Source organism: Diadema antillarum, unplaced genomic scaffold (genome assembly GCF_040938485.1).
Source record: "Diadema antillarum isolate AM-2024a unplaced genomic scaffold, OU_Dant_1.0 seq00000409_RagTag, whole genome shotgun sequence".
NCBI lineage: Eukaryota > Metazoa > Echinodermata > Echinoidea > Diadematoida > Diadematidae > Diadema > Diadema antillarum.
This window is the reverse complement of record NW_027271396.1, coordinates 312,139-456,317: the sequence shown is the minus strand read 5'-3', so window position 1 is coordinate 456,317 and position 144,179 is coordinate 312,139. Positions and strand designations below refer to the sequence as shown.

The 144,179-nt window shown below is 38.4% G+C and overlaps 1 protein-coding gene across 1 annotated transcript; it reads left to right on the top strand.

Annotated features, from left to right (window-relative positions):
• Positions 1 to 44,549: 44,549 nt before the first annotated feature.
• Positions 44,550 to 141,717, top strand: LOC139732279 (glutamate receptor ionotropic, kainate 2-like). The gene is made up of 14 exons (XM_071643152.1): positions 44,550 to 44,706; positions 105,111 to 105,281; positions 127,947 to 128,201; positions 128,857 to 129,032; positions 131,688 to 131,741; positions 132,186 to 132,347; positions 132,817 to 132,972; positions 136,664 to 136,765; positions 137,480 to 137,590; positions 138,403 to 138,612; positions 139,000 to 139,560; positions 140,233 to 140,461; positions 140,817 to 141,073; positions 141,559 to 141,717. Exons 1-14 carry the CDS (start codon positions 44,595 to 44,597, stop codon positions 141,715 to 141,717), a joined length of 2,715 nt encoding a protein of 904 aa, XP_071499253.1. The 5' UTR covers positions 44,550 to 44,594.
• Positions 141,718 to 144,179: the final 2,462 nt, after the last annotated feature.

The following is a 144,179-nucleotide window of genomic DNA, read 5'->3' as shown; positions in this document are numbered from 1 at the left end:
AATTGTAACTATTGTTCAAATTCTGTATATTCAACCATATTGAACATTGATGATACTGATTAACGTTTTTTGCATTGGTTGTTTCAATCTCTTACCCAGATTTCAGAACAATTTTGAAGCATTAAACCCAGGTTTTTGTTTCATTTGCAAATGGTAAATAATGCCTAGGAAAATGCATGTATATCAAAATATTTCATTGTACAAATCTTACAGAGAGAATAGAAAGAGAAAAAGAAATAGGATGAGAGAGGAAGGGGGGGGGGGATGAAGAGCCCTCCGATTTGCCTCAATACCCATGATTGATTGCCTGTGAGCTTCAATCCAACGTCAACTCCCCAAACGCCACTGATGTCATGTATAAAACATCAAACTAGTGAAATGGGCATCAGTTCCTGAATAAAGGCGAGAAAGTTATGACCCTGACACAGAAATAGACGAAACTGATCTCGTGATCATACACTTTCATTTCCTCTGTCAGGTTGACGATGTGATGTAACTAATTTGAAATATTATCTTCAGTTGTCCATTCTAGGGATAAACAAGGAAATACATTTCAGTTTTATTTATATTTCTTCATAGTCTTGCATTCTCGACACTAGAATACCTTTTGATGATATCTTAAAAACAAACCAGATTAAGCAGTTATTTGCACTTAATTGTTTCGAAAATACACTGTCATCAGCAACGATAAGCTTACTGACCTTAAGTGAAATGCTCTCCATGTTTAATTTTTATACCCCCGCCAAACGAAGTTTGAAGGGGGTATATAGGAATCAGCGGACGGTCGGGCGGTCGGGCGGTCGGTCGGGCGGTCGGGCGGTCGGTCGGGCGGTCGGGCGGTCGGGCGGTCGGTCCGTTGCAAATCTTACGTCGCGAACTACTTCCTCAGTTTTCAACCGATTCCCATAAAACTTGGCACAGATGTGTGCCTTGGGTTGTAGATGTGCAAGACGTATTTTTTGACAGTACCCAAAAGTACGTTGCCATGGTAACGGCATATTATGGGCAAAAATGGGTACAAATCTTGCGTCGCGAACTCCTCCCACAGTTTTTGATCAATTTTTATGAAATTAGGTACAGATGTTCATCTGAATATGTTAATGTGCAAGACACATATTTCCGCAGTGGCAAAAAGTGCGTTGCCATGGTAACGGCATGTTATTGGTAAAATATAGGGCAAAATGCTTCATGGCAAAACTGCTTCATCAGTGTTCTTCCAATTGTCATGGAATTCATATTGAATGTTTGTCTTAGGATATAGGTCAGCATGACACATTTCTTGACAGTGACAAAAAGTATGTTGCCATGGTAACAGCTCACATATTATGAGCCAAAATGATGGAAAATTTTGTGTTGCAAACTACTTCCTCAGTTTTTGCCCAATTTCCATGAAACTTGGTACAGATGTGCGCCTTTGGTTGTAGATGTGCAAGACGCATTTTTTGACAGTACCCGAAAGTACGTTGCCATGGTAACGGCATATTAATGGCAGAAGATCAAGGAAAGATCTTGCGGATTTAACTACTTCCTCAGTTTTTTGACCAAAGCTTATGAAATGTGGCACACACCTTGATCTTGGTGGGAAGATGTGGAAGACGTATTTTTCGGACGTGTCGGAAGCTGCGTTGCCATGGTAACGGCATATAAATGGCAGAAGATCAAGGAAAGATCTTGCGGATTGAACTACTTCCTCTGTATTCGACTGAAGCTCATGAAATGTGGCACACACATTGGTCTTGGTGGGAAGATGTGCAAGACATATTTTTTGGACGTGTCGGAAGCTGCGTTGCCATGGTAACGGCATATTAATGGCGGAAGATCAAGGAAAGATCTTGTGGATTGAACTACTTCCTCAGTTTTTGACAAAAGCTTATGAAATGTGGCACACACAATAGTCTTGGTGGGAAGATGTGCAAGACATATTTTTCGGACGTGTCGGAAGCTGCGTTGCCATGGTAACGGCATTTAAATGGCAGAAGATCAAGGAAAGATCATTCCTTGGGTAAGACTGTCGTCACGGGGCGGGGGTATGAATCACCTTAAGTGATATTTCTAGTTTGTTTTGTTTCATAGGATACGGCTCCAGTGGCTATGATACAGACATTACTAATCGCCGCACAGAATAAAATTGCATCAAAATGTTTCACACAAAGTCCACCAAATCTCGTCACAAAACGCTGATACGCAGGAGAGCTCCTTTTATACTGACTTTATTTTGACGAACAAGTGGGGCGAGGGGACTCTAACAGCGTAAATGTTCAAACCTTATGTACAACTACAAACCAAACAAACAAACAAAAACCTACAAAACAAATCCAGTCCATCTATGATGTATTATGAAGTGAATGAGCCCATTATTATTATATTTTAAAGCACATGAACATGATCAGATGTTCAATCTATGAATCTTGAACCTTGAGAAAGAGACACGGGCTCCCTGCTTGTGAGTTTCACCCCGTCACCACTTGTCTATCCCTCCTGGATTTACTCTACCAGGTATGGAGCCCAAAGGCCAGTCGACCGGGGATTAAGACTTGACTGTCGCTGGACCGATGGGAGCTTTGATGGGCTCTCATGTATGGGGCAGCACGTTTGTAGCTACCAGTTGTCTGACAGGAATATTTTGCCTTCGGAATACACACGAACGTGTCAGCTGCTTTACATGTCACCTACGAACGACCATAGACTAGGAAGGAGAAACACAAAGGAGAAAAAAGAAAAAATGAGAAACTATCGAAACCATTACCTTAGTTTCGATAGTCCTACGCCTTAGATAATGAAACATAAGTATAAAACTCTCTATTTAAGACAGCTTCAAATATGTTGCACGTTATAATCACTTTCAGTTGAATTCAGTTCTGTTTTCATTTTTTTTTTACACACATACATACGTATACACATATACCTGAAAAGTTAAAAGGATCGACCATAGTGAGATTTTCAGAGTAATTCACATTTATTTCAAAATTATAACAAAAGCCTGGCCTTCATTCTTTCATTAGTATCAAAGTGTAATATTAACGGAATTTTGAAGGTCGCTAAATTATTTGTAAATGAAATACAACTATCAGACATGCGTGAGAAAGGCTACACCGGGTTTCCAATGCATTCCATAAACCGATATTCTAATATACAAACAATTCCATCTGTTCATTCTGAGTGAATTGATCTAACGCTCAATGATCGACAGCTCTATCTATGGGGTCATCCCACGAGACCGACACCCACGAGTCACACAACCCACGAGTTCGACATTGAAAACAGGATCATGTTTCATACTGCTCACAAGTCATACAGCCCATGAGTTCGACACTAGGCAAATAAAGCGCATGAGTTCGACACTAGGTAAAAAGAGCCCACGAGTTCGACAGATACCTTGTGGGCCTTGTTAATTAATAAATAGCTTAGTATCGAACTTATGGGCTCTATGACTCATGGGCTGCAGGGGCGGATCCAGGAATTCCGTAAAGGGGAGGCGCCTTTACAAAATTAAAAGGGGGCTCACGCACCCTCCCCCCCCCATTTTTTTTCTTTTCACTTCTTTTGTATAAACAAGAAATAAAGAGGGGGCGCAAGCCTAATGCGCCCCCCCCCCCCGATCCGCCACTGGGCTGTATATGACTTGTGGGTGTCGGTCTCGTTACGTGCACCACTATCAATCACGGTTCAGTCTCTTCAGGCTATAGTTGTTTAGAAGTTTGTCTGTATGGTTTATATACGATCTTTATATATTTGTTAGTTAACTTTATTCTCAGGAAATCTAAAGAGGTTGTCCCTGCATTTCAAGCTTATTACAATAAATTTAAATACAATTATTTCTTTCAATTTCATGAGGACTTTAATCACCGCGCGTTTTCAATAATGATATTATCGAACTTTTCTTTTAACTCATGACTTCACACAAAATCAATGGAGATTTTCTTCAATGCGCCTGCAATATTTTTAGATAAAAATTGCGATTTCTCGGACACGAAAATACTGTCTGTCCTATCGAGAAAAAATTGATGAAGGGGATTCTTCTTCAATCATCCATACTACAGTAAGTAGAGAGCCACAATGCCATACATTATACATACTCATTGGATTACATTTGCTGAACCAGCACCAGCTCAATCATCCAAATGTCATAATAGAAGTCACGTGACAGGCGTAGGACGATGTCATTGGATAAAGCACCCGATGCAAATGAGACTAGGGTCGAAGTGGGGTGACCTAGTTTTCCCCAAATTCTGCGATTTATGAAAGACAATTCTCGACCTTGAACTAGACATGTAATATTCGACGCACGCAGGTGTGAATCTGTTTAAAGTGTCACCGTCTCCCTCGATCAAGTTCACCTGTATCTCGCTGGTAATCATTTATGAATTTGGAAAACAAGGAACACGCTTCCGCAATACTTACCTTGTTTTCTCATCAGTTATGACTTTTACATATTTACCAACATGGTTGACAGAGCGCGCTTCGTTTATCATACCTGTCAACTTTGAACACTGTTAGATGCGTCAAGTATGTGTGATGAAAAATGAGTGAGTTTCATGCAGTATGACGAGTTTAATTTGCATTTGATGGTCGCTAGGCTACTGCACACATTGGGATTCCGATTTGATTCATTTTGAAAGGATGTCCTTGGTGGACCTGCGGAGTACAAATACTACCACACACTCCTGAAATCAAAATCGAGTGAGACAGCCAGTGGTAATGAGGAATGAGAGAAGAATATCAAACAATATGCCATCATTGCACTGCGCATTGTGTTGATGTCGTCAGTAAAGTTTGTTACTTTTAAATATCTGCTTCAATTTCCAGTTAGCGCTGGAACGTTCTTATGACTTGATGTGCATTGAGACAATATGATGTTGCTCCGTTGAATGAAACACTGTAGAATGAATATAATGCTTTTATTGTCAGTAACAGCCAAAAGGGATAATAATATACACAATAATTTTTATTGAAGAAGTGAGCCTCGATCATTACCAGTGGCGGATCCAGGGGAAAGGGGGGGGGGGGGGCGTACCGGGCCTGCGCCCCTCTTTATTTGTTGTTAAAACAAAATAAATGTTAAAAATGAGATGAAACCCGGAAGTAGCACCAGAACTATTGTGTCCCCCCCCCCCCCCTTTACGGGATTCCTGGATCCGCCCCTGATTACAACTACGTAGTTTTTGTTTGAAGTCTACTCATACACACTGAATCAATCTTTCAGTCATATTGAAAGCTATCTTGTGAATTTAGAGATACCTAACAGTGCCGTTGTAAGTTACTGTATGAATGGCCAACAAGGTCTTGCATTGACTTTGTCGAACAGAGTCAAGTATGTAGTAGCTTGTAGCAATGAAACCGAGCCGTGTAGTTGCATAATCCTCAAGCCGTCTTTATTCCCATCCAAAACATGAGAGGGACCCAATATAGCGCTGCTTTCGTATCGTGGGCTAAAATGTCACTTAGAAAGCTCCTCAGTTAAGTCTATTTTTACCGTAGTCAAACCCTGCTGGGATTTCTATGGTTTAACCTGTCCATCGCTGTATTTCTTAACAGGAAAAGCAAACCCAAATCCTGACACATTCACCAACTTATGACTTCGACGGCAATCTATTAGGATTGTAGTTATGACAGTTTTCATATGAGTCCTGGCCCTTGTGCGGTTTTGTTCATTATTGCCTTGTGCATTAATATCAGTAGGTCTACTTCCCTAACTCATGACCCATGCAGTCTTATTCATCATCCACTGGATTATTTTATCGCATAAGGTATTCATGGTCTTAGCATGTCTTCCAGCTCACACCTGTTCAGCGTCTAGAGGCGGTTTCGTTTCTACAAAGTGAAATGAGAGTTTGAAGCGAAGTGTCGCCACGGTCACGTGGGTACATCACTTTTCACCTTAATCTCGTTGCTATCCTCCGATATTTTAGACTTCTGTATCTGTCTGTTTATTTGTCTTTGCATGTATATCTTTGTATACATGCATACGAGTGTGCGAGTGTGTGTGTGTGTGTCTGTCTGTCTGTCTCTCTCTCTCTCTCTCCCTGTCTCTCTCTCTGTGTGCTTCATGGGTGTGTGTGTGTTTTAGTTTGTGTATGTGTGGGTGCATGTGTGTATATTTGTGAAGTCTTTCCCTTCATAACTTTACAGTGTGTATACTCGCTGTGTCAGTCAGGTCTTCGCATAATTACAATCATATCTGAATTGAATTGAATTGAATTGAAAAGGTATTTCATTCATCAATATCTATTGCAGCCCGGAGGCTGAATTACAGACATTGTTAACAAATGGCCATGAATACATTAAAAATACTCACAAAATACAGTGTAGCAATGAGAAAAAAAAATACATAGAACAACAAAGGGTCAATCTTATTCATCTTAACCATTGCACAATGAGATCAACCTATAATACAAACCAGAAACAGATATTACAAATACAAGTATATCACTATTCTCGATGATTATCAAAAAATAGATTGAGTTTATGTTGATTATGTATGCCGATCATTTATCCTTATAAATACAGATGTGTTGTTATGCAGCTCAAATCAACACAACACGTTTTACACAACAAAGATAATCAGTTTGATTCAAAAAATATTTTCTCACAATCTTCTCTTCCTAAACATATACTCCAATATCAGAATACATTCAATCTATACACAGCGCATTACATCAAATCAATCAATCAATAAATAAATAAATACCATATTCGCATTATTATAATACATGTATACGAAAATAGCGTCTGATATTTGCACATCTCTCCCTCTCTTCCTCCTCCTCCTCCTCTCTCTCTCTCTCTCTCTCTTCTAACTCTCATTCCACTAATACACTCTCTCGTATATCTCGTATATCTAACAAGCAAATATACACCATTGTTTCTATAACCAACACTCTGTGATATATTATTGCACATTTTGCACCAAAATTTGATCTCACAAATAATCAACACCAAAACGCTGAAACGTAACATTATATCAGACAGACAGCCCAATACGTCATGTCATTTTCGAGGTCGACATCGAGCGAATGAATCTTTAGATACCATCGCTTGAATGAAGGCAGTTAACACTTCACCGCGCTCACCCTAGCCCTCTACAGATTAAAAATAGACAGCATCCATTAGTTCAGACCTAAGTCTGTTGGGTGCATGCAGTATGCAATCCGAGTTTCTCCTTCCTTCTCGTTATCTGTGATGGCGCGGAGGAAACACCTCGGGTCCTTCTTTTCTCTGGCTCGGAATTTTTCACACTTTCTCGTTGTAACAATCAATAGGGCCGACCATCATGTGGGTACAGAAGAGGCTTTCTGATTACACAAATCCTGCTTCAGGAATCGCACCAAACCAAACCGACAATGATGTCTTTAGTCTGACACACAGGAAGTGAAACAATAAAGCAGACTACAAAAACTGAGAGCATTCTGCTTTGGCAACCACAGATAGAGAGATAAAGATCGAAGACACACAAAGGTAAAGAGATAAGAGAGGGAAATAAGGAGAAAAGGAATTCCAAAGACCAAGTATCAAAATTTCACGCTATCTTACCAAACTACTTACATAATTGCAAGCGTGACCTTATTTAGTAACCTTTCTTCTGAAGTGATAGCTCGTATCCAAAATACAGCTATATTTCATTTTCTTTCAGGATATTTTCATCTTGATATATATATATATATATATATATATATATATATATATATATATATATTACTACAATACTTCGTTTTTATACCAATCTTATCCCACCATTGCTGAATATAACAAAATGTGACTTCCACCAGTGGCTACAGCATTTCACGGGGAAAACATCAAGTTATTTTGGCAAGGACCGTATGCCCTCTGTTTGTACGGTAACTTAAATCACAATCCTATCCTTATTTGAAGGGGATGGCTAGTAGCTGATCCGTGGGAATCAGTGGGAATGCTGGGGGATGATGGTTCCAATTCTTGTGGGATTCATTTAAGAGTACACTATATATCTATTGTTGTGTGAAAATTATTTGCTTCAAAACGGTCTCATATTCAAGTAATGTGCACTTTAATGCCCCGTCACTGTACAGACATGCTAACCTGGGAAACATTAAACTGCACATTACTTGTATATGAGACCATTCTGAAGCAAATAATTTTCACACAACGATAGATATATAATGTACTCTTAAATGAATCCCACAAGAATTGGAACAATCATCCCCCAGCATTCCCACTGATTCCACTGATCAGTTACTAGCTATTCCCTTTAAACCCAATGATTATTTTGATGCGACTTAAAAATGGTCAAGATAATTGTTGTATAATAATAGAATAGTCCAGCGTGGTCTTCTTCTTTCCCTTCCTGCCTTTCACCTGTGAGCCCAAGCCAAATGTGTAAGCCTCATCCCTACGTTCCCGTGATCATTACATTTCGCTGTGTTATTTCTTTTCATGAGAATCCTTCGCTGCCACAACGTCATCAATCAGGGTGCTTTCTTTTCATTAATATTAATGGTGCTCAAATTGTGCGTTTGACTGCCTCGTATCATTTGTAAATGATGCCTTAGGAGAAAAGCTCCATGTAGTATGTGCAACGGCCGCTGACCTGTTTTCCGGTGGTTGCCACATTTGTCACATTTGAACCAAACCACATCCTTCGGGGCCCCATTTTCAACAGGAAACAAAGACAAGAAATCTCTGAAACATAAACATTGTACCTGAGACTTACACTATCAATTACCAAATGAAAATGAAATGTCATGATATAGTTTAAGTGTATTTCAGTGCTGCAGACATATATCTACGCTCAACATTGGTGTTCCGGTGGCCACTAAAAATAGATGCTGGGCCACCATTTTTTTTTTTTAAATCAATGCCTTTACTCTTGCCGATAATAGACTACTTCCTCCACGAAACGTCAAAAGTTAATCGTTACTAATAAAATGTAACAAATTTCATTTACTTTTAAAGTCTGGACTTACGATTAACCCCAGACTGATGTTAAGCAGGTAAGGATCAGTAGGCAGCAGCTTGTATCGATACACAATACAACAGAACGTTGAAATACGTTTTAGTTTATTTGTTTATTTATTTATTCATTCATTTATTTATGCATTGATTGATTGATTGATTCATTCATTCATTCATTCATTCATTTATTCATTCATTCATAGAGCGTATTAGTACACGTTTGAATGCTTGATTAGAACACCCTTTGAATATCGGATTTTTATTTCAAATCTGAAATCAAGTAAGCATACGAGAAGAAAGTCACACGTAACTCGAAACGGAGAAAACGCATTCTGTACAATATGATATCACATGATAACCCCTCGTCCTGGTTTTGTTCTGATTCAGCTGGCTTTCTCTGTAGAACTCGCTAAAGCAGAATTGAATTGCGAAGCTTGCTATAGTCTGTAAATGCAATGTGTATTCATTGATAGGCTACCCACATCCATTATCTCCTCATCATTCACTTATCTCTCTCACATGTAGATATGGTGGTATATCTAGAGAGAGATAAAAACAATGTTATATTCACCAAAAACACGCATTCCCAATTTGGCATATGGCATCAAGAGGCAGCATTGTGATTTTTTTTTTCTAAACTCTATTGCTCCCCCGCTGTTCTTCCTTCAACCAGTCGAGTACTACATTATTTTCTAACAAACAAGGTTTCTGCACATGCATGTGATGCAATCACGAGGATAAAACGGATTTCTTTCCCTCTTATTTTGTCTTTCTATCATAAGATATATACAGCATTTGGTTTCATTGCCTAACGAATGATACATGCATATGGGTACTGTATGGAATATCGAGTGAACATTTTCAGCACTAATTGGAAGACAATCTTTGGATCTTCTTCATCTTGACGAGATTTTGTGAAATCACTTTAATACCTACAGGTTTGAGTCCCAGCTGAACGGCATGATGCTTTGGAATGGACACCGAAAAGAGGAACCCCGAGAGAAAATAATTCCTAGGAATTCATGAATAATATGCTTCCATTTTAGTGGAGTCATACTTTATCATACATCCACCTGATACAACAAAATTCGAATGACGGATTGGAACGCCCGAATACCCTATCACACGCGAATGCCCCGAATGGTTAAACGCCAAATGGTTGGAGAACTCAGTAAAACGAGATGTATGATTGATGATGATGATGATGATGATTATGATGATGATGATGATTGTGATGATAATGATAATGATGATGATTACTATATTGTTCTTATTATCATTATTATTATTATCATTATGATTATTATTATTATTACTACTACTACTACTATTTTTATGATTATTATTATTGTTGTTGTTAAAGCTTTCATTCACACGAATTTTCTTTTTATATCAGCTTTATCTGAAGATATCGTTACTTTTCCTTTTAAACCTCTCTTTTATAGGAACATTCTTTTGTTCATTTATGTACAAATTATGTAAGTTCAGCAATGTCACTTTGTTTGAATTTGCATTCGTTGTGTTTTCTGTTGATTATTGTCAAATGTCAAATGATGTCAAATGTCAAATGATGCCGATGTCAAAATCTTCCTTTTCAGAGTCTTCGTCTCCGTCGATGAGCATCATCGCGATACACGAGGGATAATCGTCACAACGACTGACAATCTTAAGACAATTAAACTGATATGATTATGATAGCTGTAATGCTGACAGTAATCATTACAACGCAGATTAAAATCACTTCTTTTCAATCAAATTGAAATTCCTTGTCATCAAAGGAAAGAGCAACACAAATACGAAGGGTATTATGCAGAAATCACAGATTGAACCTCCTTTATTGAAAATAACCTCCGGATTGAAAATAACGAACGTTCGGTATATTGCACCTTATTTCATTTTGGGATTAACGAACCTATGGAATACTAAATCTTCGGAATAAAGCTCCAAATGTTCGGATTAACGAACCCTTTTCAATTTCGGATAAACGAACAACTAGGTATACAAAATTTGTGTGTTCTGGAATAACGAACGTTCGGATTAACGAACCCTCGGAATAACAAACATCATTACTAACACTTTCGATGGATCAAAAAAGAAAAAATATTAGCAGCTTGTAGATTTTGAATCCATTTATAGTCTCATCTCTTTCACAAAGAAGCAAAGGCAGCTACGAACAAGGTCAAGGAGAAACCATTTAATTTTATCAACGTGGTCATGGTTGCTACTGTTAGTGAGCACAACATTCTTCAATGATTGATGGTTATGAAACGTAATCGAATACGTGCTATCTATTCTATCGATTCATATTTTATTTCGATCTTCACAAAGAAATAAATTTTCCATCTACCAAGGGGATACTGTTACAGTCAATATGTAGTAGGCTTTCAACGCGATCCCAAAGGGTAACAAACCTAATCAGACTTTTGAAGGTTGGAGATATGTATTATTGCCATTTGGTCCACAATAAGACTTCAATAAAACAGAATTAAATTCATAATTGAAGCAGAAGAGTGACATTTGAAACGCCTTCGACATAAATTTCACTGTTATTTCCCATGACCGCCAACCGCTCGTGTCTCGCCTTACGCAGGTCCTCATTTCCAGGTTGCGGTGTAAGTGATAGGAGACGTGCTGCATCTATGCATTCATTTAGGCTCTTGGCGGGGCAAAAGGAATCATTTGTGGTTGTTGTCTGTGTAAGTCGTCTTTCGATTAGAAGGACTGCAGTCGACACACAGTCCTTTCATTATTCATTGCTGTATTTGATAAAGGCCCGACAGCAGCTAGACTGATATCTCAATCTTAGTCAGCAGAAATCTTGCTGTGCCTTTTCGCTGAATATGTATATTGACCGTGATATGCCCTGCATGCTTTGGGGCAGTGCATGCTATGATGTATGGTTCCTAACAATACATCCAACACGTTGGAGAAGGTCACGTATGTTCATTGGCTTCATCTCATCTCATGAGCACGTATGATATAATCACGCTGTATATAATATAAGGAACACTGAAAGGCACTTTTGTGTTTTACTGTCACTGTTATCCTGCATTTCTCATTCAGTAACACCATCTCAAAAGAATTTGAGACTCTAAAATTGTTCGTTCCATTTTTTTTTTTTTGGGGGGGGGATGGAAGTGAAAGGGGTGTAGTACCTCTTATTTTCTAGATTCATTTATTACCATTCCTTCATGCTAAAGGTACACAATTAAGATTTCTCTTTGAACTTCGCCCCTTTTTCACTTCCAGGTAGGATGCAAGCAATATTAGCGCAGCTCTGCCTTGAGAAGACCATCATCCTGTGATTTTTGTCTTGTCTATCATAGCTTAGCTCAAGCAGTCTCTGTGTGTAATTAATGTCTTTGAGTATTCTTCGGTCAAATACGTAAATATTATGTAAAAAAATGCCTCTTTTTCATTACATGTATCACTTTTCATTGCAACGGGGACACACACACGCGCGCAAACATACACACACACACACACACACACACACACACACACACACACACGCACACACAAGAAAACATTGGTTCTACGAGTGCCTCCTTCCAATAATGAAATGTGAATAAATTTACATAAGCTTTAAATTAGACTTATTGCTGAACATAGCTGCAAGACTTAAAGTGTTTGATATCATTCGATAGTGACATTCCTTTGCATTTTGAATACTCGAACAGATTGGTAAAAACGATCCTTTAATTCCCCCTTTGAAAGAAAAAAAAAACACGAGGGACGAAATAGGCAGTGTCTTACAAAACAGGATAGAAGGAAGAAAGAAAAGACGCCATTCTTGGAAGAAGCAATGCAGAAATGGGGATACATTAATTCTCGTCCTCTAAATCGATGAGGTGACATTAAAACCGTGTTGCAAGGCAGACACAGAGAGAATGTTTTGAATTGACTATGTCCTTCAGAACGTGTCTATGAAGGAAGGAAAGGAAGTGAAGAACTGATGTGGGAATTCGTCCATCTCTTGTTGCATGTCAAGCTAGTCAAGGGAAAGTCCTGAATATTACAAATGCGCCTGTGCATTTTACTGCGTCTCCAGGCAGCCCTTAACAACTCCCTCGTCTGGCCTGGAAACTGTGAAACACAAAATAATTTCTCTTTTTGTAGCAGACAGCTTGAATAGTGACCAGCGCTGCTTCAGAATGAATGTCTTGTGGAAGAGAATCGGAAATGGAACTGGAATCATTAAAACTCTGATCACTGGAAGTCCACTCGAGAACGGAATTTAGAGTTGTACATGCGCACTAAATGAAGTAACTGAAATATTTGAGAGAATAAAAAACCTCCAGATTCACTGCCATATCCTTAATTGCTAAAACACAACTTCCTGCTAGAAAAGCGCTGATCACTGACACCCCGCCACCTTCTTGTTAACAATTACCACCCAAGTACCGTAGGACGGGCTGATCTACAGCCATTGCACAGTGTTGTAAGGAGTGAAGATTGTAGATTATCTATATAGGATAGGCCGAAGTTCAAATTATACTGAATTTATGATGGATATGACATAATCATTTTCAAAACGATACTGCGTCTATTTTGCTTTACTCAGGAAGATTGCGAGATATATGGCAAGATATTCAAGATCCTGTACGTGAGATAAGATTATAGAGGCTTTCGTAGACAGTAAGCGTCATGCATGGATTGTGTAACATTCGAGGCTCTTTGAGGTATCTTTAGGATGCCAAGATATCATCCGTCATACTTTCTAACCGCTCTAAAGCACAAGGATTTAAGTGGAGAGAGATGAATGCCGGCCAGAGATCAGTATCTTCGGCTCTTTGTCATAATGTCTCGCAGAAAAAAACAAAAACAAAAACAGGGGGGCATTTCATGAAGTGTTTCTGTCGGATATTTTTCTTGACAAACTGTTACAAGCTTATGATATGAAATCCTTGCATCTGATTGGCTGAGAGCAAATTTGGAATCTTTATTCAAGACAGTAGAGATTAGATTGTATACCAGCATTTAAGCGTGCAGACAGCGGATGATTTTGATTTCTTTCCCTTCCTTTAAACCAAAAAGAAAGAAAAAAATCAATATACCTTTTAAAATGAAATAGCAGACGTCTTCGCTACATGACTGAAAACTTCCACTTTGTTGCAACTTTGATGTATCATGTTCATTGGAACGATTCCTTTTACAAATAAAGGTTTTGCTGCATTTCATCCGGACAGGGGACATTTTTGGAGATGGGGGAGGGAAGGGGGGGGGGGACACTTCATTATGGCATGCTCTTTGTGCCCAAAAAATCATTTATAGGGTATTTCGCTGATGCTTTTGATCATAAAGCTCTATTAGTTTTACAAGATGAGCTAGAATTTGAGCTTGTATCACGTTTGACCTATGAATATACTTTAATGAGCTTCACCATCGATGATTAAAAAAAAGCAATTTCAATTCTCAGGACGTATCAAGACATGGCAGTACTGAAATATTTATGTTAAATGGTGGAGTGACGTCATCTTAAAGTTCGTGTGCAGAGATGCACACAAACAAAATAATATATTTCCCTCTATGTCTGTCTGTCCTTCTCTGTATATTGTGTGTGTGTGTTGGGGGGGGGGGGGAATTGGACAGAAGTATTGAAAGTATAGCCACGGGAGAAAAAGATAAATCTTACAAAGCGGACTTCTCTACACCCCCACCCAGTGGGGGGGGGGGGGGGGGGACTTCTCGTCGTAGGTTGAAGGATTCTTTTGCATCCAATAACTTTCTTTCTTTTCCGTTCTTTTTTTTAATTTTGGTCTGTATGGCTTTGCCTGACTTTAAGAAGGTACTGAAGGATTGATTTACGTTGAATATCTTCTCTCATTTGACATTCTGAGCATTTTAAATCATTTTTCAGATTGGAGCAATTACGGATTTTATGCTGAATACGATTCACGTGCTCTTGAATTACACCAAAATTATGTGCGGCAAAAGAAATAGCTTGAAAATATATTTATTTCAGGTATTATACTTCACAAAAGGGAAAACGGGTAAGAATTGTACGTGGTAGTCTACAACAATCATGTACAATATCGGAATATACATTTGTCTGATGTTTAGCTTCTTTTCGTTCTTCATTCTGATATACACATAATTCAACCGATGCAATATCATTAGACAATTGTTAGTAACAAACTGAATCGTGCAAACGGTTAAAGCTCAGATAAGAAAGTATAAGTGTGCATGGTGGAAAAATACGTAAAGGTCTCGAATTTCAAGTTCACCGTGTTTGTAGACTTGATAGAGTCTGTTCGGGTAGAAATGATGCGCAAGAAAATAATGGTGAGAGAAGACGAAAATTAAAAGAGAAGCAGAGAGGAATAGAGATAGAGATAAAAAGTAGAATGGAGGGAAGGAAACGAAGAAGAAATGAAGGAGGTAAAGCTTGTTGGAGAGAGAAAAGGCTGAGAAGAAGAAAAGTTGAGAAGAAAAGATCGATAAGAAGAGGTAGAAGTAGAGGTAGTCATCCAGCGAAGTCTAGAAGGTATTCATTCCTGAGGAGTCTCGAAAAAGACTTTGGTGGAAGAGAGGAAATAGAGAAGAGATCTCGACATTTCGGATATCCGTCTTGTAGGGTACTACTGTTTATCTTAAAGGGAGAGTTTTGGTTGAGCTTGAGGATTCCGATTTTAGAATTTTGCGATAGAATTAGAAAGTACTTATGAAATATCAAAGGGCATACATTTCCAAAAGGAATTGAAAGGTCATCCGATGAAAAAAAAAATCGGTTATTAAGTATAGCTGAGATGTTGAAAAACAAAGTAAAGCAAAGTGGTCCTAATAAAGGGTGGGTCCACCTCCTTTTATTAGGACCTCTGTGTTTTTGGATATCTCAGCCACTTCAAGACTTATTTTTATCAGATAATTTGAAATCTTCTTAGAATTGTAATCGTATTATGCTCTTTTATATGTCATAAGCGGTTTCTCATTACCTCACAAAAATTGCAAGCCTGAATCCAACTCTCAACCAAAACTATCCGTTACCATCCCTTTAGCGCTTTGGCATACAAAATGTTTACTATCAGATAGACAAACACTCAAGTAAGCAGGTTTCATGTAATTAAACAAAAGAAATGTAGCGTGCTTAATTTTTCAGTAGTGTAATGATAGCAGGAATTCATCTGAACAAAAAGGAACAATGTACAAACTAAGAAGAAATCTGAAAAATACACAGCTCGATAATCAGTCGATTTCTTATTGTAATAGACATAAGATTATCGAATTCGTGAAATATCACCCAACCAATACAGACAATGGGATTGCAACATATAGGCCTATTAGATCACGTTACACTATGATCTGTTGAGGCGGAAATCTAATGGAAAAAAAAATGTCGGTTTTGCAAAATTTGGCTGCAGAATTGCAGAACAAGCTAGAGAGCTTGAATAGGATAATACACAGGACATCGGAGCAATAAGGGCAAAGCAGGGCAGTACGACCAGTGTCAAATGAACATGAATAGAACATGGCCTTCTTAGAACACGAGACTAAGCAAACAGGACGGTCATGCTTATGATGTCATCCTAAAAGCGAATTCACGTATCGATTGCTAAATGGACAACCCTGCCCTCAGGACGGACGATTAACGCATCTTATACCAACAAGAAGGGACAAAATAAGATTCTTACCAGACTTACTAGTACCTCATAACACGGTGACGTATTCGTGATCTGTGCCAATTTGAAGAAGAATAAGAAAAAAAAAATCTCTCGTTTCACCAAATTTCAAAGCTGACGTACTTATCTCAAGCAAAATCTCAGAATATTGACGTTTGTATTACCCATGTATATATTGTTTGGAAATGAAAATAAAACTTGAAGAAATAATGAATGAATGAATGAATGAATGAATGAATGAATGAATGAACATTGCCATTGTGTATAATGGCTACTGATGGACCATGCCTTCATAATATCACACATCTTTCAGGTTTACCAATCAAACAATTCACTTTTATTACATGACATATTGGTATTTGAAGGATAGTATGATTTTTAACGCTCAATGAGCTTTCAAAAGTCTTCAAACGAAATAGAGGCGTTATGATACTGTACTACGTGATTCAAGGAGGATGAGAGAAATGAACTTGAATGAAGGAGCCTGAAATGAAACAGCAGTATTGGATAAAGATTGGCATTACTCAACGTGTTCACAGAGTCTTGTCAGTGTCAGTCAAACTCAGAGGGAGACCAACCATTACATTAGTGGGAGCTTGATTGGCGTCCTGGTGGTAGATAAACATTCTAAAGTGGCTCGTCTTCCTGTCTGCCAACGATGGAGATGACGACTACCAGCTGTTGGGATGAATCCCTCGATGAGCGATTACTTTAGATGGAATTTTAGCAGACATAGGAAGAGATGAACTACAGAAGTCATCTATGGTATCTCAGCATGTATGCCAAGGAGAAGTTTCGGACTACTTACTCATACATACATTGTGACGCTCCTTCAACATTTAGTGAATGGCATTCTTCTGGAGATGTACTAGGTAGCTGTCGCAAAGATGTTATACGAGAATGAAGTATTCAATAGTTATGTGCAATTTCTTATGAAGGAATTCTGATATTCATACAAACTGAAAACCTGATAAATGCGTCCATGGGAACATTGTTGGGCAGACCTCATAATTAGCAATCACACAATGAGCTTATATTCTTAAATGATTCTCAATACAATAGAGCTTTACAAGGTTTAGTACAAGTAACTACGATATCTTTCAACTTCAGTCACTCTAAGGGGCTACGTTGAGTTACAATATTTCTCTGAGATCGTATAGGGTCAGAGGAATTACAAACCTAATCTTGATAGTCTCTTCTTACATGCACAAACTTTCTATGCAGTGAGGCACATGAGTTAAGTGACTTTATACATGAAGACATTTGTAAGAGTATCGAAACCCATTCTATGAATTGGAATCACTAAGAATCCGCCATAATCCCGCTGCGGCCGTGATCACCTCATGTTATTAGGCTTCTGCAGTAACCTGTAAACATTGTGACCTTGTAATGCATGAATGCCAGCAGAGTGCATTGAAATTCAAGGAAATCGAACTCTGGTCATAAAAGTTGATAAACACTGTGCTCTAATTTTGCACCGAGATGACATAATTAATGATAAATGTGAATAAGTATAAAGGCTTTTCCACAAAATCTTCGATTTCTCACAAGCATGATGGTCATGTTAATCATATTTGCCTTGTCATTTCATGAAGTAAATATCAATTCATCTATAAAGTATACTTTAATCAAAATTGCTTTGGTTCTCAGTTGCTTGTGTTAGTTTCTGTACAATTCAAGAGTCAGCAATATTAAAAAAATAAACATACACATTGCTATGTCTTTGTCACTCTGACCTCTTTCACAGGAAAAAAAAAAGTTGTCCATCAAGCCCTGAGCCTTCTTGTTGAAAGAGGCCATTCTTCTTTCGACGACTTCCCAGCTATCAAATACATTATCAAAGAGGCTAAATCTATTGAATCATTCAATCTTGATAACAAAGCCTAATTATTCATTCGCTTTTAGGGAAAATGTTTGCTACACCCACTGTCCCACAACAGAAAGTGATGATGCTTGAAACACGCGCCTAATCACAAGCTTGATCACCAGAAATAAAATAGGAGAGCAAGCACATGAACAAATTCGTCATACAGAGATTAAAAGAAAGCATAATGCAAAATGATAATTCAGTCAACATGTCCAAGAGCTTCAGACTTCCTGAGTGCTATAAATCTCTTTCTGGGTTCTAAACTTTCATGGGACATAAAACAAGTTGCTCATTAACTTTTCACCTCCATCCTAAACCGAGCATGTATATATCTTATTGACTGGACAACTAGTATCCCGCCTGGGGCCTCTGGCTTCATCAACTGAAGGAAACAAATAATGTCAAAAGGAATACCAATACATCATTTTAACCCGCCATCTCTAGCCCTTTGATATCACAACAAGGAGGAAAAACGAAGAGAAACATGAAGACACAGAAATAGAATCGAATAAAAGCGAGATGAAAGATTGAGTACATTTCTTATGTTCACTCTTCTTTATCGTTCTCCATCTTTTAACTCGTTTGTTTCTCCTTCCTTCTGCATGCCTCTCTTTTTATTGGTCTTTCTTTTTTCTTCTTTTTCATCATTACCTAGAGTTGACGCACTTCTACTTCAGCTTTTCTCTCGCAAGTATTTCTTTCTCTTTTTCTTCTTGTCTGGTTCAGCACTTGTCATCATCATCTTGCTCCTTCTGAGTTGTTACTTTGTTGTCTTCCAGTTCACTCCTCATTTTCCTGTTTGACGTAATATATTGTATCATAATTCAAAGCATTTCAGTCCACTTGCAAAAGACTGCCTATAGTTCCCCCACCCCTCGTCCCCCACGGTTGTCTCAGTTCGAGGCACTGGCTGATATGAGAGCATCAGGCCAAGAATCGCATCAGTGTTCATCGTGTCTGCTGAGATGACTTCCTTCTCTTTATTCTCCTCTTCTCAGCCTTCCTAGCCAGACAGCTTGGCGACCACCGGACAAGAGAAATATAGGGGATCTACTCCTTACACCTCCTGCTGGTCTCTCTCCGGTCCGGAGGGGGGGGGGGGGGGGGCTTGATTCCTGTATTTGGAAAAATGTTGGCCGATACTTATGTCAGTTATAGTTTGAATCTTAAGATGTCCTACTTAATTGATAGATATTAGCCTATGTGTTCTCACTACTCATCATAAAATCCAAAATACCTTTAAAAAGACTGACATGGCAGCGATGCAACCAGGTGATGTTAATTGTGAAATCATTAAGTTATGTCACTTCAAATAAGTCACGATAATGATGATATGTGAATTGAATCATGACAACAGATGTTAATCAATATAGTCATTACAATCATTATGACAAAAAGAAAGAAAAAGGAGCAGTGGAGACGACATCCCACAAACAGCAAAATGATACTCTTAATGAGTGTCATAGGCTCCTATAGGATGTGAAATTCGGGATGGGGGGGGGGTCGATGTCAGATTGTTTATTTGAACTTTGTTTGTTTGTGCGTTTATATTCTTCCAAATCATCTATTCACTACTCTATCGATGAATCAAGCATTCCGATATTTCAGATTTATGTTTCTAGATGTTACGAGTATCTGGATGATTTGACAACCTCCAAGTCTACTCTGGACACACAAGGAGTCTATAGCACAGAGAAGGAGCTGGCTCCGAGAGAAGTCCCGCTGTCTCTTCTTCATGCAGTGAACGGGATGAAATAAATATCCTCACTCATTATAATACATTCCTCTGTTTTACTATCATCACAGTCACTTGGCGATAAGACTAGTAAGACTATAAAAACAATACTAATGAATTGCAAATGACATTTTTGTTAAACATACAGTCTTACATATTTGATTGAAGAAAACGCTTTCATGTTTATCTATGATTTGCAAAGAAATGTCGTGTAGCACATTGTAACCCCAAACTAGAATCAAGCTCCTAATAACGTAAATATACAGTTACCTCTTCATTGGCATATTGTTTGTACCATAATCACGGTGCATACTCCTTGCCCATCGCATTGTACTTGAATTGTATCATATTTTTTTTCACAGACAAACAATAAATGATGTATAATTTTGTGGCATTACATGGAATGCCGAATGAAAATAAACATTTCTTCTTTGTATTGCGATACAGCTGTGATTTAGAGGAAAAAAAAACACACACACACACACGAAATAAAACCAATATTTATGTGCTTTGAACAAGGATTGACGAACTTTGCTAAAATGGAAGCTAGCCAAATTTTAGAGCCATGACTTAGCTTTACAGTAGAGATACGACATACGGTGATAGATTGCACCTTTAACGCACTCTCGTAATCCAGCGAAAATCCCATCACAGTACTGCCGTTTTTATTCGATTATACCCCTTAATGGTGTCCCGTGGATCAATACCATGCACCGGGGACCCGACCGTGAAAGCGGGCTGTTTGAGTCCGACGGTCAAAAAGCAGTGAACCTTTCACTCTTCCACAGATTAAGTAGTGTTTGATATACTTTGGCGCGTTTAAGGTACCAACCTCTTTGCGAATCTTCCCATAGTGTCCTCAAGACATCGATTGAATGTTGCAAAAGTAGAAGAATAGCGCGTGATAAACAGTGCACTAACCTGTTTTCTGAATTTTTGCCGAAACATATTCTCTTCCAGACTTTTTGAGTCATCCCCAATTTCAATACCGTGATGGCCTGGAATCAACTCAACACCCACATTCCTTACTTGCCAAACAAAACGGGTTTATCTTGGAACTTGACAAAAGGGTAGACGCAGAACAAAATATCAGGAATATTTTAGTGGCATTGTTGCAATATTTGTATGTCTTCATTTCGTTTTCCGAATGAAAGGCATATGAAGATATGTCAAGAATTATATTCTACCCTATTCTTGTCATTTATTCAACAGAATTGATGGCCATTAGAAAAATAATAATCATGATCTAGTCGCTGTAGAGGGATAACAAGATGGATTGTGCTGATAAAAGCTGTTGTAACGATATCACGTTTAAAAAGAAATTTTCTTAAAGTTTGCTCATTGGTATAGTAATGATGAAGGCGTGATAAGACGAAAATTGATATCGCCAATACTGAATGATAATGGTTGTTGGCCTTTCACATTGTTAAAATACCTACATAATCATATACATTGATCATGACTGTTTATTATTCATTTCTGCAAAATAGAAAGATTGCAAGCCATTATAACTACATATAGAGCAGAAAAGATGCATGTGCATGCGTAGACTGATACAACAATGAATGATTCAGAAAGAGATTAGGCTGTTGGAAATCATAAAGTCTCCGAGCATATAAACATGTATGTTGCAAGAAACCCTTTAAGGAAAATGCAAACAAATGCAGACGTAAGGAAAACGTTCCCTGCATATAGTGAGAGAGTTAGGTCTGAATAATTATATACCTGTACTCAGAGCTGATGTTGTCTTCTTCAGATCTCACGCAAAAATCCTTTGTCAACATTAAACAGGCGTGTCAAGAGAAGTGACATAGACTGAATGTTCAGGGGGGTGTTTCATAAAGCTGTTCGTAAAGTTACGAACAACTTACGAGCGACTTGTGATAAGTTCTGATATGCTATACTTATCAGAATTTCCATAATTCAGCACAAGAACTGATCACCAGTCGCTCGTAAGTTGTTCGTAACTTTACGAACAGCTTTATGAAACAACCCCGGGACAATGTTCTCTCTATCAAGTAAGAATATTGATCTTTCCTAATAGGGATGGCAGGATAACATCTCATTCACGTGGAATCAATCAGACTTGTCAGAAGAAAGAATTGCATTCTTCTATGTGTCGCTTTTAAACTGTTTGGTATTTTGAGCAGAAATTTGACCCATCCCTTTCTGAACTAAAATGCGAAAAATGTGAACTCAAGTGACGACATTACCGTCATTTTTTTTTACAAATACTCAACAGAAACGTAATGTATAGCATTCATTTTTGTTTTACACAGCTTTCTTTTTGAGCCGCTATGGATTAGATGATCATACTAAACGTAATACATTGCGTGTCTGGGACAGACAGCATCTTCCACTTTAAATCTTGTTTCTCGCTCACCGAACAGGTCCCTACTTTACAAATGGTTCAATTTTGAGAAAGGTGGTGGTGCTTCTGGCGTTGACGTGTTCAAGCGTTGAACCAGTGCAAAAGGAATTAAATTGACCGTTGTGGAACATTGACCAGCATAAAAAAAAAAATCAAGCTTGGCGTTAAGTGATGAAGAACTTCCTGTGACATGTCTCTTAGTGATATGAAAAGTGGTCAATGGATGCTTTATTACTTTCCGGAAAGCAAAGAAGGCACAGTGACCTTTTTATCTCATAAAAAATGAGTAGGCCTACTCCTGTAGGAACAGGTTAAGGATACTACCGTCATTACTATTAAGTGTAAACCGGTGATGGTATATGCAATAGAGATTTATCTATTTAATGTAAGCCTTCTCAATCTGAAAAAAACCCAACCCAGATTCAATAATAGCAATAAGTGGATTATCCATGTAGGTTTCGCACTTGTATTTTAATTACTAGTCTGGCCCAAACACTGGGGTTTCAGGATATAACGTGGTTTTTTTCCTGTTAGAAGAAAGAATGAAAAAGAGAAAAGAAAAGAAACGGTTGAATACCAATAAAAAAAATTGCACAAATGAAAGAAAAAATGCTCACAAGTGTATCATTACTATTATTTTACTTGATAGAATAAACTCTAAGGAGCTGACTGTTTCATTTTAACTTTTTCTTTTAACTTTCTAAACCGCCAGCAAGTTTGAACAACATCGATCGGACTCACTTGTTAAATCAACGACAATGGGCAGTATAGTTTTCTAGTTAAGTGTTTTAGATTGGTTTAGTGATACGTGTGCTTTGTCGTTTAATAACACTCCTGACTAATTCAATAAGATCTAAATTTTGACGAATTGACTTTTGTAATATCTTGTATCAGTCAAGCTCGGTGTCAGTTGATGGAACTACGCGTGTTGTTGTTGTTGTTTTTTGTCTTTATTTTTACATCTCGCTTTAAAATTTTACCAGCGATTGAAAAGTGATGTATTTCGCACATGTCCGAAGTGCAGGACACACGCATGGTCAATGGACGGAAACCAATTTACACATCGATGATAAGACAGTCTCACCACACCCTGTATGATGTCCAGAATCAAATTTGTATCAATAAGAACAGCTTTACAGTAAATTCAAACGAGCTTTATTTTACCAAAAGTTAGAGAGGTCATCTCAGATAATGGATGAAAAGAGATGTTGTGGAGAAAAAAAAAGGAGACCAGTGGAAAAAGTCGAATAGAATGATCTATCTTAACGTGTATGATACGTAGATGTTGCAGAAGGCTCCTCCTTGATCGTCAGATATCCAGAAAACCACTAAGGAGACATGAGAAAAAGGCATCTAATTAATTAGTCATAGATGAGACAGGTTCGTCTGTCAATGTCATCTCTTCTTTTCTACTGCTCTTTATTACTTTACTCATGGACATCATTGTACATTATCATTTTTTGAAAATACTACCCGGTCAAGGACATCTAACCACTAATAGTAAGATGGCTATATTGCTTAAGTATTCGTTCTCTGATATCTCCAACTGATAATGAAATGTTTGCTGAGTGTATGCATAACACATAGTGGCGATCTAATTCATTATACATTGTCTGCCAATACGCTTATCATCTTCTCTTGCCACACCATAGAGGCGTCTGTATCTGTATCTGTATCTGTATGGTTTAGTCAGCAAAATGTCCAGGAAGACACATCCACGCTAACTTGTAGAGAAGCACTACGTGTGGATAGAGCGCGACTATTGAAATTGCATCAAATTTTGCTTGAACAGGGACAATGATGGGCATTGAACCACTGCGTTGGGGAGTTGGTTCCAGTCTTTAACAGTCGTTATGAAGAAGGAATCCCGGAAAACTGTAGCTCTGTGTCGTTGTTGAATAAATTTTTGATTATTGCCTCTGGTGTCACGTGCGTTGGGTTGGACATAATTACATAGGGGGACGTTGACTAAACCGTTTTTCATTTTGTACAACATGCAAAGCCTCTGATGCTTTCTCCTTGTCTGGAGCGATTCCCAGCCCAACTCGGATAATGCCCTTGTAACAGATCCCTCTTCCCTGGTATAGGTGTTCGTGCAGAATCTGGCAGCCTGCCGTTGGATTCGCTCGAGAGAATTAATGGAGTGTTTAGTGGTAGGGTCCCAGACGGAGGATGCGTATTCGAGTATGGGTCTCACTAGGGCCAGATATGTAGCAGATTTCACTTTCGTATCACAGTTCCATAGGTTTCTGCGGATGACATTCTGCACATTTTGGGCTTTCTTAAGAACTTGCTGAACATGGGGGTTCCAGTTTAAGGTGTTGGATAAGGTGATGCCCAGATAGGGGTGGGACGAAACACTCTTCAATTCGGAATTACAAAATTGATATATGTTGTGGGGTGGATTTCTCTCGCCAAAAGTAATAGTACAACATTTAGATGGGTTGAAGTTCATAAGCCAGGTGTCCTGCCAGTTTTCCAGTGATTTTAGGTCATCCTGAAGAATACCGACATCTTGGGAAGGTGAGATGGATGAGTAAAGCAGACAATCGTCAGCAAATAGTCTGGCTTTAGAAGAAACAGCATTTGGTAAGTCGTTTATATATAACAGGAACCATAGAGGACCAGTGACTGTGCCTTGAGGTACACCTGAGGTGACGCTCGCAGATGAAGAGGAATGGCCGTTCAGGACAACTCGTTGGGTGCGATTGGTGAGAAAATTCCGGACCCACGTGGATATCTCACCGTCAAGTCCATAATATTTCAATTTAGAGATGAGTCGGCGGTGTGGAACCTTATCAAAGGCTTTGGTGAAGTCTAACAGTGCCGCATCAACCAAGTTGTTTTTATTCAATTCATGGCTGATATCATGTATGGTTAAGATGAGTTGGGTTTCAGTTGATCTCTTGGCCCTGAAGCCATGTTGGTCGTCCGAGAGGATATTATGGGATTCAAGGTGTTTCATCACGTGACTATGGATAATGTGTTCCATAACTTTGCACACTACCGATGTAAGTGAGATGGGACGGTAATTAGCAGGACATCTTCTGTTGCCCTTTTTAAAGACAGCAGCGATATTGGCCTCCTTCCATCCCTGTGGGACAATGCCGGAGTTGATCGATGACTGGAAGAGGTCTTGTAGTGGCATAGCTAACTGTTGGGCGCCAATTTTCAGGAACCATGAAGGTATGCCGTCTGGGCCAGGAGATTTGTTAGAGTTCAGACCTTTGAGTAATTTAAGTACTCCATCTTCAGTAATAGTAAGATGATCAATCTGTTTGTGTGGACTGTCGCCAAGCAAGGGGACGTTACCGTCAGGTTCAACCGTGAAAACACTTTGAAATTGATCACTAAGTATATTGGCTTTTAGGTGATCTTCGCTGACTATCTTTCCCTCAAAATCAAGATCAGCGACCCCAAAGCTTTCTTGATTAAGGCGTTTGATAAAAGACCAAAAACGTTTGGGTTCTTCAAGCAGGGCAGACCCTAAGGTGTTCCTGATGTAGGAAGACCGCGATTTCCTAATGAGTTTGTGGGTGGATTTCCTAAAAGATCTGAAAATTTCCCAATCGGCTGGTTTTTCCGATTTTCTAGCTTTGTTGTACAAACGTTGTTTTTTCTTGACCATACGACGCAGGGTTCTGTCGAACCAAGGTAGGTTGAAGCGGGATGAAGACAATTTATGTGGCACATGGCGTTCCATTATTGAGAGAATGTTTGATTTAATCTCTTCCCATTTTCTGTTCACATCATAATCAAGACAGTTGTTACGATAATATTCAGCAAATTCATGGAGTGATTGCTTGATACCCTCTACATCAGCCTTGTTTCGTAGAAATATTTTCCTTTTGGTTGGACGTTTTCTGAAGGGAGTGATTCTGACATCGATTACAACAGCATCGTGGTCGGAAATTCCTTCCCTACATATGACCTTCTGTACAATTTCAGGATTGTTTGTGAAGACCAAATCAAGTATACTCTCAGTTTTTCCATATCTTCTCGTGGCAGAACTAACATGTTGATACAATCCAAATTCCTCAGCTAGGGAGATCAGTTTACCGGCAACTCCAGTGTTACTGCCACTCTCAACACTGTGATCAGACCATGAGATATTTGGCAAGTTGAAGTCCCCAGTGAGTATAACATTATGTGAGTTAATTTTGTGCCCTATTCTGGTGAGTGATTCCACAAGGTGCTCAATTGCTTCACCTTTATCGTTGGGTGGACGGTAAAAAACTCCAACGAGCAGTGGCCTACAGCCTTTAATTTTGGTTTCAGTCCAGAGAATCTCACAATCTGAGTTATATTCACTGCAATGAGAAGTAGCCAGGTCCAGTTTGACAGCCTGGAAAACCCCCCCCCCCCCTCCAATTTTCGGTGGGGTCCTGTCTTTCCTGTGTACATCGAAATGATCAGGAAAAATCTCACTACTGTTGATGCTGGGGTTTAACCATGACTCGGTTCCACACAGGATATCAGGTTTGACAGAGTCTACGAGCACCTCAATGTCTCCGGCTTTAGATCTGACACTTTGACAATTTGTAAGAAGTATCTTGAAGTCGTCCTTCTTATTCATTGGGCGCTTCGTCTTAATAGAATTAGTGAAATTTCGATTTGGCATTTTAGATGAGACATCTTTTGGCGAAGTCGGCTGAGAAGTGTCTATGGAGTTCAAAACATCAAAGGGATTTTCAGACGAGATGTTTAGATCTACGCTGAAGAATGAGCCAGAAAAGGACAGATTTTCACATTGAGGACAAATCCAGTTGCAAGAGCTATTCATAAGTGAAAAATACGTATCGGAGTCAATGTTACAGCATGCTGTGTGTAGCCACTTATCACAGCTGTCGCATTGAACTGCATGATGATCTCTCAAGACGTCACCATCACACACACTGCAAGGTGCACAGCAACTAGAACAATACCATGGTGTAGAATTTGCAGCTAAGGTTTGGACCTGTTTGAGGGTTTTTCCGGCACAGCTGAGGTGAAAAGATCCTTGACAATCTTCACATTTGAGTTTATTTTTGCTGAATACTAATTTGCTACAAAGGGGACATGGTTCAGTGCGCCTGGGTTTGTGGACAGGGCCAGGATTCATTTGAACATCACCTGAACACATGATCAGGCCCATTACAACGGTTCGATTTGGTTGGAGGTGATGTAGGATATGTCCTTTCTCTCTTGCGGGTGAATGATATAGTGTTACAATGTTGTCCAGGAATTTGTTTCTGTTAGACAACCTCGAATTCCAGATTGGGTCATACATGTACCTTGCAAACAAAGAGCTTGTATCGACTCTGGGTACATACAGGGCATAATTTACGAAAACAGAGCCGGTACCGGTAAATTGATCAGTAGGATCGCAGTATGCTCCAATAGCAACAGAGCCATTCAGGCACGATGATTTGTCTCTCAAAAAGGAAGTATGAGGAATGGATGTACTTACAGTTTGCAATCCCTCATTCCCAGGATGGGTGTTCAACAGTCCCCCTAGTACTCTGGCAAGTACAAAAAGTGTGACAGCTGCGTTGAAATTGGTGCGCTGTTGGAACTCAGACTTGTGCATGTTTCCCATGTTAGATATAAGGGAATCAGTGGCCAAAACACATCAGAGGTGGGTTCAAGGTGATAACCCGAAGTGTCGATATGAGCTTGAGGAGTACCGCAATGGAAAACAGGAGGTAGAGTGACCCCACCGTTGACAAAATGGTGGTCAAAGATGGCGGAAATACACGCTAACAAAATGGCGATCCAAAATGGCGGAGCACAAATCAAAACGATCCAAAATGGTGATGATGATGGGCCAGAACATTAAAATACATCAAAAGTAGAACGCAAAAGACACAGGTATCTGGTGAATAAGCTAAAAATACACACAAAGTGGCGTGGAGTGAAGGCAAGAACTATAATTCACGCTGAGAAGATCTTCTGGCTTCGTGGGCGAAGTATGTACAGAGTATGTACAGAGCATCAATCTGGGCTAACTTTGATGGGCAAGTATCGGCGACTCGGCGGTGGCGCACCACGATGCTCCGTATGGGATTTGTGTTACTGACCAGGCGGGCCAGAGCAAAAATTGAGGATAAAAATTCAGCCAGATCACACGTTGAACAACGAAAATAAATACGCAGTAATGCTAAAAAAGCTTTAAAAAGCAGAAATCACTTGATGGAAATCTGCGATGACAATTCTAAAAACTAAATTTTAACAGATTTGAAAGTTAAAATCCTGCGACAAGGCAGTAAAAGTCCATCCACACGAAGCGCCCTCTATATATTTTTGTCTTTCCGGTAATTTAAATTCCATAGATAACAGAAATGATTTACGCATGTGTCACACAAATTTCTCAGTTTTATCAGCTCTATCATAACCACGTCACGAATTTAGAACATTTCTTGTCGAGAAGCTATTAGAAAGTATCTTTACTTTTCTTAATTTCTTTTCATCTTACAAATCTCTATTAGAGAAATGACTTGTACTTGTACAGTGTTAATAAGCCGACCATCTTGAACACTGCGCATATGCAGAATACAGAGAGGAAAATGAAAGCATGGAGCTATTCATATAGTGATGTTCATGCTGGCTTGTCAGTGTTGCAAAGGCTACTGTAGCCTCATTTCAGGCTCACGTATAGATCACACATTTAGGAAGTAAAAGATATAGACCTACCATCGTTCACTTTGTCCTGAATACCTGACTATAATTACGTCACTTAGAATAACGTGTAGGCCTACCTGCCAACTCCAATGCAACACCAATCACATTAAGCAAAGTTGTCATGCTATGTGAAGAGCACTCATTCTTACTGTATACTAATTACTGATAAAAGTGAGCGGATATCGATCAATCAGAAGTACACGTACTTTAAAATGTTTTAAAAGCAGGTTTTCGAATCATGTGACACCAGAGATTATCTAAAACTAGGTTAGATTTAACCGTCCATCCGTTATACACAGTAGACCTACATGATAGTGATGCATAGTGTGTACATCAAGCGCAGTAATGGCTAATGCGTCAAAATCTCTTGCACAGAAAGTCAGTATTCTACGTTTATCCCACAAACGTGGGATGAGATGGAATATCAGACATTTGGCATTAGTGGTCAATTATAGTGGGGGGCCTTGCATGTGTTATTTTTGATTTTCAGTTCAAGTTGATGTAAAAGTTTAATTTTTGGTACCATTGTAAAGGTAATTGTCTATAGATCAATATTGGTTCGAGTGTCAAGCACACAAGTAAGAAATACTCAAAATGGCCGCCAAAATCCAAGATGGCCGCCAACTTCTAGACTTTTGTCAAAAAATTGGATAAAACTCTCCATTTGAAGTGATTTAAGTGCTGAACCTGATATTTTCAAGGGTAATGAGATTATTGGACACATTTAGAAATAAAAACAATTAATGCCTTTTGCTTAATTTGCATAAATTTACATAAATTCCATTTTTAAAGCTTTTTTCCTTAAAAAAATACAATTATTTAGAGACAAAATGTATATAAACAAGGCAAGTGCCAAATTGTGTCTCGCCCATTCGCGTACAAGGAATTAATATTTTTTATAACTCCCAGAAGTTAATTGACCTACTTATGACCTTTGACCTTGTGGTGACCTTCAACACCCCAAGGGACATTTACCATCCACGTTTGGTCACAAACGAACAAAGGGATCAAAAGTAATGAGCCATAATCGAAACATGCCATAAAAACATAACATTGGACCCTCAAAATTTGTTGACCCCTTTCTGTGACCTTTGACCTTGTGATGACCTTTAACTCCCCAAGGGACATTTACCATCCAAGTTTGGTCACAAACGGACATAGGGATCAAAAGTTATGAGCCACAATCAAAATGCGCCCTAAAAACATAACATTGGGCCCTAAAAGTTTGTTGACCCCTGTCTGTGACCTTTGACCTTGTGACGACCTTCACCTCCCCAAGGGACATCTTCCATCCAAGTTTGGTCACAAATGGACCAAGGGATCAAAAGTTGTGAGCCATAAACGAAATGCGCCCTAAAAACTTAACATTGGGCCCTAAAAGTTTGTTGACCCATCTGTGACCTTTGACCTTGTGGTTACCTTCAATTTCCCAAGAGACGTCTACCATCACCCAAGTTTGATTGCCATTGTAGCAACATGTGCTGAGTTATGTGTGATAAGAGAGTCTTGCAAGTAAACTTTAACGTATGACCTCAAATGACCTTTGACCTTATCATGTGACCTCTTACGGCACCATAACATGAAGGTACCCCCAGTGCATCCATCACCCAAATTTGATTGCCATTGTAGCAACATGTGTCGAGTTATGTGTGATAAGAGAGTCTTGCAAGTAAACTTTAACGTTTGACCTCAAATGACCTTTAACCTTATCCTGTGACCTCCAATGGCACCATAACATGAAGGTACCCCCAGTGCATCTATGACCCAAGTTAGGTTGTAATCCAAGCAACTTATGTGAAGTTATTTGTCAAAAGAGAGTCTTGCAGGTAAACTTTAACATAGAAAAGAGAGTCTTGCATATCTGTACTCTTTAATATATGACCTCAAATGACCTTTGACGTCATCACATGACCTCCGACAACACCATAACATGAAGATACCCCTAGTGCTTCTATCACCCAAGTTTGGCTGCCATTGCTGTAACAGTTGCCAAGTTATGCATCATAAGAGAGTCTTGCAGGTAAACTTTAACATTTGTGACGGACGACGGACGGACGACATTTGGATCCCTTAGTCTCGCCTTCACCTCCGGTGGGCGAGACAAAAAGGAAATAATCACAAGGAAATGATAATAAGGAAAGAATTACAGCGAAATCTTCATGAAATGTCCTAAAATATATTTTCAACACATCCGATGAATAGGGGGTCAATAGCCCCATGTTTTACAGAGGCATTATACTCCAAAGAAAGGTCTTGGAACTGCTAGCGCACCCACGTGACTATTGTGATAAAGTATACCTGCTTTCACCTATCTGAGACAACAAGTTGTACAAATCCTGATGTGACGGATATGATGACTGAAACATTAGAACAATATGTGATCAAGAAAACTGTCAACCATACACGCCTAGAGGAAAGAATACCAGAACACATCCCTAGTTTGACAGAGGAAAGACCTAGTTTAAATCGTTTGTTAAAAGATGCTAAAAAGGTAATATCAGATGCAACTCGAACACCATGTGGATGAGGCAGTACGGATATTATCAATGGCAGCATTTATTCTCAATAAAGCTGTTTGGGATGAAGAAACCGCATTCAGGTTTGATGATTTTTTTTTTTCCCAAAAGGTTCCAAAGAACATCTGTATTTCTTCCGTCAACTCCTCTCAAAACCCAAATCAATGCCACAAAGAGAATTCCTGAAGATACTCTGTGAGTCAGAAAGCCATGCTAAATATGACTTCTCTTTCTGCGAATCTGAATTGTGAGCTGCCTCTTCCAGTGTTTTTGTTCCTCAGATTGCTTTCCCAAACAAGGAGGAAGAAGCTGGACTGTAGAACCAAGGAAGTTCAAGAGCATGGTGTTCCAACTGGCTTGAATTATATAATGAGCTGTCAGTTTTCAATAGATGGACAATCAAATCATCAAAGACCTGAAATTTCACCTAATGATAAAACATAATCATACAACTAAAGTCAATCCTGTCCAGAAATATGTGAAAAAGTGTAAATCAGAGCTATATCATGCGAAATGTTTGAAGCTGTGTCCTCCGGGAGAGCAGATTTTATCATTTTCTGCTTCATTCCGTGGTACAATGATCAAGTATAGTTCCTTATAGATTATCATTTAAGCTTAGTGGCAAGTCCAGTCGAGTAATTTTGATTCTTATTTCGTCAATTCTTTCACAAACATTGTTTCAAAGAAAATAAGACAATGTGGCTCCATTCTCTCGAACCTCCTTGGTGGAACTACTTAACAAGTATAGTCTCAGCGTGTCACACAATAAAGTCCTTAGCACTGAATCTAGATTTACAGAGGCTGTCGTTGGCTGTTGCAGATTAAACAAGGAACAAAACTTGTATAGACTGTGCTACAAATTGCATCAAGACATTTTCACAGTTTCAGTCCTGGATAACCTGGATCACAGTCCCACACCACGTACTGCAATAAAGCTCATCCTTCCAGGGAACTGGCGTCTTAATATTTCAGTTTAACTCATCACAAAAGCCTGGGTTGGACAGAGAATGCTTACGAATCAACTCATAGAAAGCAGGAACATGCAGCAGTGAACCCATCCTTCCTCGTTCGTACATGTTTGCACCACCAGTGGGCCAAAATTTTGTCACCCAACCTCCCATCAAAGATGCGCAACCGTTTGCAGTAGTAACAAATTTGCTTGATGAGGAGAAACAGCACGAACAGGCATGGATGACTGCATTTATATGACATCCTAAGATAAAGAAATACACACTCCAGCGTCATAGTCTTCCTACCATGCAGCTCAACACTGTTGGACAACCAGGGACCCCCCCCCCCCAAAAAAAAAGCAAAACATTGAAGCCTCCTTGCCACTTTACCATGAAAAGGCCGCCTCTCTATGAATGATTTCACATGGAGTGAAACGGGTGAAAGAGAAAACTGCGCACCCCGACTTACACCAAGTCCCTGTGTTGGTAGTTGACCAAGCACTGTACGACCTTGCATAAAAAGGCAGCTGACCTTTCCTACTATACTATCGCGGAGGGGATGGGGAAGAGTTTTTCATTATGAATCTTCCCCACACACACCTACATTGTCATCCAAAAGGTAGCTCAACTCTTGTACCAAGTCAGATTTGTTGGCATAGAAGATTCAAAAGATAGTGCCATTCATGTCAACAGGGAACCACTCGCACCAGATTGTTACGACATCATTATCATCGACGGTGTAGCACTGATACGCTCACTTCCTGGTATAACTGTCCGAGGCAACAACTTTACATCAGATTTAAACAAGATGTTGTGCCCAGGTATTTGCCGCAACTTGAAGTGATTGTCAAGATTAGAGATTGTCTGGGACCAGTATCAAGCAAAGGAGGGACAAGAGAATAACTTGGAAGGGGCACATGACGAGTATCTGGGTCCGCAATAATTCCGGGAAATTGTCATGTCAAAAGTTTCTAGCAAATGATAGCAACAAGGAGGATCTTTATTCTCATTCTTGTCCAGGAAGATCATAGGAGAGCATTTTGCAGATGACAGAGTGTCTATGTCATGTCAGGCAATCAAGTGCTCCATGCTGGAAACGGTTCACCGATAGATCAGTGCAAATTGACACACGTCGTAGTACATCTGCCCAATGCTCTCTATTCTTCATCACTTGGAATGATGTACACTGGAGACACTAATGCTGTCGCAATCCTTCTAAGTGATTTCCATTACATCAACGCTCTAGTCGAAACCGACTAAAGAAATCTGGATCTCCTTCAAAATGAGAAATACAACTAAATGATCTCCCTGAACAGTATAGCCACAAACCTGGGTGCGACAGTGTGCATGCCATGACCCTTTTCCACGCATAAACTGGATCAGATAGTACTTCTTCCTTCAAGTTCAAGGGTAAGCGATCCCTCTGCATGTTGATGCATGAAATGCCGTTCCCATGGGACAATTTGCAAGTATTGTTGACAATCCTTTACTTTACTGAATCACGTGAAGACAATGATGTTGACCTCGTCCAAGTAAAGTTGTTCTCACAGAAGACTATGGACGTGGAGAGAATTCCTCCATCCAGAGATGCTTTGTATCCACATCTAAGAGAATTGTTTTTCAATCGAATGCCTGGGTAACAGCCAACATATCTATCCTTTCTCCTGTCGTAGGTGAGGGGTTATAGACTTATAGGTTGATATCTAAGCTGCAGATCCAGTTCAGGGTAGCATCGCGTACTTGCTTGAATAAGTTCTTTGAGCCCTGCTGGGAACTTCGGCAGGTGGCAGTCTTCCACAATGTGGCGCAGAGTTTGGAAAGGATGGCCGCAGTCACACGCTGGGCTAGCCAAGAACCCCATTTGTGTAGACGGTGACATATGTCCTTGCATGGAGGTTTCAGATGAGGTTTAGGGTGAGCCACTGTTTCTGAGGGAGGTTGGAAGCCCTCTGGCTTTAAAGTCAGGTCAGTGATGGTGTTGCACGTGACTTGAGTTGTGTTCGAGACAGCATCAGACCAGCATCTGCGCCATTCACTTTTGGAGTCAATGTGTTCCAGCGTGATGGAAGGAACATCTAGACTGGCTGCGGTATATCAGGCGCATTGGTGGCAAGTTGTTCAGGTCGTCGTGGATTTGGAGGTCAGGGTCAGCATTGATGGCATTGGCGACACTTACCATCCTTTCCATCCTGCGTAGGAAGGGGGGAGTGATGTGTGCCAAAACAGGTAGCCAGTGAAGAGGGTAGACTTGAGTGCACTCATTTCGTGTGGCAGCTTTTGGCCAACGAAGACGAGCAGTACTCTGCAGTTGAGTAGGGGAGGGCCAGTGTTGCAGTACGGAGAGTACTGGCTTTTGAACCCCAAGTGTTGCCTGCGAGTTTCCTGATGATGTTGAACCCGTGATTTCAACTTGTCTGCAACTCTCTTTAGGTGTTCTCGATAAGTGAGGTCCTTTGGAAACCCCTTATGCTTCCAGGCTTGCCACAGAAGGCAACCTTCAGCTTAGCTTTGGCAAGATGGTTACTAAAATGGAAAGCAGTAATGGTAGTCTTTGAAGGGTTGGCGCGAAGTCTCTAGAAGGTGAAGTACTCCTCCATTGTCTTCAGATCTTGGGTTAGGACTTGGCTGATGTCATCCAAGGACCTTCCTTGAGATGTAAGGGCGAGGTCACCTGCATAAGCAAATTTCCTGGATGAAGTGGTGGGCATGTCACTCATGTATGTTGAAAAGGAATGGAACCAACACAGAACCAAGGGGGGGGGGGGCATCATTGGGAGTCCTAACAGAGCTGGTCTCTTTACCCAGAGTGACCCTGAATTTTAGACCAAAGACAAGCAGCGCAGAGTAGTCTGGCAATTCAGGATTTGAGAAAATTTCAAAAGGACACCTCGTCTCCACACTGTGCCGTATGCTGATGAAAGGTCTATGAGCGCTAGGCCAGTTTTCTAGCGTCGTTGGAAGCCAGCCTTAATGTTAGTGATGCCTGCCAACAACCTGGCCAATGAACCATGGATGGAAAAAAGAAGACGGCAAGCTGCTTCCCATTTGGACCATGCTACTCCTTGCTAAGGATGTTTTTCACCTGGATGCGAAGTGCACCTGCCCAAATGCCTGCTCTCAGTGCAAATGTGTTAAGACAAAGCTGAAGTGCACGTGTCAGATTGTGTTTACATGCCAGAAGTTGCTAGACTAGAACATTTTTCAATGCGACCACAAAAATATGTATATTTGGATAATTTGTCAACCATTCTGTTACTTTAATGCATTGTGGACGGATTTCTTAGAGCAACTGTTTATGTAATAATGAAAGAAGATATGCTCCCATGATGTCTATTTGTTTAGCAGTCAATTCCTCATACAAGTAAATAAAATTGGTGGAGAGACTGATATTACCAATAGCATAAGTATGAATCTTATGAGGCATGATGCGGAAAAAAAGGAAACTTGAAAGTGGCAGCCATCTTGGATTTGGTTGATATTTTGAATTGAATGCATGCACCAATTGTGTTGGTTTTTTTTTTATTTGATTCCCCACACATGCAATCATAGGTATAGAGACCAAAATCTCCATTCTAGACTCAATAGTACAAAAGTTACGAGTCACATTGCAAATAAGCTTGAAAATGGCAGCCATCTTCGATTTTGGCGACCATTTTGAATTGGAGATGTGCTCTAATTGTGGTCGTTTTATTTTCATTAAATTGATAATGCATGCAATCATAAGTATAGAGTCCAAAATGTAAATTCTAGACTTAATATTACAAGAGTTACGAGTCAGAAAGCAAATAAGCTTGAAATGGCAGCCATCTTGGATTTTGGCGGCCATTTTGAATAGAGGATGTGCTCTAATTGTGATCATGTTATTTCTATTCAATTCCTGACACGTGCAATAATAGGCATAGCGACCAAAATCTGAAGTCTAGACTCAATAGTACAAGAGTTATGAGTCGCTATGCACAATAGCTTGAAAATGGCAGCCATCTTAGATTTTGGCAGCCATTTTGAATAGAAGATGTGCTCTGATTTTGCGTTAATTCTATTCATATTCAACTCCTCACACGTGTAGTCAAAGGTGTAGAGACAAATATCTCCATTCCAGACTCAATAGTACAGGTGTTACGAGTCACAACGCAAAATAGCTTGAAAATGGCAGCCATCTTGGATTTTTGCGGCCATTTTGACTAGAAGATGTGCTATTATTGTGTTCATTTTATTTTTATTCAATTCCTCACATGTGTAATCATAGGTATAAAGACCAAAATCTCCACTCTGCACTCAATACTACAAGAGTTACGAGTCATACTGCAAATAAGCTTGAAAACGGCAGCCATCTTGGATTTTGGCGGCCATTTTGAATTGAAGATGTGCTCTAAATGTGTTCATTTTACTCGTATTCAATTCCTGACATGTGCAATCATAGGTATAGAGAGCAAAATCTTCATTCTAGACTCAATAGAACAAGAGTTACGAGTCATAATGCGAAAAAACCTTGAAATTGGCGGCCATTTTGGATTTTGGCGGCCATTTTGAATTTTTTTATGATACATGCTTGACACTCGAACCAAAATTGTTCTACAGATCATAACCTTCAATTTGGTACCAAAATTGAAACTTTTACATGAATTTGAAATGACTGAGTGCCAGGGCACCCCACTATTACCTATCTGTAGCAAAGACCATTTCCCCTCGATAAAGGAGGAAAGAAAGAAAAGTGGTCGGATGATATTCACCTCGTTCAGCTCCTACGTTATAAAGAAAACGAAGATATTCTCAAGTAACATCTATCTGTCAAAATCATACATGAATTGCCCCAATTACTCTTCATCACGCTGTCTTGAACTTTAGCAGTTTTCAGTGTGAATAGTCCCAATGAATCCTCATCACGCTGTCTTGACATTCAGTCATCTTCAGTGTAAATAACCCCAATGAATCTATATCGCGCTTTCTTTACATTCAGCAATTTCATGTGAATAGCTCCAATGAATCCTCATTGCGCTCTATTGACTTTCAGCCATCTTCAGTGTGAACAGCCCCAATGAATCCTCATTGCGCTCTCTTGACATTCAGCCATCTTCAGTGTGAATAGCCCCAATAAATCCTCATTGCGCTCTCTTGACATTCAGTCATCATCAGTGTGAATAACCCCAATGAATCTGATCAACCCCCCTTGACGTTCAGCCATCTTCAGTGTGAATAACCCCAATGAATCCTTAATGCGCTCTTCAGACATTCAGTGACTGATTACTTCCAGCATATTTCCTTCTTACACGTTATCTTTGTTTACATTAATCGAGCTCTATGAGACGTTTCCTCCTCAAAGGAACATCATTTTCGTTCTCCTTTTGATTAATTACCGAGGACTGACAAACATCGAAATCTGTGGAGTAAACCATCTTCAATCTACTGTTTGGATCACAATGAAAGAAGCGAAGAGGGACACATCAAACATGGATACTTGAATCATTGCTTGCTGACATCAGGATAGAAAGGTGTGACTTCACTCCAGGCATCTATTAATAGTCGATATCTTTGTCTCAATCACATAAACCTACTTTCTTTGATAATCTCAAAGTAAATACTAACTTTATTATATGTTTCAAATCGGGAGACATGTTAAGGTGGCTTTGATATTCCATGACCTCTCGTCGTCCAACCGAATATCTCCCCCATTGCACTTACTGCTTTATAGTTCTTGATGGAGATCGTCACAGATCATCATAATAGGATTCAATGCTTTCAAATAAGTGTAAGGCCTGTGGAAAGGAACATTGTTCAACAATGTGTAGGTAATCGTAAAGAATTTTACTTTTGTGACCCTTGCCCATGTGTCAATCCGTTACATTTAATACACGTATACCCTTGTGTGTATGTTACATGACAGTGTGCTGTATATTGCAATTGTATGGCCAAATAAATGAATAATAATAGTAATGTTAAGGGATGAATAAAAAAGAAAGTATATTTACAACTTACAGGTTGATTAGGCACCCTTTTCATCGACTGTGACTTTCTTTTTCTTGTATTCGAGTTTGACGAAAATTATATCTTAAAATTTCATTTCTTTCTGAACAAGATCTGTGTACCAGCAACATAAACCGACTATTGGCAACCTACATGGGCACGCCTCGACAGTTGGACGTCAAGTGGTTATAAGATATCTCTACTTTAATGGTGCATCTTGGTTTCCTATTCATTCATATATAGCATTGAATTTCGCCTCTCAGGAAAAAAAGCGTACCGTACAACTGCCTTCCTGTTTTGATCAATATGATGCATGTAATTGATCAAAAGATGAAATTGTTGTAAAATGTGTTTTATTCTACATTTGAACATCACTTCACATAGAAATGAGTTTATCGTGTGTCTATAAGTCTTTAACCATCTAACACGTCGTGAGCCTCGGATTCGTTACGGGCAAATCTTCCCGGACGTTTGGTTTTGATTGTGTGTGTGTGCGTGTGTGTGTGTGTGTGTGTGTGTTTGTGTGTGTGTGTGAGTGTGTGTGTGTGTGTGTGTGTGCGTGTGTGTGTGTGCGTGTGTGTGCGTGTGTGTGCGTGTGTGTGTGTGTGTGTGTGTGCGTGTGTGTGAGTGTGTGTGTGTGTGTGTGTGTGTGTGTGTGTGCGTGCATTTGTGTGTAGGGTATGTGTGTATTAATGGTACTATCATGCCATATATCCCAACGATCTTAGAGAATTGCTATAATCACTGATAATCCGTCACATCCGAACGGGTTCCAACCTGACGTCTCCAAAATCTCTGAATCAATTTTACCCCACAAAATCACGGAAATATCCATTACTTGCATTTCTCCTTTAATCTTTACAGTAAAATCTTCCAGTCTTGACCTATGATTTTGTTTACTGGACTGTGTAGCTATCGATAAACTCCTTTGTCGCTTCCCTGGAGAAAATATATTAAGTGTTTTAAATGTGACTGTAGGGAAAACAGCTTTGACTCCACACCACCTTGAATAGTTGCAAGACAATCATTGCGGAGTGCAGAATGCAAAGGAAGACATGACTTTTGTCTTTGTATGCGTTTTGTGTTCTGGGCATAGAACAATGTATTCCGCTTTTCTGAGTTTGATTCACACACGTTCTTCCTCCGTGCTAATTTCCTAGCCAGAGTCACAGATTTCTATAAGTCATTTACAAGGAGTCTTCGTATCAACGTCATGCATGAGCAGAAATTTCATATAGCACCAGGGTTTAGTTTCCAGAGCCAGTAGTCCGTCCAGCGGGCAGTAATTAGACCTACTACATGGTGACAATCTACAAGATGAATGACTCTCGACTGGATGTCGTCTAGTGGCAAAATTACATCCTCAAAGCTTCTTACTGAGATGACCGTAGGCTTTACGACAAGACTTGAGATAATAACAGCTTGGTGTCATACTCCTTGCCCCGAACACACACAGTAATGACATCATGATCCATAAACTTAAAATTCTTACTGAATGATGTGAGTCTACCCTGAAGATATGTTTCATTCATTCATTCATATAAAGTATTGTCATTTCCAAACAAGATGTATGTATGTTACAAACGACGAAATAAAAATAGTTTCCTTTTTTTTTCAAGAAGACTTAGAATGAAAGTGGATGGACTGCTGGAATGTGAACTTGTAGGATACAGTCCTCTCAACTACAGTCCATTACTACCACCACTACTACTACTACTACTACTGCTTCTACTACTACTACTACTACTACTGCTTCTACTACTACTACTACTACTACTGCTTCTACTACTACTACTACTACTACTGCTTCTACTACTACTACTACTACTACTGCTTCTACTACTACTACTACTACTACTGCTACTACTACTACTACTACTACTACTACTACACACACACTGATATATATATATATAAATATATATGTATATATATAGTCAGTGTACATACATACTATATAACTATATATACATATATATATTTTTGTAAATATGTATATATTTACTAAAAAGTAAGTAAACATACAACACATACAAACAAATACAAAAAAATACAAAAACACATCATATTACTGGGAACATGGCGCCATATATATATATATATATATACATACACACACACATTACCGTAAAACAAAGAGTAAAAAGTGTGAGGTCACCCTGTAAAATCGGTATAGAGTCAAGTGAGGGAAAGGAAGCGATGAGAGAGAGAGAGAGAGAGAGAGAGAGAGAGAGAGAGAGAGAGAAGGGGAGGGTGGGGAGGGGGAAAGTGAGAAGCAGATCCAGCCGCGATGAACTAAGTAGGAGAGACTAGTATTAGGTTACATAAGTCACTGAAACATTTCTTTAGGTTGGTAAAAAAAGAAAGAAAGAAATATGTGAGCATAAATGGGACAACATAAGGTTTTATTTTCTGTTATATTTATCTAAGACCATACTAGCAATTATCAATGCAGTAATGTTCCCACATGAAGACAGTTACATCGTATCAAACGCTCTGTGGTCGTCATTCTGTAAAGCAGTGCTTGACTAGTATTCAACATCTCTGGTGAACATCTCTAAATGCTTTGATACAGCTGGAGGCTATGCAGATAGAGATCTCTATAGATATAGATTCTATTTCTTCGATCATGAACATCACGAACTGAGTTATTTCTCCATATAAGTATTAGTGGAATCGATGCAGTAGGATCAAAGTGACCCCCCCCCCCCTCCGAGCTCCCGGGGGGGGGGGGGGATGCTGGATATGAATATTGCGTGTTTTGTAAAGCTCATCAAAGTATTTCTTACACACCACTAACTCTTTGGCTTCTCGTCATTTTCTTTTGTGTAATTAGACAATAGTATAAAATGCTGGCACGATACCCTTGTTTAGAGTTATCCTTTGTCGTGAATATAAAGTAGCTATAATACAAGGATTTGATACAACTACAGTTGATCTGTAATTTACATCGTGACTACACATAATGAATTGTCTTAAACATTAAGTAGTGAACGTTATGGACATGCGATAGCAGCTGCTCTCATCTCTTTCTACACAGACATTTATTCAGTACCTCCTGTTGCCACCATGTTTGCCTGAGGTAGAGATATCGTATAGAATTAGGCATACAACCGTTAATCAAAATCGACATTTCTGCATAGTCCGTGATGGTTACAATAGGAGCACATTTTCAGTCTTGAAGATAAGTGGCAACGTGTCCTAGGTCTGATGTCATACACCCAAGTCACACGTGATAAAAGCAAAAAAGAGATGAATACATGAGTGACAGTAATTCTACCATCTATAATCATCAATCAATAGACTGTATTGATCCCATGCCTCCAGTACGCCATTGATTTGTCTAAACCGATCTACTCAAGTCACCGTGGTACAAAGGAGTGTCCTTAACAAGGACTAGTGGTATGTTGTTTCACAGAGCTTCTCCATGCCTTAGATTACATTAAACATTCAGGTCCAGATATAATTCTTGCTTTGATACAATGTTTTGATGATATACTTAAAAACGTATAAATTCAAAGTAACGCATGACTAAATACAAAGTCTTATCCCTTTTTTCGAGTCACTCCCACCATATTACTGAGTTTGGGGATGAATAGTAGTGAAGTGCTCATCTCAAGACATCTTCTAAGGATTCTTTGATTCAGACCTCCAATCCCTTTTGATGACCAGTGGCGCTAGAATTGTGATATTCATTACTGGAACAATTCATCCTTTACCATCTAAATCCTACTCTTATTGTGTGGGTTTTGGCGTCTAAATAATGTCTTCTGCTACTTTCAATGAGCTTTCTTACTATTGATATTTTTGGTCCATCGGACCAGAATGTAAATTCCCGTAAAACCCATTTAGTTTACACAAACTGAAACTATTTCGATATTTCTATTTCTCTATAATTTTGAAAGAAAATTGTGCACATCAGTATTATGGAATATACATAGATCATATAAAAGTCTATCACCGTGCATAATCTCCAAGGTGACATACGTGCTAAACGCACTAGCACACCAGTACATGGTACTAGCAGCACAGACACGCCAGCAGACACACACACACAGACACACACACACAGACACAGACACACACACACACACACACACACACACACACACACACACACACACACACACACACACACACACACAATTCATACACACCCACTATATACACATACTCACATCCCACACACTGACAGACACATGCCATCACATACAATACGGTTTTTCATTTTTAATACTATCAGCTGGTGTAGAGTTATCATTGTAAGCAAGTGATTGAAATCTGTGGTTGCTAGTACTTCAAGGGCTTCAAAAATCTCTATACAGGACTCACTTTACGGGCTTCCTTAGAGAAGATAGAAGGGAGCTTGGCAAGATGTTATTAGAGAAGTTCTTATGTTACAATTTGGAGCATTATCTCCGAGCTCAAGAGATATCCAACATCGCCCCGTCTGACTTTCATTTTCCTGGGACAAAGATTAAAACTACGACCAGTGCACTCGATTTCATGGGTCTCATTCTTCACGCACTGTAATTGAAAGTAAATGATATAAAAAACGAGCAAACGACTAAAATCAAAGAATGAATCATGTGGCTCTAGTTATAATATAATTAATGGTGTGCACATAAATCAGTAAGATGTTTGATGGACCAGAGATGTATGCTTCTGTCTATTGTGATCGTGATTTGCGACAAAAGAAAGAAAGTGTTTCATGGTAAGAAGGTATTTCTTCAAGATTATCACTTACAGGGTCGAACGGCAATGAAATCAATTTTCCAGTTTGCAAGACTTGAAATTTATCAAGCCGAAGTCATCGCTTCACTATTGTTTGACATCAACTGCTAATATAATATTATATATATATATATTTTTTTTTTCGGGGGGGGGGAGTTGGGGTTGGTTATGTTGTTTCGTGTTATTGGTTTGTTTCCTTTGTTTTGACTATACAAGACAAAAAACTTCTACCTCGATTAAATGCCATCAGGCTGAACCGAAATGCTACCCCTTGCGAAGAGAGCAGCCCATTCTCCAAAACCCCTGGGACCAGCGAACGATCCGTAAAGGAGTGCGAGCGAAACGAAAGATAGTACACTTTTAAAAACAGCTTCACTGTCATTACGTCACATAACTGATGTAGTCTTCTCCGCTCTGCCTCATAGTCTCTCACCCGTGTTTTTGTTTCATCCGCAGACACCATTGTGTGTGAAAAGCACACACAGGCTCACACTCTCATCCAGACTCACACGTATTATCCCATCGGATGCGATGCCCTTGTAAGAAAGCTTTGAGCTCGACTAGAGAACAGCGGAGAGTTTGAACAGCAGGCAGTTTGGCGTTTCCCGGCCGGACGCTCCCACGACAACTTCGCGGCTTTCTTAGACCTTCTTTGGAAAGGTCTTTCTTTTTCTTTTGTTTTGTTCTATCTCTGTTTTTGCTCTACACAGAGGTTTACCCTCTCTACGCAGAGTAGTTTTCCCCATTAACGAGAAACTTTTGTCAACGATTTATGTGAGCATTTCCTGACTCGACATAGCTAAACATTTGCTAGCGGTTTTCTCGTGTTTTATTTGTTTGCATGATGCATTACAAAGAAACAAGTGTGAAAATCTCTTCTTCGTTTGAATTTCAGTTGGTGCTGTTATATCATATGCTGCACCATTACTAAGGCACATCTGAAGAAAGGAATAAACCATCACTGCAGAGACGGAACAGGGAGTTGAGTACATCTGATCACTTAGCGGTAATCACGTGAGGAAGAACGGAGTAGACTGAACCTAACACCGGACGACAGCGGCAGCTGTAGCAACGGAATCTTTTTCTAAAGGAGATAACTGCCGGAGTCGCATCTGTGTCAACCAAAGCAATCGTCTCCTCAACTTTGAGACATCTGCTCAACTAGCATTTTCATTTGTGGTCGTGAAACACAGTGAAGGAGAGAGTGATACGTGCTATTACTTCCTCAGTGATTGCTCGTGTTGGATTACAAAATGGATACGTGGCGTCTGAGGAAACCGTGCGGATGGATCCCCGTCGCTCGTCTTCTCATGACCGTAGGATTTTGCGCCGTGTGTGTGTCCGGGCAGGCATCGGTGCGAATTGGTGAGTGCACTTTGTGGAATCCTATTTTTATCATTTTCCCCTATTTTGGGTGGCTTAGCAAGCTGTGATGGTCGGTAATAATTGATGTACCCTCTGTAATACATCCAGTAATTATGCTTAAATTAAGCCTGTAGTGCCTCAACCTGACCCTAAAGCATTATCATGGCAAAGGTATAATGATATGATCTATTAGTGATAACTTCATTGGTCGGTTTGAATCAATACGGATGATTCAAAAAGACCTTAACAAATAAAAAGAGCGAAAAGTAGAATTTTACATGAAATTCCCGTGTTTTGAATCTTTCTGTATGGAAACCATTTTTTATCTTACTAATAAAATAAGACACCAGACACGAAGTTTTACCAAATGTCAACAAAATGCGGAATTTTTTATACAGTCTAAATATTATAAGGAAGGAGAAGGAGAGAGAAAGAGAGAGAGTGTGTGTGTGTGTGGGGTGGGGGTGGGGGAAAGGGTGAGGGCGTTGGTGTATGAGTAAGGCGGTTGATGGTAAATAGATGGAAATGTATAATACACATAGAGAGAGGGGATCAGAGAGAGCTTGGTTAATATTAATTCTTCAGGTCTTCAGTAAGAAATTGAATATATAGATCTATGTCCATACCTCATTTATCATCGGGTGTACATTAATTGTCGTCATCTGCAAAACATGCAATGTGGCCAATTTTAATTACAGCTAACTTCTTTCCGATCACGTCTGAGATCCAAGTCACATTCATTCACCGGATCGTTTTTTTTTTCCCCAGATTTTTCTATTGGCATGGTACATTGATATGCACTGAGTAGCATGACTGCGGTAAAAGTCAAAGCAAAATCTCAGCACAGTACAATTTTAAGATTTTATTTATGTATACAGATCTTCCCTACAGCAGTTAGAAAGTTCAAAGTAAATGTACTCTTGTCACAACATAGAAAAGTGAAGAGATTGTCACAAACTTCTCACATGTGTTCGCCTCGGAATGCAAAATCATGTGTACGCTTGTGCATCATTTTTGGTTTATTTAGATACAAGGGATAGACTGGGTATTGTGGAATATTCTGAGGAATTTCCGAACGATGGTAGGCCAATCTGCCGTGAAAAGAATTTCAGTGAATGTTCGTGTTTGAATTCTGACGGTTTCAGACTAATCTGTTAATTAAATCACATTCCTGGCGCAAGAGAGAGAGGGAGAAAGAGAAAAAAAGAAAGAAAAGAAAATTGCTGTCGCATACTCCAGACCACTCAAACGAAATTTCCCTCCTCCAACCGACCACAAAGTCACAAGAGAATTAGAGAATTGCCCAGACCAAACGTCAACGACAGCTTTGCTGTGATAAATCTTATTAAATTAATGATGTCAGTGAAATGAGTTTGTGACTTGAGACGTGTACGGCCTGCTGTTCATAGTATTCTGTGCATAACGTATAGACATGTAGAAATGGACGCCACGCTTGCTTCTGGAATATCAAGTCATGTATATCTCAAACAATTCACTTGTTTCGTCAACAATGCCATGGTCTCACGGACAAACCTAGGATGAATTACATCTTTGCATTGGAAGAAAGACTATTGATTTCCGTATTGATCGCCCTGCATAGCAATGCGATAAAATACATGCATGTAGTGGACTTCAATAACATTTGCATAGAATCATTGATGGAAATGCTTAGGTGTTGCAAGGGTCAGTACAAGAAATGTAAAAACATACCCCAGACAAATAGTTTGTTTTGAATGAATTTTTGAATGTCACACCTTAGGATGAAGAGTGACTCTGTCTGTTGTTGTAAAGGTAATTGTATACGATATCGATGTGTTAACACATTCTTTTAGTAATGTAATGCTTTGTGTTCATTCATTTATCCAACAATTCATGCAGTGAAAATCCCAGCACTTAAGTTGCTTAGTCGTTATGATTATCACAGCTAATATTCTTACAATCTTAATACTGTGCCAAGACAACACTAACAACGACTTATACGCTCACCTCTAGACGCCTTCCGCTCAAAGAAGTATGTGCAGACCTTAGTTTGTAATATCAATGTTATATTTACCCTTTTTCTATATCTCTCCGGACCGCCTTTCCTTCCTCGATATTTAAAGTCCCTCCATACGGCATAAGACGTAAATTTGGATTTGCTTTCGTTTTCCCAAAGACCTCTAAGACATCAACCAGTTTTGCCTATTTTGAAATAAGTGATGGAATTCAAGAAGCAAACAAGCTATTTTGTTTTTACAATCATACTTCTCTCAGATATACGAAAACGCAAAGTAAGTTAGGATACATCAATATGTATTCTTATACACTTGACGGTTTGCTACAGTACATTGCTGTATGTGAAGATGAATTAATATTTAGAGCAAACCCTTCATCTAAATGTTGGGCTAAGCTATAAACTTTTTATTCTTAAAGTGAAAAAGATATTATGGTTTTAATGTCGTAATGCACCAATTCCAGACTAGTACTCGCTTTTACAATTCTTGTTATTGACATCATTAGTCATTTGTTTTGACCTATAATGACAGTAAGAGTTGTGACGATGCATAACGTTGCTTTGAACCCGCCATCTTTGGGCGTTCCATTCCCAGCAGCCATGTCTAATCTCTCCCTACTCACACAATACATACAATAATACGCGTCATTGCATCATGAAGACAGGTTGAGCAGGATCTTATCTCTCAAATCGATTATTGTCTTAACCCCTTCAATCTTCACTACCTGCAATATGTGCCCAATAAAAGAAGTCAATCCATTCTTCCTCTTCTACAAGTGAGTCCAAAGGCAGTGTGAGGCTTAACTTCCCCTACATCGACCAGTCGTTGAGCTCTCCAATCTCTCAAGGCGTATTAATTTGGATCCGCACAGGAGTTCACAGTTTAAATATTTATTTGGAGTGAGACTTGGTAGTCTCCAACCCTAAACAACACTCCGTAGACAAGTTCCCCAAGATGGATATGCGTTTGCAGATATCAATACAAAGATGACTAATCTCCAGATGAATAGTTAATAAAACCAGAATGTAGCAAACATCGTTTTCCAACCAGGCAAGAGGTTAAAACAAATTTGAAATCGATAAACAGACAAGTGAGATTAAGAAACAACAAGTGCGAGACGATAGAGAGAGTTGGAGGAGATGGTCTACCTCTCGTTTAGACCTCTGGTAGACAACGGAGGCAGAATCAAGGCAGGAGGCCCCAATTTTGACGTCAGTGTACTGCAAACGTACATTTGTAATTCTAATAAGATCCTATTTCTACTCTCGTATCGAAATACAAAGACATTCTTAAATGTTGAAGCAAGAAAATACACAGATAAAGATAGAAAGTGAATAATCTTATTACAGACACCTCTCTGCCTCTCTCTATCTCTCTCTCTCTCTGTTTCTCTCCTTCCTGGCAGTATTATCGTAAAGTTGGTCGTCACTTAGAGTAGCGAATCGATGTACTATGAGTTGACCGGTCCCGATGTGGGTGAAGACTCTAACTATTGTTGGACGTTAAGACTCCTTCACACAATACAATGCCCCCTTGAACGGATTGAAGCTTCCACGCCTCTCTCCGTCATTCATACTTTATATCCAGGGGAGAACAAATCCGTCGAATTGCTGTCTAAGGCCCTAGGTTACGTCTGTAACATTTCATTCTATAATCTATACCATTCAAATGGGAAAAGGACAAGTTATCTTTTGAGTTAGAGTGGCTAAAAGACAGTGCATTCGAAAGAGAAGAAGAATAAGAAGAAGACGGAGGAAAAGACAAGAAAAAGCAGAAGATAAAATATATATGCCATGGATCCAAAGTGCGCACTGGTTTAGTGCATGCATTGGCGTACTTATCATCCACTTGGCCACTGCTTGGTAGGAATGCGGGCAGCTTGAAGATACGCTAAATGTTGCAGCATACTCTGGTATGATCTGTATCTGGGCCTCAACAAGTAGGCAGCATTAAAGCTGGCAAAAAGAAAATAAATGTACAGTTCTGGCATACACCCTGTACTTAAAATGAAATATAAAAGCGACTTAAGATTGAATAAATCAGATCATGTTTAAGTAATTTAGTTAAAGGGATATTATATACCTTGGACTGGATGGGGCTTCAGGTTTCCAACTTCATTGTGATATAATGAGAAACCTCTTGAAATCCTCCAAGAGGAATTCAAGGTGTATTTGATGAAAATTGGTTTTAGAATGGCTGAGATATCGAAAAACAAAGAGTTCATAATAAAAGGTGGGACCCACTTTTTATTAGGACCACTTTTTTTTTACTTTGTTTTTTGATATCTCAGCCATTGCAAATCCGATTTTCACTAAAAAAACTTTGAATTCCTCTAAGAACTGTAGGCTCTTTAATATTTCATAACACGTTTCTAATTATCTCGCAAAAAGTTAGCACCTGAATCAACCATCTCATACCAAATGATACCATCCCTGTAGTACATTTCAAAAGTAAATGGATCATGAATAAACTCAATATATGACTTACAATTGCAATTGAGTTGTTGAATGAGGGCGGTGTATTATCATAAAGAGACTGATCCTTAAAGGTAGTGCTCACCGTATTTGATTTGATTTGATGTGATTCATTGGTTTCTGCATTATTATTGCACATATGTATCAGTGCATATATAGTCTTTACGAAGAAGAGGAAAGGAGTGCTAGACACACAAAAATAAACTTTGACTTCCTCTTAGAATTGTAGGCTCTTTTAATATTTCATAAGACGTTTCTATCTATCTCTCAAAAAGTTAGCATCTGGATCACTCATCTCACACACACACAAAAAAAAAACTATACCATCCCTGTAATGCATACAAAAGTAAATGAATCATGAATAAAAATCAATAAATGACTTTCAATTCAAATTGAATTGTTGAATGAAGGTGGTGTATTTGTTTATTTGATTTGATATGATTCATTGGTTTCTGCATTATTATTGCACATGTATATCAGTTCATATAAAGTCTTTGAGAAGAGGTGGACAAAAGTGGCAGACACACACAAGAAATTGAACAATAGAAAATGTTCCCACAAATATTTTTCCCATTTTATGCTTTTTGCTATTCTGTTATCTTCTCCTAATAAAAGGGACGGTAGGGCCTACTATATACGGAGAACGGATATCAGTATTAAACATAGACAAATGGATAACTGCATAAATGCGAAAAAAACACATATTTAATTTGATCAGTTAGCAATACATAAATACATACACACATAACACAAATGACCTCTATAACGTCTTTTTTATCTATCACGATCGATGGTAACGGAGCTTTGACTATAGCGAATGTACGCGTGTTTCACCATGAAGAATGGAAACAGGATAGGAAAAGTGAAAACAGTTCCTTTAACTGTTGATATCCTTTGTTCATTCTCCTCCCTCCCGTTGAAGCCGTCTCACGAACAATAACATACTTCTACAAAATAGTACTCTCCCGTCACTTAATTAACTCCACTATCCATTGATCCCAGCGAACCAGAGTGTGAGGAGAACCACGCAGCGTCATGATTAATATGTGATTATGAGTCAAACCTGATTATGTCCTTTCTAAAACCAAGGTTGCTACCTGTGATTTGCTATTTTGTATAATTAAAATGATTAAGATTTACTCACAGCTTGTATTTTGGGGAGAGATGAATGATTGCAAGCTAGAGACAGGATTCTATATTTGAATTGAGAATAAAAAAGTATTTCTATATCTACATGAGACATACACTCACACCTTCCTGCTCATACATTAAATCGGATGATTTTAGGTTTACTATAGCAGCAGCCATGGAACGAGATATATAACCAGTCTCTCATGGAACTGCAAATTAAACCTAACAATAAGGAATTTACAATTCATAGTCGTACATTGTTAACCTGCCAGCATGGATGAAGTGTCTAGTGCCTCTAAATGCAGTATTGGTACTATGATGATACATATATTGATGATACTGTAATTGTAGTGCTGAATATCGTAATAGAAATAGGAAAAGCGTATTTGGAAGGAAATCATTCCCCCCCCCCCTCATTGAAGTTTTTCTAATCATATATAGTTTGATTTGAATTACAATAATTATTAAGCCCTTGAGATAAATTGTTTTTGACCAGGTAACTTGAATTAATTCTTGCTCTGCTTTGGGGAAATATCTAGTTCAATCATTTTGATTATACTGATGACAATTAAAATAGTGTTGTTGTTTTTTTCAGAAATAGGCTGGGTCCCCTATAAAAGAAAGCTGTACATAATTCAATCTTAAGAATTACCTGACAGAGTCAGAATTATGACGTCATTATGTTCTCCGTGGCCAAATGAGAAATATAAGCTTTCACCAATAAAGTGTATGTCGAGTTTAACAAGGAAAAAATTAATCTTGTGTTTTCATTCATTTATGCAGAATACGTTTCACCAAGTGATAGAAAGCTTTTGCAGTTACACGGGGTGAAAATAATGGTGTTTGCAAGTTTATTTGTTTTCTTTATGATGTATCATGACTTTTCGAAGGGGGGGGGGGTAGTAATTCTCCAAATCGCCTCCCCAAGGAAGGGGGAAGCGTATGGTCTACACAGTCCACAAAAATTTTAAGAATGATGTTTTCCTGTCACCCTGCTGTGTAACTTTCCTCATGTTCAGAAAACATGTACATGATGGAAGTGTCTCAGTCTGGCTTACGTCATTGGAAGCAATATTCGTTCACAGAGAAGATGGACTTCTCGGAACAGCTTTCATACTGTGATATTGAGTCTTGGAGATTTGTTTGTGTAGGAGCTGTTTGGAGGCAATGTTTGCACTTTTAGGGACTCGGTGCTCAGCCGGCGGAGGGCAATTTTTGTCGTTTAGCTTAAGTTGGTCGATGACTTTGCCATGGCAACTGGAAGGCCTGTGTTAGGATGCAATGACATTCAGCAAGCTTCTACCATCATTGACCCCATTTCCCATTCATCAACGAGCCACTAAATTACCTGCGATCAAATTGTAAGGGGCAAAATTTGCCCATAGGGCTCGTATATTGCTCACAGAGGTAAAGTGATTCTAAATTACGCAGCGCTGGATCGTAAACTTTCCTCTTCATCGATCTGAGATGGAATCGCGCCATTACCTCATGCACGATGTCATGATGCAATTCTGAGATGTTCAGAATACCTCCCATTTTACTTCCTGCTCGGTAATACTAAGGTATTGCCGAGCTTGACATGTTATCCTAAGCCACGAGTCATTATCTTATGTAGTAATCAACGGTCTATAGAAATTGCTGATAAAAAGGCAAAGCAAACTTACTCAAATCAATGTGTGTAGTGTGCTGATTTTTCAAGTAATTCCCAATAACGTCACTATAAAATTAATGTACCACTTGCATTATAATGAACACAAACTTTTTTTTTCTATCACGTTTTGTGTTTGCATACATTAAGTATTGTTTTGCTATAGTATTGGGTGAAAATGTACATTAGATATAATTTTGAGACCCAGATAAGCTCACTAGAATGGAATCAAAATAAGACTTTATTAATATTGTGTATAGCTCTATTGACTCGAACAACTCCTGTATTAGATACTGAACTTGTTTACTCATTGTCATTTCTTAAAGTGCACAAATCATGTATAAATAGGATTCCAGACTAACGACTGACCTGTGGTACTTTCATCTCTCTTCTTGATTTCTTTAAGAAAATAGATTTACTTTGAAAATGTTTTTTCCTATTATAGTCGCTCAAGGATTCGCTAAAAGCAACATACTGTCAGTTTTTTAAGAGAGATGTATGATAACTAATTGTAAATGTCGCAAAAATAAAAAAGAATTTATGTTGGCAGCATCTTAATCTGATTTCGGAGCGATGCATCGTAGAAGCTCGCTTATAGGTGTGTTTGTTTGTTTGGTTTGGTTTGGTTGGTTTGGTTGTTTGTTTGTGGGTCTTTTTTTTGGGGGGGGGGGGTGCGGGGTGAGTAGTCGGCAAAGTTGTTTTGACAGCCAAGAGTCCTGTCTCCAATACGTAATGTTTGATCTTGAAAAAAATCCAGTTCGTGCTAAATGTGAGGCGTTAACTTAATATATGTTTCATATCACCTGCTGGCAATTATGATTCGATACCCACAGCTAAACAATACCTTTAAGCTCTATAAGTGTTTGGGTAACATTTTGTATTCATGTCTGTACTTAGATCTGTATGTGCAAGCAATTGTTCAAATAGTTTCATCTGCTAAACGAAGTGCTCTTGTAAGATGAATAACTCATACTTGATAACAACACTCATGTCGATTGAAAAAAAAACAAATGTTGAATTCACATGCTTAATACCCTCTTATGAGAAATGAGATTACTCACTCGTTCATATGGTACTGAGCAATACTGAGTACAACACGGCTGCCATAAGGACGCTGCGGGCATTGAGTGAAACAAACTCAGACACTTCACCATGTCGCCTGACATTCCAGTCAAATATCGCTTCTACATCTCTATATGGTATGCTAAATGGACCATTCTAAAAACGAGGTTCTAATAAAACTCGGTATTTTGTAATCAGCCTCGAGCTTAAATCATATCACCTAGACATAATAGGAGAGAGTATGTTCCAATCTGCCCCATAGCCAAATCAAACACTTTGACCTGACTTTACAATGATACATTAACCCTGTGCAGAAAGATGCTCCAAGACATGTTTGGTCGTAGAGTAATGTAGGCACAGATGTCAATTATTCGACCAAAACATGTTATTACATTGCACCTACCGAGTAACAATCCGTAAACAACATAAAGAGTGAAGAGGAATCGTGAAGATTCCCTACATGTCATTCCCTGCTTATTCTATTTCAACTGATTAAATCTAAGGGAAAATTCAAAGATTTCGTTTCATATTTGGATTACACATAAGGTCAACGTGAAATCCGTGTCACTGTAATCCTCATTCTTTGAAGGTATCCTAACAACTCCGAGTATGTTTTTGAATAAAGCGTTAACGGTGTCTTTCTGCAAAATTGGATGCAGTTTTCATTTTGTTAAATCGAGCTCAAAATCACGAGCCCTGTATTATATTTTTTTTCTCTCTCCCTTTCTGTCTGTCTGTCTGTCTCTCTCTGATTGATTCGCAGCCAGTAAATGTTAATATACTCATTTCAAGTTTCTCATTTCACATTCTCTCAGTTGATATACCTCAGGCAGGGTCTCCTATTGTTATTACTGTAGTAGAAGAAATATGTGACTATGATAGCTTTTTCTTGGGAATTGCTTCAGTCGCTTTTATCTTTCGTGTGGAGTGCCCTCTAGCTATTTCTATGAGATTTGCTGCCATGGCAACACAATAAGGAAAACGATCTTCTCATCGCTGGTGAAGAATCAATAATGACAACAACACTATGTTTAGTACGGTTTCTAGTCAATTGTCATGAAGTTTAATTTAGAAGAAATACTAATGAAGGGAACGTGAGACTGGAGAAATATTATTAAATCTGATAAGGCACGATTGGTTATATCGGTTTGTTTGTTCGTCTGTGCCATCGTTTGTCATTTAGGATCAACATTTGTATCTATGTGCGGACTCTAATTACAGATCTTATCATCCAGTATGGCATTTGATGAAATATTTTAGTTTTATTAGTTTGATACGTTGAATTAGCTCGCATCCTGCTTTATCAATGGACTTTAAGCAAAGATATTTGTCTTGCGACAAAATGTAATATCTTTATGGCGCGGTATATTCCATCATCATAATGCATTGAGACTAGAATACTGAAGAAACTGAAAATGACAATAAGGACGTGAAATAGCGAATCAACATACTGTGGTTAATATTGAGAGCTTGTGTGTTCTATAACCTCGTCTGCCCAGCTCGCTGTAATGTCATATTGTCACGTCCACCTGTCTGCCAGAATAACGAGTGCTTTGGAGCATAAATTCACTTCAGTGTGTCATTAGATGAAATGTATGGAGTGCATTTATGTCAGCTATCATTCCAAGAAAATAGTGTCTGGGTTAATCTGTCGAGAAACCCCGCCTCTCTGTGTTTGTTTTCGTCTGCTTTATACACGTAGAACAAAAGGACTCCGTAACGCACGAATGCATCTGAACGGAAAACGTTAGCAGACACTGTCTTGTCAGTGTGTAAGAGCAACAAGGGACCTGCATTTTTTCTTCACGACACCCTATACCATCTCCTTGTCTGACGGGATCCCATACCATGGCGTTGATAAACTCCAACATGGTAAAGAATAAGGAACATCTTAGACCCCCCCCCCAAAAAAAAAAAAAAAAATTAAATGAATTAAGATCCTATACATTCAGTTTCATTAAATTACAAACGTATCACATTATTTACTGTATATGCAAAAACACGTCTCATATGTGTATCCGTGTCAAATAGCGCACGTCGATTATAGTTCGACAAAATGCGATGTCTTTTGAACCGTTATTACATGAAAAATAGTTGTCTCAGTTATTCTGGCTCTGAATACTCGTAACATTCACAATACGAACAATGCTTAGGAGCCTAATTATGAAGACGCTCAGACTGACGGGGAAAGCATCAAGGAAAGGCAATATTATGATACATCGATTTAACTATCTGAACTGTATAAAGTTACAAGATGATCGGAGTTTGTGTATACACAATTATCAGTTGATTATTTCAGTCAAAATTTTCACATACTATAATATATACATATATATATATATATATATATATATATATACATATATATATATATATACATATATATATATATATGTCTATACATATATGTATATATATACATATATATATATATATATATATATATATATATATATATAATATGTATATGATTATGAAGAATAAACAAAGTAGCATGTATTCTTTGTTTCAGCAGTATACTCTTCCCCCATTTTCCCCTATCTGAGAACTCATTTGAATCTCATCTGACAACTGATGTACATTAATGTACCATGATGTAAAGCATTGTGTATACTGTATGTTGGGCAGAGATTGGTATAGGTCCAGCATTATCACAGGTAGATCTCGTGACATAGGCCAAGATGACCATAAGCTCCAGAAAGAATACAACTCACAGTTGGCTTCCATCATGTCTTCTGCCTGAAAATTCACGAGAGAGATAGGAGGGGGAAGGGAGAGAGGTGAGTGAGAGTGAATTAGCTGGTGAGAGAATAGGAATGGTTATGGAATACCGTTAATGATGCTATCTCACTTTGATTGTTTGTCATAACACATCGCTATACACACTTCCTCGCCTCTGGCCTCGGGTATAAGATTGCCTCATCCTGTCTCGCACTGGACAATATTGGCGAGGGGCTGTCATTTTCAAGATGGACACTCGTCATTAATATGAACACTCGTTTTAGCATACCGCAGAGACACAGAATTAAAGGAGACACGCTATCAGTAGAAATGTTCGGTTGTGTATTTGTGAATCGTGTGTGAAAAATACAGTATGTCTTAACGACAGCATAACATTGTAGTTGATGGTCACGTGACATAAGGTAACCATGTCGGTCTCTCCTCTACAGTCTATGTAAAAGACGGTGCCATCGATTACTACACGTACTGCCTGCAAAGATGTCAGTCAATGTGGAACAGTATCCATCAACCGATATCTATCATGTTCGCTTGTATCTTTTCTACCTCCGGGGCCGCCTCCTTGCCCATACCATGACTGATGGTATCTTTGTCCCCGGAAGTACTTCTTCCGTCGCGATCACGTAGGAAGGTTCAGCATCAAAAAGTGCGAATCCGCGTCTTTGTGATTTCAGGTTCTCAAACACACTATCATTGAGCGATTTTGCTGTACACAACTTGCTCCATATAAAAAAACAAACAAACAAATGGGTCTAGGGTCACTGATTGGCCGTAAAAAATTGTTTCGGTAGAAAAAAAAAAGTCTTCTTGTTATGCATCTCAACAGACGCCACTTTCTTGTTTAATAATTCATTTCTGAATATATGTTTGACGCAAACTGTATATAAATTTTGTTGTTGGTTTCTTAACACTGACCAGGAGGTTTTGAGATGTAAATTTTCATTTGCTTGCAAGAGCTATTTCATAACATCCGCCTTCCTCAATACTTGCTCCTAAATGAACGGCGGCAATTTTACGGAAGACATGTATGGATGGGAATATAGGCTAGTGGAAATCGAAAGTGAAACCAAGAGATGAAGAAAGCAAAGGTCTGATTTGTTATTGTCTTTGTGATTCAAATACCGGCCGGAGTGTGGAAAGGCAGTCTTTGCTACCAGAGCTTGGGGCAGCCGAGCCATAGCTCAGATATTGTTTTGGATGACGGGCGGTTGACGGCCTAATGTGCAGAGAAAATAGACACACAACTGGCTTATCAGCCAGCACTGAACACTGTAGGAAGCAAAAGAAACGGATGTGTCATTTTGAGTCTCTGTTTACAGAGCCTTAAAGGTGCAGGGTGTAGTGCGTCATCACTTACCGTAGAAAGAACTGTTTCGTATTGCCGTTTTATGGCATCCAGGACACTGCATTACATACTACTTTCTTTTCAGGCAGGCATACTTTTAAATGAAGAAGTGCAGTCTAGACCTTACACAGTATCCTTTGGTGGTCATAATGAGATGACATACAAAACTATTATGTATATACAATTCCTGGAGCAAACGTTATCTATTGAAGTGAAATGCCTTTGTGTCTCACTTCTGAAGCTGATGGCATTAACAGATCGAAATAATTGTGCTTTTCTGATACTAGATTAATATTTTAGATAGAACTGAGAAGAAGTAGGAAGACCGACTTTCGTCATTGAAAGTTTCTTTTAACGTACACATGTGGACATGTCTGCATAATATACATATTATCATTTCATTCAATCAATGATTATGCATTAAATTACAAAATCCAACATCGGGTAATTCTTAAGGATTCATGTGATCTAAAATTGACTTGATCCTTCAGCCTCATCCTTTTGTGAGTGCCGATCATGAATAGGAAAAGTACGAAAGTAGGTATGTTCAGGAACATTACTCAGCCTTGTACATACTCAACCTCCACTTTGATCATGTTTGCTGGCGCCATCAGAGTTACCTTTAAGACAATGAAACGCACTTTGAAGCAAACGATCTCGGTCAATTTAATTTTCTCTGCCATTTTGATTTATAGTTTATGTGCGCTATCATGTTTAAGGTCAACACAGTTTGATGCACTCTATGTTTCATTTTCCATCACTACAACGGCAAATTCCTCCAGATCGATAACTCTACACACGATTGGAATTTTTTTCTTCATCTATTTTCTGTTATATTCTTCGCATGCCACTTTAGGCAGAAAATAAGAAGCAGGGATGTAGTTTATGATGGTATACTTTATTGATTTCGTGTGTCTTGACTTGAAGGTGAAATCTCATTGTCATACATACTGTACAATTCACGCAGACTGTAAAAACATCGGTTTTAGATTTAACACCACGGGTGTTAAATCTAACACCGATCAAACTTCAATAAAGGACCACACCCACAGGTGTTAAAAATGCACTGTGATGGTGTTGAAAAGTGTTCACCTGACACTTCGTGGTGTTAATTTGACACTGTACCTGGTGTTATTTTGACACTGTACTGGTGTTAATTCAAAAATGACACCTCATGGTGTTGATTTGATGTTTGTTGGTGTTAATATCAATGGTTTAACACCCGTCCAGCTTCAATAAGAGACCACACCAGCTGGTGTTACTTTGGTGTAAATTTATTTTCACATTTTTTCAAAAATCTAGTATTTTAATGTAAAATTCTTGATCGTCTTGTTTGAATTAAAAATCAACAAGAAGTGCAGTTACTAAGAAACTCTTCGAAAAACAGTTTAAAATTTGGAAATGACACCCGGAGGTGTTAATTTAACACCATAAATGAGCACCGAAAATTTAACACCAGCTCGGTGTTCACTATTTAACACCGGACTTTTTGCAGTGTAGTGGTCCTATGTGTAGGAGGTCTGCAGGGGAAGCAGTACGGTAGAAAGAGAATGGAATGTCCAGACACAAATAAACCAATGTTGATGTCTGGATGTAAGCCTCACTAACATCATCACTTTGGGATATCTGTGAGTTTTCACCCTCACAGTCACGTGTTCGTGATAACAGCATGTGATTGGTCGTCATTTCGCGCGGTATCGGTCAAATACAGATCACGTATTTTCATAGTATATCACTCTGGAAATTATCTATCGCCTATCAATTCTTCATAATTGATTTAGTCATCACATTGCGCACTCATGAACAGATAAAAAAGTTTCTGCAAAACGCACAATTTCCTGTATTTATTATCTGTTGTCAAATGTGTTAAGAATGGTTGACAAAACATAAACCACACAAAATATAAAGCATAAAACTCATGGCAAAATATAGCAGGATGGTTTGAAGATTGTATACTGCTGACGTTTCAACGTAGATGATATTTTTCTGTTGAATTTCATATAATGTCAGCCCCTTAATCCTATCGACTATGCCCTCGACATCCATACCTGTTAGATATAAAACTAAGCACATAAGAAAAAAATCACCAAAGAAAAAAAAATGCACAAACAAAAACGAGCAAGTATATTTACAACATACAGACATATAAGTTTTTAGAATAGACCTAATTCATGAGAAAGGAAAGAAATCATTTAGAATTATTAAGCTTCTTTAATCGCATACCAATAGCTCGCCTTTATAGGGCCTACCTGGCTATGAAATAAATGGTTTTTTTTCACGCTGGCCAAAATAACTTCTTTCGGCTTAGATCCATCCAACATCTTAAGAAAGTTCAAAGTCTGCTGGTAGATGATTTTGTTTCCACAAATAAATTAATGTGTAATGAACAGAAAGACAAATATGATTGAAGCTATGCTTAACGACTTAACAACCATATCTTTTAGTCACCCATGTACAGGAGATTTCAATCTCACGAACTATATAGACTATTCAATAATATCTGTCTTCTCACTGGGTGAGGGATACAGGTACAATTGTATTATGCAATCAATTTGCCGTTATTCCTGTCACCGCGACTTGTGTCTTGGCGCCTTTTACATTCCATTAACCGATACGATGATTAGCATAATCAAAGAGAGAATCGCGATACCGACGCTAATATGTAGTCTGAGCGGAAATCAAATCGTCCCCGTCTAATTGCAATGAATGAAATGTCCTTATCAGCGAGTGAATCGAAACAATAATGGTATCCCTGCCGGTAGTCGGGAACCTTTCGTCTGTCCAACGTCACACGTGATAACGTTCCTCTGGGTTGCATATATGTATTATATATATATATATATATATATATATATATATATATATATATATATATATATATATGTGTGTGTGTGTGTGTGTGTGTGTGTGTGTGTATGTGTGTGTGTGTGTGTGTGTGTGTGTGTGTGTGTGTGTGTGTGTGTGTGCGTGTGTGTGTGTGTTGAAAGAGGTAAAGACCAAAACACTGTCTGGTATGCAGTCTGCCATGTACAAACCATTTGTAGGACGAAATCAGTTGTATAGAACGAAATGAGATGTAGAACTATATACAGTCACTTCTAGACGAAAATAGCAGCGCTGCTGCAGAAAGAACTAGGAAGCGAACAACCTGAAAACCTGAACAAAACAATGTACAGACTCAATCAATGTGTTGCCTGTCATCTAATCAAATGCTAACTTTCCTTTTGATAATACACTGTACCATGAACACGTGTTCATGGTTTAGTATTTCTTTATTCTACTTTCAACAAATATTTTTCGGTGGTAAAATTATTCACATTTATCAGTGAGTCCGCCTTGTGGGGGAGGGGGAGGATAGATATTGCGAAACTCAATTTTCTCTTTGGTTTGTCTGTCTACCTAAACAGCACCGTCTCACATTCGGGACTTAATGAACAGTTCCGGCCTTTTATTTTGACATTTCACTTGACATTGAGGCAATATTATAGATTTAACAGACAAATTATTGAAAAGACAAAATAAACAGTGGATTATAACTACGAAGATCTCTGCATACAAAAGATTATTAGTTTTATTAAGATGTAAAATATGAAGGAGCTGCAAAAGCAGTGCTTGTAACTGCGGGTTTCAGGGAATAGATATCAATTTGAATATGTCTTGCTTGAAGATGAGACACAAAATACGTGCTAAGAACATATCAAGAAGATAAAATATCAAAGTACAAAGGGCAAAACAAGTATAAGAAAGAGAATGAAATTTCGTGGTGTATGACATTCCAAGGTCAAGACTGCTAGTTACATGAAGAGGACAGTCAGCCAGTGTTGATGAATGGAAAGTGAAAGTACTTCACCTTGAAATCGTTTCACTTGAGCAACTGATCAAAATCTGATTATGCAATCAAAATATGTTATCGTATCTATTAGATTAGGACATGATAGATATCTGTGCATTTGTTGTATTTCTATAATGTCATCATTGTGACAAATTGTGTAATAGATTCTTCTCTGTGGACAAAAAAAGGCACACGCTGAACACAACGGCTCCGTGTCTGATTAAAATGCCTCACTCCGGTCCCCGAAGGAATATCATTATTGTAATTGGGTGATAATTACAATCACAAATTGTGCTAATCCAATCGGTAAACACAATTTAGTCCCGCAGTCTGTACGTGAAAGAGGAGAACACAGCCTCGTTGGCAAGGAAAGCTAATACCAGCTCAGAAATAACTTCCCTTTTCAATTTGTCTGGATGGACAAAGGAAGGAGCGGCTAATGCATAAAGGAGAAAACAAATCAAAGGGGAAAAAACAACGTAAAGATCTTGCGCATATCACAGTCATTACAATGTGATTATTTCGCCGAATGACGATATTATGTCGAATATCTTGTATAATGATATCATCTATCTTTCTCTTGTCCTTCTGTCCTTTTCCTTCCTCCTCCTCTCTCTCTCTCTCTCTCTCTCTCTCTCTCACTATCTCTTTTCACTATCTCACTTCCCTTCTTTACTTCTCCACATGTCAATGTACTCAAGTAATTTCACTTCTATCGCTCAATTAATTTGCCTATTAATGCATCATACACTAAAAGGTATTTTGAATAAATGCACAGAAGCATGCATGTGTTTACGGTCCACTAGCATAAGGCGATTCTATATATGTGTGTATGTGATTGTGTATTTAAATATGAGTGTACCTGCGTGCATATTGTTTGCATCACCATATGAACATTTCAATTTCTATCAATGCTTTACAGTCATAATGTTATTTTGGATGTGTACATTCGATCCCGGGTAAGCATAGCTGTATCCGCTGGTCTGTTTGTTGGTCTAAAATTATGCGCGACAGTTTGCTTATCGAAAGTTTCGAAACTAGGCATCGAACGATGAACCCAGCTTGCGGTCATGGCGGTTGGGCAAATTTCATCCTCTCCGTGTTTTGGAAGATATAGAAACGTCTTTTTTTCTTGTTGGTAACTTTTTTTGTATTATCGGGAATTTTGATATCATTCTATAGCCTACATGATATCAGTTATATTAGCGTTTGATAAGAAGGAAAAGCGTTTCAGACTGAGAGATATTTGTTAGACCTCGTTGCAAGTCGACACAACGTGGACTGTTTACGTTAAAAGGGGCATTCGAGACGATTTTCAAAATTTCAAATCATGTAGTACATAAATCGACAGCTCCATGTATAGATTTATGGAATTTATTGTGGTCTTTGAGCAGAGAAACCAATACTCTGAAAAATCTTAAACGACTTACACTGAACAATGTTGATGACATAGGAGCCTCACATATTTCAGAAATGTAGCAATGGTAGCAGTATAATTCCATTACAATACCGCTTGCTTAACAAGTTCACCTGTGTAGAATATATGCATGCCTTCTTCTTTTGTTCTGCTTCCTTTAGCCCCAACTCATGCATTCTATATGGTGAGGCTGCCATGTCATCATCCTTGCTCATTGCAATTTGTTATAAATTGTGAAAACATTGTTATTCCTCATCCCGATCGCTATAAAGTCTGAAACTCTGTATACCCAGTTTAAATGGACTGTACAGTACTGGTTGAGGTGAGGATTCAGCTTGTAACGTTTTTCGAGATATCTAGAAACCACTCTATGAAATGATAAAGGCATTAAACATTATCCGGACGTCTCCTTTAATGTTTGATAAATAATAATCACTAAACCTGTTACCATGACGACCGTGGCATCCACATTAGTGGATTGTCAACCAATGAGATACAATCTCTCCTGAGTGGTAAGCTCGCTAAGTGGGCGTTTCTCTCGACAAGCTGATTTGGATCGCTGAAGTGTCTCCAGTTAGATGTCCACCCTCTGTATGCTAAAAGAACTCTTCAGAATATAGCCTATAGTCAAAATGAATTAAAGTCATTGATTAATGAAGATCGTAGATTGATTATAGCCTGTCGCTACCATATCCTAATGATTATGTTATGAAAAAAACACATAATAACAACAACCCCGACGATGAGCGACAAGCCCATTGTAATGATTTTTCAATGGTTGCGACTGATCACTAGATTATAATCTGTAATCCTAAATATCCTATTTCAAAGTACGTTTGTTGATCTGCGTTTCTCTGGAGCAATATTGTGCCCGACGCTAGAAAACTCGTATAAACTATATACATGATATACCTTGCAATTATCGAGCATTTATACGGTAAACTCAATGAAATTAACAAATATCATTTTGAATATTATGTATTGTTTGCTATATTCAATATCTCAGACTATTGCCCAATCCAGTGTTTAACTTATAGTGGTAAAAGAATTCGTCCAAGAAGTCTTCCAATGAGGGTGAAGGTTTGCCATCTCCATGTAGTTAGCCGCCTGGTGCGCCAATTGGCCACACGATCCCACTAATTGACCGACTTGTTTTCGCCAGTCCGTCGACGCGTCCGATCCATTGTTCCGAATCTACACAGTACGACTCATCCGTGCCTGATACCTTGGGTTTTTTTCGAAGTCAAGACAAAATGGAAGATGTGGAATCTTTGTTTCGGTTTTTATTTTCAATTTCCGTTTCTCCTTCTTGATCACTTAACTGACCTTAAGTCGTTGGCTACCTAGTAATGTAGGTAACAGATCTGAATTCCCACCAGTTTTGTATCGAACTCAGTGTTCTCAAAATAGGCGTTTGTATCCCATGGCCAGCTTGTCAATGCAAAGGCAAAATATAGAAAAAAACGTATATGTATATATTCCCATATAGACCCATTCAAAAAGGTAGCAAAATGTTTTACGGCAGGTTATATAATATAATGATATTCACACTGTGTGCACTGGTTTATGACATATTACAAGCACATCGAAAATAGATGATTATGTCTCAAGAATTTCATAATATGTGCTGCCATGGAATTTATAATCTATGCACATTGCTAGGCGTGAATGTTTCTACAGAAATATAGCACATCCCTGTACACGCTAATGTAACATGTACGTTCTACATTCCTGGAAGCTTTCATGCAACATGCACCCACAATCACCTATGTACTTTATGTCGTTGCCATTATTGAAGATCTGACGAAAGGCATGAGGCCCGATAATTTAGGGGCTTGTAACTACACAGCTACTTCCATTGGTATCATTCTTCTCTATTATCTTTATTTGATCTATCTATCTATCTATCTATCTGTCTATCTATCTATCTGTCTATGTATCTATCTATCTGTCTGTCTACCTATCTATTTATCTGTCTGTCTACCTATCTATTTATCTACCTATCTATCTATCTATCTATCTATCTATCTATCTATCTATCTATCTATCTGTCTGTCTGTCTGTCTGTCTATCTATCTATGTATCTATCTATCTGTCTACCTATCTATTTATCTACCTAAATCTATCTCTCTCTATCTATCTATCTATCTATTTTTCTCTCTGTCTATTTATTCATTCATTTATTTATTTATTTATCTATCTATCTATCTATCTATCTATCTATCTATCTATCTATCTTTCTATTTTTCTCTCTGTCTATTTATTCATTTATTTAATTATCTATCTATCTATCTATCTATCTATTTATCTATCTGTCTGTCTGTCTATCTATGTTATATAATTTACGCACATATATGGAGAATATTGAACAGTATGAACCCACCTCCCTTTCATTCTGACAGATCAGACTCATCCATTTCATGATAGATTCGTAGACTCATCTTGTGGCGAATGATACGCACTCAAGCAGCCGAGAGAGAATACATGATCAACCACCGAACATATATAATACAATGATCAGCACGCATACATATTATCTGTGCACAAAGCTTACAATGCGAGCTGCCTTGCCTGTCAGATATAATACCATGTCGCAGAATAATGCGTTCGTCTACTATGTGGTTCTGTGCATACCCGTTTCTCTTACTTGTTCCTTGTATTTTATTATGTTTTGCCCCCCCCCCCCCCCCCCCCCCCCCCACGCTTCTCGTCTGAATCATGAACACACCAGTGAGGATGTTTCGGCAACAATCCCCGTAACATGACTGTTAGCAGCCAGTTCAGGGTTCTACTTTGGGCTTGAGCAGGAAAAAAAAAACTGCATTTTTACCATCAGGTCATGTTGGTTTTTAAATTCACGGAGATGACCATCTGTGATTAATGATAATTCATGTAATCCTTATAAATGGTGCTTACCAGTACATTCGCCTGAGAGACAACTAAAGTAGTATTTGACAAAATGGATAGAAAGATCGTCAATACATTCAATGCAAAATTATGAAAAGGATACTTTCAGACCATTCTGGTCATATACGCAAGTTCATCCTTTGTTTGAACATGACTCATGAAATCCATGAATTGTTAGTTCGGACAAACCTATGCATTATTTTACTTTGAAAACGAATGAATTGCTTAATCAACTGAGATAGAAGATATGTCATTTGTACAAATGTTCATGTGAGATAACTCCGAAATGGCTCATTGCATTTCATGATATGTCTTTGGTCTTCTCAGGTAGAACATGGTGTAATTGAGGGGAGGGGGGGGGGGGGAAGAATATAAGGTTTTCTGTATGTGATATGAACGTTTTGCTCTGTCATCATAGCATGACGATAATATCCGTAAGGTGGAGGAGGCTCTCTTCACTTCAAACTATGAACGAATGTCGGGGAAAAAAGACAGGGGTACAAAAAGACACAGACTTTACCTGCACAATGGAATGTAGACCTACTCAGCTGACTGTAGTATTGACCGAGTGCCGCAACTTGGGGCAATGTGTACCCAGGTAATGGGGCCGGCCATCACTAACAATCTCAGTGAGACAGAGAGAAAGAGAGAGAGAGAGAGAGAGAGAGAGAGAGAGAGAGAGAGAGAGAGAGAGAGAGAGCAAGGGAGAGGGGGGGGGGGGGTTGAGGTAGGAAGAGGGAGGGAGTGGTATTGGTTGGACAACATTCACTCTTTGGCGGTATTCTTGTGTAATCGATATGACGAGTTGGCAAAATTCAGCTGCAAAGTATAACCCCCATCCAAGATGGTTGTCTTTTGCAATGCTTCAAACATGATGTAACATTTAACTATCACGATCAACTTGTTCATACGAAGACGTATCCGAGTTCATGTTGGTAAGTTGATGAATGTTTGTGAAACAAAGCTTAATTACATCAAGTATTAAGATTTATAAAAAATATAGTCTTTTTCTTAAGGGGGGAGCAGTTGTAAAATATGAGATTCAATGATTTTTAAAGCCTTTTGTAGTATTATTATGAATTTTCAGAGAAACGTGAACGAATTTATGTTTACGGCAAAGAGGTGCTCACTGTTTCTCTAGCCTTTAAACATAATTACATCTATGAAAACATGAGTGACAAAGAATGATTTATTTACTCAGTCGAGATAAAATGTAAATATGAAAATTCACGCTGTTTAAAGCTAACAAAGTAAAATTCGTACAAATAATGCGTACAGTTTGGTAAGTCTTTTTTAATTTGTTTTTTTTTTAAGAGAGAGAGAAATTTAACGTCTGACGACCCATAAAACTAATTAAAGTAAGAGGACGTTGGGTCCAAAACAGGGTTGACACGAGTCAACAAATAAAAAGTTGAAAAAGGTAGCCTGCTGGATTTATGGAGAGATGATAATTGAACTGAAGCTGAATTTTTATTTGTGTTGAATGTGATAGTGAAGTTAAAATATTGAGGAGCTACTCTCTTGTTGGAAATTTGGTGATACAGAGTATTCGACACTGTGCTTTATGTTACCTCTGAGAGATTTACTGTTTTTGCTGGTGGATTATGATTACGATGAGGATACCTAAACACGCTTTTGACAAATATTGTGCGTGCAAAATATGGTGGGAATTGTTACAAATACCCGGATGTGACACAGTGAACTGACATCCAGTGACGTATAGACTCTTTTACAGTCAGTTGTTACCTTATTGAAAAGCAGAGACGTCTACCTTGGCAAACATTTCCGGGAAATATTCGTTTGTCTCCTCTTTCCTTTCTCGACTGTCAGAATTACTCCCGCATGAATCCGTAGCATTATTTCACAGTATGGCGTTGCCGCTGTCATCTGTAACACCGCTGGGTCGTACGGCGGAATTTTTGGTTTAGGAACACCAATCTGTGGGCACTCTGTGCGTCCCCTTCAGTTGTTCTTTGAATCAATGCGATGAAACGGTTCTCTTGAAAGCATACTGTTTGTGGAAAATAGGTAGGGTAATCATGTGTAAATTTCTGTCTGTCTGTTCTCTAATATACATCCAGGTTAGTAAGGACAAGGGAGGTATTAGCCTACCTCCTTGGTTAGGTTAATACATTTTTTTTTCAATCGATGAGTTCGAAAATTTCTGTTTGTTTCAAAACGAAAGAGTGCTACGATTTTCAAGAGACGCTTCCACATTTGTATGTGAATATGTGTATGTTTATATGTAAGTGTGTGTGTGTGTGTGTATGGGCGCTTGCTTAGAGTATATACATAGTCTTTCGATCGTCACTCTTTAATTTAGCGGAACCTCGCACTACAACTCCTCATGAGTCAATTTGCTAGTTTTCGTCACTCCGGTAATCGAATTAGGGCGCCCTTTCCAACCTATTCACTGTCAAAAGCAGCTTCTAACATAAACCCCCTCTTTTTCCAATAAGCCCGCACCTTAACTAGGAATTTTTCGCACATAATCTAATTCGCGATGCCTCGTTGGAGAGCCATGTTGGATGGTACAAAGTGCACTGGATCCAGAGTGATGGTGGCTAAGCCCGCGTAATGGCCAGCCGCCTGTATTGTACCTTAGTCTTTTGGTACCCACGGTAACCATCCGCCCAGGTGAGCAAATTATTTGTTCGCCTCTCAGCCACTTAAAGGCAACGTGCGGACTCCTCACAAGTCACATCGGCAACAAAAATAACGCCCATTGACTATTTTTTTTTTCTTCTTACGGGAGACACGATTGGAATTTTCACTGTGTTTCGCAGTGTCCTGCCGTACAATTATTATCCCGTGTTTAAAAAGCATTCTGTTTCGGTGATATATAAATAACAACAGTCATTTATGAGTGATGCAAAAAGTTAGTACTAGAAGTTGATAACAATTACTGAAGCACTGTGTGCGATGCTGTATCTAAATCCATAGCTCTAATATCAAGATCTCAAGGTAAGGGAACCCTCAGACTGATTTACTTGAATCTTGCGCCATGTTTTTTTATATAGATTTACCGTCTTTTTAAATCTTGAAAATTTGAAATATGACATGCCTCAACTTAAAGGACAGCTATAAAATGTACAAATCACAAGGACATTAAAAAGCTACATATCCACGCATGTCCTACTTCTCCTTTATTTCCCTTTCATCCCCTTGAAATTTGATATATTACATGTCCAGAGCAACCTACCTTATGTATTTTCTTCATCCATCTCGCTGCTGGAAGAGATTGCTGTAAAAAATATCATTTCATGATTTGTCAATAGGTCAGGATCAAACAGAACTAAAGGAGTTTCATTCTGACGGGACATAAAGTAAGAAAATTAAACAAATATGACAAATTTGATATGTTTTTACCAAAGAATGATATTGATCACAGTCAAAAATGAAATCAAATAAGATGACGACCTCACTACCTTCGAAATATCTCTCTGATTGTCGAAGTAAATCTACCATTAGAAAATGAATTTAGTTTCCTTCGAATAAAGTCATTTTACATATTGTACTTTTCATGCATACAGATAAGAGAAGCTACTATCGTTATTATCTACTTTCACATTCTTATTCGAAATTTACTCACCTTTAAATTTTTAAACACATGAGAATTGTGGTTAGTAAACATCTCCGACACGGGAAAAATGACCCTGCAGTGATGTTGTGGATTCTTCCTCTTTGCTCTCCTTTACAATTGTACACAATTGATATATGATATGAATTTGACGTGTTTTTTCAATCACTGCAACATACCGATACACATATCAAGATAAAATAGACAATTTTTCTCACTTTCTATTGTGTGAAAAACAAAAGTTCGTTTGTTACCTCTGTCAGTCCTAGAATAGAAATATCGATACACACGGTGGTCTTCCATAGTATGGTTTTCCTCAGTCCCACCCATAGGGAATGTTTGATGGCTTTGTCGTTTTGGCATGCTATGTAATTGGTATTCCGCATGTAAGCACACTTTGGTCGTTTTTCGTTAAGTGCTTTTTCATAATGCCGGAAAGTGGGTTGGGATACGACCTTCAAGATGGCCGTCAGGCGTACCTGTGTGAGCTCTAGGCAGGGGAGTTCTGGCGGAGACATGAGTGAAGGCCTAGTTTGGCGTCAGCTTGAAGTAATTTGACCCGACGCCAACACGAGGTCTGACAAATTTAACCGCCGACGTGTTCAGAGACAATCTCGTATACTTTGTAGTGGATGAAAGATACTGACCTATTTCGTCAGAAATTTTTGACCTAGATTTAGTGTAAGAAGTTGGAAACAAGTTTTAAGAAAGTTTTACAAACTTTTTTATTGTGAGTGGGAGGAGAGAGAGAAAGAGGAACAATATCATCATCGATAAAAAAAATACATCACATAATATCTAGTGTGTAGAAGTGATCATGAAAATCCTTCTTGTCGGTAAAATTGTTGAACCCCGCTGGCTGCTCAGACGATATCTTGAATTGATTGACATCTCATGATGGCAGTATATAGTTAAGGTTTAATGCGATATACGATATATCGTTAAGTTTTACTCTCGTGAGGTTAAGGTATTTTACATTCTGCCAATCTCTTGATTGACAGTATGTGTGGGAGGAAACTCATGAAGAATTCAAAAGAAGTTATTGAATATCTCTTTAATGTGAGATCGTTTTCATCAACTAACATTTCACGTGCAGAGAACAATAGGAACAAAATAAGAAAATGACTAGTAAATTGGACGATAACAATTTAAAAAAGCGATGTAATTTAAGAAAACAAGATACAAAATATAAAATCCTGCAAATAGTGCGGTTACGATACCATAGTTGTACCACTGGAATCGATGGTTACAGCATCATATATCACTGTAGCAAACACTTTTTACAATCGAAGGACTAAGTAAAATGAACTTAATGAAAGATGAAATTCTTTTGACAAACAACAATCTGATCAAAGAAAGCCGCTTCGACGCTTGGTATCAAGGATTCACCTTGTGGTGTCTTCACGCTATACCCTAGTGTGTGTCTTGCTTAGTCAATTGTGAAGTCGTCTCGTAGTGCACTCATGCCTAAGAAACACATGTTCATTTTTTAAAGTTTTGATAGTACCGATATGTATTTAATGTGAAAGCGAATTATCTGTTGGGTAATGTGACCTTTTGATGCTACAGGAAATATTTCCGGAGAAGGTCGTAACAGCCGAATGTCAACTTCTATTCAAAGGGTTACTCCCTACAGGAAATGTTAAATTGGTATTTAGGAGGCATGGTAATTATGATGTATCATCCATCTGTTCGTCTTTCGTTAATCCTGTGCTGAACCCGGTAAAGTCTTTATCTCTTTTCATGATATGATCGAATCGACAGCAAGTGACATTTTGGGACATAATCACAAGGAGCGCACAAGTCTTTTGCCAGGCGCCTTAATCACAACAAGACGTCCGGGGATCGGTTCTCTCACGATGCTCCGAGAAAGAACCTTATCTTCGACACTCCGGAAACATTCTAAGATCATTTTGTTCAGGGCCATGGTTGAACAGTATGAAAAACAGAGTTTCGGTGACTTCACGAAATAGTCTTCTTTAAGCTAAAGATCCTCATAAATCTAAGATAGAGCTCATGCGGACTAACATATCATATCTATCATTAGCAGACCCCACTTATGTCAGTGATGTGTATCTTGTAGGTTTAATGCTTGAAGTATGACAACTATATCAGAAGAATACAAATTAATCGGCTCTAACGCAAATTCTCAAATATTCTTTTAATGATTTACCTTAGACAACTTTCACAAAATATATTTCACAAGACGTTTCGTGCCTTTGAATAAAAGAAAACATTTTATAATTATCCTGAAATACATTAGCTACGTGATTGTGTTAAAATGACCCGTTCTTATTGTCTCGATACAGTTTATTTGACCTCTGATATTGAAAGAAGGCTTGTCGATATAAGTCAAAAGAAATAGCAACAACAAAAAGATAATTCAATTGCAAGTTAAAGGTTCAAATATTTGGTACCACTGTCAGGATTTGGAGAACTGCTAGATAATCATAACATTGTCGAAGGGTCAATAGTAACAATACTGACCAAACTGCTACGCGTAAACGTGGCACTAAATGCCTATGCACACCGCAAAAGAGAAGAAAAATCTCAAAGTTGGAGCTTATAACTAAAACATTTAGCTTTAAGAAATCATATACCAATGTCCAGGTAAAAGCAAAGTTTGTAACATTAAACGATTCTACACTATCTACAAGACAGCTTCTCTCACCAAACCTTTTCCAGATTGATTTCTTTCATTCACTCATTACGTATCCTCTTACGTCACAATGTGGCTTCCTCTCTGATCAGCTAGAGAGTGTGGATGACCATCACAAAAGTGAGAGCTGTCGCGCTTTTCAGTGTGAGTCCATCTATAAATGGTTTATTCATACTACTGATATAAGGAGATTCATTGTTAAAAGTCCCACCTACCACTAGCAACAGCATCAACACATTTTTCTCCTAATACACATTATCGAAGTAATTTATCTGTGACGTAGTGTAGCAAGCTAAAATCTGCATTGAGTAGCCAAGTGCTCAGCCCCCACTTTGATCGATCAGAAGTCACTCAAACACTTGAGTGCAATCATTGGTGGCCTTGGTAGTCTTTTCCCAGACTGCCACTTCGATTATTACATCTTTATTGTCACTCTTTTATGGATATTGGGGAAGGTAGTGCCTACTTACCGATTATTACATCTTTATTGTCACTATTTCATGGATATTGGGGAAGGTAGTGCCTACTTAGTTGGCCACTTGTCATCACCGATCGAAATAACAGAAGATGCGACTTCTCAAAATAGCCATTAAAATCAGTAAAGGTTATCCACTCCTTGCAGAAATAAACTCCTCGATCGCTTTGTACGTCAATCTCCTGTCATCGGAAACAGATATGATGTGATCTGATATAATGATGGACGTTTATGAAAAGCATGTCAAACATGGTCAGTGTCATACTTGTCTGAACGTAAATTCTCCTTATTTCTTTTAGCTTTCTGTTTTTGGTTCGAAGCTAAGTCATTGGAGTTCGAATTGCGTATGGTGGCCGAAAGTGCACAAGGCCATTGCGTCTGTAGTGCGATGTATGTCGCATCTCACTCAGTTAAGAGTAAGAAATTGATGATCTTCAAACGTAGTACTTACCTATAGGGTAATGATGAAAAATGCTATGTATTCATATTTTCATAGTAAACAGAATCCATGAAAACTCACGCACGTTTTGTAACTGGAATGCGGTTGATGAAACCGTTAAAGTCTGCATTTACCCAACCAACATTGGTGAGTCTTGGTTTTCCCATGACAAATGCCTTGTTTCAGCCCAAAATCTTCAAACTACTATGCAACCCTACTACTACTACTACTACTACTACTACTACTACTACTACTACTACTACTACTACTACTACTACTACTAACCCTAACCCTAGCACTGAGCACCATTTTTAGTAGTGGATTTACCAAAATCACCATGAGATCCATTCTATAGATATATATGAGGTATGAGTCTTGTGAAAAGAAACAAGTTTGGCAGGTTAGACACGTTTGGCCACGGCGTTTAGCATCCTGTGCATTGTATTCTTTAATCCAACCCTCGATTTAGTCTTTCCCTTCACCTTGAAGAGATCAGTCGAACTTATCTCTCTAGCATCATTATCTGTTTTCTCAGATCATTTTTTTTTCTGTTTGACCTGCATCATACTAAAGACTCTTCCAGACCTGCCAGGTTGTCAATGATTGAAACCAATAAGTTCGTGCACTTCATCATTGCTGTCACACAATGATGTCTAAAAGTTCATTATACCGTACCTGGATTTAACTTCCTAATTGGTTATGGCGCTAAGGCCGCTGTTTGTGGTGCATTAATTTGCAGAAACATACAGCCACTATATGATTGATAGATGCTATTCAGTTCAACTAATTGGACAAGGAACAACGCGTTTACCATGTATGCTACTATAATTGCTTTGGCCTCACACTCATCTTTAACATAGAGATGAAAATAACAAATGTTGAGATAAACATGGTATACTGGACATAACATCAACGTTTTCACTCCGAATTTATCAAGATATATTTATCAAGATATTTATCAAGATATATTTTCTGCCCTTAAACATGTCCATGACAAACCTGAAACGTAGATGAGAGAATATGATAAAGGTTATAATGGATTTTATTCTAATTCTTCTTTCATAAGATGTGAGGAAGATGCAGGCAGATTCCTTAGAGAATTCACTGTTGCTGTCGTACGTCATTACCCCTTCCACCTGTGAACTCGTAGCGAAATTGTAGGCTGAAGCTCGGATACAATGTATTGCTTGCATCTTGTGGACATTGTATATTCAACAGCGCGACTAGGAAAAACAAGGGAATACTAAACATGTGATTGCAGGAGGAAAGTGTGTTGCCACATTTTGTTTATTAATTATTGTGAAAAAAATTAGAGGAATAAATGACAATGACTGAAAACAACGGAGGACATCTATCTATCCATGTATCTTTCGATCTATCTGTCTATCTATCTATCTGTCTATCTATTCATGTATCTATTTATCTTTCTATCTTTCCATCCATCTATCTATCTGTCTGTCTATCTACCTATTTATCTATCTGTCTGTCCAGCTATCTATTCATGTATGTATGTATGTATGTATGTATGTATGTATGTATATGTATGTATGTATGTATGTATCTATTTATTATCTATCTATCTATCTATTTATTTATCTATCTATCTATCTATCTATCTAGCTATGTATCTATCTATATATCTATCTATATATCTATATATCTATCTATATATCTATCTATTTATCTATCTATCTATCAATCTATCTATCTTTCTATCTATCTATCTGTCTGTCTATCTGTCAATCTATCATTATCTATGTATATGACACCGGTAACTACTAGTAGATAGTGAACTCATTGCTGCGCTCATTGTTTCATATTTGTCATTTAGTTGTTTCGTGTAGTTCCCTCAATGTCAAGAATGCGACAATCTTACTGCAATGGATGTATGTCAAGATACGGATATACCTATATTGTATACAGCTGTATAATCTATAGTTGAGAAGATGTTGGGATGAGAAGAGAGTGAGAAAGAAACAAAGAGACATTGAGATAGAATGATAAGGATACGTCGTAATGCAGAAGAGACCTCAGCTGTCCACGTAGCAGCTAAAAATCCGGTGTGGTGAGTGATTTGTCAGCGTTGATGTGTCGTATTCAGGACTAGATGTGAAAGCGAGCAGCCCGCGGCTCGCAGGTGTCGAGACATTTATATTTTATAGCTAAGCAATATAATATCTGGTTATAGGCATCAAATTATCATCCCTCAATAGATCTCCGTATTTCTCCTCACTTCACTTCTTCTCGCCCTTCTAAACAGTCCAAACAGAAAGGTTGCTCAGACCTTCATTGCAGTCACGCGTTGTACAAACTAAGGTTGAATAAATCAAACCATGTCTTTTCTTATTGAGAGGATGGGATTTCTCTGTATGGCTCCTGCAGAGCTCCCCTATCCCATGCTGTACGCTTGAGATGGCGGGAATACATCACAAATGGTACTCCAAGTCCGCCGGATCAGTATCAAGATCAGCGCAGGCAAATAAAAAATCCACCGTAATATTTCTACTCCATCATCTGTGTCTGAGTCAATCGCCAAAGGTCTGTGTCATCTCATATAGTCGGCCAGCATTGTGACTGTACGCCTTGCGCAACGCTTCAGCACTCCGTCGGAGTGCCTAAAATGTCTGTATGGAGTATATAGGGCTGCACTTAAAAGCTTACAATGATATTTGAAAAGGCGCCTCTTATTCTCTCCCCTCAAGATGTCTCTGCTTCTTCACACTTTTCTAAGCGAGCATCGATGGACTTGATAGCTTTCTCTGCCCCTAATGGCTTTTGGCTGCCTTTACTCCATTTACGGTTCTATCAGTTTTGAAAAAGATTTACGAAATGCATTTTATACCAACGTAACGTGTCAATGCGTGCATACATAGTGAACACAGAAGTAAACACACTCATAGTATATTCAAGGAGAGGTATTTTGCGACATATTGCTGCCTGTATCCCCGGCGTATGCCAAGCCTTGACGACGACAGCAACATATAATTGCAATACATAATTAATCATTTCAAATAAACAGAATGTAAAAGCACAACTGCTTTATAGTAAGAACTCTTTAGTTTAACTCGTTCTTAGCTCCGTGTTGTTGTGATATCGATGCGCTGTCTCTACAGATGCCCTTAACAGAAATGCATTGTGCCCAGTAGTAACATCACCACTGTATTGGCATAAAGTTGTCATATAACATAACAAACACGCCTGTTTTTTCGATGGTTGCACTTACAATATCAAGTTAACGTCGAAAATAGTTAACGTCACTTTTTTGTTTGCTAAATGCTAGAGATAGAGCCAAACATGCCACTTGTCCTTGTACGAACGAACCCTTAGTTTCTCAGTACGCCAACTGGTTCCTTGCTATTCATATTAAAGGCGCATTAGCCGTGTGAGTAGGAGCATTGGCCTACCAAATGCGTTTCCCCTATGGACATGTCAAGACGAGTTATGTGGTAAAACAGAGTTTTATAAGCATATTTCACGTCTTCCCTGAGGAATTTGATTGAAACTGAGCAAAAGAAAAAAGAAAGAAAACAAAAAACTGCTGAAGGACCTGTGACTCTATGAGTCGCAGAAAGTGAAAAGAATTAACGAAGTAAAAAGAGAAACAAATCCTATACATCCAACCGTCTCCTTCTCTATCTCTCTCCCAAGTACATTTTCTTGTTAGGTATTCACCGCTAGGTTATTTCTGTTGAATGAGTGATTTACAAATTAATAGAGAAGCATTTCAGACACAAACATCAAGAAATGGTACCCGTTACTTGTCTGCGGATTACAACCAGCAGACAAGCTCACAGGAGAACATAGGCAAAGCCATACTCTTGTACAGCACTTAATCATACGTGCAAACACTCACAAAGACAAGATAACACACAGCATAACATACAGACACAAACACACTCCAGTAGAACCTAACACTATATCCGTCCTGTTATGAGTGCGTGCGTGCATGTGTGTGTGTGTGTGTGTAGGGGGGGGGCGCTACAGGTTTAAACTATAGATAACATAGCTTTGTTTTTCCTAAGTAATATCCTGGTTTCCTCTTTAAATATCATATTCAAGCCTTTGAGTCTTTTTTACAATCGATTCCTCCTTTGATGAAAGGGGTTAGACTTTGAAGGTTGCAATTTTGAATTTTTGCACGTTTTTATCTCCGAACTACCTTTAAATACTCAGCACATCTTTTTCTACTGTTGTAGAAAGGGTTCCCGAGCTGATCAGCAGTATGCAAGTGTGTATTTCAATGTATGCATGCATTCCAACACGGCTTTCTTCCACATTGTCAAAATGCCGGTATTTAGTCAGAATAATGTAGACCCGCTGGCCGGGTGGGGTTTTTCTCGAGCCTACTCTTCGTGTGAATTGTGCCGCCACATTCCGGCAAGAATGACTAACATTAAACAAGGTGCGTGGTGAATGTTGTTTGATCTCCGCTCGGCCTCCTCAGGGAAATTAGAAAAATGACATTTTTTCCTAAATCTTGTCAATCATTTATTATGCACCAGTCACTTTTTACTTCAGCTTGTATTTTACGAACTGCCCGGGGTTTGTTTTTCTTTTTTCTTACACTCTTATCATATATTTGTAAAAACCTCACATTTTATTGTTGTTTTTAGTCAGAATTTTTCCTGTGTTTGTAATTCAAAACAACTACGACATTTTAACATTTTCAAATTTGTTGGAAGAATTTGAAGAATTGGTCTAGCGTGCAAATGTACTATGGAGAAATGAAAAACAGCTTGTTATTGAAAAACCCTCACATTTTAGCTGCATATAAATAAACAAATAGGAAAGATATTGATAATGTGGCAGTTTTTTGTTTTAAGACTTTCTTTTTCGTATGTTTTTTTTTTCGTCGCACGGTGCTTTCCTATTTTCAAATCAACTGATAGTTATTATTATGTTATTTGGAATTTTCTGACAGTCTCTTTATAGTACATAGGTGCAATGCTAAAGACAGACATGTTCTCCTTACCACCTTTCGGCATTCCCTTTTCAGTGCCTAGTTAATGTTCGCCTCAGGTACATTGACATGTGTAGTTGGTTCGAATTATGAAATGACAGATGTATCTATGGGCGCGATGGGAATTCCACAAATTTGACTACTGCAAATCCGTGAAGCAAATTAGGAGATGGAGCCTGGGCGGCCGACTGCGTGGGTAAGCCAGATGGAATGTATATCGGGGGATAACCAGGCTCGCGCCTCCATGTTTGAATTGGAACAACGTACGCTTGAGTATGACATCCGGTCAGTGCTACTCGGCGTATAAACTCTCACCATGCAGAGTTCGTTTGTCACAGTGAAAAAACAAAACAAAACAAAACAAAAAGCTTTGAATGTAAACTGTACGTGTGATTTCTTAAACTCCTGATTCAATAGCAACTGTATGGGATTAATGAGAATATCATAACATTTTATGGCGATTGCCGATTGGACATGACAATATGACATAGCGGATTACCGTTCCTCCTTCCTATCGTAGGTCAACTGTCCATCAAACGACGAGTACTTTCGGACAAGTCACAAAATGTTTCAAAGGACCATAGATCAAAACCATGCTGCCATAGTGGTGATTGTATTATGGATTGTATTTGAGATGATATCTACTATCAATATGACTAGATATCAATTCATAAATCAGTCGGCAGTGGGGAAAACATTAACAAATCCCAAATTCTGTATATTCTTTTTTTTTCATTTCGCCCATAATGAATGAAAATCATTATGACAAAATTTGCTTCGGTTTGTCTGATAGTCAGGAATAATGTACGGGTATTCTTTATCTATTCACAGGAAGAGATCTTTTGGAAACAAACTAAATCAATCAAATCTATGGAAATGTGCCAAGTTATAGGTTAAACTATTGGAACAAAAGAACTGTTTTCCATTTGCTTAAATAATAATAAAAAGAATTGTGTTGTATGAATATAATGGGGGCACAAAGAGTCATCGGTGAGTGTCAAGCTGTGGAGAGAATGACCGAATTGATCGAAGTTCATTTTCTATTAACACTGCATTCTGTGAGTGTCTCTACACCATCTTGCACAGACTCTAACATGTCTTGCTGATGACATCTAATGACATAACCTGCTGCTTTGTTTGGGAAATGAGCAGCCATTAATATCACATCATCTCAAAAAGCTTCTCATCTCGTCTCAGAAGGAAGCATGGATATTTTCCCAAAACATCTCCCTATAAAATTGTGTATACTCATCAAAAAGCTTCAATATAAAATCACATTTTTCTTAACCCCGACTGAATACATTGCAATACGACAGGACTGACAACACTGTGCAGAACCAAGGCAAGTAAAAGAAAAGACAAATAACCATTTAAAAGGTATCCTAAGTTATTTACTGAAATATAATGAGCGTCTCATCTATTTACATCACTTTGCAGATGATTCTCGCTCTCTTCTCTGACAGACTTTATTCCATTCCTTGGACGCATCTTCTGCTGTAAGGCATTCTTTATTTTGTCAAGTGAGGTAGGTATACGAGGAAGGAGGCAGCCATACCGACGGCACCGCTGCTGTTGATGCAGTATAAATTTAGTTAATCATGTCTGACATCGGAAACCACTTTACCTACACTAACTCAGACATACAACTACACAACACAACCTGCAACTTTAGACATCATTGAGTCCTCTTCAAGTTTTTGTACCTTTTTCACAGTAGTCTCAACTATTTCGCTGTGGAGGTGTCGCACAAAATCCCTTGGGGTACCACCGCTCTCAAGAAAATTAGCCATTGACGCAATCAAAAATCTTCTTCTTGTTTGTTGTTGGCATCGTTATAAATAGTGATCTCATAATATTTCCAACTCATTTTAAACATCCACAGTCACAGGACGGCTCAGGAGAGGGAGGGGGAGGGTGATGGGGATATACACCTCATGACGCTTTACTCTGCTCTGTGCAAACAGTTCGAGAGAGATCGGGCCTTTTATGTTATCACGTGCGTGAAATTACGGAAATCTTGCGTTACAGAAAACTGTAACTACATACGGTCACAGGACATCTCGATACATACCCCATTCACATAAGAAAATCTACGTCTTTACTTCTTTTGTCTTGTGATAGTTAAATCATCGTCACATGGTTTAGGGAATTTGGTGTATGCTTGTTGCTAGGTAAGATTTAGTCAACGAAAACATTTTTCGGTCTTAGTTATCATCGGAATAATGACTGGATGTCAGAATGTCATCATTCTTTCTGATCTTGAATCATCAATCGGTATTTTGCATCTGCCATTTATCACGAAAACGGTCTAGCCATGAGACTGGTAAATTTGAAATGGCCACCGGATCAACAATGACATGGCGTCATTCTGAGGACTTACACATGCTCAAGTTCTCCACCGCCAACATCAATAATGACTGGAAAATCATCAGAAATTTTAATATTGTTATGACAAAGGACCAACGAAACGTCTTGGCGCATATACAGAGCACTAGGCACATTTGAGAAGTAGGGAAATTTTGATCCACTTTTCCAACATGGAAATATTTTTGGTCCACATAGTCTCAACATGGAAATACTGGGGTTGTTACATTATGCCAAGCTCACATAAATACACGTAAGGCCAAGCTAATTATCATTCCAGCAGGCCATTATCTCAAATTGCACACAGTCACTAAAAGAGGAAAAGCAAAAATTAAAAAGAACAACAACACGATCATGTCCGTCATAGCGATGGCTTATAGCCGTTGATTTACTTGGCATCACACGCCTTAACTCATAAGAAAAAAGGCAAAATAGTTTCCTAAATGAGATTTTGTAATGATAAATTCATTATCATCTACAACATTCAACAAGCAATGTCAAGGGAAATAAATTAGTGCATATACGATGACAAAAACCTTTCTTTATTTACATGGTCAATTCGAATTGAGAAAGTTATAAAATATAAAACGACGACAATGGAACAGTTTACCATCCGAATTCATTTATCTAAACTGTTTTTTTCTCATTAATCCAGGGATTTTCATCCTATTCATCATGTCCTGCAATGCGATGAGTGAAATGATTCTAAGAGCTTGAATTGTTGACATTTAGATTATTCATATATGAGGCTAGGAATACTGCTTGCGTAGGAGTATTCGTTCCAGTGGTCAAGTTACAAATGCAAATTATACGGCTATTTATTCATCGACTTAGACGGGGTTTAGAGCTACACGATGAGGTGTCTTTTGGTGCTGTTTTTGGACCAAACGCTCCTCTTCATGCTTCTGAGATGAATTCTGTATCCCCAACGCACGCCTCAATTTGATCAGTTTACAGATGCGGCAACCTTATGGAAGCACCCTGTCAGATCACTGTCAGCTGGGTCATGATTGTATAAAAAGAGACCTGAATCTTCACTCATAATAACTGCAGTGAATGTATAATGTCTGCATGTATTTATAAACCACCACATTGAATACAAGAGAGCATGAATGCACCTCTCAATGTAATCACACGTTGTCCCCCCCCCCCAGGTCTTGTTGATATATTCTCACTCGAAAAGTCGCCGCAAAAGAAGCATAAAACCAGGAGCGCATAGAATCATTGAAAATGAATATGTTTAGAGAAGGCCAAGTGATTCACCCTCGAAGCAAGAATTCCTTACCGCTGTTTGAAAACTAGACTCTTTCCAGTCACATGATCGATGTATTGCACAGGGGACTAGGAGGCCTACAAGGGATGGTTATGGTAATTAAGCGTGCAGCCGACAGCTGAGTAACGGACACATAAACTACTGATGGACGAGAAAACAACACAAAGGGGACCTATGAATATGAATGATATGGACGTGGGAGAATGAGACTGGCCTTTATTTCTACGGTTTGAGAGAGAAACCCATTTTTAAAGGGATTTTCCTCCTCTCTGGCTGCATGGAGCACATCATTTTTTCTTGAATTGCCCATAATTATGCTTAGTCTTAATTTTGTATCCGCAGCGATTTCCATTGAAATTTCATGTAAGAGTTTCTTATATCTACAACATAGCACAATATCACAGCTAATAGTGTACGTGGATCATTTTTTCTTATTTCAAAGTGATTTTAGTTGTCATAATCCTTACACTCTAGTGTGCACCTTTAATATCACATTATCGATTACTTGCATTTATGTCGGTGTGTTAGACGCCACCATACCAAAAGCCTCTGGCGTCGACCCCCATGGGAGGCCCATGAACCAGTTCCTCAGTAAGTTAGAAGGTCATCGGGAGAGGTGGCCAAACAATGGGTCAAGCGTAACGCAGCAGTGATCGATGATGAGTCCCACAGTGTCACCAGTCTTTCTTATTGTCACCAACTGCAGGACATGGCCGGATTAGGCCATTCTCCCTTTATTCTTCAATTTCTTCAAAGACATAATCTAGAAGACGATTTTATGAGTTTTGTTTCTACATCGATGGTTATAAAGGGATAAGCAATTCGCAATTTTTAACGGGAGGGAGGGGGGGTAGACAAGTTGTACCTTTCTGAAGCATAAATTCGTGCACAGTTTGCCTCACACAACGCGAAATATTGGATGGTAATGCTTTATGTCAGTACTGCCACTAGCATTCAGTTTAAGAATCCTTTCTTCTTTTTTTTGTTTCTCGACCTTGAAGATCTTGAAACATGTAGGAGAAAAACGTGAAAGGCAGAGAGTTTTGGTTGGGAGGAAAACAGAACAACCATAAAAACAACAACATTTAGACTTCATGTGTGAGCAGTAGAGGAGAGAGAGAAAGAGAGATGAAAGAAAGAAGCGAGAGAGAAATGGGAGAGAAGGAGAGAGAATCCACTCTGGGTTATCAGAGCGGTAAAGTAGGTCTAATCCTGGGAAAGGGTTTTTGCCGGAGGAAAATCACGAAGGATGGTAACATTAATGTCAAGAAAGATGGGAAATGATTTGCTTGGGATATTTGCTGGTAGTGCATTAAGTCATTACTGTGATTGTTCCGCTTACATCTTGCAATATCTAGCAGCTCTCAGCTTGGAGTCAGAGAGAGGGGAAGAAAAAGGGTGAGATTGCTGTATGTATGTTGTGTCACTGAATGTCGGCTTCGTTTCAACATTATGGGTATAATAATAAAACCACACAGCAGTTTGCAGATCAAAAAAAAATATGAATCTAAAGATCGTGGTGTTTCATTTTCTCTGTTTTTAATGTTGATGGGGATAGATACTTGTATTATTTGTAATAAGTAAGAACAGATCGTAAGAAGAGCTAATTATACTCAACCTTTTGTAAATGATTTGCACAAAACAAGGATGTCATTTTCTATTTCATATAAGCGACTTTTACCAATTTTCATGTGCCTATTAATTGAGTGAATACCAAAACATGAATGTCTTCTCTCCAGAAAAGTACACTGACTATATAGCAGATTCGTCTTGTTAGATTTATTGGCGACGAAAATATTAGGTTTCCTCATACGTTGACGCCCAGAATGAAAAGTGTTTAAAAGACGAAAAAATGGGATGCTTTACAGAGAGATGATCTGAGATAGGAGTGCGATGAATGGCGACAATCGAATTACTGACAAAGCCAATCCGTTTTGAATGGTATTCATATCGAAAATGATTCGTCATCTAACGTAGATTCACAAACAGTGTTGCTGTTTGTCACTATGTATTTGTGATATTATGTTCCTATATAATATGTATGTGTATGATAGTGTGTGCAAGTGTGTGTGTGTGTGTGTGTGTGTGTGTGTGTGTGTGTGTGTGTGTGTGTATGTGTGTGTGTATGTGTGTGTTACTGATTATCTCATTTACAGTGTTGATATCCTCCAGTGTGTTTTGCTTTCCGCCCTGCAGACAGATAAAATTCCATATATCATGTTTGATTGGGAATTTCGACAGTTATGACTTCTTCTCCATGACTTGTCCTGTTCAATTCTCTGCTTATTGGTGTTGTCAAAATCGTCAAATGATAGGGATCGGCATGGCACTTCATTATACTGATGAGATATGACGCCACTTCTATCTCCACCACTTGGCAACACGGTACACGTTGACGTAAAGGACGAGTAGGAGTATGTATTCGTAGCCTAGTGAAGACAATGTTGGTTTACGTCTTCCCTTGCTGCCTGAAAACATGTTGTTTTTTTCTTCGATCACACCGACCGTCACTTTACCCGCTATCCAAGTCACGCATGACGTCATCACATTGATTTCTTTTTCATTATTTTGCCCTCGAGAATTCTTAGCAAATTTGTGTTGCCTGTAAGCCAAAAACTAGATAACTGCCGATTTGAATAAACTGTTACGCTGTTTTGTTGACATTCATTGTTTTTCAATTGATGATAAAGATTACAATGAGGTCCATAAACTAGAATCAACTACTTTCTTTGCCTCAGTTTATCTTGTCTCTTTTTTCTTCAATTATCTCAATTGTTTCTTTGGCTGATACTTTACTTTGCTAGTTTGCCTTTGTCAAGTGTGTGTGTTTTTTCTTTCTCCTTTTTGGCTTTACATCAAGAAAGAGCAGTTATAGCAAAATGTCAATGTACATTAGTCAATGTGCTTTACCATCTTTGACTTCAAATAAACGAGTATAATATGAACACGAAAGAGATAGCAGTTTTGTAATTTGTTCCCAGTGCAGATCGCCATACCTTCGATAAAGCTTATTTCTCTCTCATGTAAAATAATCTCTATATATTTCAATATGAATGATCTTATCAAGCGAAGATGAATTAAAACAAAGTCCTCAGTCTATTCTGGTGTTCCCTTCTTCCATTCTAAGCAGCTTATACCGCACAGAACATCATAAAACGGCAAATATGATTGCAGTTCATTTGAATATTACTAAGAATATTGAAATGAAAGTGTAGAAATCCAGTAAATTTTACGATTAATAGTAGATCTAATTGACAAGCTGAAAGAGATGAAACACACACACACACACACACACACACACACACACACACACATACACACCGGTAAACCCTTCTGTTATTCAGCGTCTTCCTATGTAGTACAATGCCAAGTGATTTTCATAATCTATGAGGAAATCTGAATATCAAATACATGTTGAAGTTTAATTGTTTAAATACTGAATGCCCCAAAATCCTTATATATATATATATATATATATATATATATATATATATACATATATATATATATTAGATTTTATATATGGATGTTGGATAGATATGAAGAAGGTAGAATACCGTTTAAAGTCATGTGAGCAAAACAGAAAATTATCCTAAAATAAACTAGTTTCCACTGAAAATTTATCGGACGCCAAAAACAGCCCTGCTGGACGTCTGCATTGAAAAGTTCTGGGTTTGAAATCATGTACAACGTATGAAACGTATAATGCGAATGCCGGTTGGTCGACGTGAATGCAAGCTAAATGTTACTGACCTTGGGTCTTATCCTGGAAAAGTTCAACGCTTTGGGTTGGCTTGACGGATACCCTTATATTAGTCGTTGTGGAGTCCTAACCTCCGAATCCATTAGCAGCTCAGCGACATCATTCCATCAGTGTTTGTAGACTCCACCGAGCGGCCACGCACCTCTCAAGACTCTAGCCCAGATTACCAACCATTCGTCTTTACAGACATCACGCTCTGAATGTGATTAATCTTTAGAGTCACTTACTTACAAAATGAACGAGTGCACAAATTCCAGCGACCTTTCAGGCGGGAAAAAATCGTGGCCAAACTATCCGTTTTACATCTACCAGTGTCTACAATCACACGATCTTGCCTACTCAGATAAGCGTGTGAGTAAAATGCACTCTCTAAACGTGGGAACTTCTCTTCTAGTGCACCTTGCCAGATGATCCAAAGAAATGCAAATTGTTAACTTTGTCTGAGCGCAAGACATTAGTAAAAAGATTCAAAGAAATGAATAAGTTGAATACCATTTTCGAGAACATTCAACGGAATTTCGAATGTACAAACCTTGGTAAAGAATGTGTATGTGACTGTGTTTGAGGGTGAGTGTGAATGATCGGGAAAGAGAATTTACAAAAGATATGCAGATAAAACGAAAACTTCTGTCATATAAACAAATATAGTGAAACATATTTTTGCTCATGAATAACAAGCGTCTGCATTTTTTTTCACTCTCACCTCATGAAAAATCGAATACTGCATAAAGTCGAGCGTTGCTAGAAAATCTATTTTTTCCCTTATAGATATTGTTTTTAAGCAAAATTTTGTCATGCTTGTCCTTTCAGTGTTGGCAATTCGGGAATACTTATCGAATTGTACATGGACATTAACAAGTTTCCCAGTAACTTCAAGACCGAATTTTTACTTGTTCTAGATAATTTTTGATTTTGTTGGATACCCATCCTCGACACTAACTCATGCCACTAGGCTTTCGACAACTTTGTGCATCTGACTCACTCTTATCTATCGTCATTCGACGGGGACGACAAGAAATCGGCCATCGTGATTAAAGTATTGTAGGGGAATGTGTGTTGCAGCTCACGAACACTCACTTTAGAGAAGCTTTCCCTCGTGGACAGGTGAATAAATGGGACAACCAGCGTTGTTTCTTCATCCCCGTTTTATCTCCATGGCGTAGTCCTAAGGAGATTTCTTGTCAGAATGATCAGATCCCCAATTTGGGTAAGTCATGTTGAAGGATTGAGATGAGGTGGGAGGGTGGGGCAGTCCGGTGGCCGGGGGGGGGGGGCAGTCCGGTGGCCTGGGGGTGGCGTCTTAATATCAAGAGATAGGAACAGGGAGGGGGCATGAAAACTAGAAATGAATAACTCTAACGACTTTATACTAAACTACGATATAGATTTATGGACGGAAGTTGATTTGGACGCTTGTTGATAAGATACTAGGTGTCGTTATCCAACGTGTATATATAAAGAGGTAGACTGATGGCAGAACAGGAAGTGAAATTCTATTGAATAATACAAAGAAAAGAGAATATCTTTCAAGCCCTATTACCGTTAAATGTATATCATGCGATGATAGGGATAGAGGATCCCCACCGTACTCAGTTTTAGCACGTATTCATTTCTGCATTCTTTTTTCGATTGACTAGTTCTCGTGTCAGTCACTTACAAGTAACTGACAAAAACTTACAAGTAAATGAGAAGATAAGATAATGCACAAACTTTCTCTTTCTCTTTCGCATTATTGTTTACAATACGCATATCCATTCGAACAATGCAATAATCTATTATGATTAAGGAGATCGATTTAGATGGTATATTTGGCAAGAGACTGTCCCCTTTGATCTGTTAATGAAAAGGCGTATTACACTGGACAATTCTCTTTCTGTAATCATAAGATATCGGAACACAGAAACCAATTATGTCAATACACTATCATATTTCATAAACGTACATTATACTCACACATACCCACACGCACACACACACACACACACACACACACACATTATATATTTCATACATATATTATATTGATAGATTCTTAGATGGACAGAAAGATAGATAGACAGAAAGATAGAAAGATAGAAAGATAGATAGATAGATAGATAGATAGACAGATAGATAGATGACACAATGATCTATGAAGATAGGCACACCACTCTCATGATGTTTGTTATGTTTGTTCGGTAATACGTTTCCATATCAATCCTCTTTCTGCTCGCTTTCCTGACTATCAGTATTCACCCGTCGGCAATGTGCTAGCCTCCACCTGCTCTGTTTCTCCATCAATATAGGCAGATGTCAGCGCGGTGGTGGGCATTTGTGATTTCATGGCAGCAGCTATGGTTAGATCTCCCTGGGACTATCAGCGTATACAGCCCCTGTCGCCAGTGTGTCGGTACATGTGTGCGTGTGTGCGTATGTGTGTGTGTGTGTGTGTGTGTGGTGTGTGTGTGTGTATGTCTGTCTGTGTTATGTTTTCATGATGTGTCGGTTCATGTGTGCGTGCGTGTGTATGTATGTGTGTATGTCTGTCTGTGTTATGTTTTCATCATTTTTTTTTTTTAATTTAGCATTATTAGAAGTTCTGAGTTCCAAACAGGATTACTGAGACGAAGTGGTAGCTTGTTATTCCGTATTTTCTAGACAATGATAAAAATTCCGATAAGGATGATATCTGTGCATTCTACCATATCTCTCCTTTGAAAATTTTCTTTTCTGTCAGTACTTCAATCTTTCTTTAAAAAAAAAATCAATTTTCAGATTCTGTGAAATACATAAACCTGTAACCTACACAAGATTGCTGATAGCTTCAGACAAGTCAGTGTGTGAAAAAGAATTATTTTCTTTTTCATTGTGACACTTTCTTTCCTCTATTTCCCGTGAAACAGCAACAGATTTTGAGAATTAGGAAGTAATACTATCATTATTCTCATCATCTTTAATGAAATAGAAGATGAGAACAATAACTGGAATATTTGCTTGGCTGACTAGCTGTTGAAGAGTTCTGTCTTGTATATAGTCCACTCTCCTCATCTAAATTGTTGTGTCTATACGTAATTGATTCAGCCCTTTCAGGGCTGAAATCCATTCTTTCTCTATTCTATATCTATGCGGATAATCTATAGTGAATGTACCCTCTACGTGAGACTTTGATGAGTTTCAGAATTTTTACAACCGCAAATATCATGGCATGTGATTTTATCTTCAGTTGACAAAAATGACGTGTTCATACATACTCATACTCGATGACAGTCAACACAAGACACTTCCTTACAGTTTACAGGAGCTTTTTACAACATCAACGCATTTACCTAGAGTGAAGAAATTTTGAAAATCGAATGTTGAACGGAACTGAATATGGTTATAGGAGTTTCTAGTTAAACTCATTCATTCAGATTATCACGGTGGAAGGCGATTGTGAATGGGTGGTGTGTGATTGTGATTGTGCTTGTCCGCAGGCAGTGACGATTTCTTATGCTCTCGATGGAAGATGACGCAACAGACGAAATTCTTGCGTGATCTCGTCTCAACAATTTCAGTTAACAATTATTACATTCATCTTAAGTAGTAAGTTTTATGGGATATTCAAAACACAGTTGCTTCGTTCAAGAGGAAATGGCATCAATGATGCTTGAGACATATGTTATTCAATAGTTACATTATACAACAGCATCCAATCCGAAAGTACTCCTCTATATATTTCCCTTTTCCTCTCTCGGTTCCCTCTCTTTCTCTGTATAAATTCGCTGTTATTTCTCGAATCGCGACAAGACTAATGACTTCTCCTCCCCTACACACATCCGACTCTCGTTTTCTCCCCGCTCCTAATCACTGTAATGGCCCATGATTTCTGACACCCCTCAAGCAACATTTCAAATACCACGATTTTTTTCTCGTGAGATTAGTAAGACGTATCGTGGAGACGTAAGACCGGAAAAGAGGTCACCATCAAATTTGGTCTTTTCTGTCTGCCAAGTTTAATCGAAACCATTTTTAATTTCTATCTGTGAAATAAAAGGAAATTATTTGTCATTCCACAAGTACTCAACTCACACATGGCCACTTTTATGAGAGACATGTTCGCAGATAGGCAGAACACTCAGCATACGTCTTTACCACGCATGCGCGGAGTTGAATCACAAGGCGGATGCGGCTGCTCAGTAGTGAATCTCGGGTTGTGAGGGAGCATTCCGCATAGACGAAGCAGATTAGGAAAGAAAAGAAACCAACTGAAAATTAATTGTCTTATCTTGGGATACTGGACCCGATAGTCGCTTCATGCTTTGAAATGATCCAAAATGATTTTGTATAATGTTTATCTTCCAGCTCTATGCTTGAGAAATGTAGCAGAATAGTAACGATGACGAAACTTACGTCTATGCTCAGAACAGAAGATAGTTGGTCTAAGGAAACTGGATGACAACTGCAAGACCGGGGAGTTGGTGGCGTATAGTCTCTCGTCATCAACCCCCCCCCCCCACCCCCTTTCCCCCTAAAGCACTGAAAGCAGGTCATTTCCTAAACGTCATCATGCAGATGATTAAATGACTCGCGATTTCTCGTTTATATGCATGCCTTGGCACCGGACTAAGATGGCGAAACATTCGTCTAAAGCCTCGACGCTGTCTGGGTGATAATCTCTTTCCCCCTTTCTTTGGTGGCTCCAGGAGAATAGAAAACTTGGTGACGTGTCAGGCGGCGTGAAATCATGCGTAGCGGTCGAACTGAGGATTTGTTTACCAAACAACTCGGACTCATCAAACGGGTCGTTGATTCCAATATGATAGGCGTAAAGACTACCAACGATTCAAGTTTAGGTTTCTCAATGATAACAGAGACCCTGCTCTTTGTTGCTAAACCTATTCCACATAGGTTCCGACGCACTTGACTGGTGTAGGCTTATTCTGGTATAAAAGCTCGTAAGCAAGAATGCACACAAATTGGTCACATGCGCACCACAACTCATCGTTAGTATAGCAGGAAGATCATGACTTTGAATAATATTCATAGAAACAATTTGGAAAAAGTGAAACGGTACTAAGTCATGATGTCATGATAAACCTAGTTTCGCAACAGTGAAAGAAAGGTATTAAACAGAGAATCAGTAGGTAAGATGCTCCTACGTACCAAAACATTTTTCTTTTAATGAAAATCAAGCTGCAACAATACATTTTTCAAAAGACAAAAAGTAATATCTTTCTGTTATTGCTTTAGTCGAGCCAGCCAAGTTAGCTTTCAAATTTGTTCTCTTTCAATTCACTCTGGCACCTGAGCACATCTTTGCACCCTTGTTGGTTGACGATGAAAGTCTGGTGGAGTCTTAGTCTCTCACCAAGGCTTCATCCGCTCTTTCTCGTAATTAGAGGTAAACAAGGTGACAGACTAGAAACTCAACCCAAACAGATTACACGTCAAGCTTGGAGATGCCTGAAGCGCCTAGCGGGCAGGAAAACATTTAATCTCGGCAATGTTTGCAGACAGGCATGCTTTGGCATTAGGGTATAGCCGAAATATTTCCCAGCTATGACGAAATGAAAGAAAGAAAATGTAAAAGGTTCGTCTTGGGAGAATGGCCCCCGGCCATTTCGAGTCTGAGGAATGCGATGTCATGATTTTCATTTTGATTTTATCGATCTTGCCCCTAGTGTGTCTTTCGATCGTTTTTCACAGAGTTCTTTTCAGTTAATCTTTTTTTTCCTTTCATAACTTTTAAGAGCTCAAGGAATGCTGGTTATTTTTTAATCTTGACTTCGACCTGCTTTCCCCATCGATGATAGGAAAACAATATCAACAAGAGTTTCCTCCTGCCTAAAATGATAAGAATCTACAATATTTGATGTCTTCCCGTAGCAAAAAAAAAAAAAAAAATCAAGACCTAAAACTTCATTTAGCTGCACTGTGTGTGCTGTTCAAGGCTTTTCTACCGGTTGACGTATGACCCAGATGTGGCTGTATATATAAACTACACTACGTTATAAATAGTAGTCATTCCTCATACATGTAACGATAAAGGGTGCATAGGCCCCTGGTATGTTAAAACTCACGGCGGGTATCATTATAGGACCGGAAAAAATAGAAAAAGAAAAACGCTACATAGTGAAAAAAAATCTTTTGAAGGAGTATAATGTGAATAGAATTATAATGTCCTATACCGTCTCAATATTGATATAGTAACATTCAATCTAACTAAGGCATGGAAGAAGCAAATCAGTTTAGAAGCCGGTGTGTGTGAACAAGCCATACCATTCAGCTAACTCTTGGATATACTGACACAATTTTATGAGTCGAAATGGCTCAGAAACAGTTAATCTCGTTAGTAACTGAGTCTAACGTCGTGCACTCACTGGCAGCAGGAAGGTAAAAAAGCAAATATTCCACCAACGTCACGTGACAGACACGTGGCCCTCCACGCAAGGTACCCGGATGTTTTTATTTCAATCATTAAATGCAACGAGACTGTCATACGTTTTTGTTTTTCTTCATGTATTGTCGCTGTGTTCTACGATCTGCCGATCTGATTACAATGCTTTTGCAGGGAGTAATATTCCCGTAAGGGTTAATTCTTCTCATCACTTCTCTGCGGTAGACCGGCAGAGCTTACATAAAGAAAAATATGACCAGGTGAAGTCGATGTTTGTTTGTTTGTGGGTTTTTTTTACAACATGATTGTCGTGTTTCATGAATTTTACATTATGTTCAATGGAGTTGTTCTCTCCCTCTTTATCCAGTGAGGGTGGATCTGAGCCGTCTGCTCTGGTTTTTGTTTCAGTGTAATCTTAAGCCATCTGGTGCGCGGAGAACTTGTACACGAGTCACTCTTTATGTTACATCCCATTCAATGCTTCACTTTGCCATTCTCAAAGGAAATGTCTCCAGCAAATTTCGTGAGATTTGTTTCTTACTGTTTTGGAATACGTGTGTTTGTTTTTATTTCTATGATGCTTCTCCATGTGTAACATTGATATGATGCCATCGATCAAAATCCGACTATAACGACAAACAACACCTGTTTTGCTAATCCTCATGGATTATATGTATTTCGCTGCTATCTAACGAAAAAGAAAGAACACATATTGATTCATTTTTTCTCTGCCGAGCCCCATTTGATAAAAAGTTTTATGATGGCAAGTCATGCTGGAATAGCAATTGTCATGGTAACGACAAGAATCCAGATTCCTGATTGGCTGTTGCCACGGGAAGTTGCCATTCCAGCGAGAGTTACTATCCTAACATCTTTTATGAAACAGGGCCTTGATCAGAGCTACAATGAATCAATATCCTTGAACGAAGCGAGAGTGATTTTTAACAACTGGTCGTCAGAGTATGCAATTCGATTGGCGGTTACTTACTATGGAGAGGAATAGGGATTCATAATCAACATATCAGTGACAAAAATAAAAACACAAGATAAGAGATAGTGTCTATCACACCATAGGCTTCTTTGTGGCCTTTCGATAAGGAAAGAAAATCAGTCATTGTTTATTGAATGTTCGTTCACGTCTTGTGACCTAACCAGGCAAAAAATTAAGACAGATTGTCAATGTGCCATCCGAAACGAGTCATTTTAAATCATCCTCACGAAGTCTCACCTTAATAATGCTCATCAAAACAAAAGATGTATCCATTTTGTCTTTATTCAAGAATCATGTTATTCAACAAATTCTGTTTCGATGTCGTCGCTCTGTTTTATTTGTTCTATATTGAAGTACGATTTCAGGCATTGTTAAGCAATATATTCACATCATAAAAAAGCTAAGACTCATCCAGAAGGAACCTAAATACCTGCTATGACTAGAGTTTAACATGTTTTCACCAAATAATAATATTTTAGGCAACTACACTATGGAAGCTAAGTAAAGTGTTGATACCAACTCACTGCTTTCTGTTATGTACCATTTGCCGTCATTAAGAGGGCAACACAGCAGAAGTGGGTCTTTCTATTAAATAGACACAATGAAATTTGGAGAAAATCTTATTGGTGACTGTAAGACATGTGATGTCTTTTTTATGATTTGTTTTTAGTCTCTGTTCCCATTTTTCTAAAATCTCTACCATTTTTTCTTCGTTTGATATCCTCTTAGTAATTTGCTGTATATGTCGCAATGAACAAAAATGACTTCACTGGTTTACAATTATGCTGTACTTGTGTAGTTCTAGTTGTAAATTGGAACAACCTGATCCGTTGCCTTGCCAAAGATTTTGTCAATGCCATGATTAGGGCAATGACTATAATCATTACTTCATACCTATCTCTCTTTCTCTATGTAAATCTATTTATCGTGCATGTCTTTTCGGATCTCAGGACATTGTACTCTTTGAGAAGATATATAGTCCAATAATGACTGATTAAAGCGAACAATGAGCTGTATCTCATGAAGGTAGGTTAGTGATCTCCCACTTACCAAGGCGAGATATACACTTCGTGGCAGGTTTGTCACCGCTGAAATGAGCACTTCATATGTCCAGCGTATTTCCACCTCAGTGACACTTAAGGCAATGACGTCAAGGAGCAAGCTTCCACACAGGAACAAAAAGTAATAAGAAAAGAAGTAATGCCCAGAAACATTGACGCATTCCTGCCAGATCTAGTGATGCAGTAGAACGAATTTTATCACAGAGACATATACACTCGAACATCACTGTCCGTCACTTGGTATGGCATTACTCTTTACTATCAACAGACAGAGAGTAATAGTTTAGCCAACATGGCGTACAGCAGTGACTCTTCAGCATCTCCTATTCCTGTTCATTGTCTTCTTATTCCTTTCATTTTTAACTTGCACACCTCCCAAAGTCTGTCATGATCATCTTGTCTAGATCAAGATCTCTCATCTTCCACTCACATCACTAATCCTCGATGTCTTCTTTGTGTGCTTGTTATAGCAGCATCGCTAGTAATATTTCAGAACGGAAGAGATGATGAGTGAGATATCTTCCATAGACTTCTACCCTTCATTAGATTGTTTGCAAGAAGTCAATATTACTCCAGTTCATTTCATTAGGCAAAGTCAGTTTCTTCTATTCCTTATCTACCACACTCACGGATTTCCATTTTTCTTTTTTTATACAAATCCCCCCCCCCACCAAAATAAAGTAATCTCCTTGGGGATGTGGTTTGTGTTAAAAATCTTTCCTCCTTGAGTTGTTCTTTTTTTTTAAAGCTGTCTTACCTTTTTAATGTTTACCGGAGTAGTCAAGTACCTCAGGATTAAGACCACAGATTATGTTCTCCGTCGCATCCAGAACGTAAGCCAAATAAACAGTACATATTTCAACTCGCAAGAGAAACTGCGCCCATCGTAAGCGGTTTGTAAGGTGAATAAAGCTCGAAACGAGTATCATATCAGTCACTTTCGTTTCTGTAATCCTTTCGATGGAGTTAAAAGGTCTAGCTAATCCTTCCTCATACGTCTTAATTTTCTGTTAACCCTCTACACGTTGCTCAGGTGTACGGTGCTTATTTGCTCAGTTAAATGTAGAGATAACAAATAAGTTTTACATAGCATGTCATGACGTCTTAGCCCGGCCCTATTATGAGCTGAAGTCTCCAAGCTATGGGACTCTTTTGTATTCTCTTGATTTTAGGGGAAAACGGCAAATATTTTAGATGTGTTTTAGTACAATACCTATCCATGTGTCAATACTTTCCTCATAATGACACGGATCTGTTGCAGGCTTGGGTGTACATTTCGATTGAGGAATTGCCACACACGCAATGAAATCAAATTCAGTTAATTACATTAACAGGATGCTTTAGCTAACAAAAACAACAACAAAGCTTCCGTGAATTGTTGCTCCTGACCGTAAATGTACAATAATTTAGGGTATGCTTGCTTTGTTTCCTTCGGAAAACTCTGCTGGTCAGCTACCCAGTCTGATATTGTTATCGGTCTCAAGCATGAACGGGCCGCCCGTTTGATACTTACTGGATTTGAATCGGTCCTGACTCTTACCTCCATGGAATATAGTACCAACAGGAAATAAACGTTTTGCTCCTAACTAGAAGGCTTTCATAATAACCCACAGATATGGCAACAGCTATTCTACTTGGAGCATGGGCAAGGGAGTCTACATGTCTGACGAGCTTCCGTTGATATCTGAGCCAGCTTATGGTCATTCTTAAGGGGACGATTTGAATGTGATTAACACGGGTGTTGCAGTATTTTTTTCTTTCAACAACATACGGTGATTCGATGGAAATGAACGAGACTCAAACATGATTTATGTCTTTGGGTTCCAGTTGAGTTTGCCCATGAAGCTAATGTGTTGGAGTTTGAATTTTAATACCAAGGGTAGATAACGAAAAGTAGATCTAAATATATTAACATAAACAAATCATAAAGCACAACCAAACACATAAAGCACGATTTCCTTTTTTCACATAATTATGATGCTAAGAATTCGTGGCTGAAATTCTAAAATCATTAAAGAAAGAAAGCAAATACAACGGATAGGCAATAAGATGTGAACCTCTAAATCAGTCCGCCAAAAAAATAAGGTTGTGCTTTATAAGAAGTGTCGATTACGAATCATTGCCCACGTATCGCGTAAAAGGAAGTTACTATATCATCAGCATGACAAAATGATCAACTATGGTCAAGTTCAACATTCTTACACACAGGTAGTCAAATTGGCCTTTATCTAACGAATATAACTTTGAGGTATTCAAAATTGCCTGTACGTCTAGATATTCGTGATTACTGGGCGTACGTTGATAAGGTCCATCGTGTCAGCTGAACTAAGTGAAGTTCACACGTTTCCCACTACGCTGCATGACCACACATCATTTCATCGTCGCATGAATAACTGCCAACACCTTCAGTGTACGCCACTGTTATATGAAAACGAAACCAGCACTTGTTAGCTTCTTCACTTTTCTGTTGAGAGGCGATAAGTAGTTAGGCAGTAGGTGATGTTCGTCTCCTCCCTTGCCGAGGTCGACGGTGACGAGGCATCTGTTTTCTCCCGTCCTGCCCTGAGCTTGGCTTTGACATGTCGGCTGCTCGCCGCCACATCAAAGAGGTCTGAAGAAGACGGAGTACAGGCTTCAAAAGGCCCACTGTCCTGACCCTATTTATCCGAGGAAGCAGGAAAGACTCCATCCAGAGCTACAACAGGTGTTCAAGCGATTTTCTCCTATTTACACAGGCCAGCATCGCATGAGTCGCCCTCAGGACTCTTCGCCCAACCACATCACGTGACTCTACTGGGCTAGCTCCGATAAAGACTTATTTACTACTCTAATCGTAGTCATGTACTTAAAGGCATTATTTACCATAATTTTGCAGTAGAAACAAAACCCCAGCTTTAGTGCTTCAAAACTTTTGTATAATCATGATAATGTGAGTCAGGGATAGAACCAACCACATGCAAAAATGTTATTCAGTATAATCAATGTTAGGTACTACTAAATATACAAAAATGTGAACGACAGTTATAACAAAATTAGAACAAACCGTCTACATTCGTGGTTTATTGAGGAAAAATAACAGTGATATCTCTTTATATTTTGGATTTTATTCTTCATATGGTATGATGTTTGGTGATACAACTGACCTACACTTATGCATTGAATGTGATAACTTTGAACATTTTTAAATCACTGCTCCCAATGGTAAGCAGTACCTTTAAAGTTATCTCTCAGCACACTTCCATAGTAAATCCTGATAATAAGATACATAGGGGTTTTTTTTTACAGCCTCCACATCAGCTCCATGCAGGACGATCGCGGAAAGACATCAACCGATTTGAACAGATAATTGAAATTTAGTAATTCACTTCAGCTTGTTTTCACTGCATCGCTTCCTCTGCACTATAGTTTCCATACCATGTTGGCCAAAAAAAAAAGTGAAAAAATGGTCAAGATCTTGGTATCACATTTATCAGCCATGACTGACAGTGATTTAGTTTGCAGATCTATGACGTCACAAAGGTAAGGTCATTACGTATAAAAATAGTGTTTTTCCAGGGATGTGTTTTGACCTGTCTGTTTTACCTCATTTTTCATCTTTCCTTTCGTCTTTTCCCTGTGCGCTTAGAAACATCGTATTAAGCGCATTACAAATGCAATGTATTATTGTTATTATTATTATTATTATTATTATTATTATTATTATTATTATTATTATTATTATTACTATTACTATCATTATGTCAGAGACCTTCCTTGGCCTTGTTTTTATGTATCATTGAATTGTATTTAGTGCCAGTGGGATGAATGCCACGATAGCCTCTCAAATTTGGGTCCTAGTTTAATCTGCATTGATAATCCGTTCATCAGGTTTATGCCGATTTCAATTTATTAAACCGGTAAGGATATTGAACCATGAAAATAGTAAGTACGCCTCACAGAATCTTATGACTCATCTAAAGCTACATATATTTACCGTTTCTTTTCTAGATTTATAACAGTGATAGTAGACGAGTAGAATACTGGTCGTAGAAAGCTAATGGGAGCACTTTTGTTTCTTATCCATCATTCATGGTTGCCAGGCAACATATACCGATAGACAGTAATGAAGATTGAGATACGTCTTTTTTGGGGTGAGGGGATTAATGATCGTGGGTGTTTGCGATGTGGGCGTCTGCCGGTAATCAGCAGAACCGGAAGTGATGGTCACCATCATGAATCGCCTATCTTCTATGTCTGGTGTTCAAGGCTCACTGAATATTACAAGAGGCAGCAGTAGATGATATCAGCCCTGAATAGATTCATAAAATACTCCCTAGAGTAACTATACTCGACTCTCTATGATTTATACACGAATCACTCTCCTTGTGCGTCCATAAACATTCTTTCTTCATTTCTCCCCAAGGCTATTCAATATCGAGCTCTTTCCTTTGGCAAACAGACCACGTTGGTTAGATATTTTGACTTTTGATTACTCAGTGACATTGCAGTTAATAGTTTCGTCTTCCTAGTTTGCTGTAATTAATAATGTTGGAAGTGCTAATTTGTTGGTAGTAAGATTTCTACTATTCTCTAAGCTACTCCACGGCGTTGTTACGAGAGTACTAGTGTGTAGATCGTGTTCATCATTCCTTCCATAATCAGCATGTCATATCGGTCAGTCGTCTAATTATAATGACGACTTTATTTGCTTCAAAGGAAGGAAGCATCCAGTCAAACATACAGGTCAAAGGTCAATGCAAAGTGCTGATAGTTCAAAACTCTTTCTCGCCACAATTATTGCAATATCCATTATCGTTATCGGCTGTCAGTGAGTGTCACATTCTTCATACCTTTCAAATGAACATCTCAATCATCTGTCATTGTCTCATGATTTCTTTGTTTACTTTCTAGTGTTTCAAGTTGTTTGCCTGTCTCAATCGGAAACAATGTTTTTTTTTTCTTAGATTATACAAATTACCTAAACTCCGCTCAAAGCTAACTCCTTAGTAACTATTTTTTTTGTATAATGTTTTGGGCATGATTTGACTTCATGCAGTAATCTCTTCTTAACTTCCTTGTATATATAATGTCTGACTCAGTTTGTACTATGAATGCCTTTCTTTTCAAAATTATTTTATTTCTAACATTCTGCTTTTTTAGTCCTTGTGGACATGCACTCTCCCACCATTTGAGTTGTCATCACATCAAAAGTCCTGATTTCCTTGATAGTGATTTGACTTCCCTCAAGACTTCCTCTTTCTGCTCGTTTCCCCTTTTACTCTTCTTTCCTCGCTCTTCATATTCCTTTATTTAAATTGTTATTTCTTCTCTTATCTGATAACACATCTTCCCTACACTGAGTGTCGCCTCCACAAGTCTTCACGGACAGCTGTCTAGATGTCTGCCCTGAACCAGCCGCTACGCTCCTCGCTAGCAGCAGGCCTTGATTGTATGATGACAGGGCGAACATTTTTCTAATCAAATAAAGCTTCTGTAGGGGTCCCACGAGGGCCATGGCAGTGAAGCCGCTATTTGCCATTTCTACATTAGCGAGTGGAGTGGTCCCCTTGATGGACACTCATAGCGAGATAAAATAGAGGCATCCCGGGGGCTTTCTTGGCCTTTCTTCCTTCTCATTTGATCTTCTTCAAGGATAATGATGGACAATATTTAAGCCATGCATAATTGCCGGATAAGCATACAAATAAAACGTCTTCAGGGTTTGTCCTATGTTCACACGCAAACAATAATGTGTATTCGAGGTGTTGAAAAATTGATGTAAAGGGTCCGTAGCATAATTTAAGAGGCAAGTTATTTTCATTTGAGTTAGACCTTTGCGCCCTTTGACTTTTTTTCATGACCTTCACTTCATAAACACCAAAGCCTCTTAACGTATTACTTATATCCTTTTGACAAAATTGTTTGTAGAATGAAAGAATGAATATCACAACGAATATCATCTTATTTCTATTTCTAACATAATGGAAAAATAGTTTAATCTTGAATAAATTCAATAGCTGACGCGACGTGTCTAAATTTACATTCTTAGCGAACTATTTAACCGGCATCGTTTATATATATATATATATTTATATATATAAGATGTGTTCTTCATTCGACGAGAAAGGTAATACTCATAGGACATGTTATGCATCTAACCTCCAGAAATGCATCGTAAAATACTAAAATAGATCTCTTTATGATCGCTTGCTTTATGAAGATTGTCAAACATGAATGTTAATTTTCCTTATCTTCATAAGATATGAACTCATTTTAATTACACTGCAATGAGCTACAACTTTTGTCAGAGTGATTACACGTCATACACACTTCACTTAGAAGAACTAATCTTTACTCATCATAAAAGGCGTTTCCTCAGAAAATGTGGTTTATTTTACAAACTGATTTAAAGGGGAAGGCTAGTAACTGATCTGTGGGAATCAGTGGAAATGCTGGAAGATGATTGTCCCAATTATTATGGGATTCATTCAAGAGTACATTGTATATCTATTGTTGTGTGAAAATGATTTGCTTCAAAACGGTCTCATATTCAAGTAATGTGAAGATTAATGCTCCGTCACTGACCAGGGACGCTAACCTGGAAGCATTAAACTGCACATTACTTGAATATGAGACCATTCTGAAGCAAATCATTTTCACACAACAATAGATATACAATGAACTCTTGAATGAATCCCATAAGGATTGGAACAATCATCTCCCAGCATTTCCACTGATTCCCACTGATCAGTTACTAGCCTTCCCCTTTAAACTTCTTTAAAACACATGATAGTGTATATGTGAGGTAGTAGATAAAATCAATATACACGTATCTCAATATACTTTACATGAATAAAGTGTTTATACCAAAGGATTAATATTTCGTCTACTTCCGAGTTTGGTAATGTGCCTGCAAGGTGTACTGAAACAAAGCTCGGCCTGGTAAATATGCTGTCAAAAACAACAGAACAAAAGAAAAACAAGAAAGAAGTTGTAGATTCTCATTAAGCCATTACACATCTGCCATAACTATTGCTGTTATACTGCGTCAATTAACACGCGAACTACATTTTACTGGCAAAAGCACCATGAGTTTGATAAATGGATGATTGCCATGAGTCATTATAATGCCTACATATTTATGACAAAAGTGACTTCGCGTTTGACGTGTTCTTGGTTTGATGTGATCATGTTGATATGAGTTTGACTTTATAGCATTGCGTGGGTGAATATCGACTGGTATATGAGCCATTCCTAATGTACTCTTTACTCTTCGATGTACAATGAGAAGAGAGATGATTCTTGTTATCAAACATACTTTCAATACTCTATATAAACATTTGTGGGGATACTCATAATCAGGAAACTAGTGAAAGTTTACTTCTTAGTTTTTATCTCATGTACCATGAAAGAAAGCTATGTGGGATAAAAGATGCTAGTCTTCATTCTTTGATCACTCTGCCGTAACCCGGCGTGTGCCAAGACTGCCCCTCACAATTGGTTCGGTCAAATAGAGTGACGCCTCTCTGCTAGTTTCGGTCGCCCCTCATCCCTAGGGTTGACAACTTTCTTGTTTGTCCTGTGTTCGCGGGCATTCATTGCCACGAGCAAGCATAGTGACCTTCAAATAGAGAATGGTTCGAGTTTACCTGGAAGGGATCATGGTTATTCTCTCGGGTAAAATTACGAGACTACAAGAAGCCTGGGCACACACGGCCACGGCGAGTCTCGCAGCATAAATTACTGGAGTAATAACATGGCGCTCTCCACCGCCTACAGATTGGAGATAAACCCACGTGTGAAGTGCACTGTCAACATGTAGCCATCTGGTCTGGGGCGTTCATATCAGAAACAAACTTCCCAATAAAACAGTATCGGTGCCTTGACTTTCTTGTAAATGTAAAACTGCTCTCATAGGGTTCTGAATCATCATGCCACAACTACAGGCTCAAACAAGTAGGAAAAACAAACAAAAAAGTGTTTTAATGAATGTTTTGCGTTTGTGCAACTTTGTTGACAAGAAATGTGTATCTGCTCAGAAATTGTGTCTGTAGTACTCTTTTGGCATGTATCAATAGCTACGCTAAAGCAAACTTCGACTTCGATTTCGTCACATTTAAGATAGTATGTAATACAGCTTGCTTGGGATATCTATGTGAAGAGAGATGAGTCAAAGCACTGTATAGATTTAAGAAGTCGTAAAGTGTTCTTCGTTTTTCCTTGGTCTCATTCAGTGGGAATAGACGGACAATTATTTTCCAATGTATTTTTTACAAGCAATGGATTCGAATTACTTAAATTACTCATTCGAATTATTTCAAAGGACGGTTGATATTCATGTTATGCACTCTATACGAATCCTGCCATAGTAACAAAACAAAGTATATGTGTCAGTTCGACCACTCTGAGCAGTGCAAAGCAATCCCTTATCTGTCTCGCTGAGTCTGGGATCCTTTACCAAAAGCCATTATCATTAATTACTTTTAGTATAATCCATTTTCTATGCACTAAACGCCTTCTGGTGTGGTGTATACCCATGTCTGTCTTTTTGTTCTGATTCTCCCTGTCTGAACGTGGCATTAGACCCTTCACACGCCACTGTTCTCCATTTCATACCACACTTACTCGGTGGTGAAAAGGGGGAATCCAATACGTTCATGGAGTGTGGTTTAGTAAGCATGCTTCACTAAAATACAGCACAGTCTAGTTTACAACCCATTAGGAGTACCTATACAACGGCACAGGGGTTAAATATCACGCCGAACGCTTTTGAAAGTGGTTACTGGTACTCAAATCGTAGTCACGTTGTGCCCATACCGGTTACACGTGTATTTGGAAAGGATAAGTTTTGAGTGGTTATTCCCAGGTTTACTTGACTCAGTGTAAAGAATTGAAAAACAGTGTATAATTAGTACTATATAAGAAAGCAAATCCTGTTCGATGTAAATCTGACAAAAACCACACCAAATTCGCAATGACTTTTTACATTCTGGCTTGAAGAGTCACATAAAACAATAGGAGTAGAGAGAATTCCATAAACTATGTTTACTTCCGATGAGAGGCTGTGTTTTTCCTGTTTAAACAAACAAACAAACAAACAACCAAAAGAATATTACCAGCGTTCAGATAAACATCGATGCTAACAGGGGTTGCACAACAAATTTTTCTTGCAAACTTCCGCATACATAAAAACTTCACACAATACTTATTTTTCTTAGGCATTTTGATATCATACAAAATAACACCACACATTCCAACAAGCGCATGAGAGAAATTCCAATGATCTACGATTGTCTTTGCTCTTTTATTTTGCAGTGAAAATTCCCAGCAGTGCAAAAGTAATTCTACAAGCTTCAATGATAAAGAGACTCTGTGCAAGCTCTTGAAATAGTTAATGGTGAACAAGTTGAGGTAGAAAGAAGAGAAGAGAGACAAGAATTGCAGCATAGAGTCTCAAGAAATGACAAATCGACAGACATCCATTAATATCTTATATGCATGATTGGAATAGAGCTAATGATGGGGACAGGCAGGGGAATGGAGGCCTGGCAAGAGATAGGAAAGAAAGAACAACAAACGGAGATAGTGTGATGGGTATGGGAATAAACAGACATGTCAAGGCCTTCGAAAGATGGACATAAAACAGAGAGAGAGAGAGAGACAAAAAGTGTTTGTGTGCGTGTGTGTGAGTGCTGGTTCGTATGAGGGAGCAAGAAAACTAGAGAGGGGGAACTAGGCATTAATGATGATGGAAAGTTGTTCAACAAATTAATTGTCCATATGGTGTGGTACTCACCACAATCGAAAACCTCGCTTCTCACCTGTACGAGTTCGTTTAAGCCATAATCATCAATTGGTCTGTGTCTTGGTTCTGGTAAAACTGAATCCTCCATTACTTGGCCACGTCAGCCTTGTCAGGCGACTTCACCATCAACCTACTTTGCTCTAGAACGATCCACTTTGTTTGGGCTTATAACACGTGTTGAGATGATCATGAAATCTTACAGTCAGTGGCTGCAGTTAACTCTCTTATGAATCACGTGATTACGATATTTTTCTCTTCGAGTATACAAAATCAGACAAGCATTGAGAGTATAAGAGCTCCAAGCGATAAGCAAAACAAAACAAAGAAAATGAGGATGTACTTAAGATGTTTTTCAGAATCTGTTCTCTTTTAAAAGTTAATTTTCCAGTACTATTGTTTGGTGTTCATTCAGACTGTCACTTGCCGTAAACCACTTGTTCCCTCTGTTGATATGTTTGAAGGGGAGGAAATTCAGGCTTGGGTTGATCCCTCGTGGTGTGTCACAAACACTCAGTGACGCCACTGACTGTAGCATCCCGTCGGACAACCAGCCTTCAGCTTCGATAAGTGTCTCTTAACCTCTCATGGTGTTATCTTCTTTTCCTTCCCTCCTCGTCATCGTTGATTTCAGTGAATCAAAAGATATACTAAATTTAGGTGTTAGAATTGATTGACTAATGCCTCTTATCATTTCACATTATAAAGCACCATAATCAGCCTACCATGTCTACGTAAGTAAATGTTTTTATCTCAAAGGGCTGAGCTGTTTTTAAAAGAACACATAATCACACCCCAAACTATTTGACAATGTTTTTATTTCTGTAATCTTGTTGGAACGTTTTTTTATAAACATTACTGGCAGATCTTTGTATAAAAATACTTGTTTACTTGAGAGGGGAAACCAGCATGTTTGGTATTTCAGAGTCGAATACTGAATAACAATTCTAACATAGATTCCCCAAAGCCAAGCGCACAAACGCGCAAACATCCTCAAACTACACAAAAATATTTTCTAGTTTCCACTGTATGCTTTACTTTCTTTCTGGCTGATCTTTTTGTAATTGTCTTCATAGGATGATTTATTTTAGCTCTTCCTGCATGATTCAGAAAAGTGAGAAGATTTCAGTCGCTAGAGTGAATTACAAAGACGCAATGGACATACTATCCTTTGTTACTCATTTGACATACTGTCTATCTTTACTGGAAATTCAAGAATTGTGATTTTTAAACTGATACCAACCGGAGAAGCTGTCTCGAACCGAGAGATATTGACCAATGGTTTAAAACTGAGCCCTTAATATCTAAGGCTCATATATGGGGTAATCCACCTAAAATGATTATCATGTTAAAGAGAGGAAGCAGTACATCAATGATGATATCAGTTGAGGGTTTGGAAAGGTGGAACAGTTACAAAACTAGAAAAATACTACAGCTGCTATGGCTTCGCATGTATCAACACAGTGTCGTACGCACTGTCCTTGAATGAGGAACACGTTTATTCAAAAATCTCCTAAATCATCTAGAATTGTCACTTGAGTTCAATTTAAATAAGTGACCCTAAGTGACAACAGAGAGATTATCAGACTTTAAGAGAAAGACATTAATCTATACTGCCCAGATTATACAGGGAAAGGGTAGACAACGAAAGCCGCTGCAGCGAAGGAGAAAAAAATACATCATAAAAATGTGTGAAATGTGTGACAAAAGTATAAATGACAATAATACATAATCTCCTTAAAGAAAGTGCTCATCCATGTTAAACTTCAGTGTGATAAAGAGGAAGTCAAGAAAAAGAAAACGAGGAATATTGCAAGTAGCTTTGAAACTCATTGCCATCCAACACTGCCCAATGATGGGAAAGGAAGTTAAAAAAAAGAAGTAGAAAGAAATGATCGTGTATGATGAGTCTCCCTGTCTAGATATCATACATGAAATAGAATTTCAAGACAGTTGTTAAATTCCATGTGTGTTCTTGTTCAGCCACGTTGAGATGAATCACCATAGAACAAACTGTAATCTGGTAATGAAATACCAACGATTTGATCATCTTGCCCTAACCTTCTGCATTTTCCCCGCAGATTAGCACAGGAAGAACCAGCGATATAAAAGATTCATGTTCATGCTTGACTATTCATTTTTGTTTTTCGGCAGGTGGCATATTCAATATGGACGGTACGAGAAGTAAAGAAGAGGCGGCCTTCAGATTTGCTATTGAGAGGACAAACGCTGAAATTCGAGGCGATCCCTCGGTGAATAAAACTCTTCTGACTCCTGAGACACAAAACATCCGGGGGAATGACACCTTTGAGACCACTAAGAAAGGTGAGTAACCTAACGCGTATTCATCGCTTTCCCTTCTTCCCCCTTCCAGGCTGCCAGCTTCTCTAACTTTAGACCGCCATTGCTCCTCGCTTCGTTAGCTTACAACAAAAGTCTGTAAAACCCTATCTATAGCACTAAGCTCTATAAATCATTCCCATTATTTGACATACACGATAAAAGGACAGAGGATTAGCTGTGCTTAATTACAATGCATCATGTATGCACACATATGGTATGGATGTAACAGACCGACAAGTCAATTTGCCATTATCCATCCTATTTCATTCCAAATGCGCAGACAAAATAAAAGAGTATACATTTGTACTTTGTAGCCTATCGCCATTTACCTTAAACACCTTGAGAAAATTAAATGAAGCATTTAAAGAACATAATTGGTAACTCAATTACTGTTTCCAAGTCATCCAGTTTAGCTTTCTGATTTGTTATATATCTGAGCACATTTCATTCCGATTTTAGTGATATGAAGGAGAAACCTTGTTGAAGCAAGAAATGAAGGGTTACATCGCAAAATGGTCTAAGCGCCATTTTTAAACATTTTAAAATAAGTCCATTAAACAGATAAAGCAAAATAAAACTTTTCTAGTGATACCTCATAACATACTAAGGAATATTCTTAAAGTTATGATTAAAGATATCCTATAACTTTCTTTTCATGTTCTTTGTTTATTAACAGCTTTCATTTCAAATATCTCAACTTCACGAAAATGGATTAAGATCATTTTGCGATAAAACTCTTCAAATACAGAATAGATAATCTTTGAGTCTGTGTGTGTACAATCCTAGAGAAGCACACTCTATTTTTAAGCTCCCTATTATTAGCTAAGAAAACGATAATGATAGATTGCTTAGAGAAGTGAGACCTGAATGAATCAATCAATTGTAACAGGAAACTTAGTATGAATGGATTTCTGGGAAAATGCCATTTATCACCTATCATAGATATAGACCTGTTCCACTTCTGAACCGAATGAGGACATCAAAAACAAATTGAATTCAAAGATAGTCACCTAATGTGTATTTTTTTTTCGTACACACCAACGGGATGCCTTTGTATTTCAATTCAAATGTATACATTGTGATGTTGGTTTATTGTGGGCTGCACTCAAACTTGAATAAAACAAAAAGAGAAGTGGTTCATATTTTTGTGTCACGTCACACAAGCTTGGTGTGCATTATTGATAGGGAGGCAGCACAGAGAACCATAGCTTTTTTCCATACGTGAAGATGGGCTAAGGAACGATCTCTGCGGTCTCAATATGACATTGCGACTTATCGCTCTTCGCTACAGGCAGCGTCAACGTCCTCTCCATGAGAAAAAAAAAACAATAAAAAGGGAAAATATTCCGCGTTGAAATTTTGATGAGATATTTATTTCAACCGCGGTTATATGGATATCATACTCACCCTCCGACACTGTCAGACGTGAGGTGGGTGTGAAAAAAAATCGAAATGGTTGAGAGGTACGGAAAGATGTACAAGTATGCAGTAGGATCTTTCTGACCCTTTCCTGTCTACATGGATATATGAACTAATAACGATATATCACGATATGATATAATGCACTCTGCAACGTGTAATCAAACCGACTTTGTATAAGGTTAACATCGATGTAACTTTCGATTTAGTAGTAATTTTAGTTTTCTGAAAAAAGAAAAAATATGTTAGGTAGATACATCATAAGTGAATCAAAGGCAATTTGATTAGTATGCTCTCTTCCCTCCTCTTCTACCCCCACCCCACCCCAATCCTGTGTCCCTCACCAACCAAAAGTCTCCCATTTTGCCCTTTTCCCGTACCATTTTAACATCTCAGAGATGTTGAAAGATATTGACAGGACTACCAGGCAATGATATGCTTTTTATTATTTACATTATTCTATTCTTTGTTAGCCTCATATGATCTCTTACCCCTTTCCTTCAGAGGTAAGTGCACGTTTGATTGATGAGGTTCCGCCGGGCATCTCTCTCCCTCTCTCTGGCTGACGAAGGGACTCTCACACAGGGAAAACAAATAGAAACAGTGAGAGGGAGAGAGAGAGGGGTGGGGTAGGGGCGGACGGGGAGATGTAACGTACTGATGCATTCAGGCTGGATGCAGCGACTCACTTCACAGATCTGTATTTTTTTTCTCTTTCCCTCTTTCATTTTGGTCTCCATGTCATCCATCACTTCTGCTTGGATGTTGATCACGGTCCAATTGACACTTGATGCCCTATTTGACTCTCTAATCTTTCTCTGTCTTCAACCTTGTCATGTTTTTCGTCTCTCTTTTCTCTCTGTTGTTTTGCTCGTTTTTATCACGGTTGTGACACGTGTTTCTAAAATCGCCGGACTTAACGACTACTGGTTCATAACGGTTATCAATGCATGAATATTAACATATACATATATATACATTGATATAAATGTATACATAAATATAAACGTATATATCACATACGGTACCTAAAAACACATCTTAAGATGCAGTCCATTAAATTATCAATAAAGGGGACACACAAACACCTCTGACCTTATGTAACCCTACCAAGTCTTCAACCAGAATAATTCGTGTTAACCAGTATTGTTGACTAGCTATCTCCTCTAAGTATCATACCCCACCCCTAAAGGGTGTGACTATTCAGTCAATTTATTACATCTCTTTAAAGTCTGCTTCTATTGGTCGAAGGTAAAGAAGGTTTTTTGGGTCTTTTTGTCGTGGCGTACGTCTCTGGTTCACTTGACCACGCCATAGTCTGCGTTACTAGGTAACATTTCATCTGGTAGTCTGACCAGGAACTCTGAGATGGAATGTATCCTGAACGTCACAGTACGTTACAATAGATTGCCATGTCTGGTGGTTCATACATGTCGTCTGCGACGCGATGGATGCCAGCACACCATGTATTATACGATTGGGGTGCGTCTAGCGAGCTGGGTTGAGGATTACGAGAGAAGGAGGTCCAGGTCTTGGCAGCGATTGGACTGTTTGGACTTACTCTCATGTTTTGGTCTAATAGACAGAGGTTTAGAATTCCCCTGTGCAGTCTTACCCACACAGACAGGCTGTTTGTAGAAGTAATGGACCGTACTCTACCAGCCTCATGTTATAGCGTTCCCACTGATCGAGGTAGACTGCAAGGAATTTGTCTCGATAGGAATCTTCCAAACGGTGTGAGTCTTCAAACGATTTTTTTAAAGTTATGTTTTGTCTGTTTCAGGTTAGTCACATCAAGAGTTATTTCTATTTCATGTCTTTTAAAAAAAGAGAAAAAAAACCGCATTGTGGTAACCCAATATAAATGTCAAAATATGTGTGTTTTTTTACATGCATGAAGAGACAAAATTACCAAATCTAACAAAAGTATATGGACAATATGTCACTAACGGTCCTTGCAAAATTAGTATTGTCGATGTAAGCGAAAGAAATGATATAATGATTTATAATTCATGCTTTCATAAACATTCTACTCTAATCAAGACGTAGCATTACATTCTACTTTATTTTGATCCTTCTTGATTTAGTTATGTTTTGTTAAAATGTTTACAATAATGTAATTTCATTTTTGTTTTGACTTGAGAAACAGAATAAATGCAAACGTAACAAAACCAAGAGAACAAAAGAAAAAATAAGAAGGAAACACATGAAACGGTAAAGCTTGAAGGATTTGTAGATTTCTAGGGAGATAAAGCTCATCTCATCAATATGGAGGATTAGAAAGAGGAGGATGAGCGAAATAATGGGAAGCTGAGAGAGTGAGAACCATCTCATCTGGCTGATAGTGATTTATAGTCTTGATAAAATATCATAATGGAATAATGTGATGCTGTAATGGAGAGACATCATCAAGAGGTTAACAGAGGTGAAAGATTCTTCTTAGAGAGAGGGAGGGAAGGGGATTAGGAGAGACAAGAGAGAGAGAGAGAGAGAGAGAGAGAGAGAGAGAGAAGGAGAGGGAGTAATGGAGAGAGGGGAATGGAGGGAGGGGATGTGGAAAAGGGGTTTTCGGGAGAAAGAGAGAGAGAGGGAGAGGGGAAGGAGATGGAGAGACTAGGAAGAGAGGAGAGAGCGGAAGGAAGGAAGGGAATAGGGAGATGTTGGAGAAAGGCTTGAGAGGATAGCTGGAGAGGAATAACGGAGGGTGGGTCCTCCAGAAGTTAGACTGATCGAGAGACAAGCGGAAGACAAGAGGGCGGAGAACGGATGAAATAAGTGTAATCCTTATGAACGAGGTCTAACGTGAACGACAACCAAGGCTTGGTTTGAGGAGCCTCTGATGAGGGCTGGTTTCGGCTTTCGCTCTTCCAATTTAGCCTCTGATTGAATCGAGCTGCCAGCGAGCGTGTGCTCAAAGCTTGACAGCGGATCGAGATCAAAATTAATTTGATTGAAAAATCAATGGGGGCACGAAATTGTAGATTTTTCAGTTATTCAGAGAGAGTATCCATCATCATGCTACCTTAAATGTGAGACAAAAGGAAAGTACTGATGACGCAACTTTCTTTTTTTTCTGTGAAAGGAAGATTCTTTGATCAAATGCGTGAGCTTATCACCAAAAACCCATAAAATCATAGCTGACATGACATTTCACCGTCTTTATGTCTTATCAAAATACATCCCTTATACATACAGACTGTCTGACACATTGTAATCAATGTTTCATGAAGCTTGAGCCACACTCCGATGAAAGCGATTTCCATATGTAGTCATAACTAACACCCTACAAGATACCCTATATTATTTATAGTGAACAGTCCATTGCAAGTCCATTCTTCAAACGTAACCTTTTTATACAAGGTGGAAAAACGTGACAACATACGCCATTTTGAAATAATGATGTCCTTGTAAATGCTAACTATTTATTCCATGGCTGTCTTCTTCAATCTAAGCCGCTTGTTTTTGGCGAGATATGTGCTGGTAACTTTTCCATCGCTGTGTTGTTTGTTATTTCTTAAGGCGTGAAATATCGTAGTTAGGATTGTGCATGAATGAGATGCGCTGAATGTATTTTCGGATTTGTGTGTTTTGGCTGACATTTAGGGCGGGAGGCGGAAGCGTTGGACTAAACCGACGTTCAATAAAAGATAAAATTTGACGTCAACGTGACACATAGCGCACCCTATTTCTGATTTAGCTAGCGAAGGAAATTGATGCGTTCATTTCCTGGTCGGAAAAGCAATATTTGGTGCTCGCTAACCATTGGCACGGTGCCTTAATAGAGCAAATGTCAAGACGGACTGACTGCCCCTCGTATCAAATGATAACGTCTTATGACTGCTGAATATTTCAGGACAATTAGTTTCAATGCTTTTAAGGGTGCGGCCATGTATAATTATATGTATAAATGCAGTATCGTGGTGAAAAGCAACCATTTGCACAATTAGCACACACAAGCTTGAAATCAGCGCATGGATATGTTGCGGAGAAAAGCGTCCACTTCATTATTGGAATGGTTTTCTTCTTGTTAATAATAATGACCTCTGTGCGAGGGAATTCGCCGACCATACGATTATAAATTTAATGATGCACAAAATATACAAGATAAGCCTTCGCTGACGTGGCTGATGTAGATATTCGATCTGTGCCAACTTTGTGGAAATTACTGACCGTCTAATGTAGATTTAAAGCTGTCTGACGGATTGACTTTGGATACTTTTATGACTTATCATAATATGAATGTCACCAGACAAAATTTGTCCCCAATATATGAGGCAATGGAAACAACTATCTGAATAAGAGTCTGAAATAAAATGGTCCATTTTCCCAAGAACTGATATATTTTAGATATGTGATTTTTCTACCGTTGAAGAGTACTGGATATGAAAGGTAATGTGCCCTCTCTTTTTTCCCTTTTTTTTAGACAAATAACATGAGAGAGATTTGCAAATGCGACTTTTCGTGAGTGTGTGTATGTTTCCGTGTGTCTCTGTAGGTGTTTGTGTGTGGGTGTGTGGTTTGTGTGTCTGTGTGTGTTTTGTGTGGGTGTGCGGTTTGTGTGTGTGTGTGTGTGTGTGTTTGTGTGTGTGTGTGTGGTTTGTGTGTCTGTGTGTCTGTGTGTCTGTGCGTGTTTGTGTGTGGTTTGTGTGTCTGTGCGTGTTTGTGTGTGGGGTTGTGCGTATGTAAAAGATAAAAAGCAAGACTTCCAACGGTAAAGAGGGAAACGGAGAGCCGGTTACCGTAGCCAGACGTATTATATTGACACTTGATAGTAGAATAGTAGGGCGATAGAGGGACTCTTCATAAATGATGCATCTATTCCAGCACATCTCGTAAACAGGTCGGAGATGAGACGCTAACGCCGGACTGCCTGTCAGTAGGATGAAATACGTCATAAGACTGGCCTATTCCTAGCTCTTGGTAAGGTGTCCTTTCAACCACTTTTTGAATTCAAAAAGAGAGATTAGAGAGGCAGTGCTTACAAAAGTGAGAAGGGAGCCTGAGACCTATGCAGTCGGGCTGTGGGCTTTTAATGACACCATTCCTTTTGATCTCTTTTAACACGTTTAAGCACTAACCTCTCACGTCTTCCGACCAGACGCTCGTAGATTATTCCAGTTTTAAGTTCCAGGTGTCCACACCTTTGGTATTCGAGGGAGTGAAATGATCCGGTCACACATAAAGGGCGACCATAGCAAACATGCACTCACATTGAAAACTATTCAGATATGTGTTTGCACTGATGTACTAAAACAGACGTGGATGGGAGCAGCATTGCTTTGTGGTGTGTGGAAATTCATATAATCATTTTAACTCGCGAGGAACATAGTATATCAACATGATACATAATAGGCCTACATATGCTGTCGGCGATGCTATACTCCAGACTTTCCTTGTGATCCAGGGGGTGTGTACATGGATACCAGGAAATGGTGTAGTGAGGTGATAACTCCCCTTGAAGAACAGTGATAGAACTAAAGAATTAAGTTACCCCCTCCCCCATTTGTAATGTTAAAATCTCCATCTGTATTAGGGAAGCTACAGGTAACTATACACTCTAAAAAAATCCGGGTTAGAACTGACCCGGAACCGGCTCCGTTGGGGTCACACCCCGTTCCGGGTAAAAAATGACTTGGAATTTGGTCATGAAGATCCGGAATGGGATCACCCTGACCTAATTCATGACTCTGAATGGGGTCATATCTGACCCCATTCCTTGTCATTTCCGACCCGAAACGGGGTGTGACCCCAACGGACCCTTTCCGGGTCAGTTCTGACCCGGATGTTTTAAGAGTGTACGTTTGATGAAACAAAGTCACCATGTATACACCTCCTGCCTATAGTTTTCATGATTATAAAACAAGACACGCCTGAAAGTGAGTCTAGTCAAGTGAAACACGCTCAGCAATTCCGATGAAAGAGCCTCAAATCTAAACTTGAAAGTGGGAGTTTCTCCTTCATCTGATACCGCAACTGGCCCTTCGGATTCTTTTTCTTCTTCAGACTGACAAGGCGACGTTTCCGTAGAGCCGAGTACGAATACTTGGCCGTCCTTTGCGTGTCGTTTGTTCAGATAAGTGTCGCACTGTTTATAGGTAGTGGAGCTAAAGGGTATTCAGGTCTATGCTGTTTTCAAGCACACATTCAAACGTGAGAGAGGAGAAAGAGGTACGGACATGCCACTGAGGAAGTCGTGCATGTTAATCATTACGTACTTGGCCTCCCTTGAAGAGCGGCACAAGCACCATAGCCGATCGAACTTTCACTCCTGACAAATTCTGGGAATAATAGAGCAAGCAGAATCACTCCCGTACTTGAACGTGTTGTACCTCACTCCATACCTCTCCCTCTCTTTTCCAGGGACGAGTGACAAGGTATCGATCCCTGTCGTTTGGTTGAAATGCAAAAGTATGTCCAAGAAGTAAACTTTTCTTGCGTGTCGGTGATTGTGTTTTTGTATCAAACCTCTGTCTTCTGATCAACTCTCGACAAGTTTGCATATCAAACATAGGCGATATGTTCCTAATTATCAGTCAAGTTCTAATTTCCCTTCACATATACCGGCTTCAGAGTCCAAACCGTAATATTAATCCTTTCTAATTGTTTACCCTGCCTCTGTAATCTCTCCTCCACACTATCATCGACAGATCTTTCCTTCTTCCATATCATTCGTGTTTCAGTTGGTTCGATTCTTTCATATTTTCTAATATTTGCTGTAGATCCCCCTTGATGTATGCTCACCATTGTCCATCTGTTTATCTATTGAAAACGTATTTTGTTTTATTTCATCTTTTTTTTTCTTGGGGGGGGGGGGGGGAACAGTTTTGTCTTTTGGGATTAAAATGTTAAGAGGATTGCAATCTACCCTTTTGCTATGTAAAAGAGAGAATGATACGTGTTTCTTTTGGTTTTTGCATTTCTAAAAGACTTTGTGATTACTCACCATGCTCACTTTGCACCTGAAGAGCTTTAGATGTCGATCGACCCTCTATGCATCGGGAACCATCAGAACACACGATACAATGATCATGACGCCCACTGATGTTACCTACTGCAGTCCCCATACCCTCTCTATTCCCAACACTTCATTACAATATTTCATCTTTTTGATCTCCGTTTATTCAGCTATACTGTTGCTGTGAGATTGCAGTAACTGTTCACTACTGTAAAGGTCGTTGCATGTCAGTATAATATTGTGATAAATATATTGAGTATTAAAAAATGATAACAAATCGTATGTTTTTGTTTATAGTATGAAGCCATTGATTCACTAAATGAGCGAACTTTCCCATAACAGTAAAACAACAACAACAACAATAACCGCGAAACGGAACTTAGTAACTCCACTGTACGTAGAATCCCTCATACCTCTGTGAACCTTGCTCACAGACAGAACGGAACAAAAGAAATGATCCAAGCACTCTCTGTCTCTTGAATATCTCTCTTATAATTTTTTGTTATCATATTCAACAATTATTTATGACCAAGTGTCATGCTATAAATGTCAATCCAAGTATGGCACTAAAGAGAATCCATTAACATCTAGAAGTCATGTTTTCAAGAGAAGAGTTGGTATGCCATGGCAGTCTGTGTGAGCTATAATTGAAAGCCTATTGCAATATTAAAAAGAGATCGTCGTTATATGAGTGGTGACTACCATTTGAATGTGATATGATAAATATTCCTTTTTACAACTTTGTCATAAAACCTTGTGAGGTATGATTTTTCCAAATGTCACGAACAAATTCGTCATTCTAATAGTTCTCCTATTACACACAAATTTTCAAGAATATTGCAATGCTGAAAATCGTTTTTCCCCCTCGAAGATCATTTACGGGAACATGAAGCTGATATAAGTTCGAATTCACTTTATTACGACAAATTGTAGATATGGTTGCTAGTTTCGATGTAGACGCTACGTCGTGCCAGCATGAAATAACAAGTTTGTGATGTATTGTACCCCACGTAGATAGCACGCGTAGTATGATTCACGAGCTTAGGCACTTGGGCATTTCTTTTTTTCACCAGAGTAATTCTTGCTACTTTTTCTTACTTTTTACTCTCTCCCCCTCATCAATCATGTCTTCTTTAAAAGACCATTATCATAATATTATTATGCCCTCGTATCATGCTTTCATATGATATGTTTATTTGTTTATATTCTGTCAATCTGCTTATTTTCTTACGTGTAGTGGCCTTTTTGTACACATTGTAAACTTAACTATGTTTTTGATGTATCTTTGATGTCGAAAAAAATAAATCAGATGAGATGAAATGAAATGAAATAAAATGAAATTTTCGTCTTTGACACCAAAGTCATGCTGCATAAATGTTGAGACGATATCAAATATAAGTCAGAAAATCGAAAAGAAAAGTCTTGGAATACTCAATTCTGATTGGCTGATATCTAACTTACATTTCATATTCTGACTTATGTTTGATTGTATATTTAATTCTATGCTACAGAGCCCTGAGTGGTAATATGACTCTTCTATGACTCTGAGGCCGATACACCAAGGAGAAGATAGTATTAAACTCTAGTTTGAGTGATGTCTTGTTATCTGCTCAAGCGTGCAGGTAACACCATTAAGTATGCTCTTACATATCAACCAAACGATCAATACTCGAAGCGCCGATCACTATACAGACAAATTTTCTTTTCAATAATAAATCGTCTGTGTATCCCTCCATCACTTCTTTATACGAAATAGACTCAACGAGTTTGTTTTCTTGTTTCTTGGCTTCGACGGGATTACATCAGATATAAAATTTCCAGTATTATTTACGTTTTCGAATGCAGGATTTAAAGGCAAAGAGTAACATTGTTTGGTTGTTTTATATTCTTGTCAGTGAAAAATGTTCTTTCCATAAAAATGCTGCAGGAATAGAAATGAAAATGATATGTCTGCACCCATCATTGCTTATGACGAAGAATCAGTTCTTTATAATTTCTTCCACAAACGATGTAACATGAAGCTGACAACAGTCACTTTATCATTTATGTCAACCCCATGGAGGTAGTCTTTAAACATTATTCAATATCTAAATCTATTTCCCTCATCTTATATGGCATACAGTATAAACTATTGTACCTCCTTTACTGTTAGTGCCTTCCCTCACTCAATCTCCCAGATCTAACATTTCCAATCTAAATCACCGTATAAATTACAAGGCATTCAATGCATTAGCAATGTACATTGTATACGCGAACCCATGATATGACAAGAGGTTTCAGATTCATTTCATATGGTCGAACCTTGATGATAGTTTGGGGAACACAATATCCGTTAAACGAGGATATTCAGTAGTTGATGGAGCTTAATGATAGTATTTCCTGCGAGCATTATCTGAGTTTCATAGCTCCATTTATTTGGAATCAGTAGAAGAGAAATCTTGCCCAATAATGGTCGATGCACATAAAGAAGGTCAAGCATGACTTGAGAGTATGGGCTACACGGGGCAGAATTTTTTTTTGGTTTCACTCCGTGTTGTCTTATACGTAGGCTGGAACGCATATCTTGCGCTAGTACACAATCTGTGCTGCCCAAGTTCTATCATATACGGTTTAAAATAACCTGAAGACTTTAAGACAATTCTTTTTTATGTATTTCTTGTGACTTTTGCTTGATAATGTTGTAATGAGAAATCTCCTGAGATTCTAGAAATGCTTTAATATATTTCTGCATTCGACCAAATTGTCTTATGGGTCGATTGGGGGGTAAAATACATGTAGTGATAAAATGCAATTGTAGCGAAAGCTAGCGAGATAAAAGTCATTATGATAATCATTTTAATATTAATAATTTTCATGGCAATGTTAACAGTATATTCACAATTAAGTTGATTTCAAGAATACTATTTTTGCCCGTCTCTTGAGGGAACTGGCTTTCATCCATTAGAGGATTGTCAAGTAGCCTTCGTGGGACATGACTGGTAAAAATTGCCCAAGGATGAGTTCACAGTGTAAGACTCGAACCCAGAATCTACAGACTCTGGTCCCTAAATAGTTTTCTCTGAATCACAGTGCTGCTATCTATAGTGATACTACAACACTGAGGTCACTGGCCCTTTGAATACAGTCCTGCAAGATATTCAGACGGAGTAATCAAGTTGATTTGTTATTCTTCATATAGACCAAACCAAGCCATGGGAAACAAACGCATTGACATGGGAACTGGGAATATTTCGGTTTAAATGTCAGCAGAAGAAAATGGTCGTATTCTCTACACTCGTTCTGCTGTATAATCCTGAGTGATACAAACCTGGTGTATAGGATCTCAGGCGAATTGTTGATATTTCTGAGGGTATTCCAAGCGAGGAATTAAGTTAAGAAATCGGCTTACTTCACTGGGAGACCGTATGGAATTATGATGTATTTTACTATCATGCAGTCAAGTTTTTAACCTTTTGACTCTCTGTCAGATATGACCCAGCGAAGCAGCATGCAAATGTGGCACGAGAGGATTTTGTGATATTGATAAATGGTCATGCATACTCTTCGCAAACACACATGCCTGTGTATTTTAAGACAAAACACGTGAGTGCAGTATTCGAAGCTGCCTCGTCGAGCTGTGTGGGAACTCGTGCACGGTGTTTCACAATTGCCTAACGCACCATCCGCAGCGATTGAACTCGCTGTGCACTAATTGTAGCCTAGAGGAACGAAATGTCCAGATTCGTGCTGTCTGCGATTAATGCGGAAAGTTTTAGTCTCCTCTTTTCTCATTCAAACAATTACCGTGTTAAACGTGCCACTTAGAATTAAACACGATTAAAGGTTAGACGCATCATTCATCCCACGTGCTCTTCACACTTGATCACAATGTCAACGGGCTAACATACATGGACAGAGGAATGAACATTATCAAGATGGCGCGAAGAGACAGTATAGTAAGAGGAACGGCTTTTCTTCCTGTGCGTGCGTTAACTCATAAAACACGAGATAAAGAAGGCGAGAGGGAGAGCGAGAGAGGAGGGGGGGGGGGGAGATGGGATGGGGTGGGAGAAGGAGATATGGACGATGATGATTTGCAGCAGTCATCTGCAGAGGTTTGTGAACAGGAAATAATCTGATCTCCCCTCATCGTTTAGCAAATGAGGAGGAAAGAGAAATTGAGAGGGAGAGTGAGAGATTAAAAAGTAAGAAAATAGGGAAACACTTGGGGTGGGACAAATGATTAATGTGTGGTGACAACGACATAAGACTACACACTCATACAGAAAATATATTAGGATCTGAATTAATTTTAGATTGAAAAGAATAAGATAGAGGTGAAAGGAAAGAGACAGAGAAAAAATATAAAGAATGAAAACATACAGAACAAACTAAGAGGAGGGGCAAAGAGATATTATGAAAGTTCTCTTTTGATTTGAATAATATTCTAATCTAACGTTTATTATATTTCAGTAATAATGTATATACATTTATATGTATATATATATATATATATATATATATATATATATATATATATACATACATATATATATATATGTATATGATTGATTTTGAGGATAAACATCCAGGTCAGAACAATGATGACAACTGGCAATAGTGAGTTCGTCATTTTACATGAAGAGCGTTAATCATTTCACTATATTTTGCCATCACGCCGATTGACTAATTATTTCGAGTCAACCATTCCATGGTATACAACGTGGCGCAGACGAATGTTTTTTCTTGTTTGTCTTTAATCACCAAATAAGTTCGATACCTAACGGTGTCTGTTAATCGATTTAGCAATGATCCAATTAAAAAGCCGCGGAAAAAGAAAATTGCCAAATTAATTAAGCGAAAGAGATGCCTGGCGAATTCAAGAAATGTGCGAGCACTAATCTTTCTATAACGGAATAGCATTACGTCAAATGAAATGTAATCAAAAAGCAGAATCGCATTAGCATGCCTGCATTATTTCAGGATTGCAATTACCTAAAAACAACACCTTATATTTCCGTATATACGTACATATATATATACATACATACATACATACAGTTGTACATTCTGTTTTTCGTTTGTTTGTTTTGTTTTTGCGGAAATATCTTTGTAAATGCCATGTATGGTCTTCAGTGATAGAGTGCATCAATAATATAGTTCTCGATATTCACAATGCTTTCCAACACGCTGGACTTCCCGCTGGAAACCGTTCATTACATCAAGTTCTGGTGCTTTGTTTTGAGATTGATCCTGCAACTGCTTGAGCACTCCACCTTCCTGGATCACTAATTCTGGAATACTGTGAATGCTATGCTAGTTCCAAGTGAAGGAATACTAGTTTGATCTTCTCCTGTGAAGACACTGGCAAACTGTATTAGAGTTTCATCTTTCCCTAGTCCGTCGCTAATGGTTGTATATTACTCACCTTGAGATCCGTAACACCACCTTCAATTGTACTCATTCTTGTTATTTATGACCACAACCTTCTTTCATTGCAGTGGTAGATTATTTGAAACAAAACCCTTCTCTGCTTTAGTCAGGATTTCCTAAGTTCTTTTTTTACAGCACAGGCTGGCGTCCCAGTCTACATTCTGATCAGATTCCTTTGCGTTGTTATAAACTCTCTGCTCCATACTCACAAGCCTCAATATGCGTTTTTGAAACTAAGGTTAACTATTTGGTTTGGCTGCAGTTTATGATTTATGATTCTTCTTGATCCGTTTTCTTCTCGTTGCCGATCAAATCCCTCTTTTCCGCCAGTGAAGATCACAATTATGCCGTTAGTCTGTCTGTTCTTCTCCAAGGTCTTGGATACAATAATCAGTGACACTACTGGGTACGGGGAAGACCTTGGAGTGGTTTAGGGACCAGCTGACGGTTAGACACCAGTATGCCACCTTGATGGCCTTTGATTCTTCCCTGAAGCCTATCAAGTGTAGCGTTCCACAAGGTTCTCTGCTTACGAGTCTCCCTCTTTCTTTGTTGTGTCAATGGCATTACATGTTCATCGCAAACTTTTCTACTAATTTTATTCAATGATAAATCCAGCGTCTCTCTCTCTCACATAGACCCACATGTTCTTGAAGTTGATAAACTAAGGCACAGGACCGCAATGGAGGAACGTCGCAATTGATTTGTCTGCCAATGTGCCCCCTCTCCATCTCTCCAATTCTTCTCTTCATCTCTGTCTATTTATCTCTCTCCTTCTCACTTTCTTCCTCACTCTCTGACCCTAACTTCCTCTACCCCATCCCCCCTTTCGCTCTCTCCCTTTCTCGCAGCAAAGTACCTGTGTTTTCTTTCTTCCACTTATCGCCAAATCTGTCTACGTACTAGCGATCCCAAACGACCGCTTTACGCGCATCGATTAAAGACGCGAGATAATATCGATAGCGGAGCATGCCTGAGAATTAATTTAACGCCTGTCGATTCGAATATGAAAGAAGGTAGGGGCATCAGGGGTCATGTTATGACTGCATTGCTGTTCCCCCACTTAATCGAGGTGACAGATATTGTCTTTATTCCATGCTCCATCCATTCGTCTTTCCCCATTCCTTCCAACTATCTCTTTCCCATCTTCTGATTTCCCTTTCCAGGATCACCTGGAATAGAAACTGTGCTAGTGTATGCATCGTATGTCATGAAGTCACACTTTTGAAGGCGATTAATGGTTCATCACGTGGTATTTCGCTGGTATTGATTCATGCGCGCCTTGGGGCTACTCTGCGTCGTCTGTGTCATGAAAGCTGTGTGATGCGTTCAGACGTACGGCACATAATGCTTTCTGCTCACTGGAGCACGTTTCCATTACTCCAGTGGTATAATTCGAGAATGTGACGGCCACTGGAGATAATACTCTTATATACACCTCGTCGTCAGCTATAAATCCGAACATGATACGTTCTCCTCAAGGCAGTGCCATTCAATGAGAGGATTTGTTCTCGTTAATCCTTTTTGTTTAGATCTGTTTCAGGATTTCATTTTCAGTTATGCAAGCTTATGCAAGTGGGTGTACATCAAAATTATGTTATCATGTTGGATGATTGATCAAACCATAAGTCGGACTTTGAAGATCATTGTCTGAAGTGTAGCCGGCAAAGTAACTGACAGAAATCATAAATCTGTCCGCCAGTCGCCAAAACGAATATGAATTTCTTCTCCCTTATTGCCATCGTAATGGCGTATGTACTATTATAGGCATAGAAATGACGTTTGATTCCCCAGATATAGGTTTGAAAGTAAAGTTTGAAATAAAGACAAGGGACAAAGACTTGTGAACCCCTCGTCCCCTGAGAGTGATTAGCAGGAAACAAAAGTGTCAGAAAGTGGTGAATGGGTGAATTACAGCACGTTTCGTCCTGGTTACTACACACCTCAAGCGTTACACCTTTCCTCCATATCCGCCATCTTGTTCGGTTCGTGCTATCTTTGAATGGGCTCAGCTGAAGGGGGAAGAGAACAAGTGGCTCACGTTTGGCCTATATTTCTTGTCTTCTTTCAGCTGAAATAATGGCGTAAATGAGGTGCTAGCTGTTGTCTGCTTGACACATATCGATGGCAGATTCTTCCGCAGAGATCCCCGAGGAGCGTCCGGGGACCCATCGGTGATGAATGGCATTCTAGCCGTCTGCCTAGTTTGCTCTAGTGCTCAGCTGGATTCAAAACAAGTCAAAGACAAAAAAAAAAACAGTCACATCAACCTATACGTTTATTGATAATCAGCCGCACTGAACAATCATACGGAAAGGTCTTGCTTGTACAAGACTATATATTATATCGTAAAGCTCAGAGTGAAGAGAAGAAACTGGATAGTAATATGTTTAATCTAATATAAAGATGTCATGTGTTTTGTGTAACCTTAAATATCCCGTGTGTATATTATAATCAAAATCATTCAAAGTGTAAAGTGCAATCTAGTAAATGTTGAATTTTTATACGTGAAGGCGTTTCTGTCTGAATGCATTATGGCAAAACAATACTCCAGTTGCATTCAAGATAGGGTTTTATATTTTTCAAGACGCGATGGGGAAGTATGGGGGATTATATTGGTAGACAAACCGGAATCTCACGCATCGCTGGAGCTTTCGTAATTACTGGATGCCATGAGCTCATATCAGTAGAAACCAGTTCTTGGATTTGAAATGCACATGCACGGGCGCACCGACAGAGCCTTGAGGATTAGGGGGTATTCCTTTAGGCACGACAAGCCAATGTCCAAATCTCACCCGTACGTCATCTCCCCACGGGGTCACTTAAATTATAATATATCAATATGTATGTTTCCACATCTCTTTCCCATCACCTGCCCACATTTACGATCGACTGATTTATACAAAATATCTTATGGTGTCTTACTGTCAGACATGCTTAGGGGCGACACGGTGTTCAATGCTTCCTGGCAGTACAGCACAGATATTGAGAAATACCTGGTTAGAAAATGAGATAAAAAAGTGTCGTATATTTCTTTTGTTTTAGTCTGTTGACCCAGGGTTTTCCACAGGGCATTTTTACGGCATTGCGGGAAGGACATTACCTACTTGACAAGGAGGAACACCTACAACCAAAGAGAAGAAGGAGAGAAGAAGAAGAGGGGAGGGGCAGGGCAGTCAGGTGTTCGTGTAACGAGTTTACCGCATGGAAGATTGCAGGTGTAGGAAGTGTGCGTCGTTTGTCCCGTCTCTCACGAATGACTGATTGTCGTGACGAATATTTCTGTGTTTGTGCTGTTTTTTACCTTAAGATTTCTCATTCTCGACTATGAAATGGGCAAATATTGGTCATGTAGGAGGTAAAACACGTTTAGTGGTGTGATGGAGATCTAGTCTTGCCGATTCCACAAACTCGTTTTCATATTTCCTATACAACACAAAAACTGACCCAAGACATGCTATTGTAACATTGGAACTGGGTCGTCCAGACAAGTGTCCAATTAATACTTCCTAACACAATTTGACATGAATCGTTCATTTTCTGCAGTGTAAACCACTGCTATAGGGACATGTATGTCATACTATTTTAGATATTTTGATTTCTATTATTTTTGAACATCATGTTTACCAGGAAATTTGCTTCTGGGTGACCTTTGCTCTAAGACTTTATGTGTTATCCGTGTTTATATAGATGAAAAAAAAATGTAGCTTCAGTTCAGAAGAAAGGGCGCTCTTTATACATTATATCTGGTATGCATTATACATGTAGGCTGATATACTTTCGCACGAAATTCCTTCTGCCAAGGTCTTTTTTATTTGCAGTCATAATGGCACAAATGTACCTCCCGTAAACCTACCAAGAAACATGAAAAATATGATTATCAGCCGATCTTTCTTTGAACTAGTGCTCATATATAGTTGATTCACTTAATGTAGAACATATCAGAGACTTCTTAACCAAGGAAAATACATTGGCGAATGAACGGTAATCTTCGACGGACGGGCTGGAGCTTTGGAGATAAATACATCGTCTACGCTCTCCCACCTCACTTTCTTTCTCTCTCTTTTCCTTTGTGTTTCCATAATATACTCGTCAAATCCTTGTTCCAGGCGGCTAAATATATCTGCGTCATTTCAATATTTGAAATGGCATTGTGCTGTTGTATTACTAGAAGCGACATGCATATATGTCATTTATAAGAGGAAAAAAAAGTGGTGAAAAATTCAGAACATTTCCTTTCTTGTGTATGAATGTCTGCATCTTCGAAATCCAGCGATTACAGAGATTTCTCGACTAATCAAAATGCATTGCCTGGACCGCAAAAAATCTCAGTAGATTTCTGATCAATCCACCCCTGTGGATTTAACAGGAGGTTGCCTCTGTCGATGTTTGTTTGTTTGTTTGTTTGTTTGTTTGTTTGAACGTCTGTTGTTTCTCTTATTTATATCTTATCTCTTTTTCTAACGATGACGCACGAGCCAACTGATATCAAGTCATATTCTCTACGGGTTTCCTTCAAGTCACTGCCTGTCCAGTCTCAGTGTCTTGACACTGCAAAACGTGTTCTGGGTTCTATGTTTGACATCTTTGGTTGTCCGACAATGATGTGACGCTTCCCCTCCAGTTTACGTAAGACCGGGGTTGATAAAATCACATTTTCATCGTAAATTGCCCCCCAACATTGGAAAGGGTAAAGGACAATCCTCCTTGAAATGTTACAATAATAGAGGCAATAAAATAGTTTGGCAAACAAACAGTAAATCGAAATTGTTAATGTCTTATTAAGCCTACAACAGACTCTGCTATGGCAAATATCTCTTCATTGTCGTAACAACATAGTCTTATTTGTTGTCGATGATAAGAACAACAACGGCAAACAGAGAGTAGCTTGATTTTTAAAGGATCAGTCTGAAAAGAAATCGAGCGGGAGACAGTTTCTTTTCAAAGAATTTTGGTAAACATGAAAAAAAAAAGAACAGAAAGCAAAGAGGACATGGTCCTTGCCTTTTTGACTGTGGATGTAAACCTCTTCAAGGACCAAACTATTTTTGGGTCAGCAGGTTTCCCAAATTAATTTTCTTATTATAGTTTCGACATTCAAAGTACGAATGAAGCTCTTTGACGAATACATGGTCAAGACCTGTGATTATCAAAGTGTAGAATTTACCTTCTCTGATTAGTAAATTAGTACACATTCCTTCATGTGGATTGCCCCGAATTGTTCATACAAATCACAACGTTCAAGAATTCTGCAAATTTCTCCTTGTGACGAAGATTCTATTTTGCCTCTTTGTCTTTGTTTGGTCAGGTTGTATCTTGACCATCAAAGTATTTCTACATGCTGTACCTATTTCCCACATGCACATTCTGAACGGTCTCTAAGCTTCATGGATGAGATTTCAGACTGGCGTCCAGCTCCAAATCACCCAAAGGGAATAAGACACGCTGTAATTCATTGAACAATACTGTCGACGCCTTGTAAAATCCGGAACGTGATATACAGAAGTCACTATACACGGTGAATGACAATACAGCGACAGCCTGTGGCGAAGTAGCCCAAGCGATCAAGCTTTAGAGATAGCTACTTAATCAGTAGCGCATTCTGAAGGCGATATTCAATCAAGTCGTAAGGAGTATTGAGTAACATGAAATCCGCCATCACGGCTTTTCGAGCCAACTTGATTTCTCCAGAGACGCGTTGGGAGGGAGCTGCTACTAAAGGTCTCCTTCTGGTCTTCTAACTTTCGGATGAAGTCTGGGAAACCATCGAGAGTGGACGATGAGAGATACCGGACCTAATTTCTTTCACAAACCATGACATCACGCCCTAATGAATCGAGAATTAATTACTGAAAGCCGATTAGTGACTAAGTGTGTCTTTGAAGTTGATGCACCCAGCATCAAGAAATATTGCAGATAACGAGAACAGAATGAATGGAAAAGACGTAACCATGAATGTCGTACAATGTCATATCTCATAATAATAATCGATGTATTATTAGTGTGTTTCTGTGAGTAGGATATGTGTGTGAGTGTGTGTGTGTGTGTGTGTGTGTGTGTGTGTGTGTGTGTGTGTGTGTGTGTGTATATATATATACATTATGCACACAAAATCACAGTATTGTGAATACACTTCCTACCAAGATGCCAAATAACATCGCATTCTATGGACAAGGGGTTGATTCATGGAATTTCCGCTGTGAATTCATCGATGTGCAATTCCTTACGACACAACCCATGTCCTTAAGCATCAGTTGAATGATACAAAAATATAATTTTCTCACCCCAAAAAGGTTCATATTTTACGGAAACATTTATGCATATAACATATTGTGTGTGTGTGTGTGTGTGCTTGAACTCCCAAATAAGCTGCTCAGTTCCATGAATAATATTAATTTCCTTTCAATTTATGTTATTGCGTGAGAAAAAGGAACGCCAAAATCTGAAAGTAACCGAGTGCAGCACGGTGGAAAACAGGATCCGAGCGAAATGCGGATATAGGCAGAAGAATAAAGACAAACATCTGATGGTGTATTTATCGTGACCCTTGCATTCCTTATCTTTTCAGGATCACATCACTCACGATGATTTGATTCAGTCAAAAGTCAAACTCTGTCAACTGAGCTGGAAAAAATAACACTCGCAGAAACGCAAACAAAACTACATACGTCTGGAAAAAAAAAAGCATTCAGACTTTAGCGGCCGGAAACCTGTCCATATCTGAGAAGCTTGCAATGAAAGGTGCATAACGTGCAAGAAGCCCCAGAGACCCGGCTAGTTTACTTTACTCGCCCAGCCGTTCTCAAATCACCGCACCCCTAGATCCGCCTACTGCAGTGTTTAATTTGTCTTGTGTCTCAAACGTGAATAATACCTGCAATAGTCTCAGTTCAAGGATTGGAATAGTGTAAACAACGGCCTATAGATTTGTTTAAATAAATATGTGAATAAACGCGTAGAAAGGAATCATAATATGGATTCTTACAATCTGCATTAAAGGACAAAATACAAGCTTTTGATCACTATGTCGTTTCAACAACGCTGGGTTCCCAGCAAAACAGTGAATGGTAAAATGTAAAACAAAAAATAAATAACACATGATCCTCAACTGTCTGTATATATCATTTTTTTTTTTATCTTTGCGAGAATAAGCTAATGCAAACAAGAGGAAAGAAACAAAGTTTTCGTGGAAGAAGGTAAACTTCTGTGATATCATGTTCCTATTCTCCAGCCACATTTCCTCTTGGAAATGTGATCCCATGCAATATTGTTGCGATTCCTGTCCACTTTATACGTGTAAACCTTTATCTGTCTTTCTATCAATCAATCATAAGTAAATATTATTATATTATATATGCGTATGGCAGTATAGTATTTCAACTTATTAACAAACACAGAGAATGACATAATGTGCCATTGTTAGTGATATTGGCACATTGGCACATTATGTCATTCTGTGTCTTTGTTTGAATAGATCCCGATGAAGGCCTATGATATGGCCGAAAGCTTGCGAACAACATAAAGGAAAGAGAAAGAATAAGCTACGTCTAGACCAGTGGAATACTATACTATCTTACGTCTATATAATATCTCCACCACCTGAAGCTTTTAAAGTTGGCACAACATTTCCTGCATCTCTCTCTCTCTCTCTCTCTCTCTCTCTCTGTATATATATATATATATATATATATATATATATATATATATATACACACACAGCAAAAAAAAGAAAGAAAGTAAACGCTTTTTCAAGTTTAGATTTCTCATAGAATATTTGGCTGAAAGCTAATGTATTATATACCATATTGAAGGTAATTTAATTGGTTATCAACCTGGTAGGTCAACAAAAAGGGAAACCTTACGCATGAGTGAACACCATTGTTTTTCTCTTCCAGGGCGCAAAAGTAAAAATTGCAACACTGAACAAGTTGTCATTCATGCATATGTGCTCTTCCATAGAACAATAAGAACAAACAACAAATTTCACGCAAAAAGAAACATGGATTAAGTTGCAAAAATAAACCTTTGATCTCTATGATATCTTTCAAGCCCAAAAGATCAATGAAGATTAAAAATAATGGAGGAAAATAAAGCATCTTATGTCAAATCTAAATTCAAATGAAATAAGAGAAGAAGTAATAATTAACAAAAATGGTAGAAATTTGAGGGGTTTTTTTTCAAATTAGGAAATTGTAAATAATGTTTGGTTCTTGAAATTGTCACATGGATTTTAAATCACTAGATTAAAAGAAATAAGTAAAGAAATTCTGCTCATTTAATCATCTTTATGCTTATTATTCCCTATGTTATTTGAAGTTTGACTTGACAGAAAATTCTTATATTTTCCCCTTTAGTTTCCCACTTTGTTTTTCTTAAAGGTTATGAAGAGATAAAGAGAAAAAAAACCTAATTTTTCCTATTTCATTCATGTCTCTAATTGTGTTAAACTGGTTTTTGTTGTCAATGTTATCGTGAAGGGCATTTGAAAATGAAAATCAATATGTCAAATTTTGCCATTTTTATTTTTATGCCTTGGAGGACAAAAACGAGTGTGCTCACCCATGCGTAAAGTTTTCTTTTTAATCAACCTATTAGCTTAATAGCCAATTATATTACCTTTAATATGGTGTATAATACATTGATTTTCATAAAAATCTTCTATGAAAAATGTGACCTCGAAAAAGTGTTTACTTTCTTTTTTTGCTGAGTGTATATATGTGTTTGTGTGTATATATCAATCAATTAATTTATCTATTTATCTATTCATTTATTTATTTATGTGTGTGTGTGAGTGTGCGCGTGTGTGCTTTTAAATATCTGTTCATCATACGTATGGCTGATTTTGTGTGTTTTTTTCACAGTGTGTAACATGCTGCGACTTGGCGTGGCGACAGTGTTTGGGCCAATCACCTCCCAGGACTCCACAGCGGTGAGATCGGTTTGTGATTCGATGGACGTACCCCACATACAGACCCACTGGGATTATCGCAAGCTTGAACCTGGTCGAAACACCATCAACATGTATCCATCCAACGAAATCATCAGCAAGGCCCTCTCTGACCTCGTCTTACAGTTCAAATGGAAGGATATTTCAATCATCTATGACGACGAGGAAGGTAACAGTGGAGGAAAATTATTTAGTCAATACGTCCTGTAAAATATTCCACAGTCACGATTATAATCAGAGATACAAGCTTCTTTTATCTTTCATTACAGAGATGTACTATACTTTATACTATACATTTCTGACTTGTGCATTATCAAATTCTCGCACACACAAAAAGTCGAATAAACCTTTCGTAGTAGGATATCATATTGTATCAGAAATACACAAACCTGACTGAAGATTAAGATTATAATTCAGCTTATTGCATTCCTAAATTCAACGTGCTGATGTCAACATATTTCACGGCATGTCCACCCCCTCAAAAAAGGACACCTCTCGTAAGTAATAGAATACAATCGTAACCCATTCCATACTGAATTCTGAAATGTCCATAGACTTACAAACAGGCCACCAGGTTCCCGTATGGAACGGGTTAACCTACTTGGCATAACATTATAAAATTTACCCATCAGAAATCCCATTACATAAGGTTGTCTAAATAGCCAAAATGTTTAAATTCTTCCCTTCAGTAATGAACCAAATAATTGTCGATTACTGATAATTACAGGAAAAGTTTAAAATGAAACTATAGAGTAGACGAACGAGTCATGATTGTAATGTCTATTAGCTGCTGGTATCATAAGCACCACTTACCACCTTCTCAGGTCTGTCCAGACTTCAAGGGGTCTTTCAGCTGTCACTCAAGAAAGACATCCGAATTACCATCTACGACTCGAGAGCCATGACATCCCGGGCTATGATGAAGAAAATTAAAAGTTCTGGCGCCAGTCATATCATCATAGACTGCTCACGAAAATTCCTCCGTCCCTTACTCGAAAAGGTGTGTATAATGTGCAAAGCTTTTTCTTGTGTGTGTGTGTGTGTGTGTGTGTGTGTGTGTGTGTGTGTGTGTGTGCGTATGTGATCTTGATGTCCTTTGGTTTGTCTGTAAGTTGTTATTTATTACTGTGTATAGAAACGTTTTCTTCTTCTCTGTGACACATTCAATGATTTCCTCGAATAAACAATCAAGTGTAAATGTTGATACTACCATGGTACAAGTAGGATGTTTAAGGCGGCTAGACGTTTTGAAGGTATAATGATGGTCAGACATGTTCCTGAATGTGTCTTTTGATAACACGATTTAACTTTAAATCCCATTTAGATATAACCCGGTAACGTCACGTTTATTGAGACGTACTCTATGTTACACTTCTAGAAGCGTCTTCTTCTTCTTCTTCTTCTTCTTCTGGTTAAGTCTGCCTCCTTCAATACGCTGAAGATTCTTTCATCTTCTATCCCAACGAAGTCACTGCAGGGGTGAACATTTTATAAGAACATCTAATATCGAGCTATAAAACATTAATGTTTACCGTACTATTCCTAGCCCAGCTGAATCAGCAGTCTGAGATAAGTAAACTGAGAGAGCTAATATTCTTGGCCCTCTTGTCATGGGCATACTGTTATATTAGTGTTGGAAGTGAAAGACACTAAAATCGAGCAAGCGAAGCTGCGCTTGGAAAAAAAACACACTCGGTCAAATTACCATAACTACCCTTACAACATCAACAGATGTGTAGTTAAGCAGCTTTTTTTTTTTTTTTTTTTTTTTGGTTGAGGTAGGTTCGTAAATTTGTGACAAGGCATGTCGTCAATAGTAGAGGAAACAAATTTGAAACACATCTATTTCGTCAAATAGCAAGAATATAGTGGGTATTACAAGGTATCATTTTTTGTACGAATTAGGAATATGATAGCCGTAGATTACGAACTTTCATGTAGTTGTGTTGCTGTGATCATTTGTTGTACTATACACTCTAAGAAAAATAGGTTCAACTTCGCACCTTGACCATGCAGTGTCACGCTAGGAGTACCTTTACGGGTGCAACTTTACACCTTTCAGACCAGATGCTTCCAGTGTGACACTGGTAATGGTACAAAGTTGAACCTTAGAGTGTATCGAAATAAATTATTGAGTAGAAACAAAACACAATAGCAAGAGATTAGTAAAAGATATATTGTCGCAAGTTATGTTGATGTGTCTTACCACAACATTTAATGCTCATCATTCTTCATGTGTCTTTTTCCCTGGTGGGTACAAAATTAACAAAGCCCACCTGCAACAAACGCAAGAAAAGAAAATGCCAACCTGCGATAACATTGCCGCTATTCTTATTAAAGTGTTACTGCACTTTCTTGTAAAGTACCTCAGCTTGATTTCAGTAATGCACGTCAATTCTCAGTATTCGTACATCAATTATGGGTGGCACCTCTCTTCCCGCCATAATAACACAATTGATGGCGTCTTAAAGAGTGTTCCACAGAACATGTGGAATGCGACAATTGGTTCGGTGAATTCGCGGGCCTCATCCTAGAAGTGTCGTTTGTAATTTAATTCGTGGAATAGATTGTCACTCACCATGAAGCTGGGAGTTTCCAAAAGGATACAAACACAGAGTAATCATGGACAATTTGCATCTTATAAAGTACGAGGCATGCAAGGAGACGGAGAGCGAAGTGCAGGCTGTATGTCGACCATTAACCATTCATTCTACGTAAGAAAGAGCCAGTCACCATTTTCCTTCGCATTCTCTTTAGCTTGGTGCTCAGTTGTTCAGACATTTGAGTGCCTTTTCAAAAGTAACATCTGGAAATAGATATTCTGAAATCGCCGGTACATATTGGTTAGAAAGCCTTGTACGTTAAACAACGCTGGCGTCGGCTGGTGTCCAGTATAAATAAATAAGGGACATACTTTTCTCTTTTTTTCCCCGGCTTAAACTCTTTCTAGGCGTAAAGAGTGCGCATCAATTTTAGGTTAACCTGAAACACAATTCTGATTAAAAAAAGGGAGAAAAATCTTCAGAATTTCCGGTCTCAAGATCAAAATGATTATGTGAATGATTGAAATTCCGTCCTTAGTGTAAAGTATAATGGACGATCGCACAGTGAAAATGACAATGAGCACAATTCTACGAAAACATATAGGAATATGAAAATTAGAATTTGCAAAATTATGAAAGATGCTGATTTATATCCATGTTTCACGTTTTAATGTACATATTTTAACCTATTGAATTGTTAAAGGGATGATTCAGTTTCGGTTAGGATGGGGCTACAGTTTTCCAACGTTTAGTGACGATGATTTTACGAGATAATTAGAAAACTCTTAGTAAATATAAAAGAGCATGCACTTCTAAGTGGAATTCAAAGTTTATTTGACGGAAACTGGATTAGAAATGGCTGAGATATCCAAAACAAAGCAATCCTAATAAAAGGTGCGACCCACCTTTTATTATTAAGATCGCTTTGTTTTACTTTCTTTTTTTTTTGATATCTCAGCCATTTCGAAACTGATTTTCATCAATGAACTCTGAATTCCTCTCAGAATTGTATGCTCTTTAACATTATTTTCATAAAGTGGTTTATGATTATCTTGCAAAAAGTTAAAGGTTTCAACTCTATTATTTCCTTTCATTATCTATTTTTCCCTCAGATGATGGAGTTTCAGATGCTTATGAGTTACTTCCATTACATCATTACTCCACTGGTAAGATCAATACTTTTGATTACACTGAGACTCCATAAGGGTACATGTACATGGTTGTATCAACGGAAATGAGCATCAGACAGTTCAGACAAACGTGAAGTAGCAGTGGTTATGATGATAGTTACCGTTTTAGGTTTGTGAGTGTTAAGAGACATGTTTTATTTCTGTGATGTTATCACTAAATCAGTAGTAATTGCGTGAAAGTCTCAAGTTTGTTTGCTGCCAATAAAGTCAAACATTTAATGGAAGAGTGTTTGGTATCTGGGTTTGATCACCCCCCCCCCCCCAAAAAAAAAAAAGAAAAACGGGAAAAAAAACTTATTTGTAAAACGCGTAGTTTAATACGTAACAGAATTAAGACTATAGAATGGCAGAGCCCAAGGTACTGTCGGGGGTTCATCTTCCAATCTTGATATGGTGATAACATTCTTTCCCATCGTCTAGGATACCTTCTCTATCGATCTCACCCGATACACCGGCGACTTCGTCAACATCACCGCACTCCAGCTCATTGACATGGAGAACACTGAGAATGCAAGGCTCGTCCAGGACTTCAGTGACTACGTGGTTGAGAACCTCGGATCGGTCGAAGACCCCGGGATGACGGTAACGTTCTCTCGGAGATAACAATGATTCTTTGCTATTAATTTTATGTTGTTAAAGAATTCTTCCAGAATACTGTTTCAGTTGTGAAGACTTCTTCGACGACACAAAATATTTACTGTCACTTGTGAGAGAATCATAAATTGAGACAGTGCTTTCATATTCGTACGCAATCTTTTGTGTCGAGAAACGTTACAACTTTCAATTCCAGCTCAGTAATTTTTAAGTGAATTGAGTTGACTCTTATCCTATTTCACATTGATTTGACTGAAGCAAAGTGTTTCTTTTTAAAACAGACAAGTCAACATCTACGGTAGACATTTCCTGTACACTGAACAATAGTATTCTCTAACATTAAAAGCACCTGGATATAGTTTTTACTTACCAACAAGTTTCTCTACCTACCGAACTTACAAAGTTTTTTCCACATTAATTACTCCCGCTATCTTTTCCCTATCTTGTACACCAACAGTTAGAGGCAGCCCTGGTCTACGACGCAGTTAGTCTTACTTCCAGCGCATTGCACCGTGCGTCAGGGCAAAGTGGTAGTCTTGCTGTCAGATCGCTTTCCTGTGAACGGTCCCAGTCTTGGGACAATGGACTAACTCTCTACAATGACTTAGAGTCTGTGAGTCTTTTAAAATTATAATGTTTTACTTCACTCTCAATTATTTGCTGGTCATCTCGTTATCCCTCACTTGAAATAGCTGTCAGAACTTTCTCTAGCGAACTCACAAAGAAATTAATTAGTCATTAATGCAGACAAATATTTGCAAAAAAGGATGCAATAATAATTCCCTCATCAATTGCATACTGCTTAAGTTTTCATATGTCATAGCTATCAAACGATAAGTCACCAATTGAATCACTTACTTTTCGTAAAATACTCAGTAGTTACATGTACACATCCGAATTTTTTTTTAAAGTATATTTAGATGGTAATTCTAATTAATGTAAAACTTATATCTTTTACTCCATACAACAGTATTCCCTAAAACTGATTATAAATCGTTCGTTAAAACACAACAATAATTTTCATCAAAAGGTACAACTTTTTCTCCATGATTCATTGAACAAAAAAATGAATTCAAAGAACATTTGAGACCGTAATAATGGGGGATTTGTATGGTAATAGAATCAACTCATATGATTATATGAATTTTTGGTGGCTCTTCCTGTCACTGTTTTGTGGAAAGATCTTACACTTATAATACCATATCTTTGTCATTTTCATTTCCGTCCTCAGTAAAACCTAATGTTATATTTGTTTGACTTCATTCCATTTATCGAAGTCATTTTTTTTTTGCAGTGTATTGAAATCGCACTTTAAGCCGAGAGATTTTACTTACAGACCCTGCACGCGCTTAAACTAAATTCCCGCAGAGAACAAAACACTTTCAAGCACTGGGAGCAGCCCGCAGCTGTCTCAATTCCGGTACAAGACGCTTACGTAGAATGATACCGCTGTTATCATGTCCGCAAGATGCCAATTAAGTGGCGGCACCAGCGTACCATTACCTCCCGTTAAGATGAAATATAAAACAAAGAACACATTATCATTGGTTGCGTGTCGACATCTGCATGACATCACATTAACTAAGGTATGTAACCCTCGCCTCTAACGCAAGCGGGAAAGCTTGGATTCCCGAGACACGTGAGAACCTAATGTTAGCACTCTTGATATCTGTCAAAATTTGAAGGGTGCCAAATGTCGGGAACTCTAATGGGTTTTAGAAAGCTTGGTAGGTTACTCCTTCTGTAAACAAACATTCTTTTCCTTTTACCTCCGTCAATGCTTTCATTAACGATATCTTCCAGCCGCAAATTGTGCAATAACTGTCGAGTAATGAGTTAATGCCTATGCCCTTCGAGACATCATTCTGTTGTGAAATGTTGAGTCTGTGAGAAAAAGATATGGAAATCGTGTTAATGAGAGATGTGGATAGTTCAGCGTAAGTTACTGACGATTTAATGCTTAAACTCGTCTCGTCGTGTATGAGAATCAATAATGTGTCTGATGAACCGAAAAAAATATATACACTGATTGCAAGAGAACTAGTGGATTTTTATGACTCTTTGTCTCAGCTGAGAAAATTCTTTTGTTTTAATAGTTACCTTTTGAAGAGAGATAAGTATAATAATGTTTACTATTTCTAGTAATAGATAGCGACGTTTGTATTATAACGTTAATTAGTGTTGAAATGAAAATGGTGCTAAACTTTTGATCTCAATACAATATATTAATCACCGAAATTTTCAGCTGTCAACGCTACAGCCTTAATCAGAGGTAGATATCTGATACATCAGAGGTATAGATAATACCATTTCAGTTGAATTTCCAATACAGATGAGCTTCTACTCTAATCAATAAGTGTTCATAAATGTATCATTTAAAAAAAAGAGTCATGTCTGATGCGTGTAATTCAGAGTCGATGTGTGATGGGGAAGATTTTTCCGACATATTTGTTCATTTACAGATCAGCAGTTGCGATCTTAACAAATTTAATTTGTAGAGGGAGACAAAGTGAAGAAACTCACACCTGAAGATTGTCTTATCAGTCTGCCTAGGTTGAAAATGACTTCCCGGTAAAATAGTTCTCAAATATTTTTATTGCTTTTATCTAAAAGTTTAAAAGAGTTCTGATGAACTTGTTCATTTGTTATTCTTTATTGCCGCAATAAAATGGTCCACTATAAACAGTGTAAAATGTTACCCGAAATATCCTTCACATCGAGGGTTTGTATTATTCAGAAGACGTCGTTGATACAGCGCTAAAGCTTCGCAAGCCCTGTAAACCAAACATGAAAACACAGGAATTCTCTCATGCAAAATCCCAAATGCCTTTACCTTCTGCATGAACATGACCCCTGCCTGGCTGAATCAAGGTACTTGGTTCTATGCAATAACTGATTTCCCTGCCCACTCTGCTCTACACATGATGCACGCACTGTTTGTTTCACCAAATTTATTCGCATTGGAATCAGGGAGAATGTAATTCAATTGTAGATTGCTAACCTCTGATGAAGTCGTGTATCGCTTCGTGAATTCGGATTCCCCTTGAATACAGGCAATGTTGATATTATATTATACGTTTCCCTGTATCCATTAGGCTTACAGTGGAATATCATTTGAATAATGCAGGCGTCGCAAGGCCCTTGAGCCAACACGCATTCTATTTTGGATGTTACGTTACCGTCTGTCAAAAATCATTCTTCACCGCCTCAGATATGTATACCCCAAATACAACAACAAACCCTCTTATGGTAAGGCGGGAATAGTCAATAAATGATGAATCGTACATCACCTATCGTCTGCTGAATTCAATCATCTCAGTTTTTTACATTTCCCTACCAGCAACCACATAAAATGAATTTCAGGCATAATGCAAACAGATCCTACACACTACTAGTATCTAATTTTATATTTTCATTACCGATGCAAGTTTTGCTAGAATCTGCTGAGTTCATTATTGTAAATCCGCTGTCCAGATTTTTGTCATACAAATCAAATTTGCTCTTCATAGAATACAAAAATTCAGGAACACCTTGAAACCTTTTATATGTAATTTCACGTAACCTGATGAAATTAAAGGCATAATTTACCATTTGCAGATGAAACAAAAAAACAAAACAGCATTTGTGCTTCAAAATAGTTCTAAAATGTGAGTTAGGGATAGAAACAACCACTGTGAACTTTTGAATCCGTATAATCAATGTTAAGTATTGTTAAATACACAAAATGTGAACAATAGTTATAATAAGAATGCTTCCAGACTAAACCGTCTACAGTTATGGTTTAGTGAGAAAAATGCTGGTATCTCCTTATATTTTAGGCTTTATTGTGAAAAATTTATTTGATACGATGTTTTGTGATACAACAGACCTACACATATGCATCAAATGTGATATCTTGAACATGTTTTACATCACTGCTCCCAAAGGTAAACTGGACCTTTAAGAGGAAACATCGTTTAGAAATGCCTGGTCAAAACAAATGTTTCTACCATTTTGTGTAGAAGACAATTCCCATCCTGAAATGCGCACAATCTCAAACCAATGAGTTACGGTATAGACATACCTATTGTACAGGGGAGAAACAGACGGGAAAGTACCCTCCCTTGAGAAGTAGAAATTGACATGTGGGGGGGGGGGGGGGGGGGGGGAGTGGCTACATTTTGAGTTGGCCTATTTCTGTGAAACAAGTCCCATCTAATCAGAGCTGCTTATTTTGTCCTTACTTGCAATTAACATATTGTTGTACTCTTATCACAAAGACCAATTTTGTCTTTCTTAAATCTACCTCAATGTCAATCCTACAGACTACAATCACCGGCCTTACAGGCAACGTCCAGTTTGCGGAAGGAGAGCGATCTGATGTACTTTTCCACATCACATCCTTAACGGAGAATGGAATGAAACAAGTGAGAAATATTTACACTGGTCATTCTACTACCACTAGCCAGCTTCGATATCATTTAATGTTCTTCTGTAACAGTACATGTATTTTTTTTTCTAATTGTCATTTTACGTTCTATTCTCAATTGTAGTTTGATAATTCTTATTATTTTTATGATCCTCTTGGATTTGGAGATACTAGATACGAATGATATTATGTAAAAGGATCATCTTATAAGACGAACGCTAGCTTAGTTTTCGCAATTGTCTTTCATAGACGAAATTGTGATGAAGATGTTGAGAAAGAGAAAGACATTAAAAGAAAACCACCGTACCATATACGATGACATGGTTGAACTTTAGATTTTTTCTGTGTTCTTTTGTTTTCCCTTCCATCTTTTGGTTGAAAGGTATAGGAAGGTCCAAAACAATGGAAACCTTTAAAAGCAAACTAAAACGATGTTTTTATATGAGTACAGTAAACTCTGTACACCGAAGGTGAAAGCCGAAAGTTCAGTCAAATTGAATTAAATTCGTTATTTTCCTGATGTTTCATGCTGGCCTCGTATTTTACTCAGATCAGTGTGTGCGTGTGTGCATATGAGTGGGTGTGTATGTGTGAGGGCACATTTCAAAACATTTTATAAATGACCTTTTTTGCGTTTCAAAACGAAGAGTTCACCTTTCGAAATTTGCCGAAAGAAATTGATATGAATGTTTTCTTGCGTTCTCGTTGACAGATTGGTCATTGGCAAAAAGAGAGCGGGGTAGAGATGTATCCGGTACACAGCGATCAGTCGGCTGCCGTGCGAGCAGGCATTAACAGGACACTTATCGTCACCACTGTGTTGGTACGAACACGTGATATTATTTTTATCCTCTTCATTAGTAACAATGTCTTAAGTTGATCGAGATTTCTTATATGACATTACGTCTAAGGCACGAAATACGGAGAAATACAACTTTAATAATGAAACCAATCAAAATTCACTTTTTAGTTGTCACTTTTGCAATCACGAATAAACTCATTGTTTGACTTTTTTTTATAAGTAATTTGCCATTTAAGCAAACCTGACATGTAAGGCAAAGGAATAATTTTCCCCCTCTTTTCTAATTTGATAATACATTATGTGATACAATGAAAATGGCTCATTAACCCAGATTATTACCATTTTATCCAAACCTAATTGAATGACGGTGCTTAATAAAAATATTATATCTAGAAGAAAATAAAACGATCTTGTTAGGAGATAAACGTATGTCTTCAAAAACCTGTCTTCAAATCTGCTTATCAATGGCATGATTTACCACACTTCGGTTCGGTCTGGTTTGCACCATATAAGAAGGAAAGTAATCTAATTGTCATTTCCTGTTTTCATCTATTCGCTGACTAAAGACACAGTCGCCCTTACCAGACAAAAGCTACTCCTACGGATTTTAAGGAGGATGTGATGTATTATGGAATCAGATCAAATGCTGCGATATGTGTGTATGATAATTCGTGTACAAATTGATAGTAACCGGCCACAGATTTTTTCAAGAAGAGAATAGGCATAGCAGACTCGTTGAACACCAAATGGCGTCACAACACATTTCCTGTTGAAGCTCCAACGAAGTTGTAATTTCTGTACATTTATTTGATACTGGTTACCCCACTTGGCAGGAGAAACCATTTGTGATGTTCCGGGAGACAGAGGACGGACGAACTCTGGAGGGAAACGAAAAATTCCAAGGTTTTTGTATCGACCTGCTACGTCATCTAGCAGAGAAGGTTGGCTTTGAGTACAAGATCAAACTCGTGGACGATGGTAACTATGGTGATGAGCTGGATGATGGCACATGGGATGGAATGGTTGGCGAGCTGATGGAAAGGGTAACGTTTGACAAGTCATTCTCACAAATTTTTTTTCCTCCATTTTTGGTATTCTCTCCTGGTTTGTCACAATGACAGATTGAAATCAATTCTAAAATATCAATATTAAATAATTAATATAAAATGGTAATAAACACAAATTAATTATGATAAAGTATTGGAAGAAAATCTTCAAATCTATAGCAGATTCTGGTATTCTTCCTATGTGATTGGAATATCGAAAACGCAGAATATTTAATCAAGACATCTAAATCATTCTTCAAACTTATATTTGAGAATTCCTTAGTCTTATGAAAACATGGACATTGATTTAAAGAAACGTCGGGAGACTCTCGAGATATAACTTGAAACCGTTTTTCCTTCTTTCCCTTCACTTCCAATATGCAGGATGCTGATTTGGCTGTTGCCCCGCTGACAATTACGTACGTCAGAGAGCAGGTGATCGATTTCTCGAAGCCGTTCATGTACCTCGGGGTCACCATTCTCTACCGGGTGCCAGAGCCGCAAAATCCGGGTGTTTTCTCCTTTCTCAATCCGCTGTCCTTTGATATTTGGATGTACATCGTAATGGCTTACCTCACCGTGAGTCTTTCGTTCTTCCTACTAGCCCGTTTCAGCCCCTATGAGTGGTACAACTCGCATCCTATCAACCCAGACTATGACGCTGTAGAGAATCAGTTCACACTGCTCAGCTGTCTGTGGTTTTCCTTCGGCGGGCTAATGCAGCAGGGGTCGGAGCTCAACCCGCGGGCCTTCTCCACGCGTGTGCTCAGCGGGTTCTGGTGGTTCTTTTCCCTCATTCTCGTTTCTTCCTATACTGCCAACCTAGCTGCTTTCTTGACAGTAGAAAGGATGGTGTCACCTATCCAAAATGCGGACGATTTAGCAAAGCAGACATCGATAGAATATGGCACCAGGACGAGTGGATCGACGACAAGATTCTTTAAGGTTGGCAGAACATCAACATTAAATAAGTTTTTTGTCAGTTTAAAAGTGAGGCCATCACGTAAGAATTACTTTTCCTGTCTAAGAAAATTAGAAGATTTGTCAGAGGCTATCTTTATGACATAAATTGTCAACCATGTTTTATCATTATCATTAAGTGTGCTGTTCTTCTTTTGTAATTGAGTCTGGCAAAACAAGATATTAGAGTAAAACATCGGAACTGTAATAGTGGAAATCTTTTAAGTATTCTCACATATCAATTTGCCATTTTCATATTTTGTACGTTCTTTATCAACGTATACATTGTCAATAGTATGTACAATGTTAGATGGTACATGTAATATAGCAAAATTTAAGTTTTTTCTTCAGTCTCTTTGAGGAAAACGGTGAATTAGTTGTTGTTTCTCGGACAGCTGCCTAGTGACAAGGTGTTTCTTTGAACTGCTTCTTTTAAATTTGAAGTGAAAAAAAATCATTATATTTTCTATTACAGTAGGCCTATCTGTTGGTAAGGAGAAGGCTCTGACAAATTCCGTTGTGTTCAAGCTGTTAAAATAGCGTTCAAGGAAGCAACATAGTGTAGCCAAAGTTCGACTTTGAAATGGACCAAGGAAATAGGGATTAATGAAGAAGATCTAATCATTAAGAATAATATGTGTTTCCATTTATTTTCAGCGCTCTACGATACACACGTACGAGAAGATGTGGGACTTCATGTTTGCTAGACCACACGTGTTCGTCCAGACGTACCAGGAGGGCATCGACCGCGTGCTGAACTCGAAAAACTACGCCTTCCTCATGGAGTCCACTATGGCTGAGTACCAAGTGTCAAAACATTGCCAGAATCTCACCATGATTGGTGGACTTCTCAACTCCAGAGGCTACGGCGTTGGCACGCCGCTAGGTAAGGACCAAAAGTGATTGAGTGATTGAAACCAGAATGCTACAAACAAAACAAAACAAAACAAATGGCACAAGAAATATCCACTCCGATACCCAAGACGTAAAAAGAATAAAATGAAAAGCTTCGTGCAATGTGATTTGACATGGTAGAGGAACCCTTTCATCTGTAAAATGGGTTCCAATTGCAATGGTATTAGAAGTATCATAAGAAATGGCAATGGCTTTGAAAGTGACATTAATATGACCTCATATGTCATCCACTTCATCATGTACGAAAAACTGCCGTTTCCTGTACATATTTCACATATCACTTACATGTATTATTTTGTTATTTGTCTTTCTCTGCGTTTACACAGGCTCCCGGTATCGTGACGAAATCACCAAAGCTATCCTACAGTTACAAGAAGACGACATCCTCTTGCAGCTAAAGGGAAAATGGTGGAAGTCGGGCCAATGTCAGAGAGATGACAACAGTAAGGACGACGCCAGTGAACTCGGTCTCAAAAACATAGGGGGCATCTTTCTCGTGCTCGTCGCAGGTCTCGTTCTCGGCGTCATGGTAGCCATTGCTGAGTTTGTGTGGAAATCAAAGCAGAACGCAGAGATAGATAAGGTAAAATTACAGTTCCTGTCATGTATGACCCATCACATTTTACAGAGACTTAAACATGTAGTGTCACATGATACAGGAGTCTTTTTTTAGATCATAAGATAGACCATGTAACCAATCAAATAGAAGACGATATTAAAATTAGTTTAAAAATACCTATTAACTGACTGGAATTTCACCGACCGGTTTGCATTCGAGGTAGGATGATTTGATAGAACTGTGAAGTTTTGTTGTGTTTTTCATTCATCTTTAGATGAAATTTTCCCTGGAAGAAAATTTTAAAAGGAACAGACTGCAGTACCGTTAAAACTACTCGTTGATATAAATTGTTAAGAATTATATTATTGCTCTTAAAAAAGACCAAATTGCCAAATCTGTAATATCGTGAATCAACATTTTACTTGAAATAATAATAAAAACTTTTTTTTTTTTGGTTATATTTTTCCTCACGTGTTTTTCTGTCATAACATTTTGCTTACGTTCGACAGAAGTCATTGTGTGCTGAAATGATGGCGGGTCTACGTTTCGCATTCCGCTGTAATGGCAAGAAGAAAGCGCCCTCATCGATGGAACACAAGTTCATACCTTCCCCCTACCCAGTAGGGATTAACGGACAAATGATTCCAATGACAGAGACCGTTGCGTAGGTTTTCCCTTCAGCCAAGCGAATGAGAACGAAAGAAACGTGAAGCCCGATGTACTGTTCAGCTTCTGCCGCAGCTACTATTGAATGAGTTGAAAGGAATGATGTTGACTAGCTGGTCAGGAAACCTGTCCTCTAGTCACTTCAACTAACAGTCACATGTTGGCTCGGAGTCGGAACAAAGGAATCTAGTACCTTGCATGAGGAAATTGCATCCAAATCACTCGCCAAAAGGAGTTTCTGATGAAACCTCGAATGAGAAGCCAGATTTCCTTGACTACTTTGAGGCGAGACTGATCGAGAGGCCGACCTAGATGTCTAACAGTCTCTTTGCCAGTACGAATGAAATGTCTGATCGCATAGTGCGAGATGTATAGCAAATGACCCCAAACTTTATCGTCAGACTTAGTTTATTTTTCCTTGATATTTGTACCTACCATTGAGCAGTCATACTTCGTAATTTTGTTCGCCGAGTCTACAAAAGAAAGGTCCAATAAAACTCCACAGAAGACAAAAGTGTTTAACCCTTGAAAACATGTAGGTTTCTTGATGGCAAAAAAACAAAAACATTTGGTAGCATATGTTAAGTACACTCTCAAAGACACAATATGACGAAAGGTCCAACTAGCAATGTTGACATAGCAACTTTAGTTAACAATTGCTTTAAGGACAATGATAGTCATATATCAATTTTGACCCTCCTACATCCTTTGACTACCAAAGAAATAAAGAGCTATAATAGCTAAAAAAGATTTGGTTGGTTTGGGTGAGGGAAGAGTAGTATGTCAAGCTCTCGATGAAAAATCCATTGTTCCACACAGAGCATTATTGGATCCTTTCGTCCAATTGCGAGCCTTTCTTTGTGTATCAGCTTTGCAGTGTGGTTCACTTGTGATCGAAATGAGTTCACGGTAATCGATAGTTTGATCGATGATTTCGTCAGCGTCTTCTGCAGTGACATAAATCTTATTTCCCGATTCAAGGAAATCAGCACGATGTAGAGTGGAATGGCGTTGTGAATTTTTCTGTCATTGCGTTGATTTATTGAACTTTTGATATGGACACAATAACAGTCCAGTGCCATATAGGTCTTCCATCTATTGTAAGAAACCCATAGTTAGCGCAGTGCTATGCAAATTATACAGTTTACGCAGACAATATTCGAGCTGTGTTATTAACGTATTATATCTTATCATATTGTTTCATTGTATCAACTCTACTGATCAAAAACCAAAAACACATCCTATTTGACTATGAGTAGCATTGCTTGGTAACTAACAACTTAAGAAGATATTTCCCAATGGGCTTTTGCAGAGCATTTATAGAGTGTATTTTTTTTTCATAGCGATGCATGCTGTTTACTAGCCTAGGAGGAAAGCATTAATTCACACCAGGATTGTGTTACGCCAGCAGAAATCGCAGATTGTTCGTCACGGGTCGTTAAACTTTTGTAGTTCATCGTTGGTATCAGAAGTTTACAGCGCAGTCTGTGAAAAAAAAAAACTTGAGAGAAACAGCAGACGACACAAGTACAAATTTTGTCTTGAGGAAAGAAACTTGTACTTTACCTTTTCTTCATAAAAGATATATCCTACTTAACTCTGGCCAACTTTTTAGCTATCATGGTGTAAACTTCTTCAAAGTATTGGCGCAAAGAACTTAGCAAAATTTCATGCGCCTGGACTCAATGTATATGCCAACGAAACATCCTCAGAAAACGTCAAACACATTGGTCAGGATCTCATTGAATGAAAGCATCAAAAACAGTATCTAAATAAAATATTTCAAACACAATAGTGAACTACCGGGTAGTTTATCGTCTTTATATATTTTCTTTTGTGAGTGTCGGTATGTGTTTATCTATTTAAAGTCTCTATTTACTGTAGGAATAGCAGGTAAAATATATTATTTATGAATATCTGTGTATATATTTCCATAATCATATTCAAACCTATTGTTGTAAATATGGGATATTATACCGAAAGAGAAACATATCGTGTATGGCCAAGTGCTGTATCTCCAAATCCATCTTCCTGACTAGTAGAGACAGCTTGACTATTACGATTCGATGGAGAGATTAACTTTAAACCTGCTTTGTAGACTACTCTGAGAAAGGATTTATACATTTTTAATAGCTTTAGCTCTTCGTTCGTGTTTACTTTTAAACTGTACCAAAGACAGCATCATTTACACGGGGAAATTTTTCCTCTTCACGTATTAAACAAACAAAATGAAGCCAACATTAATATACCGAAGGATTACAGTCAATAGGAGAGAAAATTGCATTAATGAAGGTCTAGGGGAAAATAAAATGAACTATATCCTTCATTATCGAGTGTATTTATCACTGACGGCTACAAATCTTCATCATGCTTTAGCATTGTAGATGGTTGCATGCTGTATCAACGAGTCCAAAGTCTCATACTTCCATAAGTAATAGGCTGGGATTCTATATGTCAAAGCCTT

What these genes read in the sequence shown, in the direction of transcription:
- LOC139732279 (XM_071643152.1), top strand. Translation starts at nt 44,595, where the DNA reads ATGGATACGTGGCGTCTGAGGAAACCGTGCGGATGGATCCCCGTCGCT. An exon ending in ATTACATCATTACTCCACTG is followed by an intron (nt 131,742 to 132,185) that starts GTAAGATCAATA and finishes CCCATCGTCTAG; the next exon opens with GATACCTTCTCTATCGATCT. An exon ending in TCTACAATGACTTAGAGTCT is followed by an intron (nt 132,973 to 136,663) that starts GTGAGTCTTTTA and finishes TCAATCCTACAG; the next exon opens with ACTACAATCACCGGCCTTAC.